The sequence below is a fragment of the Sylvia atricapilla genome, chromosome 2 (assembly GCF_009819655.1).
Source record: "Sylvia atricapilla isolate bSylAtr1 chromosome 2, bSylAtr1.pri, whole genome shotgun sequence".
NCBI lineage: Eukaryota > Metazoa > Chordata > Aves > Passeriformes > Sylviidae > Sylvia > Sylvia atricapilla.
In genome coordinates this window covers 23,219,233-23,354,626 of record NC_089141.1, presented here as the reverse complement: position 1 = coordinate 23,354,626, position 135,394 = coordinate 23,219,233, and the positions used below count along the sequence as shown (strand labels likewise).

Here is a 135,394-nt window from a genome sequence, read left to right as displayed (position 1 = left end):
GTATTTTTTCATCTCTTATGTGATCTAATAAAAATTAATTCTTTTCCCCAAAAACGTTGTCTCAGCTAAAGCCTAAAGAGTTCACAACTACAACAATACTACTACTGTGAACAAAGTTGCCTCCATTTCAATGCATCTGATTGTGTAAAATTCAAAGGGAATTAGCTCTGCAACCATTTAAAAATTACTCAAATGCATTTCTATGCAGAGAAAGTCATAGCATTAAAATCTCAAGTCTTTTCAGGACATGTGTCCCCTTTGTGCAGCTGGGAATTACCCTTCCCTAATAGCACGAGGCTCCTATTTCTTTCCCTTCACAACCACCAGGCATTAAAGATGAGAGGGTTTTTGTTGTACAGGGTTTTTATGCCTAGAAAAGCATCACTTGCCCAAGGCTGAATCTGAATCTTGTCTGTCCTGAGTGGGGATAGTTTGGGAAGAAATGCCTTTGAAACCGATGAGTTATTTGTAACACTTGAATACATCTTGGTGAAGAAGAATTAATGGGTAGAGTATAGCTGAGCTGGTGAAAGGTACATGATTAATTCAGTTTTGACAGGACTGTATAATTTATAGCCTGGATCACACCTTCAATTAGTCATATCACATTCTTTATTTCTACAATTGTAGAGCCTAGGAATACCAAACCTGAATGTCAGCCATAGTGTGCTTGGTGCTGCACACAAACAGAAGTACAGAAATAAAGGTACAATGTGAAAGAGAAGGACCACACCTGAATAACGCTGAGACTATTTTGGGAGGCAGTCCTACTCACTAGTGAAATACTGAACTATTGAAGCTTTCATGCTTAATGACTTCCTGACTATTTCCATAAATGTCCCAGTTTCTGTCTTTGTAGCCATTCCTTCATGGAGGCCAAGTTTGATTCCAAGGAGAAATAAGCAGAGAGGGCAGGACAAGCATTGCAAAGGTAGATGTCAAATGGTGCTGTAGATGATGTGGGATTTGGATACCAGGGTCACCAGAGTTTTGCTCATGAGGAATGTGTAGGTTCCTGCCTTCTGGTGAGCTGAAACTGTAAGACAGAACTATAGAAGAGAAAGGGAATTTATCTGTAAAGGAAGGGGTCTATCCCAGGCAGGAACAGGTTAATGGGCCTCATTACAGACATGACCCAAGGGATGAGGAAAGCTAGGTAAGCTGGAGCTTCTGGTAAGGACAGTAGCTGCCCTTGCTGTGGGCCCATCTCTCAACATCAAACAGCTCAGGGAAAGCAGGCTCAGAATGGACTCTGGCCCCTTCACACTGTGGGAGAGGATCCCCTGCCAATGACTGTGAAGTGTAGGTCAGTCAAAACCCCATGTTGTTGTTGTGGCAAGAATGAAGATCTTGCTGTCCTTACCTGTAGGGCTTGCAAGGCTGTTGTAGGAGCTCTGCTGTGCCCCTCTGTCACACCTTGGGGCTGCTGCTCACTGCAGAGCTTGTGCTCCCCTTGTTACTGATTTCAGAAGTATCACTGCATAAATCAATATGCAGGAAACTAACTTAGCATCTCTGCCAGGTGTCTGTTTTCCTGTAGCCTTCCCCAGTATTTCAGACTGGATTGGTAATGAGCGGAGAGCTATATTTGTGTGGAAGTGAGATGCCAGCTCCTTAAGGATTCATTTATTGGGCTGCAGGCCAAGGAATATTTTGGCCCTTGATTGCACGTTACTTTCTGCATTTACTTAATCAAATGGGGAAGCTTTTAAACTTTCAGTCTGACAACATGAATACATTATTGTACAGTCCTCTGATTTCCTTACTAGCAACATGTCAGTAATGAAAATGGGGCTAAGGAGGAAAGAATCAACAGTGTAATTTGTCTGAGTCGCTCTGGGATCCAGGTATGGGTAAGGACTGTGTTCTTGTCTCTTTCATAACATCAAGATCCATTTTATGAAATGCCTTAGAAAAATCTGGTTTGTAGCTGTTTGATTTCCTAGAGAAAGCTAGCTGCTTTTTTTCTCTGTTGGGAGAGGGATTCATCCTTGGAGATGACACCTCCTAGAAATCATTATAGAAAATAGTATCCGTGGTAACTGGAGCTGATATTTCTATACTCAGAAGAAATCTGTGCTGTCTTAAACTGGGAGTTGATTGGATGGGGGAGGATAACTTCAGGAAAAAAGCTGCTTTGAACCACTAGAGAGAGGATCAGGAGGCCATGTGAGGTGCTCAAATGTAACTTTACGCACCAGTAAATACAACCTTACACACAAGTGTAAGCCCAGTCCCAAATTCAGTAGTACCTACATCATCTTTCAAATGCTGGTATGTCCAGAGAAGTCTTTTGGCCCTTTCCTACAGGCACTTTAAGTTGTTAAACTATATTTGTGCAGATACTACTGTGAGAACACTTGCTTTCGTTAGCAAAATGAGCTTGCTCTCATCCTCTGCTGATTAAATTGGATTGAGCTGAAGTACTGGTGCAGGGATGTAGAGGCCTTGATCCATTACCACAAGAAAACAAGGTGAAGCTTGGGAAGCTGGGTTTCTTCAGCCTGGAGGAGAAAGGGGTTAGGGGAACAGACACCTGTCTTCCAATATGTATGTGAAAATCATAAAGAAAACGGAGGTAGACCTTTTTTACTGAGGATAATTAGTGGAGAATCACAGAGAGGTTTTGGAGTTCGTGTCCGTGTAGATTTGGAAGACTTAACTCATCAGAGCTCCAGTCAATCTAGTCTGAATTGAATGTTGACCCTACTGAAATTGTTAATTTGCTAATTGGTTTTTTGAAGTGAGTTGTTTTGTTTTGTTGTTTGGTTGGGTTTTTTTATTACTTTTGCTAAATTTAGTGACCTCATAGACAACACTTTTCCTTTAAAGTTTTAAGGAAAAAAAAACCCTCTCAAACTTTTTCCATATTTGAGAAACTCAAGTATAGAAGCTGAACTGGAATCTCTCAACAAAAAGATGCAACATAGGGAAAGAACAGTTTTGGTAGAATTTTGGTTGAAAAACTCGGTTCAGGTCTATGCTTACTTTCAGATTTGTCTAGGTGCAGTGAACAACACTGGGGGCAGTAACTAGTACTCTTCAGGATTATTTCATATTCATATTCTAGTTGCACCCAAGGGCCCACTGGTAATGAAGCCCCCCATAGGCTGGTCCATGTGCCTTTGAAAAACAGGCAGATGAAGAAAAAAGTGAATTTTTTATTAAGGGCTTGATTTAGCTAAATTGAGTTGAATCTGTGCTACCACACTGAAAACTCCAATTGGGTTTTCTCCAAGTCTGACCCTCTGTAGTCCTGTAGCTGGGTTTGAAGTGCTTTGTTTCCCCCGCAGAACATGCTCGCTCTGGCTGACCAACCCGCAACTGCTATGACTTTGTATCTTTTGGGGAGCCCCTGTTTTCAAAATGACAAGCTCAGATGAGCTCATGTGCTCCCTGCTCCTCATATTGATACAGTAGAGGGAAATGCAGGCGTGGTGTGATAACAGAGGCCTTGAACCAAGGGACAGAGTGTGATAACAAAAGAGGTGCAGGATACCAATGTAGACATCAACTATACAAATAGCTCACTAGGGATCATGTAAAGAAATGGGGACATGAGAGCTAGACAAAACAAGTATTAAAAAGAATAAAAAGAAAGAAAAATATTCAATATATGCAAAATTTCTCCATGCATAGTAAATCTGGATGCAGTGCGGACTTGCAAGCCAAAGAAAGAGGAGTGAAATATAAAATGTTGCTTAAAAATGTATAAACCCTGCTCCATACAGATCTTAGATGGAGGAGAAAGAATATATGAGCATTATGTTCTTCCCTGCAAAGAGAAAGATGGAATGTTTGCCAGGAAGCGTGGAAACTGATTTCAACTGTATTATTACTCAGATTTTTTCTAGATAATAGTCTTTATTTTTTTGACTCTAATAAACAGGTTTAGGTGAATAATATTTCTTAATTAGTCTGTTATGATTTCAATTGCACTAACAGTAAATTCCAAGGTTTGCATATAATCCTTGTTTCTTTATTGTGTGTAAGCAAGGGTTTGAGTGCAACTATGGCACTCAGCAGAATCGTAGAATCATTTAGGTTGGACCTCCAAGATCATTGAGTCCAACCTTTGACTGAACAACCTTGTCAACTAAATCATGGTGAGAAGTGGCACATCCAATTGTTTCTAAAACACCCCTGGGGTGGTGACTCCCCCACTTCCCTGGGCAGCCCATTCCCATGCTTGACAGCCCTTTCCCCAGTGATTCTCCTTGTGAAAGGGACATCTTCCCGGTGTCCAACCTGAACCTCCGCTGGCACAGCTAAGGCTGTGTCCTCTCCTGTCACTGGTTGCCTGAGAGAAGAGGTTGACCCCCCCCCCCCCCCCCCCCCCCCCGGCTACAGCCTCCTTTCAGGGAGTTGTAGAGAGTGATAAGGTCACTCCTGAGCCTCCTTTTCTCCAGGCTGAACACCCCCAGCTCCCTCAGCTGCTCCTCATAGCACTCACTCTCTTCCCCAGCTCAGTCGCCTGGCTCTGAGCACTCTCCAGCACTTCAATGTCCTTCTTGCAGTGCGGGGCCCAGAACTGGACACAGGACTCGAGGTGTGGCCTCAGCAGTGCTGAGCAAAGGGGGCAGTCCCTGCCCTGCTCCTGCTGGACACACTATTGCTGACACAGACCTGGTGCCACTGGCCTTCTTGGGCACACGCTGGCTCATGTGCAGCCACTGCTGATCAGCACCCCCAGGTCCTTTTTCACTGGACAGCTTTCCAGCCACTCTTCCCCCAGGCTGTAGCACTGCCTGGGGTTGTTGAGGACAATGTGCAGGACCTGGCACTTGGCCTTTTGCACAGGTAAGTGATAGCTGTGAAAAAAAAGGGTCAATGAACGAAAGAAGTATTAACTTCCTTAGGCCTCTGCATGAGACATTCTCCTGCTCTTCCAACTTGCAGAATTCCGTAAGACCAAGCTCCTGTTGTGGTGTTTTCTGGAGAAGCCTTCAAGTGAGAGATACCACAGACTGCTGCCAACCACAAGTCAATTTGCTCTAGAGGAGCTTTTCCTCTAAGGCAGGAATAAAGCAGATTTTTAAGTTACTGCCTCTTCTAGTCCAGTCCTGAACTCAGTGATGCATCTTTATTTCCTTTCTCTCAATGTGAGAGGGATGCAGTTATGATTCCTGGAGACTTGATTTCTGCATGCAGCAGCTAGGCTCAGTCTTGGCTGTACTGCAGCAACAGCTACAAAACCCAGAAATAGTTTCATCAGTGTGACCTGTTCTGTCCCAGACCATTTTGCTAAAATAAGCAAAAAAAAGGCAACTGGTGTAGTGTGTTTTGTACTGCTGAGTGAGGCACCTTGCTGAGACTGCTGCTCTCATTTCTCATACTGTAACCATCTTTGTTGAAAGCATTCATTGCCATTCACCTTTAGGAGTTTAATTTGCATAATCATTTTTTCTTGCAGGGCTTCAGAATTGGCTGATCTGGACTCTCCACTTCAAAATATCTTAACTGTGCTTTTCAATATGCACACAATGCTGTGAGCTAGAACAAAACGATCTTGTTGTGTTACCATAGAGACATCCAGGGTCTAGGGAGGGTTCCTGCTTGAAATCAGACTGTTAAAGGGACAAGGGCTGTTAAAATTTGATGAAGGGCTTAATCCTTGACCAGGCACTGGTATAAATCGGTGCCACCAGGGTGAAACAAACTGGCAGTCCCAATGCAGTGCTTTACAGACAACACTCTTCAGTCCAACTGGCCCAAAAGGGACTGTTGTCTTGGTAGACTCAGAGAAAAAAAAAATAAATAAAAGAGGTGGAGGGAGCGGGGGAAAGGTCTGGGAAATTAACTTGGAAATGTTGAATCACTTTATGCTTTTTCTTCATTTTCCCCCCTCCTTTTTTGATTTGAGTTCTAATTAAAAGGCTTTCCTTTGCACTTAGACAACTCAACTTTGCTTTTTAAGCATGCATTTTTTAAGCACCACTAAATGAAGGCAGGCATGAGGGAAGGGGCAGGGCTGACAACTCTGCTCTGGAGACTGAAGTCCTGCATTCACAATTAAAGGCACGTGGTTGGACTGTAGCTGCATTCCTGTGTTGTCCTGGAGAAAACAAGATTCAGATTGAGAGGACACTACCTTCTATGACCCTGTAGCATTTTTAGTGTTGGTGCTGTAGTTGCCAGTTACAATGACCATTTTGTGCAGTGGAGGGAGGAGAAAATGCCTTGCTATGTACAGAAGGGGAAGCAGAAGTTGGTTGGGAGTAGATTCAGCAAAAAAACCTTCTGGGATTCGTGTTTACTTGAGACCACAGTGTCTGGGCTGCTTATGTGGGCATCATAAAGGTGCTTAAGAGTCTTACTTGGCAACTTATTTAAAAACACTAGTGCAAAATGGAGAAAGACTCCTTACTCTGACCCATGTGGGTTAATTGGCATTGACCCTGGAGTTAAAATCCCTAAATGAGCATTAGAAAGAGCATTGGTGAGCACGTCTTGAAAATTCCCCTTTTATCATTGTCTGACAGTGGTGGGAGTTGCAGATCTGCCTTATGTTATACATGAAGCTATTTTTTAACTCTCCAACAGTGGCTGTTGATTCAGTCCCGTAGGACATCCTTGCTCTCAGGTCTGGTGAGGACAGAGTTTAATCCTTCCTGCTGTCCTTAAGTCAGATCTGATGACTTCTACCTCTGGCTTAAATCTTGGCTCTGATGGACTCATCTGAAGGCTGTTTCGTTCTATAGGGAGCATGGTAGGGTCTTTAGGAGAAGACAGTTCTGTTCTCTGTCTTTTTGAGGTGAAACAAATCTTTTCTGGCCCAGGTAAATGTGAATTATGTACACCCTGCCTTGCACAGGCATCCATGTCATATTGTTCAGCAGAGCTAAATTTGTGCACATGCAGGACACTATTAACTTTTCAGGTGCCCTATACTCTCCTAAATCCTGTGTGGCCCATGGCTAGCACTAGGCAACAGCAAGAAATGCTGTCAATAATAGCTTGGCAACTTGCATTCCTGTCAGCAGTGCTTTAGAGAATGGTTTAGACTTCTTGCAGGAGAGATGAAAGAAAGATCAGCTGGCATGGGCTCTGGGCAACTTCCCAGCAGCCCAGCAAATGCTGCAACAAGGAGAGGTTTGAGTCTGAAGTGGAGCATGGGAAACTAGAAACGTTAGCCAGCAGGTCATGTCAAAGTGCAAGCTTAGTTTTGTGCTGATATTACTTCATTTTTACATTGCTTCTAAACAGAAGACAACATTTGCTGCCACATGGCTGCCGAGATTTTGTGGGAGTCACCCTTGGGATGCCATTGGCTCCCTGTGTTGAAGGATTAAGTCAGACTCAGAAGATGCTGAACATCTGTCCCATGAAAACACCGGGAGGGGGTTTGAGGTGTATTTAACAGCTCCTTCAGTGCGGTGGTAATAAGAACCATCACGCATAGGGGAGAAACCTTGCCCAAACTGACCTTTAGTAACACGTATCCCCCTCATCACTGCATGGGTCACCTGTCTCATCCATTGGTACATTGCACTGTGGATACCAAAGGTCTGAATTTTCTCCTCCATCAGTCCAACAGAGATGCATTGCTCAGCTTCAAAGTAACATAGACACTATTGTGGTCCCTGAGCCAAGCAACCACCTGGAACTGGAAATAGCCATGAAGGTGTTGGAGAGATACCTACATTGCTCTAAGAGCTTGAAAAGCTGGTGTTTTCTCCATGTGGATCTTCCTGACCTGTTCTCTCCAGACAGTCCTGTAGATCCCCAGGATTTTCAGCATTATGTGGGATCTCGGGCCTTTGTAGGTAACTCACTGAATTAAAAATTGCTTTTGCAAGTTATTGATACCATCAGTGATATCAGAATTCATAGAAGTGGCCGTATGTTCACTGGCACAAGAATTTGAGCGTCTCGTTTTCCTGGATTCTTTATCCATTTTCAGTCCTCATTGGAAAAGCAAGTATGTGGCTGAAAAAACCATTATGTGTGGTTACTAGTTGCCAATGAACATCAAAGAGTTAAGGAATTCAGAAAACTGCAGTATTTTTTATTAGACCAGCAGATGTAATAAGGAAAAAAAACCAGATTAGTTTTCAAGCATGGAAGCTCTTCTTCAGGTCAATGTGCCCAAAAGCCTGTTGGTATTTTCAGCTACATCAGCTGGTCTAGTAAAAGTTATTGCTTCTCCACAGAAGTTATTGCATCTCACATATCTTTAGACCATCACAGCCACAGCAACACTGCTACTAAAAAAGATTCTCGAAGACCCATTTTGTGTCCCAACTGCAGGAATTCATCCACATGAGTCCTAACTTTAGTGTATTTCTTCTCAATTTTGTCCTCTATTTATTTTCTGTCACAGCTGTGTGTAATAAATTCTTTCAGCAGTTCTGGGGGAAAAAAAAAGGAAGAGTGATTGATTTCCATTTTCTGGGCTTTATGGGGTGTGCTACTTAGAAGAGTTGTCATTACCACCATTTGCTGGTGTTTAGTGAAAGATTTAATTCACCTACTGTAATGATTTGGGGAAATCTGTCGATGTACAATTTAGAAAGTTGTTATGTAAATGGCAGCATTATGAAATGCTTTTATGTGGATGCAGCATCCCCTGTTTCCTGAGAGGGGTGGCAGCGTGTGTCTGACAGGGTACAATGGACAGTTGTTAACCACAGCAAGAACAGCGTGTCCAAAGAATAGATTTAGTCAGAGCCTTGGGGACCAATTTGTTTCAAACATGTCTGCATGGGCAGGATTTGGAGGAGTGAATGAGAGATGAAGGATTTAAAAATGTTGAATAAAAAGCTTTGGTTTTGTAGACACCAGAACACTAGGGGCCTTTGGGCAGGAGAAGAGGGGAAAGAAGAGGAGCTGAGGAGGTTTGCTTTTACTGTGGGAAGAGACAAGGAAAACTCAGGAGATGTAAAAATACGCAGAGTTGATTAGATTGTGGATTATCTCAAAATGCATTGGGATACTCCAGGACAGTCAGAAATTGCATACATGGCGTGCATAGAAATTTATTTATTCCCAACACTACTGTGGAAATGACCACCTTGCAGTGCACTAAGTAAAATCAGCATGTCACAGGTACTGCAGGCCTGGGATGGAGACACCAGCCAGACCAGTGTGCCCTCAAGGGTAGAAAGGTCTAGGGGAAGCAGCGTCTCAGCCCACCTCCTGGAGTTTGGCTATTTGGCTCCCTGCCCATGAAGTGGGGACTGCAGAGAGAGATGGTTCTTGATGTGTGGGCCAAAGTGGCCTTGGAGAAAGAAACATTGCAGTGGCCTACTTCAGGGCTGAGAAGTTTGAAAGTACGCCTAATCCACCCGGGTTTCCATGGACACATCCTCTCCTGCCATCTGGCATCGAAGGAGTGTGGAAATTTGCTTGTTGTTTCAGGGCTGGTCTACCTCAGATATTCCTGAGGTCTCTCTACGTGGCTGGACATGCAAACATAGGCCATTGCTGTGACAGGGATCAGGTTATCCTGACCAGCACATGGACAGGGCTCACCTGAAAGCCCTCGCTGGCAGTGCATTGGATTCACAGCACCTGCACTGGACTGCACCTGATGCTGGACAGTGAGGGCACATGAGAGTAAGCCAGCGAACACCCACCTCTCCCAGTTCTGGTGGCTCCTGCTTGTTCCACTATGCAGGCTTTCAAAACCACAAATCTTTACACTTGGGACAGCATTCCTACATAACTAGTCCTGTGGCCAGTAAGAAAAAAAAAAAAAAACCAACAAAACTGTGATAGATGAGTTGACAGTGTTATCGCTGTTTCTTCTTCTGTTTAGTGACCTCTGTTTTGTATGCACAGGTGTTCAGCAAAATAAATCTGGGTTTTGTTTGAAGTAGTTTTATTGAAAAGGTACAGACATAGTTAATTGGATGTATCTTTGAAAGGCTGTCATATTTATTCTCAGATAGGATTAAAACAGTTCAATCTGCAAACTCTATTTCCTCTGTCAAAAGGAGATAACCAATTCCACAGACTGAAGTTATTAATGATCAACTGAGTGAATTTTATCCATCTTTTTATATCTTAGAAGGACACCTCACTGAAGCTGATTTTGATCAATTTGTAAGCAATGTCACCTTCAATAAATTCCCATCTGACAATAGATAACCCAGTAACAAGCTGGGAGACAGCAATGGTGATGTAAGACCTGGCACCTATTGCAGCCCTTGAATCCAACTGCATCCCCACTGGATTTTTAGAGCCCTATTAAGGCAAAAGGGGAGAAAATGTATCATTATCCTGGAGAAAAGATTTCTTTTCAAATTTGACTTGAAAAGATGTTTTTCACTGAGACATGAGAATTACATTACTTACTTATCATAATTATTTCAAAAGAAAATAGGTGGGAGTGGTTTCTTTCTTTCTTTCTTTCTTTCTTTCTTCTCTTTCTATCTTCCTTTCTTCCTTTCTTCGTTCATTCATTCTTTATTTCTTTATTTCTTCCTTTATTTCTTACTTCCTTTCTTTCTTACTTTCTTTCTTTCTTTCTTTCTTTCTTTCTCTTTCCTTCCTTCCTTCCTTCCTTCCTTCCTTCCTTCCTTCCTTCCTTCCTTCCTTCCTTCCTTCCTTCCTTCCTTCCTTCCTTCCTTCCTTCCTTCCTTCCTTCCTTCCTTCCTTCCTTCCTTCCTTCCTTCCTTTATTTTCCTGTCCTTGGCCAGCCTTGCATGCACAATCTTGGAGTATCTTGGCCCTTCAGTTTAAGGATCCTGTGTTTGTTCTTATGAGCAATGTACCACAACTGAGTCCTGCAGTGGTTATCTGCCAGCATCTGATGCCTGGGATAAGGCAAAGCATATCTCCTCTATCCATGATGTGCTGTTCCATTGATGCTGAGGAACAGGCATAGACACTCACTAGTGGGAAAATAGACTGCTAGGGCAGCAAATATCTGTGCTCATAGCTCTGGTACCCAAGTGGCTGCACTCACTGGATAAATGGTTGGTATAAGCCTAATATTTTGGGGAGGGCTCAAGGACAGCTAAAGTGGAAAGTCAGAGTTCTAGGAACAGTATCTCCTCGTCCACGTCCTTTCTGTACAATCTGCAAGCTATTTTTGGAAGTGGCGATAAGGTGAAGAGGGAGCCAGAGTGAGAGGACTGACTGGTACATCTGAAGATTATTATTCCCTGTGGCTGCTCCATCCTTCTGGAGTGTGGCCACAGATTGTTCTTGCAGTTGCTGCAAGAAGCAGCTAAAGTCACTTGCTGTGTCACTGTGGTTTGTAGGTATGGTACAGTATCTGCCGTGGTGACCAGATCCGAAAGCTGATTAAAATGCTGCCTGCTCCTAGCAGCTTGCATCAGGAAGGAGTCATTTGGGTCCATTTTGGGCAGAAAGGCTGTCTCTGACCACCAGCATAATTCACATTATGCTCACTGCACTTTTTAGGAAGCACATTAATTCATTTACTGTACAGGGTGAACTGATCTTTGCTGTTTACCTGCCAGCTGATGCACAGCAGGATGCAAGGAACAGTCCAAAGTGAGCTGGGATGGCATTTGCTGAATGCAGTGTGTCCTTATACTGAAAAACACACTTATTTCCATTAGGTCAAGACGGCTTCCAAGTCTTGGCAGACCAGGAAGGCAGTGCGGCAGTCCTAGGGAGAATAAGCAATTTTTCTTGTTTTCACTTGATTTGTCTTTGCATCTTCTCATTCTTGGAAGTGATCTGCAGCAGTAAGAGCAGTGGCAGGCCACTGTACCCAACATGCTCTGTGCTCTCTGCCCTTAACTTTGGTGAAGGAGGTCATGTTTGGCAAGGAGCATTCATGGGCCTTTATTGTAGGTGTACATGTGGACAGACGCATTGTATTCCTTGAGGTGGTCACTCAAGGTATGCACAAGAATGGGGGTTTCCTGGAACTGCTTCTGATCATAAAATCATCACCTTCCTTTGTCCTTTTGCTTGTTGAAAAATGCAGCAAGTCATCTGAAGGAAAGAGAAGCGGTCTCAGAGAGTCTGAGAAAACTTCAGTTCCCATATTGCCACAGAATGAGGGGAACAGCTGGGCTACAACTCTCCCTTCGATGCTTTTCTGAAGTGTTATGCTTCAGCTGCATGAGCCTTTGCCAAGAGCTGGCTCCTTTCCTTAAGAGCAAAACCCTCTTTTAGCCTGCCTGCCCATGGCAGGGCTGGAGTGGAGGGTGCTTTGCAAGAGTGCTGGAACTGTCAGAACACTGGTATCATCAGGTTTCCTGTTGGAGAACATGCAGCAGACAGCAGACCAACCTGGAAATAGACCAGAGGGTACAACCCCTGAGTTACCACATGCTGCCTTCTTGCCTCTCTGAGCCACCACTTGCTGAATGGAATCCCAGCCCATGTGGCAGTCAGCAATTTTGCTGGCTGAGGATGGCAGGGCAGCCATTGCTCCTGGTAAACAGAGGTAGTAGCTTTATTTCAGAACCAAGATAACAGGTAAACTTGGACTGCTGGGGTGACATTCTTACCTAGTCCTCTGCTAGAAGTTTGCCAAAGCTTAATGCTGGGCAAGGCAGACCTTAACCTAGGTTGGTGAGATGGTAGTTAGCTTGCCACATACTTTTTTCATGGGTATCAGCTTGCTTTTATTCATGGTACTTAAGGCAATTTTTGTTTTGCTATCCCTAAGACTTTTCCTTGCCATCTTCACTCCCAGGTGCAGCTCTCCCCCGCTCCCCTTCATGGGGGTAGTGCAGCCATGTAAAGGGTCAGAGCACCTTTTGAGGCAGCTGAGGAGGCTGAAAGCCGAACAGTGCTGAGCAATAGGGTAGTCTGGGCAGGGGAATGCTCCCAGGGACTGCAACTGGGAAGAGCGTAGGGAGAAGCATCACAAGATGGATTCACTGCTTGCAGGATGCAAAGGCTGCCAAGCTGTGCTTTAGTGGGGAGGAAACTTTGGATGGGGGAATGAAGTAACTGGACATTTGACAGAATTGTTAGAGGGTTTTCCTTGTCAAACTGCTCATTTTCACAAAGCAAAACTACCGTGGTCAGACTTGGACTGTCTGTGCGTGAGGAGTCAGTTTGTGCAAGCTTTGTGCTTTGATCCTTTCCCCAGATGATCACCCCAAATTCAAAAAGGGCCCCTTTCCCTCCTTTCCGACCCTCTACATACACACTTGATGCGTGCTGATTTTTCAACTGATTAATTTTTCTGTGCAGCCTTAAGAACCGCACTGGCTTGAACTTGTGACAACTTGTTGGCGATTCCTGTGTTACACGGTATTGCAGTTCCCTAACTCCAAGAACTGCCTCACATCCTTTAGAGATACCTTGGTCGGTTTTGCAGGAGTGCGGAATGCTCGCGTTTCCCAGGCTCCTGCATGGCGGAGTTAGGGTGGTTCATACCTTTGCAGTGTTTATACTGTGTGCTGCAGCAGGTCCCATGCAGACCATCCCGAATATTTTGCCGTTGCGCTGCCGCTGTCGTCTTCAATGCAGCTGTAGGCAGGCTCCGGAAAGAAGAAGCCCCCCACGCTGCCGCGATGATCCGGAGGAGCGGCGGGGGTGCGGTCTCCAGCCCTGCGCTGGACCGCATCCCCTCACCCCGGCCCGTGTAGCATCCCTACGGATGCAGCGGCGCCGGGTTGGCGGGGACGGGGAGGAGGGGGGACCCCCCGATTTGCGCGGAGACAGGAGGAGGGTGCTGGGACGTGCCGCTGCGCGCCGGGACGGTGCCGCGCGGGGGGTGACAGCCGCAGCCCGGCGGCTTGCGGGGGCGGCTCGGGGCCGCCAGGCTGCGCTCTCGGTCCGGCCGCCGCGCCTGCCGCCCTCCCCGGGCGACCGGGGCTTGGGGCACGGCGGAGGCTCGCCGCGAGCGGGCGGTCCCGGGACGGCGGCGGCACCACCGGCGGCGGCACCTGCGGCGGCGGGGAAAGGCAGGGCTCGGCGGCCCGCTCCGCGCCCCTCGCCCGGCCCGGCATGACGCGGCGGCGCCCCGGCGACGGCGGGAGGTGGGTGCCCGCAGCCCTGGCCGCGCTCCTGGCCCTGAGAGGTGAGTGCCGCACGGGCGGAGCGGGGCGCGGCTCCCGCGCACGGCGCATCGCCCCGGGGCCGCCGCCGGGGCCACGGCCGTGCCCCGCGCGTGGGGAACTTTTGGTCGCGGTCCCGCCGGTGATGCTCGGGAATGCGGCGGCGGGCCAGGGCTTTTGCAGGCAGGCGTGGGGAAAGGAGCGCTGCTCCGCTCGGCTCCTTCTGCTGCCTCCGCTGCACCATCCTCCTTACTATTCTTATAAATGCGTGTTTGATTTATTTATTTTTACGGGGCTTTACGGTAAAACTTGCTTTAAACTGGGCTTCGCGTTGGGGTCAGTCGTCTGGGCCTAGCCCCTTGGTAAGCTCACCTGTGTGGAAAACTCTGGTCTATCCCTCAGGCCCTGAGGCAGCAGGGAACTTTGCGCAGAGATGGTGACAGGCTGCTGGGAGCCCCCTGTGTCCCCCCAGCCTCTCCTCTGCCGCCTCCTTCCAGGCACACGGCGCACCGCTCCAGCTCTAGGATACGTGCCTGCCCCCGGGGACGTGGAGACTCCACCACCTCCCGCCCCCTATAGCCCTTCCGAAATAAGGTGTGTTCCCTGGTCCCTGTGCGGAGAGCAAACGAATTGCCTATGACAGATGCTGCTCACATCACTTAGTGCATTGCCGGGGAGCACCGGGAGGTGCTGCATTAAGGGCAGCAGAAGAAACTACCAAGTGCAAGATGTTCAGACTCATCTGTTGATCAGGTGGCAATGCCTCCTTTCCAGTGATGCTAAACTTCAGAGCAGCCTGCTCGGTTGTGGTTTACAGAGGTTCACATGGCAATCGTGTTAAGGTCTGCCCTTTACTGCAGATACTCGCTAAGCAGTTTTGCAGAGCTCTGCTCAGCAGTGAGCAGCCCAGAGCTTTGAGACTGCTGGGCCACCTTCAGTGCTGGGAAACTGAGAAAGCTGCTGCAAGAGGGCCCTCAGACAGTGGGAGGACAGTAAGAAATGATGGGATGTCCCATGAGGAGACCAGAGATATCTCAGCAAGGTCTAGATGAAAGCTCACAGTTGGGATCTGGGTGGAATCTGCTGCTTGGGTAGCTGTGCCTAGCTGTCACTGTGCCCTAGCGAGGCACAGAAGGCTTTCTCCTCTGCCCAGGACCTGTTTAGAAACAAGTCTTGTGATAGATAGACTTTTCACAAATGCCTCAGCCTCACATGCGCCCTGCATTTTCCTGTCCTCAGAAAATGTTTGGGAGTCTGGGTCTCATGCAGTAATGTGGAAATTGCACCTGCTGACTTCAAAGAGATGAAATATGGAAAAAATACAAAGTTTACTAGCATTTAGTTGAAAGAAATAATCTTAGCTTTCATACGTCACACTATTGATTTGCTTTTTGTCCTTTTCCCAGTTTGGAAAGCAAGTCCAATTATTTTCAGGTTCTCAATGCTACTTCTTTTTTTTTTTTTTTTTTTTTTTTTTTGTCAGCAGACATTGCAAAGGTGTAAATATCTATAGAGTTACTGGGCTTGCTCCAGTTAGAGGCATATAAGTGGTGAAGTGCTTCTGTTGATGTGATATCACTGCAAAAACATACAGTAATCAGTAATAAGCAGATGTAGGGTTAAAATTAAAGGGGTATTTTAGTATCCTTTTAAGCAGAAAGATTGACTCAATATTTCTTTTCTTGGTTGAGGGCACATGGGGACAATGACACTGGAGACAACTAGGTGTGGAAACATGCTCTTCCATGAAATAGTTACCTCCAATAATATAATGGTTTATCTTGCACTTTAAGTCTACATGATTGCCTGAATGAAACACCTGTGTCTCAAGCTTGGCATTTTTAATTTGGTCTTAGGAAAAGTCTTTAGAAGATGGTGGTAGATGAAAATAGCTGTGGTACACAGTTATTTCTGTGGTACACAGCATGGCCATATTTTCAGTGGTTCTTGAGTTTGAAAAGAAAACACTGTAAGGGATAAGGAACAGACATACACCCAGGAAAGCTGAAATTAAATTGGGAGAGTTTTTTCTGAACAACATTTGGAGAAGATTAGTAAGTGTGTTTCTGCTCTGGGCTGCCAAGGATGGTTAGGAAAAGTGATTTTTTAATTTTTTTTTTTTCTTTTTGAGATTTTAGATTGGTTTAGAAGACAGAAGAAAAATGAGGGGTCATAGGCAAAGTGATACTGAAATTAAAAGTAAGATTTAAAAGTAAAAGGATTTGAAACTGTAAGAGTGTATAATCAGGCAAAATACTAAATGCCAAAAAAATGAAAGTTGTTGGGGGGGAAAAAAGACCTTGGATATCATTTAATCATTCTCACACTTTATACCTACAATAAAGTATGATTAGACTTCATAGTGATATTTAAGTCAATTATTATAGCGCCATTTTCTTCTGTTGTTTTGCAATTTGTAGACTAACAATGATTCTTTGTAACTGGTGCTAGTTATATCCATGTTTAAGGGTCTTGGGCCAAGGGCAGCTTCTATGTTTTCCCTCTAAAACATTATAAGCATAATCATTTTTTGTGGAAATAGTATTTTCCCAGGAGAAATTTTGGGAAAGATAGGAGGGAATTCTCTCGAGAGCTTTGAAACCAAACCTGGGATTGCTAATCAATCCTCCTATGTCTCCACAAATAGCATCCTGCAAATTGTCAAATGTGGTAGAAATCACACATCGGGTACAGTCAGAGTGCAGAACTGACGTGTTTCTTAACTGCATGGTGTTTGGATCCTGTGACACAGAATTGCAACAGGTGAGATTTCGGTGTGTTACAGTCCACTGCAGATGGATCTTGCAAGACCAGGGGGTGAGGGTGCCTGGCTGTAGTGGATTAATGCAACAGCAGGTCTACAACTTCTCACATGACTTTTTGGAGTCGCCCTCCTGTGGGTCTGAGGTTCTCACAGCTGAAACTCTTTTGGCCTTGCAGCACCCTTGTCCTACACAGCCCTGCTTCCCAGCCCTGCACCAGGTCCTCAGCTCTGGAAAGGGAGTACTGTGCCAGTCCCTTGCCCTTCCATGCTTTTGCAGTTTTTTTGGAACAGATTGCCATTTGTGTCAAGCTGTGGGGTTTTGTGACGTATAGATAAATCATTTTGCTCGTGACCTGACCTTGGTCCTCGGCGGTAGGCACAGATGCATTAACTACTTCTTTCTAAAGTGGGCATCGTTCCCTTATTTTGGAAACCGATTCTTTCTCTCTGTTCCTCCAGTATTGCCTAAACTGCAATTTTCTTTTTATAAGATTCTGTTCTCAAGGGATCTCAGAGTGCTTCAGGAGCAGCTATATTTAGTTGCTTAGTAGTAATATGGATATACAAAGTATGGTATAAACAACTCTTTAACTTAGGAAACTTAGGAATTATTTTTCCTGCCTTCATGGAGGAGGAGTGTTTTTATTCTTGTACCAATAGTACAGATGGAGAAAGCAAGACTCAAAGAGGCCTCATGACCCACTGAAGGTCAGTGGATGCTGGTAGTAGTCTTGAGTGTCTTGGAACAAACTGTAACCACAGGAGGATGCTTAAATTTATGCAGCAGGTTAAGCAATAATGTAATGGTCCTCTTTAGGGATGTTCACTACTAAATTGTGGTGAGTCATCTATATTTAGCAGGATGCTACTATCATCGTGCTTTTTAAGTAAAGTGCTTTTAACACAGTTTATTTCAAGGAGAAGTGCATGCACTGAAAATCTGTTCTTTGTAGTTTCCTCCTTGTGGAGCATTAATGCTGCCTTCCCTTTTGTAAGTGTTCAGAGAAAAATTTAGCTCCTGGTTGTTTAACAGACAGTAGTGTAACAAAGACAGTTCTCTGGTTATTACTACCTTGTGTTTGCACAGTTATTTATGAGCATTACCAAATTGAGAGTCTCCAAACTTACTTTGTGCGGGCAGTCAGTTTGATTTATAGGATGGAAAACTGATGTGTGCAGAGATGAAATGATTTTCTTGCTGTCAGGTAGGACATTTGCCCAGGCTCTCCTTTAGAGAAGTCACAATTAAAGGGCTTCTGGTCATATGCCTCCCTACTTTATTCTTGCAACTGTTTCATGTCCTCTGCACCAGAGAGGAAGCACAACATTTTTAACTGTGCACAGTGAACTTTTAAGGGTTATTTTTTTTTTCTTGTAAGTTTTTATCTCTTTGGTTTTAGAGGTCACTTGTGTCCTGGCTTCTGCCTTTTTTTTTTTCCCACTGCTTCAGCTGGGCTGCTCTGTTTCATCTGGATAGAGGAATTTAGCTTCGTCCTAAATGGAAGTAGAAATCAAATGCTTTGATAATTTTGAAAGGAAATTTTTGAGAGAAATTCCATCTTAGGACACTGATATTTTGTCTCTTTGTGGAGTTGTATTGTTATCATACAAGGAAGTACCCTAAGCAGAAAGATAGTTTGATGTGAAAAGTCAAAATTTTTCATCCCAACCATGCTTAAGTTGGATGTTTCTGTATTTTTGACTTTTTCCTCCCTGTTTTTCTTTTGAAACACAGTTACAGCTTTACAAAACATGTCATGTTTGGTACGTTTTGGTTTAGTGGAAATAACTTCAGTAAAACTTCAGTGGTTGGGGCTTTTTATTTCTACAGGGCATTAAAAAAGAGCAGTGATAAAAACCTGCTTGCAGCAATTGGTGGTGCCTGTGCACAGTTTCTGCCCATTATTTTTTGCCATCTTGACACGTGTATCCAACCACCAAATGCACTCGTATGTGGCACTGCTGTTGTCCTTTCCTTATTTATTGTGCTGTAGAGCATTGCACTGAAAGAGTCAAGTTTCTATTTAAGAAATACAGCAAATATTTGTTAATATGTTTCCCCTTCTGGAACAGTCACTGGAGAAATCAGAACAGGACTAGCAGGTTGAGCTCGGTCCCTTGTTATTTGTGCATGTGCAGAGCCACAGCTCTCCCCCGGCAGCATAGCAGTACTTGTACATTTGCATCTCTGCATGAAGCTAATTTCAAGCGTAATTTTGGCATTAGGCTGATCAGATCGCTTACTTAGGGACAAAAACTTGTGCATTTATTTTCTCATACTCTATGAGCCAACCTAGCTATGAGAACATGAGCTTCTGCTTCACAAGCATTCAGCAGGAGAACGCCGGTGTCTGAACTCCACTTTGTTTCCTCTGGGCTTTGATTTTACCAGGAATTCTGAAGCCAGGAGTGTTGTTTGTGGGGAGGCAATGATACCCTGTTTGCAATCTCTGGTGCATTTCTGCAGCAGCCTGTCTAAGCAGTCCTGGGCCAGGTCAGCCCGCTGGTCTCTGCTGCCATGGCCAAATCTGGATGCTTCAATTGGAGGTGCCAAAACCTCCTCAGTGAGAAACTGGTGCTAAACATTTAGCAAAGAAGAGTCTGGTGTCCTGTCTGTGCTACAGCTTGCCCTAAGAGTAGGCTGTTGTATGTATTGCTCCGGACTTCAACTAAGGGGTTTGGGACACAGGCCCTGTGAGGAACAACTGAGAGAGCTGGGGTTGTTCAGCCTGCAGAAACGGAGACTCAGAGGTGACCTTATCACTCTCTACAACTCTCGGAAAGGTGGCTGTAGTCAGGTGGGGTTTGGTCTCTTTCACCAGGCAGCAACTGAAAGGACACACTCTTAAGCTGCACCAAGGGAAATATAGGCTGGGTGTTAGGAAAAAGTTTTTCATGAAAAGAATATTAAAGTACTGGAATGGTCTGCGTGAGGAGATGGTGGAGTCACCATCCCTGGATGTATTTAAAAAAACACTGGATGTGGCACTCAGTGCCATGGTCTAGTTGAGGTGTTAGGGCGTGGGTTGGACTCTATGATCTTGGAAGTCTCTTCCAACCTAGATATTCTGTATTCTGTATCCTGTATTCTGCCTACACAACCCAATTTTCTCTTAATTTTAGGGTACGTCCACATTCCATTTCCTTGCCATAAAATGAATACAGTCATATGTATTCCTTCTAGCAATGCAGAGCGAATAAAACATCCATCTCCTCCCCTTCCTCAGGCAAGGCCCTCCGCGTGCAAAGCAGCAGATGTAAAACTTCCCCCTTGCCAGGGCCCAGGTTGAGCTGGGCAAACAGAGCCCCTGGTGCAGTGTCCTCAGCTGGTGTGCAGCAGGGTGGGTGTGCAATGGCCCTGGACACCCTCGGCCTCCCCAGCAGAGGGGCTGTGGGTGGGCTGCGGGCTCAGCTCTCCCTCTGCCTGGCCACGTTATCAGCCTCTGCCAGGAGCAAGTGCGTTGGCACACCCTCTCTGCAGGCCCACTGGGGGGATTACTTCCTAATCCCCACTAATTAGAAGTTGGCTAACGCCTGGAAGCATGAGGATATAGTGATGTTATGCCTTTTTCCATTCTATTTTTTGGTGGTTTTTTTTTTTTTTTTTTTTTTTTTTTTTTTTTTTTTTTTTTTTGTCTACCTCACGTATCTGTGGATGTTCCCAGTATCCTTATAGATGCGTGGGCCTCTGTGATTTCTGCTGACCTCTTGATTTTACTGTAACATGGGTTAATAATTTCTGGTAGTTAATTATTGGCTGTGTTTAGAAGAAGCAGAAGAAGTTAAAACGGAAAAGGAAAATGACAATATTTTCCTTATGTCTGGTCATGTTTCCTGCTCTCCAGTTATGCTGAACAACCTTTCTTTCTTTCTCTTGAAAAAAAGAAACAAACATAAAAAGCCCACAAACAAACAAAACCCACAGAAAAGTACCTGTTTCACTTCTTCACTCCCATTGATAATTTTTTTTTTTTTATTTAACCCATCTCCAAGTTAAATTGTCCCAATTTTAACAGTGCTTGACCAGTAAGTGTTTTTGACTGGTGAATGACAAAACCCTTCTCTGCTCTCCGGATTTTCAAATGTGCCATGCAGGAGTAGCCACAGCAATTCCAGCTGAGGGTGCACTTTGAGTGTTCATGGTGGCATTAGAATACTTGCAGCATCCTTCTTTTCAGCCTCTGCCTTTAGACACCCTGACAGCTTGCTTGCTTCTTTGACCACCGTTGTATGTTGAACAGATGTTTTCATTGAGCTGTTCACAGTGATACCAAGATATTTTCCTCAAGCGATTACTTTTGAATTAGAGCCCCATGGTATACGAGTAGTTCAGATTATTCTCTCAAGTTCTTATTACTGTCCGTTTGGTAATGTTGAATTTCATCCTGCATTATGCTGCCCACTTGCTGAGCTTTGTCAGATCCCTTGGAAGTCTCTCTCAATCTTCTTTTGTCTCAGCCAGCCCAAATCACTTTGCCAGCTTCCTGTCTCTCTTCCAGATATTAAGGAATAGATTAAACCACCCCAGAACTGGTTAGAAACCTGGGGGTAATCCTTTGTAATCAGGGGCAGAGCGAGGACAGGGAGAGAGGGGCTCCCATGCCTGTGAGCCTGGGCACTGAAGAGTGGGGCAGCAGCTCCAGACTCAGCCTGACCTCAGCTGGCCTGAACCCCACTGGGGGCAAGGCAAGGGGGGCAGTTCCCACGCCAGGCAAGCAGGGGACAGGTCTGGCACTGAGCTGGCATCCTGCCCAGAACAGTTTAGCAGGTGCACTTTGAAGTGACAGAAAATTAATTACTTAGTCCTGTCCTTTTCCTTCCAAAATTAGAGTGGATTGCAGGGCCACAAGTTCCCCTGAGCGGAGATCAAACTGGTTTGTCTCCTACTGCGTACTTTTAGGGGCTTAGAGTATTGGACTGGTTTAACCAAGCCCTGCTGCCACTTCCAGGTTAGCCTGTAGCCTCTCTTATGGAAAGCATGCTAACTTCAAGAAACACCTGACCTACCAAGGGCTTGTCTTTGCTAGCAGTTACAGCCACTTTGGAAATTTCTTTCTCCTGCTGTTCTGCACTTCTGGACTTGTCCCTTAGATGTTTCCAATGTTTGGGTTTTGGCTTTTGCAGCTGACCTTCAGTTTTGCTCTTGGTCGTAGCTACCATTTTACTGTTTAGACTGAATCACTTCTTGTTCCTTTTGTTTGGTCATACAATGTACTCTCTCGCTTCTCAGCAGTTTTTGTTTTTTTTGTCTAGGCCACTGAGTACCTTTTCGGTGATGATGCTGAGATTGCTTCAGCACACCATCCTACAGTGTAACAACTTTAGTTCCCCCGCTTTTGGAGTTATGCTGTTTTGACCGTTTCTACTTTTAATTGTTTTTTTCTAAAGGTAAGAGGCACAATGCAAAGTTCTGCTACTGTTTTTCTCACAGGGATGTTAAATTTGACTATGTAGCAGTCGCTGTTGCTTTGTATCTTTGTACCAATTGCAGTGTTTTTGCTTCTAAGGGCGCTGGGACAAGTTGTTCCAAGTCCTACCTACGCTCCTTTAGACGCTGCAGAATTATAACCTGCTGTGACTCTTAGCTAATTCCTGCACATGTTGCTGAAGTCACTATTTTTTTCTGTTTTCTTTGACTTTGTTTCTTTGCTCTCACTCCACACTGTGCAGTAGATATTCCTTACCTGATCAGGAGGCCATTGGGAAATACAGGTTGCTTTAGTGAGATTTGGTTTTTTTCAGTTAACTTTTCTCCCTCTTCAGCCTTGACTATCTAGATGAGATTTGTGTATCACCCATCTTGCAGTTTGATGTTTCTGCCTCTTTACCCACACTGCATTTCCAGGCAGGGCATGAGTCTGTGATGAATACTGAAGATGTGGGCACACAGATTGCTAGGTATGTTGGACACTGTGTTGGTAGGTATGGCTGTATAAAGAGGTTGTTGCATCGTGTTGTAGGGGCTGGTTCACTGCATCAAACCTGAAGTGCTTCTTGGAGATTTTTGCTCCAGCTTCACATCACCTACTCTGACCTGTGCTCCCATGTGGTCTATCAGCTTCACTCTGAAATGGTTCATTTAGAGGTGATATCTCAGCAAATACAGCTCTGCTGCTAGGTTAAAAGGTCCCTGGGAGTTCCTGCAAGGAATGCATCACTCACTCTGCTGCCTCTCACTGCCCATGCCAGTGAAGGGGCCTGGAGCTCTCCATGACCATTGGGGAAGGAGGCAGGGATGGGTGAAAGATGGGTTGCTTTAGTGAACCAGAAGGTGATGGAAGGCTTCTGCAGGGCACTGCTGAGCTTGTGTGATTTCTGGGCTGCTTCCATAATTAACTGTGTGGTTGATCTTCACTTTTTGATGGGGTTTGTTGTCTGAACAAATGATTGGTTTGTGGAGCTGCTCGTGTGCAGACCAGCTTGGCTTTCTGGCTGTGTGAGCTAGTGACTTGGAGAGGCTGGGAGGACCTTGGCTACTTGGCAGGGGGACAGAATGGCCTCAGTCTGTCTGCAGAATCGTCATGTCCTTGGCTTGTCAAGGGCAGCCCTTCCTTTTGCCCCTGAAACAGCTGGTGTGCCCTGGGCCCTTATTACGGGACTCATCCACAATCAGCGCCTCTCTCTCCTGTGCTGGAAATGCCTCGGACATGGAGAGCAGGCTCGTGTTTCTCGGCTGCACGGAGCTGCAGCAAGGTTCTGCTTTGCTTGTTCTTCGGGGAATGCTCTCTGTTAGCTCTCTGTTAGCTCTACAGTAGCTTTTTTTTGCATAGTTTCATCTGTTCTCGCTGCTCTCACCCTTATTCCCAGTGGCTGTTTTACTTTTTTTTTTTTTTTTTCCCAAGACCGCATTTCAGCTGCCACATTGACAGCAGTTGTCTGTTTATGCACAGAATAGGTACAGCACAGGCAGGCTTCCCCCAGCCCCTTGGTCCCCACCCTCCAGCCCTCCTGCACTGCGTGCCCTGTCCCCCACAGCTTCACCCACGCTGGGAGCTCCAGCCCTGAGCCAGAGGGCTCACAGCGAGGGGATGACTGCAGGTGAAGAGGGGGAGCTGAGGCATCCCACCGCCACCGGCTTGTGTTGCATCCTAATTGCAAAGAGCCCTTCCGGCGTCAGCAGTTTGTGGGAATAATTGACAGGAGGTGCCGGCGAGGTGCTGAGTCAGAGCGAGGTGTGCTTGCCAAGTCACTGCAGCAGAAGGAGTCCCATCGCCTCGTGTGGAGGGAAGCCAATGGACGGTGGGTTTCCTAGCTGCCTTTTGGGCCTCTTTCTTTCCTTTCTCTGAGGCTGCAATTCAGCAGAAGTGATGCTATGCATGCAAGGGACAAACCAGGGATTGGGGGAGCTCTTTATGTTTTGCTTTTTCCTTTTTGGGTCTTTTTTTTTTTTTTTTTTTTTTTTTTTTTTTTTTTTTTTTTTGGCTGTGAGCACTGGGATTAGGGGATGTGGGCTCCATTCCCACCTGCTGCCACTGGGTTTCTGTGCTGTCATTTCTGTGCTCCGAGCAAGCAGAAGGGGTAGAAAACACGTGTTGGGGGGTAGTGTCGAGAGAGTGGCCCTAGTGACAGATTGATGTCTCCTGGGGAAGAAAAAGCAGCATGTGACATCCTCAGCTGGGCGAAGGGGGATAGCTATGCAAGCCGAAAAAGCTGCAAAATAAAATGACTGAAAAGGTGTTCTGTCCTGTCCTTCCTGAGGGTTGTTTCTGCTGCAGTGTCCTACCATTTATTTAGGGGTTTGAAATTACTCGTTGGACATGCAGGAAAATGAATGCTTGTCCTGTATACATCTAGCACCTGATGGACCTCCAGGTCAGGCTCGTGAGAGGTTTGTCATTTATCCCTGACCTTCTTGAATAATGCTAACATCAGTGTTTATACCACAGCTGAATCTGTCCCAGGGGTCTGGATTCTTTCCTTTTCCTTGCTTCAGGATGACTTCAGTTGTCTTTGTCTTTCTGCCCCTCTGTAGCGCAGGGTACTTTTTTCCTACCTTGGACAAAAGTTGGTATTCGTTTCACAGTGATCTAAATATATGTGTCTGCTGTGTGCTGCCTTTGTAGGGAGAGCATACTATTTTTGCTTTTAGTAACCACTTTGTGGAGAGAGATGAAGAGCATGAAGACAGAGGCCCATGTATTTTTCAGAACCCTTCATATCTACGCTGCGCTCTGCCCACCCACGTTTTTTAATGCTAATCCTTGTTTAATCTTTCTCTTCACTGACTCAGGTAACAGCCATGTTATCTAGATCACCATGCAGCTGATGGGGAAAACTGAGGCCCAGAGATGGGAAGTGCCTTTGCCATGGCCATGCAGGATTCCCATGTCCATGTCCAATCTGGGGTTGGTGCATCTCCTGACTGCCAGCCCATCTCCTGACTGCCTGCTCCACTGGACAATGCTGCCTGTCCACTGATTTAATCAGTGGCCTGCTGAATACTTTTCACCCTGAGTTTTCATGGCAGTGGCTCATGGGTGGTTATCAATTCTGAGTCTTTACAGAAAATCTCCAGTGTGGTTCTTCCCTCACCCTTGTCTTGACCATCTTCATGACGTGACGGGACCCCCAGAGGGGTGGCCCTGGGGTCACTGTTGAGGGGATGGTGTGTGCAAGGTATCTGTCCTCCTCTCCTCCAGTTGGCTGCCTGTTCACATGCTGGGTGCACAGTGACACTGGTGGCAATCTTGAACAATCTGTGTCTCGAGGATGCTTTGGATGAAATCTTTCCCCGCTGGATTCTGCTGCCAGATCAGCCAGGGCCAATCAGGATCAGATCAGGGCTGGTTTGGGAGGCCCAGGATGGTCTGCTGCATGGCTGGCCTACCTTCAGGTTGTATTTCTGTGTGAGTTTTGCCCTGCATGGTGGAGATACGCTAGCCATGGTGCTCCTATAGAGAAGAGTGAGTCTGGTCCTCAGACATTGTCAAGTATTTCTTCATTGCTAAAGGGAACCTTGGTCTCCATCTGGTCTAATACAGCCCTTCTTCCTTATCCACTCTCTGCCCACAGTGTGGCTTCACCCTGAAAATAGAAAAAAAAAAAATAGAGCATTGTGTGTTACAATTGGGATTTTATAAGATACCTATGGGAATTAAGCACAGAATTCCCTCAGGTTCTTTCTAAACAGCCTAGCTGATGTGAATTTATGTTGACAATAAGCAAGAGTGGAAGCAGTCCTGTCAGCAGAGCCACAGCTATTCTCCCTGTGTTTGACGTAGAAACTGCTGTGGTAAAGCTTATTTATCTTTGAGGTCTGTGTGTCAGGACCTGGGAGCAGAGCCTTCAAGAGGTCTCTGATGTGAGTGGACCCCATGCTCTTGCCTCCCCTGGGGGTCTTTTCAAGCACTTGTAATTGCTGTGGGAAATACCAGTGTGTAGTAACACCGTGTGTAGGGCCTCTGTGCTGTGCTGGACAAATGCACCTGACACCCACTGGGCCAAGGACTGAGCCTGCTATGAGTCAGTCCAGAATGATGAAACTGTGTCAAACCAACTCTTCTTTCCTTTCCAAGGGGTAAAAACGTGCATGGATGGTGAAGAGTAGCATTTTATTGTAACTCACTGCAATAGAATTTGCTTTGGAGATAATTGAGAGATTCTTCTGACAACTGCAAGAATCTTTTTTTATTCTCTTTCTCCATAACCAAAGAATGACAACTTGTATCAGTTTTCCACAAATGGAGAAATTCAAGGGCAATCATCATACTTTTAATTAAAAGTAAATAGTTATGATTCAAAATAATAAAACAACTGCAGGAGACCAAACAAGTAGTGGAGTAGAGCTGTCACTTAGAACAAATCAGGACACAAACAAGAAGAAAAAGCTGCTTTCATTCTTGGTTATGAGTGAGAACCCTTTCTTAGATTTTGTTTTTGTGGCTAAAATTAATTTCATAGTGTATTTTTGGGTTTTTTTCAGGATTGGTTCCTCTAGCCATATAGCCAGGGCACAGCTGGCAGCTTCTCTTGCAGCTGCAGGAGGGGAAAAGTGATTCAGGTGGGGATGCTGCTGGCCCTGTGATCCTGTGCAGAGCCAGTGGGTCCCAGAAGGCCACTGTTGTCTCCTGCCAATGATCTGCTTCCAGCTTCTCATCACCCTTTTCACCCTTATGAGAATGTTCACTGTGTGGCTTGATGGACACAAAGGAATGTCCACCTCTCATTGTGAATTTATGTGAAATGGGCCCAAGTTGTGGAAATCTCATTAGATTAGCGAACTGTGTAAGGCTTCCATTCATTTAGGTTTTGCTCAGAGTACAGCTTGGATTCTTCTCTCAGATTTGAAGAGTTATTCAGCCTTGGAGCTCAAAATCGACTTACAGGCTAAAATCAGACCAGGTCTCCTTAGCTTAGCTTGAAAAACAGGAACATATTACATTCAAAGTCCATTAAAGCCAAAAGGCTGTCTTAATGTGTGTGTATATATATAATATATAATAATGCACACATAATTGTAGAGTCAAAATAAAGCAGCACTGGGAAATGCATAAGTTAATGATGCCTTGTTATGTATCCTGTATCATTTATGGCACGAGTCCTGTATCTTTTATGGCATGAATTTTATAGTCTAAGTGGTAGTAAGATTAGAGGTAGGTGAATAATTTATAACAAATAATTTATTTAATGAATTCCTCTTCCATTTCTATTTGAAAACTGTTTGTGAACATCCTGCGGTTTCTTTGCATTTTACTTATTTGAAATTACTTACTGAATAGCTTCTACAAATAATATTTGACATGCCACATGCTCATAAGAAGGTTTGTTTGGGTTTTTTTGGGTTTTTTTAACAGTTTCCTAGGAGGCGGAGCAGCATTTCATCTGCAGGCTTGGTTGCTCAGCATTGGTACAGAGCAAAATTTCATGCCATAATATTTCACTATCCTGACAGCTCAAAATAATTGCTAGAATTAAGCAGTTTCTGAAAGGTATTAAGAACGAGCTAGTAATTTTTAATAATTTTTCAGACTGTTTGTGGGGATAGGCAAGTTCAAAGCTTACTTTTGGCAGTGAGTGTTAAAATTGCTCAAAATGTGTTACTTCCTTGCACATTTACGTCACTAAATTAGAATAGCTTCAGAAATGAACAGAACGCTCTAAGGTCCACAGTCAGCAGTGTGCTGTGCATATGCCTGACTTCAGGCATATTCCTGAGTAGATGCATAAGTGGTCGAGTGGCAAATTACAAACTTCAGCATATGTTTAAGTGGTTTTCCGAATTAGGGACCAAAAGAGAGAACAAAGCAAATTTATCTTTCATGAAAGTGAACATACAAGAGGATTTTGTTTCCTCATCTGCAATTACAGGGCACTGCATCTTTCAGATGGGGACTGTGGAGGAGTGATGATATAAATATTGAATTAAGTTGCAGTATTTCTGATTTCATCAAATACAAGGCAGTTTATCTGAAGTTTCTCATACACGCCACTCTGTGCTTTTCCCCCCCTTAAATATTGGAGGAAGTAGTATGAAGAATTGAAAACAAACAAATAAACAACCAAACCCTCAGCCATTAGTTTCAGTTTTTATTTATATCTTCATCTTTTAGGATTTTTCAGATTTCAGAATATTTTCCATGTACTTTTATAGGCTTATCACCCCTCTAAGAAAAAGTTGATTTGGAAATAATAAATAATGCTTGGCAAAAGTAAGGCAAACAGTGCATCGCAGGAAGAAGATATTTCTCTGTGTCTGCAAGGAATAGGTGTGAGTTACTTTAGCACCTTGATGAACAATTGCAACAATGCAACAATGTCAACAATAAAGTTGCAACAATGTCAGTTGCTGAAGGTCTACATTTTTGTGTGCAACTTTTGTTCACGTTGTGGAAAGCAGCTTCTGAAGCTGCGTGAGATGCCCTTCAGCTCTGTAAGACAGGTGACGCTTCGTTGGCCTAGCTGAAAACACAGTTAAATAGTTGTTTTTTGGGGTCTGTAAACCTGATCTCATCTTCCTCCCATTCGTGCCTTGGGGCTGACCTGTGTGGGGTCTCTTATGTGTGGTAGAGGGTGGAGCATGACAGTGAGCACCTCACCTGCACGTGTCCATCTAATGACAGGAACTTTATGAAAAGAAAATTTAACATGTTTGAGGCCTTTGCTCTTCTGTCAGAGGAGAGGTGGCTGCAGGGACCTTGTGTCCCAAGGAAACAAATGCTTCTGGGCCACAGAGCCTATGGACTTACTGAGTTGAAGTAGTAAACAGACGACCACAGACAGTTCAGGAGAGGGCAGTCTGGGAAGATCAGAAGAGAAAGATCCATCTCTGGGTGGTGGATGATGTGTGGGATGCAACTGCAGAAATAGGCACTCAGCTTTGGGTGAGGAAGAGCAATTGTCCCTGCTGACATGCAAGAGCTAAAATTACCTCCTTGGAGCAGAGAGTCAAAGGAGTTATGTGTTGTTCCTCATACCAGTGAACAGAAATGCACCCAAGCGTGCTGAGCACCAAACCCCCAGACCAGACATGTCACCCTCAGAAGACAAGTCTGCCAAATGTGATCATCGATGTCCATCGGTGCTTGTATGCAAGGAACTGGCACCCATAAGAGGAGGGCTGCTTCCAAAGAGAGGTTTTCTGGACCTCTGTACACATTTATTGCCCTTTAGGGGGTGGTCTAGATCCCAGTCTTGTACATATGGAAATCAGTGGGGGAATTTCAGCTTTCTGTGGTTGGGAAGGTGAGGGCTGGATCTGGACTAGGAGTGTGTGCTGTAGGGAGGACTGTGGAGTGCCTGGACCATGCATTCCCTGATCTGTATTCCTATTTATTGATCCATGCCCCTCACCCACCTGTCCTCCTCCATGTACTGTACTGTGATTCCAGCCCCAGGGCTGGCGTGGATCCTGTAGGAAATGCTGGCAGTGGAATTCTAAATATTGCACCAACAGTCTTCTCTCCTCTTTCTAAAGCTTTCAGAAGACTAGTTACATGAAATATATCCAGGCTTATTGCTCATCCCTGGTACCTTTTATGACCTCAGTGATGAGCATCAAAACACTGAAACATTGAAATGAAAAAGAAATCACCTGTACCAAACAAGGTAAACAGCAAAGGGGCCCAACAGTCTGCCATGTGTCCTAACACTCCACAGGGATGCCTTTAGCAGCAAAAGAAGTAGCACTGCATTAGGGTTACAAGGCCAGTGATGCTATACCCCACAAGGCCTGGGGCACTCATGTCTGTAACAGGAACGGCATCAAAAGACTTCTTGAAGTGATTGCATCCTCATTATTTTGGGACCAGAGTCTGATCAGCTCAAGAAGGTGGGAGATCAAAGGCCACTTCTGAATTTAGCTCACTTTCATAGAGCCTTGGGACAAAAATGGCAGAAGAGTTTGGTTTGAGGAGAAGTGTGGCTATGTCTCCATCCAGTGGCTAGTGCCAAAGACGATGAGTTGGCATCCCACAGAAATTCAGTTTTATTTGGGGTGATCTCCCAAAAGAAAGATGTGGCAGATGGGAGGCTGCCTTCTTAAAGCTGACTTTTACAGAGGTCTAAGATGTGTCTTGTCTTGTGCCTTTCTGTGTTGTTCTGTCTTCGGTGCTATAAACATAGACTTATTAATAGTATCAACAAAAATATAATAACAACAACAATAATAATAACAGCAATAATAATCATTATTATTTACTATTTTACACTCATGTGGGAAAGACTCTGGTTCTGCCAAGTGGTTCTGCTGTGACTTCAATGGGATGGCGCACAGTTGCAGACCTAAATGGATGTGGCCATACATCACGCTCTCTGTGTCTCTCTCACAGTCAGCCAGGACAAGTCAAAACAGGCAAAAGGAAAGAAAACAGACAAATTTCTGCATCCATAGCAGCTGGAGTGAACGCCAAACAGATGGGCTCTTCCACCCCGATTATCCTAACCTCCTAAATATAGAAATACAGGCGCTTTTTTTTCCCCTTCTTTTCTTTTTTTTTTTATAAATTTAAATTACCCGAGGGGGTGGTGTTAGCTCACGCTAGGGCAGTGCTAACGAGTGCAAATAGAAGTCATCTGCTGACAGAGTCAGATCGCGGCTTCTGCTCATGACTATCCCCCCACCCTGCCCACACACATTTTTTCCATTGGAAGTGTGGGGAATGATAGGGGCTGCAGCAGTCCTCTCTGTGGGGTGGGGGAATATGGATGTGTGCATGAAGAGGCTTTCATTTCAAATTCTGTCAGTGCTTATGCAAATATACAGAGTAAATAAGCACCAAAGAATATGGTTAAGAACTACACGTCCTTGCCTCCTCCTGCAGATGGTTTGGTGAGTAGTTGGGGTATCAGTACTTCGAGTCACTGGAGGAGTTCACAGCTATTTTGGTTATCATTGCACAAGCACACTGATAGATATAGGGTAGAAAGGTGCAGGGTCTGCTTTTTATCATGTCTCAACTCAGGGATTTTTGCAGCATGCAGTGAGACTGGAGGGATGTCTTCTGGCAGCAGGCTGCTTGTGCCTGAACAACCTCATCTTTTTTGTTCTGCAGTAGTTGACATCAGCAAAGCAACAGCAGGGCAGTGCTTTGTGTGATTTTTTGGACTTCTTTTGCTGTACTGAGGACTTGGATAGGAAAACTCTGATTTTTTTTTCCAGTGGGGAAACACACCATCCCACCAATGCTGTGTTTTCCATCCACCTTTCAGATTACTTTTGCTCTTCCTCGCCCCATGGCTGCATTTTGTACCTGTTATCAGGCTTTTGTTCCCTGACCAGTCTTGGAGAGCAGGTGGCAGGAGGAGGTGCTGCCTGCACCACACAGCAGAGGAGTGTGAGGCTGTGTCTGATCCCTGCCCTGTTCTACACTTGCATGGTAAAGAGTGCACACACCTCGGTCTTGCCTTCCTCACCTCTAGGAAGGGAATGAATGCCAAGGGCTTGTTTCTGGATGTTTCAATGGCAAGGGCTTTTTTCTGGATGTTTCAGGACGCTGTCAGGGAAAAAAATGTTATGTTGGTGCTGTATTACTGTTATCACTGTAACCATGAACCAAGATATATAATGAGAATAAAGGTTAGGAGCAAAACTGCCCTGACTTGGGGCCCAGCCAAGCAGAACTGCAATGTTTTTCGCTTGTCATTTTGTACAAGGGTGTGTTGTGCTCTGTGGCTGTATCTGTGCTACCATCAGTGCAGATATACAAACAGACCACGTGTAAGACTTCAGAGACTTTGTGAAGAGGTTCTTTATCTTATGGGCTGCTCTCCATGTAAGGCTAGCACATAGTTTATTAAAGCTCCTAGGGCTCATTTTGCTTCTGTGCTCATGCTCTCCTGCAGAAACTCAAATAAGTTGCAACCTTAACCCCAGGTGCCAGAGTGCCATAGGTACCATTGGATTCTCTAGGCTCTGCATCTCCCTTGGAGGTCTGCCACATGCAGCAGAGGTTGACAGCTCTTGGAGGAGGCTGGCTGAGGAAGGCATGGAGTTTGCACCGTTGAAGAAGGCCTCTGAGAGTAAGTTCATCCAGCAGCTGGCAGGGTGACAGAACTGCAGGAAATCCTGCCTTGGGGCAGAAGGATGAAGCTGGTGATTTTCTGAGGTTGCAGTGCAGGGGATTGTTACGCCATGTCTTTTCAGGGTAGAGTGCTTCTCTTGTTACACTGAGGCCATGCAGAGTGGCTTGTCTGGACTGTGAGGCACACAGATGCTATAGATACTGGATAGTGAGGCAAAAGCAAATAAATACATCTGGGAGCTTCCCCTGGAAACAGTTTGTTTTTAACATAGTGAGGGGCGTTCCATCAATAATAAGCTCAACTGGGGCTGTACTCAATATTTGCACTGTGTCCCTTAGAACCTGGGCCAGAAAAGAGCTTTGCAGCCTGGATGCAGTGGCAGACCTGTGCTAGCTTCCACACATTTTCCAAGGACTCAGGATAAGCTCTCACAGATACTGCATAGCAGGGATCACAGTGAGAGGCACCTAATTGGCTTTGCAGGAGAGGAGCTTTTGCACGGTTCTTCCCTCTGATTCAGGAGTGGCAGTATCAAACCTGACTGGCACAGCTCAGGGTCACTCGAGCATCTCTGTGCTGTGCACTTGAGTACTCCTGACCAGCAGCAGCTCAGGGGTGCAGGCACACCCGTGCTGGCTCTGCACACTGCCTGCTTGGCAGAGCTGCCTTGCTCAGGCTTCCAGCAGCTTTCAGTCTGTCCTCGCAGAGGCTGTGCCCTGTTCATGCTGCTGGAGCCAGGGCTCCTCGGGCTGTGCTGACCCTGACAGAGCCACTGCTGCATTCCTGCACCCAGGGCATGGCTATTCCACAGCCAGCTTGGATCCTCTCTAGGGGCGCAAACAGCGTTTTTAGGATTTAAAAAAATAATGGTACTGCAATCAGAGGCTTGTGCTGCTTGTGTTTAAGGATGCCTGGTTATTTTTAGTTATGCTTTTCGCCTTTTCTTGCCTCAGTTTCACTCTTGACAAATGTTGTTAAAAGTCTCCCTTGTTACAGTTGTTGCCCCCCTGAGTAGCTGTGATTTTCATGATTATTATCCTGTCTTTGCTTTTAGTCACTTTATTATGTTGCCAGGATAGAAAGAGATTGCCTGGAACTTCCCTATCCCTGGACTCCAGGACAGATTGACTTTGCATGGAAAACTTTACCCTCCATTCTCCTATTTTTGAGGAAAAGTTTGGGAGGGAAATGGGTTCCTACATATATCAAAAGGGAAATGTTTTTTTGGTTTTTTTAATGTTGCCTTTCCACCATGTTGTGCAGCCAGGCCTCTGAAGTGCAGCAGAAGGGTGATCTGTGTGCTTTTTGTCACCTTTGAGACAATCTACATGAATTAGGCAAGATGAAGAGCCTTTGAAAAATCAAATGTGATCATTCATGTGCTCAGCAGAGGCAACACAGAATTCATTGAGGAAAAGGCCTCAGAGTTTTCACCCCTTGCAGCTCCCTTGTGTGACTGGGACAATCCCAGAGCTCCCCTGCAGATGCCACAAGCTGTCAGTAGGAGCAGGGAATGGGTCTATGTCTCTCTTACCTGCTTGGGAGACTTCCTTTGCAATACCTGGAGGTGGTGGAGAAGAAAGCCTTCCTCATGTTCAAGGAGAGAGGGAGCTGGTGAGGGAGGTGACCAAGGAACTGGTGCCTGCAGACCAAGGAGCACGGTGAGAATGGGAATGCACTGAAGGGTGGGGGGAAGAAGGGAGGGAGCAGATCCACGTGGCACTGAGTGGAGAAGGACTCCGTGGGAGTGAGTCACAATAATGGGCTGCCCCCCAAGCCTTTTCCCCCCAAGCCTTTTCTGCTTCAGGCTGCACCAGCTCTCTCAGCTTCTCCTGCAGGAGGAAACAGTCACCCAGAGGGGTTGAAACTGGGAGTCCTTATGAGGGTTCCTTTGGCCTGATGAGGCTCAGAGGAGAGAGGGACAGGCTGAGTCTGGGCCTGGCTGTGTCACATCCCAGAGGAACTGAAAAAGTAGAAAAACTGAACACCCTGAATACCTCCTCAGGGACTCAGCAGTTCTGTCTTCTGGCTGAGAATTGAAGGTAAACCACAAATATGACCTACAGTCACACATTTATTGTAAAGCTGGTAAACCAGAGGATTAAATATAGACTCAGTTTCTGTCTATCCTGGAGATTGAAAGAGTCAGGAAGAAACAAAAGTACGTGATTTATTTATTTGCTTGTTTGTTTTAGTACATAATCAGCTATATTTTAGCAGTGCCAGTGGATATGGCATCTGTTGCTTTTCTGGCAGCATCTGGGCTGAATACCTGAGCTGTGTTGATACTTGAGTGATTAAACAGCTTGTTTATAAACTACGTTGATGAAGGCTGGTACTTGCACCACAGAGGTTAAACAGGAGGTGAATTAACATAATAAGAAGGTAATAATGATTAATAATTGCTACATTAGTAACGAGAAGCAGCAATGAATTTTTAAAATAGGGATAGTTTAAGTTTCTGTGAAGCAGATTGTCACTTTCATCCTTTCCCTCCACGTACATTAAATTTCTGAAGTGTCTCCTGCCCCTTCTGTGCTGAGACACTGCTTACCTTGGCAGGGGTCAAAAGATGCTTTTGGGGCAATACTGCTCTTCTCTGTTTTTGTTTTTCTTCAAAAGAGTGGAAGTTGAAGACAAAGCGGTCTCTTGTCTGGAGGTGATGTGTATTTTGTAGTAGCTGTTTAACCCAGCCTTTTGCATGGAAATAACTCTCACTACCTGAACCTGGGCCCCCACCATACAGTAACTTAGCAGGCTTTTGCTCAGAATCCATAATTCAGAAACAAGATAGATGGTGTATTTCAGGGTTTGGGCAGAGAGCTGCCTATATAGCATGAGGGAAAGGGAAGTTCCCAGAGCACCTTCTTCCTGCCTCTCACAGTTCGTGGGGCTTGCAGCAGGTTGATTGGAGGTGAGAGGTGAAGCTGATCAAACATGGTTCTAATAGCAGTTGATGGCATGGCATTATCCCCTCCTTCCTACTCCTGCTTCTCCACTGTGGAGAAAAGGCACTAAGGCCTGTCAAACATATGCTGAGATCACCATGCTTTTTCAGCTCCAGTGAGCTGGATCCTGCTGCTCAGTGGGGTCTGTAAATATTCTTTACTGTGCAGGGAAGCTGTGGGGTCTGGCTGTCCTTGTCTGCTTGCTCCTAAGTCTTTGTACAGGTGGGTTCAGTTGCTTAAGTGTTTGGGAGATGTCTATTTGCAGCATGGCATTCCTGGGAGCAAGGAGGAAAATCTTCTATTTAACTTTTCTGGTTTCATGCTGTCAGATTGTGACAAGACACAGCACCCTGTGGTCAAGGTTACTGACCACATTGAGAGCTGGTGCAGGCAGACTAACTCTCTCTCAAATGGAAAGGGATTTTTTTCCTTAAATCATTCACCAAGTGACTGTGAATTAAGAGTGAATCATTTTCAAATTGATCATGAATTGGGAGTAAATAATTTTTTTAATGGTGTGATGTGAAGCAATCATAGATAGTAAAAGGGCTAGAATGGACATCAGGCATTGCCTGGAGATAACTGCAATGCTTTCTCCTACAAGAATCAATGGCAGCAAGAGATCCTCCTCTCCTTTCCTGTTCTCTGATCTTCAGATGCTTTACTTGCATGTAAGCAGCTATTGAATATATGGGCCAGTGTGGCTGTTCATTCCTTGGGGAATACACAACTGGAGAGAGTGTTCATTTCTCTGCAGAACACATTAGTGTGGAATGCAGTGTGGAAGCTTAGCTTTTTAACCAAAGCAACCTCCCTCCCACCTCAGTGAGCCTTGAAAAGATGTACTTTGTTCTGTCTGTCCATGGCACTTTACACTTTATTTTAATGGCTTAGATAAAGACTTTCTTACCTGTTGGTGGAGCTGGAGAATGGCAGACTTCTGGGAAAATGAGGCTTCTCTGTGTTTGGAAAGTTCCCTTTGTTCCAAAGTTCTATTTCCAAGTATGTTCCTGTTGTCCATTAGATAGCTAAGAAACAGAGTGAATGAGAAACTACTGACTAAAGTCAAGGGAGAAGGTGAGAAGGACACGCATGTTTTATTTGTTTCTTTAACCCTTTGTTTTTACACTTCCATTTTGAATATCTGCCCCATGGATGACATAGGCAGTTCCTGTTGCACCCAATGATAAACCAGAGTTCAGTATCATTTCACTTTTTTCTTGTGGCCTGTGATCTTGTCCTATGATAACTGAATTTTGGAGTAAGTCCCAGTGAATTACTCTGAAACTACAACACCAAAGACAAAAATCAATACCAAACTCCAACTTTTTGTTTTTGCTCACGATCAAGATAGGAATATGCCAACTGAAGGTCATTTTTAGGTTCTATCCTTTTCCAGTGCCCTGGCTAGACAAATCATGCATGAGAAAGGGATGCCATCAAGACTGAGGGAGGAGATATTTCCCTTCCTGGTCAAGCCTGATCCAGGATGGAGACTGGGATGAGAAGACAGAAGTTGACCTCAGTTGTTGGGCTCTGTAGAAGAGCTACTGTTTCCCAGGCTCTTGTTGGAGTTGTTCGCCCTGGAGAAGAAAAGGCTCTAGGGGGTCTCTAGAGCACCTTCCAGTACCTGAAGGGGGCTGCAAAAGAACCAGGGAAGGATTTCTTACAAGGATATGTGGTGATAAAGGGCAATGGCTCCAAACTGAAAGAGAGTAGGTTGAAATTAGATATTAGGAAGCAATTCTTTACCCTGAGGGTGGTGGGGCACTGGCACAGGTTGCCCAGAGAAGCTGTGGATGACCCATCCCTGGAAATATTTGAGGCCAGGCTGGATGGGGCTTTTAGCAGCCTGGTCTAGTGGAAGGTGTCCCTGCCCTTGCCTGGGGGACTGGAACTAGATGGTCTTTAATATCCCTTCCAAACCAAACCATTCTGTGATTCTACCTAGAGTTGATTTTGACTGATAGCACCACAAAATAGCGCAAGCACAGCTGTGAAAGTAAAGCCACAGGTTGGCTCATAGAATTTCCTGTGATTGAAGTCATAATGTCTCCTCTTAATTAATATAATTCTGGTGTAATTTATTGAGGGTTTGCCTTGATTTATTCCACTGCTGAATTGCTCACTCAGATGGCTTGTGTGAAGAGCTGCTGCATTTTCGTGCAGACTGGAAAGTTGTGCTATAATGTAATGATCAAACACAAGTTCCTGATGATAGTGCCTCCTTCCTCAAAGCTTGCTCCACTCTTCCACCTGGGGAAAAATAATTTAGAAGGAAGGAATGGATCCACAGGTCCTAACGCTTAAAGAAGAGCAAGACATTTCTTGGAACTTTATAACCATTTTGCATTGAATTATCAGCACGTCTCTCCACCAGGCCTGCTACAAGACCATGGGCACAAGGCCTTATTCCCTGGAGCTGCTATTCCTCCATGTGTCATGTGGCTCTTTCAGTTTGGGATGAGTTTTTGGGATCGTGGACACGTTCGATGCTCAGCCTTACGGCATTTGTTTCTCATGGGACAACTTACCGGGCGCTCCCTTGCCTTCACAGGCAAAGGTTTTGTTCTCCCTCCTTCTCCCCCTTGCAGCATCCCCTTGTGCCGTATGTGCCGGAGAGCGTCTCCCCCCTCCTCCATCCCCGTGCCCCCGTATCCTTTCCCCGATCCCAAATCTCCCAGCCATCCTGTTGTTCGTGAGGAGCCAGCAGCCCTCCTCCCCCGGCTGGGTGCAAGGCCCTGATTTCCATTTGAATAGCAGCCTTTCTGCTGAGGCTTCCCCACCGCCCCGGAGAGCGAACAAGGAGCCCAGTGTTCCCGGACGGGATGTTCAGCCAGCCCTGACGTGCCCGCTGTCCTCAATGCGGCTTTTCAGCGCCTCCACTGGAGCCCGGGCCGCCGGGCTGCTGGGGACCGGCTCCCGGCCCTGGGCAACACGCCACTCATTTTAAGCAGTCCCAGCCTGTTCCCACTTCTGCCTTTATGGGCTAGCAGAGGCCAGTTTGAGTTGCAGCTGGTTTTCGTGCGGCACCGAGGTCATAAGAAAGGGAGGGATGAGCCAGACTGGAGTGGTAGCAGGGGATGGGATGAGATAGGGTGCTTTGCCAAAGGCCCGAAGCACGAGCGGGTGTGTGCCTGGGGGTGAGCTGTATCCTGGCCGGAGCTTCTGTCTCCTTAGTTCGTGCTGACATCTCAGGTCAAAGCTGACCTGTGCCTTGTTCCTGAAGTTCGCTTTGAAAAGGCACATCCTGCCATGCAGCAAGCTCTCTGGACTGGCATTTGTTTCCAGACATACAGGTGCGCCTCCTCATCTCCAAGGTTTCAGGATAAAGGCAGGACAGAGGAGCAACATCTGGGACTGCTGAGAGTGGGCAAAGCCTCCTGCCCCATCCCAGCACTTGGAGCCTTGGTCAGGGCTGTCCCCACAGTGAACTGCTTGGGTTTGAACCACCCGAGTCTCATTACTACAGTCAGATGCGATGAGAGCTGGCAGCCCTCTGCTAATTTTTTTGAGTTTTCCCTCCAGATGATGCTGATGCAAGTGTCATGATGGATTGGTCTCCACTTTCCACCATGGGGAAGCCTCACTTCCCAGCGAGGTGTGGAATAACTTGCCTACTTCTCCTGTTGCTTTTAGCATCCAGGAGCCCTTGGCGGTATGAGAAACATCAACTGGCAAGCCATGAAGGAGCTCCAGACACTGTGATGTCCCAGGCTGACTGTGGGTGCTGCTTTTGTGAATCAGTTTTTGGTTTTTGTTTGGTTTCTTTTCCCCTCTGTGGGCAGAAGTAAGGGATTCCAGGTTTGTTTGTGTTCTTCCCCAGATAGTGAGTGTCACACTGATGACATTTAAATTCAGTGGAGCAGGCACAGAAGGGGCAGCAGCAGAGCAGGCTTCCCTCTCTGCTGCTGTAGGAAGAGCCAGCTGGAGCGTGGGGACAGTGATGAGGCCAGGCAGACCTCTGCCAAGGCTGGCAGCAAACAAAGCCCAATAAACCGGTTACAATGTGTTAAATCGCTAGTTCACAGCAGACATGAGGGAGAAACCTTTCTCTTCTGTGTGTATGGGTAAATTGCTCAGAAGTAAAGGTAATCATTGCCTCTGATAACACAAATTTTAATGCAGCTGCACCTCCTTTCAGCTTTCTTGGTTCTTCCACAGACTACTGTTCATTTGTTGCTTGGGTGCTGAGTTCCTGCAGTTCTGATCTCCCTTTTTTTGAAGAAGATCTTAATTCAAGTGAGCTACACCCCTCTGCAGCACACAAATGATGGAGCACATGCAGGGTTCTGGGGGTCTTGTCTTCCCTCCCTCAGCTCCCATCCCATCCTGGCAGCCCCATAGGACTGGTGATGCAGGGGCAGCACCAAATCCTGTAGGCAGTGTGAGATTCATTCAGGTTGGTGCTGGAGGCTTGGAGCAGATCAGAGACTGTTTCTCTGCTGCCAGCAGAAGCACTGGAAATCCAGCATTCCCTGTTCCCTGGGCTCTGGAGATTGGTGCCCTGAGTGGTGGTGTGAAGGATGGTGCCTTTATTTTGAACCTTTGGGAGGAGTTATTTGTAATATAAAACGATGGAAATGACTGTGGGAAGTCGGTCACAAGTTCTTCATTAGAAAGGCACTTCTTGCTCTTGCCATGAAGAAGAAAAGAGGGATAGAAAACAAACTGATTAAAAAATGTTTCCAAATTTGTGTTAGTGGCGGCGCGCTCTGAGGCAGCTCAGCACTTGGTGCTGTTTGGGGCTATAGGGGCTGGAGTGCTCTTGTGCTCAGCACTTCAGCTGGCAGCCTCCATAGATTTCCCTGGGGAGCACCATGGGTGCTCAGAGCTCAGCAGGATCAGACTTTGTGTTAATATTACCAAATGATGAAGTGCAAGGCGCCCAGAGAAAAATAAGTTTGAGTCCCAATGGAATTCTTGGGCTCTTGTGACAATTTTCAGTATGGAAACTTCAGGCAAATTTTAACACAGCCAAAAAACTGTTGAAATCTTTGTACTTCTGGAGTGTATAAATTTTGCATGAGAGGACCTTCTTACCAGATAGCTTTTGAATGCTGCACTCCCTCTTACAGAGTTTACTCTGGTATTGCTTCTGGAACTTGTTCAGAGTTATTGTTCAGAGTGAGCAGCTCTGGTTATGTGTAAGAGATAACATATAACTGAGCTGATATTTTTTTTCTTTTTTTCTTCCTTTTTTTTTACACAATGGATTTTGTTGGGAACTCAAGAAGAGAAAAATACAGGTGCTTGTGTTACTGTAATATAAATGTCACAGATGAATAGGTTTCTAGATTTTGACATTTAGGTAATAATATTCTGTCTTTTTTGCTCTTGGAGAAAACTGTAAATTCACTGTGAATATTTCTTTGTGGTTTTGTTTTCTAATTTTATTTTTAGAAGACTGTTTTGCTGGGTATTGAGCATATAAAACCCTGAGATGATGTTGCTATGATTAATTTCCAGATTAAGAGTCTTTAGCTATGAGACTGTGATGATAGTTCAGCTCAGCTTGTTGCATTTTAGTTTTATGAACTAATCTATACATGGTTATCACCTGGGTGACTTGGTGACTCTCAGTTAAATAAAAGGAAATGCAGAAGTCACCCCCCCAAGAAAACCCAAACCAAACTGTTTCTCTAAATATAAAGCCCTCTATATTTGGCTATAAATAGGGTCCTGGAAACAGCTCAGTGTTTTCTCTTGACAGCTGCATTCCAAATTCTTAGAACTTTGAATTTACACTTCCTCTGCTGGGAAGGGAGCATCTCTTCACTGCTCTGCTCAATACAGCAGGACACATTCACTAAGAAAAGAAACTCTTCCCAAGATGAACAGACTCTTCAGCTGCATGGTGATACTTAGGTACTTTGACTCAAGGTTATTTACTTTTCCTATCTTTTAATTTTTTTTTATTATTATTATTTTTGTGACATTGGTATCCAGTTTGCTCCATTCCCTGGGGTTTTGGTTTTATGTGTCTTTTACATCCATAAAGAAGCAGAGCTCTGGGAGCTGTTTGTTGTCCCTCTTTTACTTTATCTCATGACCTGCAGTGACTACCAATGAGAGTAGGCAGTGAGAGGAGAACAAACAGCTTATGCCTGTTAAGATTTTTTGCTTTTGATAACAGTGTGCTGCTTCTTTCAGATCCAGGAATGTTTGAGAAGCTAGGGAAGGAGAGATGGGCTCTCACTGGCACAGCAGGTGTATTTCTCCAGCACACCCAGGACCCTGGCAGCAGACACTGCAGGCTGGCTCCCAGCTCGCTCTGCTGGCCATGCTGGAAGGGAGACTGGGAAGCTCCAGTGGACTGGCACTTTTCAGTATGCATCAGTGAAGTCAATTTTTCCATCAGAAGCCATTTCCTTCCCCACAGCACCTTCCTGTCTCTCTTGCAGAGAGGATGCAGTGGCAGCATCTCAGCAAGTCTATGCAGATAACTTGCAGCAAGCCACAGAGAAAATGCCTCCTTTCGGGAGGGGTTTAATTAGGCCGTGAACTACTTTAGCAGAGGGGACATACTTGCCAGGCCAGTGGGAATCACTCAGGCTGGGTGTGAAAGGGCAGGAGCCGCAGGGTGTGCAGAGTGACCGAGCTCCCCGAGACCTGCAAAGGCTGAATAAAGCACAGCACTTGCAGTGGTTCCCCTCCACGGAGCCTGGTCACAGGCTGCACCACCAGAATTGGGCTGGACCTCCAGAGATGTGTGTGAGTGCTCTGGCAGCAAATCCTCCCAGAGCGAGATGTGGTGTGGGCAGTGTGCATGTGCTGCTGAGTGTACTGGTCCTGCTGTCCTACGAGGTCAGGCTGTGTTTTAACAGTGTGTGAGGAAATGTGGTGTTTGATAGGTTGCTTTGATGCTCTTAGTGAGCTTTGTGTTGCCCTCTGAGCCTGTGCTGGAAGACTGCTAAACACTGTCATCTGTCCTTGAAATTGCCTCATGAGCAAGGCAATGGGGATACTGTTGGGCAGGAAGAGGGGACATTGGCTGAGCTGTGTTTCAGGAGGTGTTTTCCTGGTCTTTCCCTTGCCATTTCTCACAAAGAGTCAAAATTGGATGACAAAACAGGAAATGTGGGATCCTCCCCCAAAAATGCCATCCTCAAAAGTAGTAGTGGTCAGAAGGGAGTGTGCATAAACTTAGAGTGTGCAGCAAAGTGCCTGATCTCGTTTATTCTGTGCCTGGAGGCTGAGCAAGCAGCTGTGAGTGAGATCACGTAGAAGGGCACGCGTGTGTGCACTCGCACAAACACAGAGCTCTGCATTTGCCAGTAAAAGTCCAATACCATGCACTCTGCATAGGAAAGATCATGTCTGTGCTAAAGGGCCATCATTGAGGGGGAGTTGTGCTGTCAGGGACTACAAAGGAGAAAATAATTGATACATACATTGCTGGAAAACCTGAAAGGTTGCAGGAGCAGAGCAAACTGTGCTATTTAGGCTTCTTTTTTACGTTTTTATTTATTAAAATGCTCTAGATGCAGAGTAGCTCTTCTCATTATTTATAACTGTCGCTGCCGCCTTGAAATGAAACTGCAGGCACTTTGATAAATGTGGTGAAAGCTTGTCTGGTGTCCCTGCCACTTCTCTAAAGTGCCTCCTGCGTCCTCTGCTGAATTGCTGTTTCATCAGTTTGGACAGCAGTGTTCCTCAGCAAATTGCAGTAAAAGTCTAGTTGCATCATCCCGTGTTAATGGAAATGGAGCAGGAGGGAGTGAGCATGTGCCATGAGCATCCTGTAAGTGCTGGGCAGAGCAGGGACAGGAGGAAGAAGACAGCCCTGCTAAGCCCCATTGTCCTCTCCAACCTGGTGAGTTTGGTGGTATAAAGGCTCCTGTTCCGGGTTGCTGTGAGTCTTGTGCTGGCAGCTAGGATATCATTCCTGTTTGAATTGCTTGTGCCAGAGGGCAAAAATTAGGTTGTTTGTTCCAGCCTCAGCCCCTCCCTCCCATCATCTCAATGGCTGTGGTGTCAGGACAGCGAATTGATGGGCTGTACTGGGGCTGTCCTGATAGCTGAGTGCAGGGAGCTTTTAAAAAGCTTGAACAATGCAAATCCCGAGATCAGAGAAGGTTAAAATGTTGACACTGAAAAATCTAGTGACCAAAACAAAGTGGGAAAGTTTGTTTAAAACAAGCAACCAACAACCAACCAACAAAATCCCCCAATCAACAGCAACAAAGAAGCCGCCTCTCGAAACCTTGATTTCTCCTTTGAGCAGAGGGACTTGCCCTTAGATCATCTTGCTAAGCAGAAGCTGCACTTGTGTTGAAGCAAGCCTGTCAGGATGATGAGGCAATGGAAAGCTTGTCCTACAAGGGAAGATTGGAGGAGCTTGGGCTGTTTAGTCTGAGGAAAATGGTAGGGGGAGTATGAGAGTGCTCAGTAAATATGTTAGCAGGTAAACAGTGTGAAAACGGAGGAGTTTTTAAGGCTAAGGGAAGGTATTTGCAAGAGTACAGTAAATCAGTTGTGGTAATCTAGTCTAGGGACTGAACCACAGTTTCATATTGTTAGGTAGGGGAAATTTGGAGAGCAGCTTCCAAGCAGAACAAGGGGAACAAAACTCCCAGACAGGCTTTAAGAAGAGTCTTGATCTGTCTGTGAAGGGGATTGTATTAAGAGGGCCAGGCTGTGTGTGCCAGTAGACTCTGTTCTATGCTGCTTCCTGTATGTCTAGTCCCACATTAACTATCCAAGCTTTTTGTATGAGATGTGCATAAATAGAAGTCATAGCTTAAACTGAGTGGTTTGCAAATTCAAACTCATTTGTTGGGGGTGTGTGGGGTTTTGTTTTTGTTTTGTTTTCTTTGTTTTTTGTTTGTTTTTTTTTTTTTTTTTTCCTTTTTGTTTTCCATGGCTCCTTTCAGGCTGTCCTTTTGACCTGAATATGCCACAGCAGCATTTCACCCAGTGCCCAGGTTTCTCTTTCCTTGTCCTCAAGCCATCTCACTTTTGTGCAAGCTGTTTCCACCAATGCATAGCACAACTCAGCACTTTTGGGGGCTGAAAGCTATTTACCAGCTAAGAGGCCAAAAGTACAAAACTATTTTCAGCTCTGTGACCCCACTTGGCCAATTGGATTGTGTCTGGTAATCCTATTTGGTGGAGATGGGTTCACGTAACCTGAATTAGTTTCTGCCCTTTGCCTTCACCTCCGGCTCCCGTGCCTACAAAGCAACTGGGCTGGGCTGCCTGTGCTGTAAGACCTGACCTCCCGAAGGGAGAAGGGCAGTGTGAGTGCTTGGGCTGGAGCTCCCTCCCAGGAGGTTGTCCCTTTTTCCCCACTGGTGTCCCGTGGGGTGATGCCCTCGTGCCATGGCGTGAGGTTGCTCTCCACCCCTGTGGAATCAGGCATGGATGTGTCTAGCTCTGACCTTCTTATTACAACCCAGGCATCAGTCTTGGCTTGTCCCTTTGGTGAGAAACAGTATTTTGGATTGCCACTGCTGAACTTTCATTTTTTGCCTGCACTCCCACCTCCTAATGGTCATGTGTAGCCTGGAACAGACAGGAAGGAATTAAGTCAGATGAAAGAAAGGACATCAATATTCTCTTATACAATTCACTTCAAATGTGTAAAGTATTTCAAAGTCATGAAAAATCTATTGCCCAAATTAGGCCAAGAATAGATATCACTATTTAGCCCAAACTTTCCAGTCAGGATTTGAGGCTCCAGGGTTTTTATTGGCGCAGTAACTAAACAATGAACTTACAGGATCTTTTTAAACCCCAGTTTGACTTTGAGGAAAGGATGGTGAAATTGCTCTGTCTACTTCACCTTCATAGCTTTCTACCTTGTTGCCAGTTTTAGCCCTGTTTTCCAGGAGTCTCCAAAATACTGCATTTGCCAGAAGTCATCAAATCATACAGCCAGATTAAGAAAGGAAGCCCTAATGAGGGAAAGGAGGTCTATAATGTGGATTTAGGCAGAGTATTAGGCATAAGAATATCCAAGCCAGCAGGCTGCAAGAAATCCACGTTTCAGTGCTGCTACTCAGGGATTCCTTGAGTATTTGGGATGGGGGTGGCTGTGTAAAGCTGCATATCTCTGAGCTTGTACAGGACTACAGAGCAGGAATGTTGCCGAGGTTTGTGGTTACCAGTTATAGCTCAGCTGAGCTGCAGCACTTTCTCGTCTTGGTTACTGCAACTTTCATCTCTTTGATTGATGGAGAGTACCATGCACACTGAGCTGGCTTCACATGCCTGCCTCCTCTCTCATCAAAAAGGAACAACTGTGGGCTAATCCCCTGGGCAGCCCCAATGGCAGTGACAGATCCTGTGCTCTCCCTTGAGGGGTAAGATGAGATGGTGCCTCTGGCACAGGTCCCACAGGTGCTGCTCTGCCCATACCATGGGTCAGTGCTGCTTCTGCCTTGTGCCTGTGCTCAACAAAGCTATTCCCCTTGTTTCAAGGAATAAAACTTGAAATGGCAGAGGCATGCTCTCTGGAGGAGTGGGAGGAATAGGAATAAAGTACAGTCTGGTATGAGAATCACAGAAAAATATTCTGAGTTGGAAGGGATGCACAAGGATCATCAAGTCCAGCTCCTAAGTGAATAACCCATACAGGGATTGAATCCACAACCTTGGCATTCTGTTTTTTGGGTGTTTGTAGTACCAGGCTCTAACCAACTGAGCTGAACTCAGGGTCATTTTCCTAGCAAAAGCATAAACTGGAGGTTGTGGTGTGCTATTAAACCCAGTGACAACGCAAGCATGGGGCTTTTGTTATCGTGGCTGCTGGACCAGGCTGAGCCTGACTCCCAATGCTGTGTGTGGTGAGCCTTTGTTGGCCTGTGATGCAGCAAAACAGTTGGCAAGTGTTGTCAGAGACCAGTGCATGCAGTGCTTTGCACTGCTTCAGACAGTGCTTTTCATCATGGCTATTGCAGATGCTGAGTTAAGCCTGGCAGCAAACCCAGGAGGTGGGCCAAGTGTGCTACAAGCTAGGGCAGGCTGGGGGAGCATGTGGAGTCACCCTTGTGGAGTCACAGGATGGGCAGAGCAGGGGCAGACTCCTGGCAGTTTCCCTCTCTTGGCAGCATTCAGACTCAGCATTCACTGCACGATGGTTTCATCACTCCAATCTGCAGCTTCTTCCTCACCTGCCCTCGTCGTCTGTGCAGCAGCAGCAGCTGCTGCATGGGAATGAAATGCTTTTCATGCTACACACTTATCCAGCACCGCAAAACTCGTGTGGAGTTTCTCCCTCTCTCCCCCATCCCAGGATCCTTGTTCCTCTTCCGTTTCAGGGATGATGTGAGTTCTCACAGAGATATTCAGCAGTGACATGTGGTTTACTGTCACTTCTTTTTTCTGCCTTCTCACAAAGTAAAACCTTTTTCTTGTTTCAGTGCTGGCACAGCAAGGGCATTGGATTTGGATCCAGCATGAAGATGAGCAGCCAGCATAAAACCTGGGCGAGTTTTTGGAGTAAATAATACACCCAATTCATCTCACTGTGTCATTTGCACTAGATATCTTGGAAACCAGAGCCTCAGTTTGACAGGAAAGCCTGCACCAACTGGAGTTGAAAGGATCTTTCCAGCCTGAGTGCTGGCATCCCTGGAGGGATTTCCTTCTAGGCTTTCTCAGTTTACCTGGACAATAGTCATAAGCTTAGCCTTTCTTGCATATGCTTTAATCTCATGTTTCAGACTATCTGTTAGTCGCCTGTAGGGTCAGGAGGGCATTTCTGTCTCTGATCAGCATGGCAGATACGCTGCAATCTGGTTGGGTTTTTCTTCCTTCTCAGTACTTTAGGGCACATTTTACTTTTTCAAATTTCTGGGCACTTTTGTCTAAAAACTTCCTCCTGATGGTGAAGGCAGAACACTGCAGGGTGTCAGTGGAGTGCTTTATGTGCCTTCCTGTCCCCGAGCACTCTGCAGTTATAGCTCTGGGTGCTGTCAGCAGCACAGGGCACCAAGAGGAGAGTCAAGTTTCTCTTTATGACACCTTTCCATATCAAAATGCCCATTGCCAGACTGCCAGCAATTACCTGGTGTTCCCAGTCCTTCCTCCCTAGTGACCAGGATTCAATTCATCCAAGGACTGCCAGGTTGCTCGCAGTCTGTGCTGAGGATCTGGCTTCCTTGGGGACTGCCACCAAGTTTTCCTACATCCTACTCCAAGTGTAGCCTGTGTCCTCAAGCTGGTCAGATCTAAGAGCTCCCTCTCTCCCTCTTCCCCCCGACAATGAATTTTCTCATTCACCTTATTAAGTTCAGAATTGCAGCAGTTGGGGTATTAAAAAAGAAAACCCCAAACCCAAAAATCTATCAATAATATGCGTTTAGAAACAGCCTCCAGGGTGTTTAATTAAACCCAGTGTGATGGGAGGCAGCCAAAAGGCATGTGGTGTGTGTGTGTGTGTGCACAGACAGCTGGCCATGAGGGAGCGGTGTGTGTGTATGTGTGGGTGAGAGAGGGAATAAAAGATCTGGTTAAATGGATCCTTTCTATCCCAGCTCCAAATATAATGTTCTTAAATGAGTAACCCATGAGAAAACAACAATCCCTGCATGAAATATGTGGAGAAGCTTGTGCCAGGAAAAGGTCAGCAGCCTGGCTTTGCAGGACTAGCACAGCTATAGGCTGGGGTGGCTGAGAGTTTTGGTGGGGAAGAGACATCCCAGCCAACCCTCTCCTGGCACAGGGGCTGGATTTTCCTGCTGGAATCAAGTTGGAAGGCTGATAGCTCTCACCTAGCTTGAAAGAGACAAAAGACAGGGTGGAAAAGGGATATGTGGGCTTTTCTTTTACCTAGGCTTTGGTTGCTGACAGGAAGTGGAAGGAGGAACAGAAACAAAGGTATGAGTTTCAGCTCCTGTTTTGTCCCGGCATCCATAAAATCTATATGTCTTTCCTTCATGAGCTAATTACCACCTGGATATCATAAGGAACTGATTTTAATTTCCTCTTCAGTTACTTTGGAAGAGACAAACAGAGTAATCTGGGTGTAGCGGGAAGTAATTCTGATCTTCTAGACCTGCCTTTTCTTTTAAAATCATTTTCATAGAATCATCTACACAATTTGTCCAATTTTTTTTTTCAGCTTGTATTCTCTATTTGCCAAAAATATTTAGCATCTTTCACAGCCCTGCAGAATCCCTCCTCATTTGCCTACCTTTGCTGCCCCAGAAAAGGGAGGCAGAGGACCCTGGTGCCTGGTAGCTTTCCCTGGTGAGCAGCTGGGAGCCCTCAAGGAGAGGTGGCCTTTTCTGGGGAGCTGAGGATGTAAATGGGGCGTGTGCCTCCATGGCTCAGGGCTGGCCGCAGTGGGTCCTGCAGCGAGCAGCTCTCCTGCTGCCAGTGGTACAGGGTGTGGGTGCCACAGCTGTGTGCAAAGCCAGCATCATTCTCCTGTGCCTGATGCCCACTTAAAAACAAGGGGGAGCAGAAAAAGGGTTTTTGTTTTCCAGCTGAAATAGCTTCAACAAGTCACGGGCGCAGTCCCTGTAAATGCAGCTGTTGTGTGCAGCCCTGGGATCACTGGCTCTGTTGTGCTTGTCAGGCCCGCGGGGGCTCCTCTGAGCTGGGGGCTGGTGAAAGCTAGAAGAGGTGATGGAGGGAAAGGATTCACGGGGATGGTGGTTTGCCATCCATTGCAAGTAGTCTTGCTGCTGAGAGGTTTGCTGAGTGTGAGATGTAGCTGTGGCTGCTGCTGAGCTTTTCAGCCATGGGAGAGCAGTGAGCCGTCATGCTGGCTGAAATAAGAGGAATATTGCATCGAGGTGTTACCTAATGATGGTGGCTTTGTAGTCTATGAAGCCTGCAGTCCTGTGTCTTCCCTGAAATTCAGGTTGGTGAAAAGAATTAGGGTGGAAGGGCCTATCTAGTCCACCCGCAGGCGGAGCAGTGCAGCCTGTAGCTTTACATTAAGGAGTTTCAGCTGCACTTCTGCTGTCAGGTTTGGCAACCGCACAACCTTTCTCTGGCTTCCCAGTGAGCTCTAGACTGTTTCAATGAGTGTGGAGCCATTGTAAGTGTTGAATTGTAAGGGAGGGTGGCTGCTCTGTCGAGATCCTTGTTCAAGCTGCTCCTCTGCTATGCCATTTCTGTGCCACAGCAGGTAATGCAGGTTCTTATCAGCTCTAATTAATGCTCCTGGCAGTGATGACAAGTGGCCCACAGAAGTGTGAATCTAGTTTAAGGGGACTAAGAAGCCAAAAGGAAAAAAAAAAAAAAAAAAAAAAGAGGAAGAAAGCCTTCTAATCTGATCCATTATGCTCAGGCCAAGAGATCAGCAAAATGATCAAGCAAGGAAGAGAAACAACTTCTGGCTACTAGATTTTGCATCCCTATCCAGGCCAAATGCTGAGGGTAACTATTAAATGATTGTAGCACACTGAACATCAATTTTGTAACAAGCTTGGATAATACCCTCTGGTGAATTAACAAGGACTGCTGATATCTAAGTGCTTTTCAGCTGTGTGTTGCCAGGAATAAGTCTCAATTCTGGGGGGCCTGAGTCTCTCCTCAATCTGAGTTTAATTCCCTCCCATCTGCTGTCTGCATTTCCCGACGATCCTCACCCAAGTAGGGCACAGCGTGTGTTTTGAGGGGAGTGGGGACACGCTGGGCTCTCTGTGGGCTGAAATTTCCCAGTCAGAGAATTTCTGCTGTGTGGGGATATCCAGGATCCGCTGTGGTCTTTGTGCCCCCGCACAAGCAACTGGGTGCTGCCTCAGCTAAAATGTCCTGGGAGCCTCTGCTAAGGTGGCTCTGCTGGTGAACAAAACCGTCCAAGCCTGTGCAGTCTGGAGCAGGGGACAAAGGCAGTCTCATTCCCACCATTGCTGGGAATGATGGGGATAATTGTCTCATTATTCCTGCAGCCTCCACAGCTCCCAAAGAAAGAGTAACTGGTGTGCAACAATGCCTCTGCTGTAAATAACGCCCTCAGCACATTCCACTGAAGCAGAAGACGGAGGTATAAAGCACTGTCTGCCCTCAGCCCACGCTCAGAGGCAGCGGTAGGACTTTGGTCCACCGAGCTTTAAGTTTCGGGTTGTAGTTTTTTGTTTTGATTTTTTTTTTTTTTTTTTTTTTTTTGGAACTGGGGCAGGGAGCTCTGTGTGGGCTTTCTAATGTTTTATTTATTAAATCGGGGGCATGAGTGCATGTTCAGTTTGCAACAGTTGGAGTTGTGCAAGAAGCCTGTGTCACTCTTGTCCTGGATGTGACTGGCATCTTCACTCAGTGGGCAGGAAGGGGGACTTGTGTCCTGGCTATGCCAGCACAAATCTGGGGAGTGCCACGTATCCCTCCTGGATCTGTCAAAATTAATTTTCCTCTTTAGGGATCAAAAATGTCCCTGAGATCCTTGTTTGGAAGGAGGCAAGACTAGGGGGTAGGAACAGGAGAGGTTTTGCCAAGGTTCATGCAGCCTGCAGAGATCTAAGAGCCGAACTGGATGCCGTGACTCAGGTTTATTTGCTTTGCCTTGTTTAAAAGGTGTGCCATAAAAAGAAATATATGCTGCCATTAGGAGCAGAGAAGTTTCTTTTGTCAGACTTCTGCAGGTTTCACTGATCCATTGCTGGTTTGTGGAGGTTACTGCAGTGCTGCTGATGCCTGTGCTGCTAGCCCTGTGTGCCTGAAATCTCCTGGAGTATGTTTGGTTTTTTTTCTCTACTTGTTACTCACATGAGAAATATCAGGAAGCTCTTGTCCAGGTTTTCCTGGAGGGTTTCTGGAAGATTAAAAAAGTGTGATGTTTCATGAGGTTTCTTCATCCTCGTCTGAAAATCACATTGGCTTCCAGGAAAACAGCTATTTTACATAGCATTTGTCAGTCAACTGGTTTAATGAAGCGTTAACATAAAGCAGAAGGTGAGTTTTCAATGTTTCTTTCAGTTTCCTTGCTCAAGCTTCTATTCGGTTGGTTGTGATCTGGCTATTTCTTTCATTAGCTCACTGGAGATGTCTTTGGCAAAAATTAAGAAGCTGAGATCTAATATTTCTAATGTATCTTAAAAAGAACTAGAAGAGCAGATGTAAAAAAAACCCCATCCATACATTAATTTTCACTTAGGCCTCAGAGTATTGCAAAACCACAAAAACAAAAATTCAAAGACCTAGGCATCCTTCTCCTGCAGCCCTGCTGGGAACAAGGCTGGTGCTGGCTGGCACATGAGCTTTCTGTGTGCCACCACTGTGCCCCAGCTGGGCCGAGGGCAGGGGCAGAGCAAGGTGGGTGTGGGTGCTCCTGCAGGAGAGCAGAGCCAGCTGCAAGGAGCCAGGGCAGCCCCCATCACTTTGTCCCAGGCTCTGATGTTGACTTGCTACAAAATTTGAGTGCCCTCTTTTCCAGCAGATGAAACTGGGAAGGGCGACTGTTGCTTGTAGTGAAAGGAGGCATTGTGTGAATTGGTGGGGGTTGTGCTTGTGCCTCTGCAAAGTGCTGGATGGATGTAAAATGTCTTTATTCCGTCTGGTCACAACCCAAGGGCCCTGTGAGGCTGTGCAGAGGAGGGATCCCTCTTCCTTGCAGGTCATCTGCAATCCTTCCTGCCAGGAGCCTCTGCTGCTCCAGCAACTCACTGGTATGTTGGGGCTGGCTGGCTGGCTCTGGGCAAGTGGTGCCTTACAAAGAGGGTGGAGCTTTCTGAAATCCTGCACCTAACCTCGGCAAGTACAGGCTGTCACCAAGCAATAAGGCTTCTCCAGCTTTGACACACCATCTGTCTTCTTCAACTTTCTGTAATCTTTCAGCTGCTGTATTAGAAATTATCACTATGCAGTGCTGGGCTGAATCCAAAGTATGGTTCCTCCTTCAAGTGACTGAGGAGAGCAAAGCCTCGCTGAAATGTGGTGTATCTTCCCTCCTCCTACAGGGTCACACCTGCCCACCTTGGAGCATCCTGGAATGGTAGAGCTGGATTTATGTCTGTGTCTTGATATTTTCCCATGCCATGTGCAGGGGTAGAGGGGATAGCACTCGTGACTTAGCAGGACAAGTGTGCTGGGAGAGGAACACAACTGTTTATTTCCCCTCTTGTCTGGCCTTTGCTAATTAACATGTTCAATGCTGGTGCACATGTGGAAGAAGTTCTGAGTCCTGCACTTGCCTATTTTCAGTCTGACTTCCTGGAATCAAAAGATAAATTGATCTTTACTGTGTGTTTTTACAAGCACAAGCATTTTGAGGAGTGAGACAAAACGCTTCCTTCCCATGTACTGTTTCTAATATCCATGTTATCGTCTTGCATTGTCAGATGTTTACTTGATGCTTAAAACATTTTGCCTCTTTTTCCAGCACCAATGGCATCCTTTCCACAGAGGACACAAAATGAGGTGGAAAGGCTCAGTACAGAGTGATTGGTGCATGATGCTGCTGGTGTCACCAACACTGGAACAGGCTTAGTACCTTTGTGCCACAAATGCATGCAGGACTCAGACACACAATAAGGCATCTTTCCTGCTCTTACCCCACTGCTGGCACTGCCAGTTTTATCAAAGTGAGTGCTGCTAACTTTTCCTTGAGGTTTCCCTGTTGTATCTTGTATCTTGAAGTATTTAGGGACCTGTGGCTTAAGCACCTCCCAGTGACACTGAGGGTTTGACATCTGCCCACCTACAGAAGTGCTGCCACTCCAAGGGGCACAGCACATGCTCAGGATCTCTCAGTCTGGAGAAGTCAGTGTGCTGGCTGGGATGGTGGGGAAGGAGGCAGTGTGCTGTCTCAGCTGGAGGGCCCAGGGAGATGCTTGGTTCCTCCTGCCAGTCATGAGCCAGCAATTCCCTATTAAGGGCTCGTGCTGCTGGTTATAGGCATTGTTTTAGAATGTGTTTTATTAGTGTTGGAATTTGAACCAGAAGAGGAGCAGCTTCGTTGGTTATGCAGTACCAGAAGGAATAGGGAGCCATTAAAATGTATCTGGGTGAGCCAAGCTGGGCGTGTGGGTGCACACAGAGGCAGCACATCTCAGCAGTGAGAAGGGGCCCTTTGGTAGCACTTATTTTTCTGACAGAAGCTGCACTTTTGTTGCTGCTCTGTGAGGTGCAGTGCAGAAAGGATGACTGCCTGGAGGGTGCTGCTGGGAGCTGAGGCTGTGTGCAGTTTCCTCAGGGAAGCAGCAGTTCCTTTTGTGAACCATCCCTCTGTGTGTGCCCGTGTTAATGGTGCTGAGTTGCCACTCAGTGTCATATGTCCCTGCCTCCCAAAAGAACCTGCACTGTGGAAAGGGAAGAACAGAGAGGGGGAAAGGAAAGATGAGAAGCAGGGGATTTACAGGCTCACAGGGAGGTGATGTGGACAATGCTTACATGAAATACTGCAGGCAGGAGTAAGCTCACTTCTATCTGAGCCCATGGATGAAAGCCAGCGCTGGTCTGAAAGCCGTAAGATTGCTTCAGTGCAGCACTGGGTATAGGCTCATGCCCCTTGCATCTCAGCATGCCAGCCACAGATGTGCAGCTTCATCCTGGCTGAATCCAAAGCAAGGTTCCTCCTTCAAGTGATTCTGACTGCAATCCTCCAGGTAAATGTATCCGTGGCTTGGCAGGTGACACCTTCTGCTTATAACCCCCGCTCTTCCCAAAGTGCAGCCCACCTGGAGCCCGCCAAGTGTGTGTTTAAGGGAAGGCGACTCAGGCTGTCCCCTAAATGAGTAAAATGGCTCTAATGTGCACCAGCTGGTCCCATCACCTTCAGATGTAATTGTTTAATGCACACGTTGTACATCAGCTTAGCAGCTTGACAGCCGTGCTGCGGTTCACACAGGAATCCCAAATATCACAATGCAACACTGCAGCATGACCATTACTCTTGAGCTGCACCTTTAAAAATAACAGTTAGGCTGAAAATCCCAATTTCTGTTTCTCTGTAAGGCTGAATGTTCGCAGGCTGTGGGCACCTTTGCTGTCCTAGCAGATGGCCTGCAGAGTGTCAGTGTTTGGGAAGTCCCTTGCTACAGTGGTTGGAGGATTAAGTTCAGAAGGGGTGGGCTTGCCCTGAGGAATGATCCCCAAAATTGCTGATTTGGAGAGTCCCTTCTATACACTGCAGTTGTTTGCACACACACCTATCATCTATTCTCCTCCTGGGATTTGCTGTTTATACGGAGGAGAGCAAATAAAGATTCTTCTGCAATTTCAATGGAAACCAGCGAGCTTTTAAGCAGGCAGAGCAGCCACTCGCATCTTTGTCTCTCTGCTGAAGAAATGGGCTGACTGCTAAGAGAGATGTGAGATGTCACAGTTCCTTTTCATCCGGGGAATGAAAAACACTGTACAGGCATTTAAGCTTTACAAAATCCCCCTGCAAGGTTTAGGAGGAATTTTTTTACAGATGGAGAAACTGAGACAAAATGCCTTGCTGCTGCTTGTTCCATTCATTACTGAAAGAATTGAGGACAGAAGTTGGGACACCTATTCATAGCACTGACCAAAAGGTCCTCCTTCTCTGTCACCTTGGGAGGGACACGGTCCATGCAGCAATGCTCCTGGGAGGGTTTTCAGTGTCTGCTTTGGTCAGGAGACGGTTTTGCAGATGTGTCTCCTCCATTCTTGCAATGACATTGTGTCTGACCTGTATTTCTTACAGGTATTTTGTTTCACCACCCCATTTCTGGTTTGTCAGCCTGCGAGACCCATCCATATGTGCTTGCCGTTCCCTACCCCTCCCTGTTTTCAATCTGTGCCTGTGCACTGCTTACTTGAATCATAAAACCTCTCACCTTGTGTGGGCTTTTTGTTTTCCTGGTTGTGGTTCTGCGCTCCCCTTTCCGTATCGCCCTGCCAGCTATGGCGCAAACAAAACCGGTCTGTGGGGGAAGGGAGCAGGCTGGGAATGCCCATCCTCTCGGGGACACGTCTGATCCTGCATGTTGTGAATGAGAGATGCTACTCTGTCCTCCCTTCCTCTTCCCTGCAGTGAGCTGACCATCTGCTTACCTTAATGGACTAGAGATTAGCCTGGGGGTTAAGTTATCAACATAATTAACCTAGATTTCTCCTCTACGGCTGAGGCAATTTTTACTTATCTGCTGCTCAGGTGATGTTGTGAAATTCAGACGGCTCTCGAGGAACAACAGAAACTGGAGCAAGCAGAGGGGAAGACTTTCAAAGTTTGAAATTACTTTGAAGCCCCCAAGGCACAGAGATGAGAGATGATGAAGCTTGTGCCAGGGTCACGTACGTTCTCCGCTATGAGAACGGTATTGAAGTCTAATATATTATTAATATTGCCTGCTCCTTACGTGGAGTGCTTTTCAGGTCTGTGTCTCAAACCAGGCAAGACTCATTACCTCTGTTTATGGGAATTTGTTCCTGGAACATATGCAGAAAGCTAACAAATTGAAGATATTACTTCCCTGTGTTTCTGTCCAGATGACTTCTGTCATCTACCTGCAGGACACTTCCCAGCCTGTGCACTGTACCAGTGGTTCAGTCACAGGCTATTGTTCCATACTGTAGTCATGTATCACCAGAAACTCTCTTCATTCCGGCTTAAGATGCTAGAGCTAATGTGACTCTACAGCCTCGTGTGGGTGGCTTTTATGCTACATTTTCCTTGACAGTAAAAGATTGCAGTTGCCACTTTGGAGCATCCCTAGCTGCCTTTCCTGCCCTAGATTCAGGCTGTGTTTGTGGATAGTGCTATCGGGCTTGCGCTCAGGCAGTGTTCCTTTGCAGGGCCCCAAGTTTCAAAGGGCACCAAGCCCCTCCATCCATCCCCTGGGCTCCTTCTGCCTGTGGCCACGGCATTCCGGCCGTGTGCCTTCGCACTTGGATTCAGCTTGCTGCGGGTGGAGATCCCTCGCACAGGCTGTGGGTATGGGAGCGCGGTCTGACCCATCCCCGCGGGCACCTCCCGTGCCAGAGGACATGCCACTCAAACGATCATTGTAATTACCGTCCTGGAAGCTTTTAATCCCTTGGTTAAATAAAACCAACAAATGATAGTGGGAGTAGGAAACTGCAGCCGGCTGGAGGACAGACCCTCCAGGAGCAAACACCGGTGTGGCGCTGCCAGAGACACCGAACCTTCCTAATGGTGACATGAGCAGGCAGCTCTGGTCACATCCCACCCACACCTCGGTGCTCAGCTCCAGTCTTCTCATTGGCACAGAGGCAGGAGAGCTAGAAGGAGTTCAGAGAATAACAACGATTAGGGTGCTGGAGGGGAGCCGAAGTATGAAGAAAGATTAAAGCAACTAAGTGTTCTTATCATGGAAAATTGGTGATTAAGGGGAGGAACCTAACTGTCTTCCTGTAATTTGAAGGGTGTGAACTTGAGGTAGAGGAGCCGATCAGAAGGGTAGAAGGAGGTATATAAGTAGGAGAGATGTGATGCAGCTCAAGGAAAGAAATGTAGGTAGAATATCAAGCAAACTCCTAATTACATTTTTTGGTCTGGCTTATGAGTGACAACGCTAAGAATAGAATTTTTTTGGGATGCATATATACAGACAGAAAAATGCTGGAGGAGAGAACTTCTAGTAGTAAATTATTTTGTACAGCAAGGGCTGGACTGCCTCAGCCCATACATGCTTTGTCCCCTTCTCCACATCTTTTCTGTTCTTTACAAATACATATATAAATATATATAGAGGAGGAAACAAACAGAACTAGCGCTTGTGATTTTCAGTGGAGACATGTTGCAAATGTTACATTTTCCAGCAACACTTTACCCCACACTGTCACTGTAAAATCTGTCTGCTGTCAAACTGCAGTGGGGTGCCAGTCCTCGTGTCTCTTTGATAAGGCCTGCGAAGGATTTGGCGGACATTAGCAGCACCCAACGCCCCCGGGCTCTGCTTAGAGCAGCTGTCCTGGGTGAAATGGGGGAGCCCTGCTGGTGCTGAGTTGTTTGGAGATAGAAAAGCCTCAGAGCATGCCTGTATTGATTTTGTATGTACTGCTTGGTGTGCACTGGCGAATCAGTGTGTCCATCACACTGTTGGGCTTGTGCTCTGCTTTTCAGTTAAGGCTTAAAACTGGCAGACCTGTCTTTTTGGGTGGCAGAGACCAGTCGCAGTGCAGGGAGGTTCTCCCTTATCTGGGACATGAAGGAATTTGAGTTTCCTTATGAGGGATTTACAAACCCTCTCTGTGCTCTTGGAAGCATTCAGAGGACTGTGGCTGGAGCACAATGACAGGAACCTAATGTGTTAGTCCTTTGTTATCTCGTGATTGTGTCCATGCAGAAAAGGCAAGATCACTCTCCTGACAGACAGACAAAACATTTACTTGAGTGATTCTATTGATGGCTGTACTGTACTGTTGCTTTCTTACTAGTTGGAATTATACCCCACTGCCACTCCCAGTAAGCCTCCCTATACATTTACTATACTAGGAATTGCTTCCTGTATATAGAATCATGAAATCACAGAATGTGCTGAGCTGGAAGGGACCCATCATGACCATTGAGTCCAACTCTTGTCCCTGCACAGGACACCCCAAGAGTGGCACCATGTGGCTGAGAGCATTGTCCAAATGCTTCTTCAACTCTGTCAGGCTTGGTGCTGCATCCATATCTCTGTGGAGCCTGGTCCAGCACCCAAGAACCCTCAGGAAAAATCTTTCCCTTGATATCCAAACTTAACCTGGCCTGACTCAGCTTTATGCTTTTTCCATGAGTCCTGTCACTGGTCACTAGAGTGAAGAGATATGTACCTTCCCCTGTGCTTCCTCTCTTGTCTAGGCTGAACAAACCAAGTGACCTCAGCCACTCCTCATACAGCTTCCCCACCAGACCCTTCCCCATCCTTGTGGTGCTCCTTTGGACAATCTCTAATAGCACAATGTTTTTCCTATATTGCAGTGCCCAAAACTGGCCCCAGCACTCGAGGTGGGGCCACCCCAGCTCAGAGCAGAGCAGGACAATCCCCTCCCTTGCCGTGCTGGCAATGCTGCATCTGATGCCCCTCAGGACATGGTTGGCCCTCCTGGTTGCCAGGGCACTTCTCATTCAGATTCAACTTTCCATCAGCCAGGACCCCCAGGTCCCTTTCCACAGTGCTTCTCTCCAGCCTCTCATCCAACAGGCTGTGCACAGAACCATGGTTGCCCCATCCCAGACTCTGGTACTTACCCTTGGTAAACTTCATATGGTTGATCCATAAGCTTACACATTCACCACCTCCCCCCCCGCCTTGCCCTGCCTCTGCATCTGCCTGCATGTTTCCCACAGAGTTTGCAGAGTTTTTTTGTTGGCAGGAAAAGTTGCCTAGAATGGATTCCCAATGCAAGCATGTCACCTTAACGATCTCCAAAATAACGTGTTTACCAAATTTGCAGCTGCCCGTGCTATCTGTAATGCACACAAATTCCTTACCTTGTACCTGACCCGTTCTCCTGCTCCTGCCCGCCTTTCTCTCCAAACCTGCAGGATATCCCTGTAATTGTGTTCCTGTTTTTCACACCAGCTGCCCAAAGGCTGTGACACCAGGTACCAGCGTGGCAAACGCTGACGTAGTGCCCGTGCTCTACCACGGTTCTTACCCGGGGCGGCTGCTCCCCGTTTTCATCACCCTAACGCGGAGTGACTCGGCTCGAATGCCCCTGCAGTAACCTGCCTCGCCATAAATTGGAGACCTTTGCAGCTGAAGGTTTGCCTCCAACATCTTTTTTTAGCTTGCCTGGTATAATTCTCTGCTCTGTGACTGCTTGCAGACAATGTTGCAGGTTTCATTTCCAAAGCAGGCAGCATTGTAATTAAGAGGTCCCAAAATGAACTCAGACTTTCAATAGCAAAGCATAATAAAATGAGCTCCTAACAAGACTGACGGGAGAGCAGTCAAGCTGTTTCAGCATCCACATAGACACTTTACCTGACAGAATAATAGCCAGTTTCTTTCAGCTGTAAAAGTCCGCCTTCTCTGCCAGTGTCTGACAGCTGCTGTCACCTCAGGAACAAAGGGGTGCATCCTTGTCTCTCCAGGGAGGTAACAGCACGAGCTAATAGGTGGAAGCTTTCAACCTGGAAAATTTCCAAATACCTCTAGAAAGGAAAATCCTGCCACTGGCAGGCACTGACCATAGAATCAGATATTGCAACTGATGGCAACTGCAGGACTGAACTTTTGCCTCCTCCCCACAGGCAGGCAACTCTGAACAACTGTGGTCTTTGATGGCATGAAGAAAATCAGGGTCTGTAGGTCTTATTATGTTAACATAGACAAATTTTGAGGCCTAGTGTCTTCAGCTATTTCACAGCCAATACATACTTGCTGCACACTAAAATGCTTGCTGACTTGCAGCTAGATTGTTGTGCTGGGAGCCTCCATCTCTGTGTTATGGCCCACTTCTGGAGCTGCCTGGTCCTAATTTGTTTCAGGAGATGTGATTGAGCTGCTGGTCCTGGCTCCAGCAATGCTTAATGAACCTCTCTATCAACTGGCCTGGATAAAATTTGGCTGGGTCTTGTTACTGGATCTTGCCTTCCTTATCTGACAAGGTCTAGCAAAAAGCTGCTTGACTGTCACCTTGTCATTGTCATCCTGTGTCTGTGAGAGAAGGCAGGTGGTTGCCTAAAGACCCAAAGGATCCTGGAACTCTGAAAAAGCCTGAACTTCTTGCCCAAAGGTAAAGACCTTTCTCTGAAGGCATTCCAAACCCACAAGATCTTGTGGGACAGTGTGGGTACAGAACACGAGTAGCCTTTCCCCTCTCTGTCCAATCCCTTGTCAGCTCAGGGAGCCGCTGGCTGCCTTCTTTAGTGAGGCTGGTCAGGGTGGCCACACAGTGCTGAGAACATCCTGCCTGCAGGGAGCAGCCCTGGACTGACTCTGCACCAGGGAACAAACCTGTGCACAGAGACAGTTCTTTTTTTCACCTGCTCCCTGCTGGGAGAAGAGCCAACTCCTTGCCTGGGTCCTTCTTGCAGGGTGCCTGGTGTCATGCTGGAGGGAGCTGGCAGTGCTGGCAGGGTTGGTGGGGCCAGGGTGGAGAGCTGTGTTGTGGGACAGTGCACTTGTGCAAGTGGCTGTCAGTCTCCTGGCATCTCCAGAGTGCTTGACAGCTGGGAACACAATGCAGGCAAGCTTATGTGAAAGGAAGTGACAGCAAGGAAATGGAAACGTCTGGAAGCACACCAGCGAGTGAAGCCTCGTCATAATATACCCCCAGGCCAGATCAGAATTACTTTAATGCAGTGATTCATTATTTTTTTCCTCTGCTTCTCTCTCAGTGAGAAGATGCTACAAATCTTGACTGGTGTTGCCGAGTATGTAAAATATCATGTTGCACACTTCAAGAAAATGCTGGCCAAATAAAATGTGAGTCCTGCGCAGAAGAGCTAGTTTGAATGTGAGTTTTCAGGATAGCAGAGCCTTGGCTTTCTGGAATCAGAGTAATTTAGAATTTGCTTTATTTTGCCAAAGTAGCCCAAATACTTTGGGGCTTCTGCTGGTTGACCACAAAGTCCAGGAAAACATTTTCCCTAGCAGCTCCTCCCATGTAAGTTTATATTTGGTACTGGAGGGGTCTGTGTCTTGTATTTTCACCAAGATCAGACTGACTTCTGTGAACAGGGTAGGATGAAGCCTCTTTTATTAGAGCCTGGATGCCATGGGATGTGATAGACCATGTGGTGACCATCTCTCTCTTCCTTTTTACCATGCTGAGAGAAAAACAGCATCTGGTACTGATTTTCACTTTCTCCTGAGAGGGAAGATAAGAGATGGGAGTAATATCACAGTGGACATGTATGCTGGTGCCACAACTGTCATTAGGAACCTTTTGAGGCCAGTGGGCATCCCTGACTGGTGGTCATGTCATGACTGGGGACCAACATTTGCCCACAGTGCTACAATGTGTGCCATACAGTGCCACAGGAGCTACAATGGCCAAAGAGCTTATTTCTCCTCTGCATTGTGATCTAAATAAATCTTGTAGAGCTGAAGGTGGTTGTGAAGGTGGTTATCATTTATCATTTGATGAGCTTCAGCTTTGTGTTTGGCAGATACTAATGGAGAAAGTGTTGTCATCCAAACCCAAGCAGCCTTCAGCTGGAGTTAAATTACAGCACTGCTGAAGAGCTACAGATTTGAGAGAGAAAATAATAACAGGTGGGCAGATTATTAAAATACAATGCAGACAGTACCTGGAGGGTAAATATAATCAGCTTTGAGATGACAGTGAAATCTGAGGAGTGTTTTGACAGCAGCGAAGGCTGGAATACATGTGCCTTCACAGTGAGGACCCCTGGTTACACAGCTGGAGAGCTGGTATCTTTATTTCACCAACCTGTTTTCCATCATAGAGGAGGGCTACTTGTACCTGATAACTTACAGGCAGCCTGGATGCATCTGATTTCACTGTGCTTTGCACCAGACTTCTTGCAGCATCCCGGAAACCAGAAAAGTCTTACTGCAAAACTGTGTTTTGAGAGGCATTGCAGAGGCTGACTGAAACCAGCTCTGGGCTGCACGGCTTGCTCTGGGTTCCTGTGAACCACCACGTGTCTGTGAGCACCAGCAGCACCAGTCCTGTCACCCCTAATTCCAGAGGAGCAGTGTCACAGCTTCTTTGGAGAGAGGTGACTTCTCTTTCGGCTCAGGTGTGTTTTCTTCTCCACCTTGTACATGGGCTCACCTCACCCTGGCAGCCTCTTGCCCCATGTGTCATGCAAGCTTTTCACTGTCTGTCCTGCATGCACTACAGCTGTTTGCTCTGCCATACCTTTACTTTGCTGCCTGCCTGGGGAAGACACATTCATGCCAATAAAACTGATAAATTGCCAAAGAAGGCGAGAAACAATTTTAGTTACTGGCATAACGGTGGATTTGCTGACCTGGCACAGGGAGGGGAAAGGGAAAAGCTTGTGAATTAATTGCAGTGCTGACGCAGTGCTGAGGAGAGCCTGGCTTTCTGCTGGAAGTGGTTCAGTTGCTTGGCTGAAGATAGAGACCAGAAGCTGTACACCTGAGGAGGTAGCAAATGCACAAGGCTGACAGTCAGGGCTGCTCCAGGCCTGGGTGCTGTAAGCTGTATTGAGACCATGCTGCAACACTTTGCCCCCCATCCATGACTTGCCACTGCTTTCCCTGTACTGGCATTTTCAGTCACACCCAGAAGTGACTCTTTAGAGGGCTGTGTGGTTGCTGGGGCTGATGTGAAGGCAGCATCACAAGGTGTGGGCAAAGTTGGGATGTCAGCAAAGCATGATTCAATCTGCTTTGAGTCCTGTTCCATACCAAATCCTGGTTCCTGTACTGCCACTGACCTGGGCAAAGACAGGTCACCTCTTCATGCTGTGGCACAGAGGGACAAACTATTGTTGTGGTCAGTCTTGCTCACTGTATCCCCAGATGCTTTCCAGTAGTCTGGAAAAATCTAGTAAAAAAAAAACCTTGTTGTGCAAAGCTGAAGCTGTCTCTGGAGTGCCCCAGCCGTGCTGTGGTCCCCTGCCCCACTTACAGGGCTGGAGGAAGGTGAAGATCAAGCACTCATCTCTCAGTACTGCTGCTTTCTCTTGTGCCCTTCATCCCAGGCACCAGCTTGGGGAAAACTAATAGGTAAGTGTGTGGGGTGGAGCATTGAACAAAGTGGGTCCAGTTCTTCCCAGTTTTCTGAGGAATTCCAGAGAAAGATACAGAGGGCAAGAAAACTTGCTACCCATAGGAAGCTTGGAGGCTCAGAAGCTCAGCAGTGGGTGTTAGTTCACAGGCAAAGACAACCTGTTGAACAAAATCTCCAGAGATTTCAAGTTTTATGAGTCTGGAAGGAAGAGCATCTCTTCTGAAAGGTATATTATCTCTGAAAGTAGAAAATAATTATTACTGTACTGGTGTGATAGTTACCTATCATGTTTACAAATCTTCCTTGCCAAAGGAAAAATATTTCAATACATTTTGAATACAAGTTGTCTCCTTAGGGGCTCCCTTATCTCTGATATGTGACTGATTACTTGGCCACACAAAGGTTATTGCAAGAAATAGACTTGACCTTTTAAGCATACAACTGAGATTTCCAGCAGGAGCCAGCACCACACTTTCTAAATGAATGTTTTAGTAGGCAGTGAAAGCAGAGGAGTGCAGCTAATTAAAGATGTATGTCAAAGAAAATAGATGGTAATAAAAGGTAAACAAATATTAGAAAAGACAAACATATTGTCAAAACAGAAGTTAAAGCCAGCCAGCACAGAGAGGGAAGAGTCCTATGTGGAACAAAAGCAGCCATTTTGAGAACTGTGCTTGGCATTAAATTGCAAAGAAATACAAAAATAAAATGCAATTATGACTATACAGCTGGAGGACAAAGCTATTATGATGATGGTGCAGAGCCATTGGTAAATGTATGATGAGAAAATGCAAAAAACCTGACAGCCATCTGGTCAAGCCTAGTACTTACACGGTTCTCATTGTTAGTGGTCCTCACATCAAGTATGTATTGTAAGGCTGCATCTATAGCAATATTTTAAGACTGGTTCTATAGTAATAGGACATATGACCAGATATGCAACCAAATGCACACAAACCTCTAAATATCTCTTCAGCTTTTGAAGAGAGAATCCTGCCCGGTGGAGAGTTCAAACACATTTTTTGCTTATGACATTTGTCAAAATCCCTTTGGCTTCCAATACATCTGAACAGAATCTTTCCTGAGCTTGGTTTCTGCTTTTGCTGTGCCTCCCCTGTAAAATGAATGTAAGTTACTGAGCGAGTATTGGCTTACTATTCCTACATCCAGTCAGACCTGTGGAGGGGCTGTGGGGGGATTAACACAGGGAGCATATAATCACCTGAGCTGGAATTTAGCCTTTACACTTATCACTACTAATATTATTAAAAAACAGGACCACGGGATCTTCAATGGCTAGAAGTGATGTGGTTCTCAGCTTTATCTCTGCTCTGAAAGCCAAGGTCTCCAACAGCATGGCTCTTCTGTGGGAAGCCTTGGCAGAGAGAACAACCTGCTGACAACTCATTTTGGGCAGCATTTTATTTTTTCCCATGAAGATCTCCTTGCTTTGCCACAGGCTTTTGCCTGGTCATCTCAATGACTGGGGGAGCAGTGTGAGCTTGGCTCTGTGAAGGCTCTTAAGGAAGGGTGGTAACAGGTTTCTTGTGTTTACAGAGATGATTGGTTTTGACATGTGTTTTGGTGCATCTCTGTTGGGGAGGACTGGAGGGAGACCTGATGTCACAGAAGAGGGGATTGAGTGTGGGTTGGAGCAAAGCAGCTCCGTGAACTTGAAGGTGGTGTCACCGTTGTTGCTGTTGTTCAGAGCTCTGGGGCAGAGCAGGGGATGATTTCAGTCACAGCATCTTTGTGTATCTCAGTGAGATGCCCATTCAGAGAGACATGATTCCCTAGTGTGGTCTGATCTCTGTGGGCCCTGCTGAAGGAGGCTGAGGGAGTGCAGTGAGGGCTGCTCTAGATTGTGAGCACTTTTCATTCCAAGTGATGGTTGCTCAGAGGTATCTGGTACAAAGGGCTGCCTGGCTGCAGACTCCTCATGAAAAATGCTTGCTGGCCACCACCAGCTCAGGTATTCCCAGGGCTGTTGTGGAAGGAGGTTGACTGAAGTGTTCAGTCCCTGGGGACCTGCCTCCAGCCTCAAGCAGGTGCCCCAGGCCCCCTGGTAAAGGCAGGGGCACAGCTGCTCTGAAAGGGTCACTGCCTTGTGCTGCTGCCACTGCTCTGCTGGCTGCACGCTGGGGACAGAGAGGAAGAGGAGCTAACAGTTTTTGTTGACAAGGCTGTCTTAATACCTGTGTAGATCTATAGGCAGAGTTGCCTGAGGAAAGATGAAAAATTAATGGGGACATTTTCACCCTGGCTGGCTCACATGCCATTTTAATCCTGCTGCCAACATGACGGGCATTTCTGCCTGAGAAGAAGCACTGAGTGAAATCCAAATCGTTTGACAAGGAGCAAAAACAGCTACTGATGGGGCCTGGGGCAATAAATCAGTTTGTAAACACTCTGCTTTGAGGAAGGTCTGTACACAGATTTTGTTTGTATGGTGGCTTGGGCCATGGTCTAAACACCTCTGAAGCGTGCACTGTCATCACCAGAAGGCGGTCTCTGCTAATTGCAAAGGGGGAGAAATGGGCTGGTAGTGGGTAACAGGGGAAGAAACCTGTTTTATTCCAAACCTGGTCTATGTGCAAAGTAGCACCTGTGCAATGGAAGGTACAATTTGTTAAACTGTGCAAATCTTTTGTCTGTTCCTCTGACTGAAGGAAACCTCCATGTTTAGCTGGTAGGTAGAAGGCACAGTGACAGCTAATACCAAGGGAAGTGTCATAAAAGCAACGGCTGCTGGATTTCAGAGAGAAATGCCGAACAATGTGCTGAGCTCAAAATGTGGGCTGAAATAGAGAATTAATTGCTTCTGGGGAGCAGGGGAAGTGGGATCTGTGGGTGCAAGAAAGCTAGAGTGAGAATTAGTAAATGAATGAAAGTTTGGCCCATGTGGTTCAGGTTCCAGCACCATCTCCCACAGATCTCTATCTGGGAACTGTTGGGTGAGCAACCAGGGAGTGCACCCCAGGGCTCAGGATGAGGAGGAATATGCTGCTCTCCATGTAGTTCTCCTGCATTATCACAACCCATTCTTTGTAAGCCAGGCAAAAGGACTTGTCCTCTTTCCAGAGAGATCAAGCCTGAAATGTAAAAATAGTCCGATTTGGACTGGAGCTTAAACCTAAAGTGATTACATGACTTCTATTAAAGCAAAAAGCAAACAAGCAAACCCTATTTTCCTCTGGTGATTACATAAGTCACAAATCAGATGAATGGGCAGTCTTCAAAGCCATGGCCAGAGGAAAACACCTGTACAACTTGAGCCCAGTGGCCATGTGGTGCAGGATCTGGTGCTCTGATGGAGGCTGACCCTTGGAAGCACTGTTCTTGCCCTGCACATACCTTGCAGCCTGCTGCTTCTTCTTCTCTTCAAGGGCATGTGGGCCTTTTCCCAGCTATATTTGGTGGCATCATAACCTCTCCTTCAGTGTGGCATTCCTTACTGCGCTGCTGTCTCTTTGCTGCAGGGTGCAGAGCTGCTCTCTCGGGCACTTGGGACTTGGAGACTGCAAGCCAACTGGTTCTGCCATTGTCTGCGAGCAGCACAGGCAGCAGAGATGCTGTGTGTTGTACTGAGAGTAGTAAGAACAGTGAAAGAGGCTACATCTACAGACCCTGCCTACACACAGTGCATGCTGTACACACAGTGCAGTGTACATGCTCCTGAAGAGCCTCACACCCACGTGATCTGAATGGCAGACCAGGATTTCTCTGTGAAGAGCTTCAGTAGAAATTTGTGTAAATCAGTACCTGCTGGGGTCCTGCTGTGGAGATTTCCCATTGTACAAGGAAGTTGACTTAAATGAGGGTTACATACCCCAAATGATGGTGTTCTTGAATCATCAACAGCTGAGAGATAGTTGTGTGTTGTGACTCGTGCTCTGTGTGATTTCTCAGGTGCTTTTGTCCTCACTGCAGGTCATCAGTCAGTCTCTCAGCTGGAAGTTGCTGCTGAGTGTGCTACATGTTTTTGTAAACCCTGAGGATGATGGATATGATCTTTCATCTTTTTGATACATAGCTTGAGGGCTTTAAATTTTTCCTGGCCTGAAATCCTTCTGGAAACCTGGCTTGTGTAAAGCCATCACCGAGTGGCAGATTTGAGCTGCATTTCTCTGACCTCAAGGCCTTCCTGGCTGGGTGTCCAGCAGGTCTCTGGCCCCTTCACCTGGTAAAGTGGTGGCAGAGGGAGTGAATGATTTCCCATCAGCTTGCCTGATGCTCTGGAAGTAAAGCGTTCATGTGGGGAACAGTGCTGCAAAATGTATTCATTGAAGATGGATGTGGGAAAGACAGGTTTTTAGGGGATGACAGATATGCTGGGAGTGTGTAGGTAAGGCAGGGAGTTGCCATGTCAGTAGAGTTATGGGCAGGACCTGGAGGATGCCTTTCCCACACCACTGAATGTGTAGGGTTGTCTGCAGGAGTGGAACAGCACTTGGGCTTTAACCCAGGCTGGTTGCAAGAATTAGGCTCACATGCCAGGTCCAAAATGTGTGTGAGAGCTGGGATAACAGCCGTGGAAGAGCTCAGGATTACTCTGCAGTGAAGGTACTTGTCTGGGAGGGAGGTAAGGGGCTCTGGGCTCCCCTAAGCAAAGCAGCTGGGTTACTGAGTTGGAGGCACTGAGAAATAAAAAGCTGAGCAGTCCAATATGCTGCATGTTGGTGATGGGATTTTTTTGCCCTGTGCTGCTGTCCTTTTAAAGGTTTTCTTTCTTGCACTTCAGCCTCTTGGATTCATATCCTCAGGCTCTTGGCTTTGCTCACGGGTTATCAGTATTCTCCTAACTCCTAAGAAAAGGGTTGGATTGTTTCCTGTCCAGGGATAGTTCAGAGTCAGAACTAAGTGGAAAAAGAGGCTCCATGTGAGAGCATTGGGATCTTGCTCCCAGCAAAATGGCCAATGCTTCACACTGTGTAGGAAGGCCCCACTGCCAGCCCTGCTTGCCTGCATGTCACAGGATAGAAGCAGGAGAGAAAAGCAAACCTCAGAGACAGAGATGGGTGTTTGAGGGTGTGGTGGGGGCTCCAAGCTTGCAGCAGGTTTTCTGCAATGAGTTGCAAAAGGCATTTGCAATGTTTGCTGTCAGAGGGGCAAGAAGACCCATTAGCACAAAAACAAGGGTGACCTAACCCCCAAAATGTAACTGCTGGTGGAGTTAACTCCTTGATCACTGTCAATAACATCCAGCAAATATGTGAATGCCCCAAGTCAAGATAGGCCTCCAATCTATTGCTCAAGTGTGAAGAGCCTTGCTACCTCATGCTCTGTTGCTACAGCTTCCTGGCAGCTCCTTTGCTTCAGAGACCTCTTGTAAAGACATTGATAGTTACAATGGGCAGTGGGGGGCATGGGGGGAATATAGGAAAGAGCCAAATTAAAGCGCATTTTATGAAAAAGCATTTGTTAACATGGATACCTCGACCCTGAGTGTGCGATTCTCATTGCAGTTTGCTCAAGACTTGCATTTAGGTGTGATGGCTGCTGCCCATGTCAGTCTGCTCTCATGGTCCTCAGCTGCTGCAGAGTACACTGGGTCTGCCTGATCCAGTTTGGCACCTCTGAGCGTGACTGGTGATGCTTTGAAGATGTCTGGGGAGGGAAGCTGCCTGTGGAGAGTGTATGCTGAAATTTAGACATAATTCTGCTTCCTGTGAGCCCATCAATGAAAAGGACTGTGTTTCTCCAAAGGAAGGCAGTACCAGCAAACCATGGTGCTCAATCTAGGCACTACAATTTCTTTTTCTTGAGGTATTGAAAGAATCTTGCATTACTGATCATATCTGCTGGTACTGGATCCTCTGCATAACTTGATTTCTTTAGCAATCTGCACTGATTGCACTTATTGCCACATAAGTTGGTTGTTTTTTCCTGAAGAGCTCTGCCTGAATGTATACCCTTGTACCCTCTCCTACCAAATGATGCACCTCATTCTCTGTGCCTGAGATGTATTGCACAAGGAACACCTTGGCTGTGCTCTTCCAGGTTACTGGCAGGCTTTCTCCTTCTCCTCTTCCCTCATATTTTTTGACTGCTCTGTTATATATGTGAAAGTGCCTTCTGTTATGCTAGACCTGCACCAGGCACTGGGTAGTGGAGCTTATCCATTGCTCTGCTGGGTCTGGTACATCACACACAAATTATACCTAGAGTTGCCTCCTTAGAGTTTTATAGCTTTTTTTCCTTTTTCCTGTTCATGTTCCCATCAGGTTTTTCTGCATCCGTGGTCTGTCCCACGGTAATGGAGAGCGGCTGCACTAAAAGGGCTGTAACCACAGCTGAGCTCTGTCTCTTGCAGAGCAGATGTAACACAGGATTCTTGTCTGAACCATGGTGGGGTGTTATGCCACAGGCAGAGCTCCCAAAGAAAAGTGAGGAACTGAAACCCAGATCAGGCTGAACACCCCCAAGGCTGCAGGATGGAGGGCTCCAGACCACCAAACTGGCCCTTTCACCAGCCCTCCCCAGTGTGTTGGATGTGATTGGCCTTACCACCTCTGTAGTCCTGCTGCCTTGCACCCTGTTCTGCCATCCTGCCTGTGCTGTGTGCCTTGTTCATCACGGTGCTGTGCCACACTGCAGCAGCTGCTCATGTAGGGTACCCCTCCGACCTGTTCCTTGTGCTCTGCTCTAGAAATGCCTCATCTGCTCAGGCAGAGGGAAGGTTTGTCTTTATTTCCTAGTACATCATTGGTCTCATAAAATACTTGACTCCGTTCAGTGGTGCAGAAAAATGGACTCTGTGTTTTCTGTCTGCTGGCTCTTGCTTCTTTTTAGTTTTCTCTGAGTCTCATCCTTTCCCTATATCCCCTCTAGTCTCCCAGTTTGTCCCACCCTGAGCCATGCACAATCAGAGGCTCTTACACTTGCTTCTGTCTTTCTCCCACCGCTTCTCTCCATGCATCTCCTTGTGCTCACATAGAGACACACTGTCACATGCCTTCACCTGGTGTCTGGGGCAGGGTGCTCAAGGACAGAGGCTCCTTTTTCAGCCATGCCTGTCCAAGGAGCCTGGCCATCTCCCAGACTTTGTCATGTTCATCTGCCAGTCCAGGGCTGCCCTCACCTCCCTTGCCCTCCAGGAGCCTTGAACAACTCTTCCCTCCCAGCAGTGCCTCCTGGGGTGCTATGCACATTCCCAGCCACCGAGTCTGTGTGAACCTGGCAGAGCTTGTACAGTCAGTTTCATTTAACCTGTGATGTGGCAGCAGTCTTGCCCTTTGTGAGCTGTGTTCCAGGAGTAATGCTGGCTTTGCTGGCCTGGAGCCCCCATGGCAGGCCCACCCCACAAACACACCGTAGGCACTGCGTTGTGAGCAGGGCTGCCAGTGCTGCTAAAGGGCTCCTGGCACGCTTGGCCTGACTTGCAGTGTAGCAGTTCAGGCCCTATTTGCTGTGCTTTTTGAAATCTTTCAGGAAGGGCAGGATGAAATCTGTTGGGTTTGGCAGTGAGACTTCTCAGCCTTTCCTTCTGCTCAGAACAGGGGTGATGTCCATGTATTTTTATCTCCACTTTGATGTCAAATTCCATGTCTTTATTTGGCTTGCCGTCTTCTTCCCTCTGCCAGGATGCCTCTGGCTGTACCTGGTTATATCCAGCCCTTTGGCATCCGTGCAGAGATTCTTGTGAGGGTGCTGGCCACCCCCTCGTTCTCCACCTGTTAGGAAGATTTGGGGATAGGGTGGGGGTGAGGACTTGGGTAACAGTTGTATCTGGTGGAGAGAGTTAATCCCTGGAGTCTTGAGCATCTCCTGTTTTACTGGTTTCCTGCCTCCAGCCCCTGCCCTGTTGGGGTAAGGTTACTGAAGATGGAGGGGGGTGGGAGCCATGGGGGGAGTGTGTCTATTCTGAGGAGCCGGGTTTGGTTACCACTCCAGACACGTGGCATGCCAGAGACACTTGGGTATCTCTGGCAGGGAAACGTGTGGTACTGGGCTGGGAAGGCAGGAGCTGCACCCTGGGAGCAGGAGAGCATGGCCAAGGACCTGCCAGGCTGCAAAACCCATTTTTCTTTACCCAGATCGCTGCAGAGATAAAATGTGTCAAAGAGCAAGGAGCGGTGTCACTGAAAGAGCATACAGCGTTCATCTATTAACCTTAAATTTTTCCTCCTCCTAAATTCCCCACTACCCTGCTTCCTTGGCAGTGAGGGAGAGGATACAGATCTGCTTTTTGCATGGATAGTCATGGTGAAATGACTCATCTGAGGATGTGGGGGGTTTGTGGCAGAGGGATGACCAAAGCCTGGGTCACAGATGGCCTGGTAGATCTGTAACCTATCTGCTAGATGGTAATGTATGTTGCGGAGATTGCTCGTAGATACAGTATTTTGGATATCTACAGATAATGACAAGGTATCATCCACTTGTAAAGTGCTGTTCAACACATTTTGTAAGTCTCTCAGGTACAGAAGCTTAGTTTGGTAAAAGATACAGGAGACTTCATGACCTTAAGAACAAGGCAGGGACATGATGAGTTAACGTGCTCAGCTTGGGCTTGCTCTCATTTCTGTGTGCTTGCTGGTGACATATGGGTGAATGAGGACAGTGCTGCACCTAGATGTGTGTCTAATGTCACTGTGCAGTGTGTGGGCAGGCCTAGAAGGAGCTTTCTTACATCAATTTGAGTCTGTACCTACCTGGTACTACTATCTGTACCTGTACCTGGTACTTACCCCTCTTTTATAAACCTTTAAAGAAAATGGTATTTTCACACACACAAGAAAGCTCATTTGGGAAACCTGTCTGCCTGCAGGTTCTTGTCCTACATCCACACTCCTGCAATGCTATCTTCTTCTGCTGACATCCCCAGGATCAAGCACCACAGCACTTGCAGAGAGCACACACGTCTTCAGGCACCTCATGCCCTGCCAAAGAGTTCCACATGACCACCCCCACCCCTGCCCAAACTCATAGCACTGAGCTTCTTCCTACATCTCTTTTGACACTTAGAAATACTCTTTATTTTCTCCTCTCCTCCTTCTTTACTTGACCAGGTACTGGTCTGGCAAGTGCTTGGCTTTGGGATCTGTGTGTGGTGATTGACTACCTGGCAGGAGAAACCAGGCAGCTATCTGTTGAGTTGTTACAAGAGTTTGTCACAACACAAATTTACTCATCTCCTCAATGTCACAAATCTTGCAGGAACATAAACCTTGGAAATGTCTACTGTTTTGTTAAATTTTCTGACCAGCAGGTTTGAAAACTGTGTGGGTGACAAAATACTGATGTACACCCACACAAACTCTTGGTGTGATCTCAAGAAATGACGTAAGTGTTGTATATATAGACAGTAATCATAGCTCTTTGTCTTAAAAGCAAGGCCACATCTCTAATTTGACTACCAATCAAGTTTTGTCATTTTTCTTTCTGAATTACTTGCGCAAACTCTCGTCATTTTTTTCTGAACTTCTCTGTGGTGGATATTTAGTGGGCAGTTGTGCTTGGACCAGTGTTCTGGTCTCACTGCTGCTGTGGTCCTCTGGCTTGGTGACCCTAGGCATCACATCTTCACCTAGCTAGGATCCCAACAGGCCAACCCCCATTCCCCAGACACATATCCTGTGATTGCCCACAGCAAAGCATCTCTGCCTGTTTGTCCTTGTTCCCTGCCTGGCACAGCACGTGCAATTCCCATTTGAGAGGGATGTAGGAGAGCCCTATGGGAAAACATAGCACTGTTTCATGAATAAAAGGATATTTACAAAACAATAGGGTTTGTTGTGGCTGCATGCAGACTGTACACTAGACAGTGATGCCAGCATTCCTAAGAATCACAAGCAGAAAGACTATTCACAGGCATAGTCAGCTGATTAATTTATTCACTAACAATGATTTTTATGGGCAAGTAGTCTTGAAAATAGTATTTAGGAAATAAAATCAATAGTCCTTTTTAAGAATTCCAGAGCTATTGGGGACGAGAAGTAAAGTTGTTTCATACTATTCATTATGTGATGCTTGATAAAGTGCAGAGGAGTCGTACTTTCTCAGTCTGAACATTTTTTTATATATTGCCACAGTAACCAGAACTAGTGCTGCTGTCTTGCAGCTATTACTTATTGTGCTGTTTCAGGAGATAGGTTCAGCTCTTACTGCTTCCTTGTCTGCAGTCTATCAAAGTGTCATATTTTTTCCTCCAGATTTTTACCTATGACATTATGTGGTTCCCTCATGATGGTTTTTTCCCCTACAGGATACTACCCTGGTGTCTCCTGTTCTCTCAAACTTCTGTTGTTGGTTTTAAAGCTTTCCTACTTTAGGTTCTCATTCATGCTTTTACCTTTTTGTGCCCTTTTCCCTAAATACTCCACCAGTTCTCCATCCAAGCACATTTTATTATAGCCTCAGTCACCAGTTCTGCCTCTAGATACCTCCTTTTAAAGCTTCTTCTGTTTCAATGGCTTTTCTTTTTAGTACTGTCTGATAGAGCTGCTTCCTTACCCTCGTTTTTTTCCAGGTCTGTGCTCTAGTGTCTTACACTAACTTCTTGTACCTTGTTTAATCTTAAGACCTCTTGGAACCATATTTTACACTTAATGTTGCCGAAGACAATGGTTCCACGGGGTCTCTAAGTGCTACAGTAGTACAAATACATATTTAAAATTCATCATCTTGCTAGGGCACATTCCTGATTTCCTAACCTAGCAATTTCCATGCTCTTAGTGCGTGGGCTTTTCAAATGATGTGATAGAGAAGTATATTGTAGTCACTTAGCAACCAGAACTGGCTTTTTGAAAGCAAAAATATTGGTTTTGTTTGTAATTTTTGGTTTCTGGAACCTTGACAATTGCGTGCTCAGGAAATCAATGCAGTGTTTGCAGGGTTGCAGAGTGAAGAGACGCTGTGTTGGTTTATGGGCTTGCTTGCACTCTCGTGTGCATGCATGCTAACCTGCTTGCTCCCCTTGGTTACAGATGGGACAGTGTATGTTGTTGTCCTTTCGTGAATGATTTGCGAGAGTGTTGCTGGACTCCACTTACAGGCGATCAGTGGGAACTTCGGCGCTCAAAAATCTGGAAAAATGTGTTCCTGTGCTGCAGAGGCAGGCTGCCTCCAATGCATCCCCAGCTGTGAAAAGTTCCAACAGCCCTTTATTCAACAGCCAGCGCTTCCAGCTTTGTCCCTGGCAAACTCTGCAATGCAGCTCCGGCAGATCAATGCAAAAGATTTTGGCATAAGAAACCGAAAAGTGTGGCTACAGCACAAACCAAATTGAATTGCAAAACAAAAGAGCACAGGCAATTCTCCAGACTGTATTATTCAGCTTCGCATTTATTTAATTAAACCCGGGCATTTTCTAATTAAAAGGCGGCCCCTGCAGGATTTGCCGCTTGCCGTCTGCGAGGCGGGAGCCCGTCCCTGGGGATGGCCTCGTCCTGCGGCGGCGATGCTGCGGGACAGCCGGGGGACACGGTGGCCCCGCGGGGGGACACAGCCGCACATGCCGCTTCCGAGGCCGCGCACTGCCCTCTAATGCTGCTCCCCGGTAGTGGAGCAGGGAAACCCTCCGGAGGGTGCCCTGCCCGGGGCCTCGGCAGGAAAGCGGATTTTTTTGGTCCCGCGGGGAGGGGGGAGAAGCAGGGCATAGTTTGGAGGGACGCCTTGAGGCCAGCAGAGATGCCAGACTCTCAATCCTTAGGCGAGCCTGGTGCTGCAGCCTTACAGATGTGGCACCTTCTGTACTTATTTGACACGGGCTTTTTCTTGCTGGAGGTAAACTTCTGCCGAAATTTGCTGTAAAAGAGCTCCAGGTCGGAAATGTTGCCCCAGGGCTTTATTTATAGCTGTGACCTGTGTTAGGTGAGGCCGTGGCTTGAGCTGCTGCGGAGGCAAGGCTGCCCTTTGTCAGTGGTGCCCTTTGTGCTTCAGAGAGGCACTTCCAAGCTGCGCACCGCAGTTCTGTCAGAGACGCCCAAAATTACCGTGTCTGGCAGATCTTGTTGGGGGGAGTTCCATCCCTTGTGCCCACGTCTTAACAGAGGAGCGGGATTTGCTCCTTCTGCTTCCTAGAAGTGAGTGCCTGGAGTGGTGGATTTGCCTTCGCTTCCTTTGCCGGGGTGCCATTGGGCAGTGGGCTCACCTTTCGGAATCAGGTTGCCACAGGGAAATCAGGGCACCAAGAAGTGCTGGTGTTTTAGATGCTGGCCTGTGGGATCCAGGCTGCAGCACAACAGAGGATCCATGGAGCTGGAAAGGAAGGGCTGGAGGTTGGCTGCAGAGGTGGGTGGCATGGGGTGACCTCCCTGTGGCACAGGAAGGAGAGTGGTGTGGGGCAGAAAGCTTCTGCCAATAATGGAGTTCACTGTTTTCCTGACCTGAGGGCAATTGGGTACGAAGCTTGGCTGGGAATGGCTCATCATAAGACTGTCATCAGTTGGTTTAAGTCGATACCAATTACAAGGTTATTAATTAAAAAAATGTGACTGCTGTGAATAATGATTGTAACCCTTTGTTTTCCAGACAGTCACATTCCATATATTTGAATGAATGATGAATTAGAGCTCTCTACATGCACTGACTGATAAAGGCTCTGCCCCATTAAACTTGTGTTTTAAATGTAAGAATAACATCTTTTTAAGTGTTAGGATTGATGGTTTTTTCTTCAGGATTGTGTTTTTCCAGCCTTGAGGAATCTTCTTTGACTCAAGACTTGCTATTAATGCATCTTCTGCTGTCAGAGAAAACATAAAAGTTCCCTCAAACACAGCACAACATGAAAGGGTGAATGTTCAATCAGGCATGGAAACCCGCCTGATGTCATCTCTTGTTTCCAAGGAAGTTTTCCGGCACTCCACTCTGTTCCCATGCTTTGATCTGTGGGAAAGAGATTCTAGAGTAGTCACCATCTTTTGCTGGCACTGAGGTAAGAGCTTGCTGCTCGTATGTGAGTCGTGTTCTGGGTCAGCCTCCTGACTGTCTGGCTGCCATGTCCTGGAGGATGGAGCTTGGGGCTGACTGCTCCACTTGAGGACTGAGGTGTTTGCTCAAGCAAACCAGCACCTCTGAGATTTTCCAGGGTGGCCTGGTGGACCCTCTTCTGTGTTCACAGAAGGGCACAGCCTCCAGGGGAAGAGATGAGCAGAGGGAGGCAGTGGGAGAGCTACCTGTACTCTGTCTCACCTTGTGATGCAGCTGGTGCTGCCTTATTTCTGTTCTGCACCTGAGGCTCAAGAGAAAAGAGTTGCCTGGCTTTGGTTTGTGGTTCATCAGCCAAACTTACAGCCAGCTCCAAAATGAGCATACTCTTACCTCCAAACCTCCTCGGTCCCTACACCTCTAAAGCAAGCTCTAAGCCTTACAGTGCCACTCAGCTGTGCCCAGAAAATGCTGTCCCCACCCTTGCTGACACACAACTTGATGGATTTGGGGGCATGAATCCTTCTCAGGGACGCACGTAGCCCTGGCTCCATCACCGCTGGGCAGGACAGATGTGAATCCACGTGCACTGGTGACGCAGGCAAACTGGATTTGGCCAGCTGCCGGGGCTTTGAATGTTCATTTTGGGGGAGGGAGGAGGGAGAGAGGGAGGGAGGACAGAAAAGGGGAAAACCTGCCCTCTGCCTGCTTCTGGTACTGAGGTGCCTGGGGAGGGAGCAGGGGCTGTGAGCAGAGGAGGAGCCAGGGCAGGGCTGCTGCTTTGCCAGGAGATCCTTTCCTCATTTGACGGCAGAGACATCATACTGTAGGGCCAGTGCACAGGAGCCGGCCGGAGCTGTTTGTCCTTTTTCTGCAGCCGATGGATTTGCGTGCATCTGGGTTGTGTTGCTTTGTTTTTCCACCCTGTGTTTTTTAGTAATAATCCCCTCCAAGGTTACAGAGATATCATTTGTCAGGCAAGCCGACAGAGCTCTTTCTTACTATGGGATTACATAAGAGAACACAGGCTTTATTACCATTTTAGGACGTATTAGCATTGTGGATTATTTCCATAGAGACTGAGCACAGTGGCAGATTTCACTCAGGGTTCCCTCGTCCTTCCACTCCCTCAACATCTTACTTTTTAAAAATGATATCCATTAGTAAAAAAACAAGCAGGGAGCATCCTATGAAGCCTGATCCATGATCAGTGTTGTATGTGGAGGGCTGACACAAGTGCCAAGAGTGCACTGTAAGACTGCACTCAAAAGGAGGGATTTCAAGGAGATGATGCAGAGCAGCAAGAAAGCAGACATGCCTTCTTCATTCCTGCTTGTCCATGTGCCTTCATGTGAGGCTAGGGAGAGCTGCTGCTCCTGCCTTGGGAATTCTTTGCCTGTGGAATCGTGGCAGGTTAAGTCATTGCTTCATGTCTCAATTGAAGAGTCTGTAAAATGGGGAGGTTAATTGTGCTGGGGTATCCTGTTGGCCATGGTAATACACAAGACTGTGATTTATTCACAGCATCTTTTCTGTGACAAAGGCCAGTCCTGGAACAGCTGTTTCATACTGGCTGTGCATCCTTTGAGCTGCCAGTAGAGTAGGAAAAGAGTGCTGTAAGTAAATGAAACTGCACATTCCTCCCTTGGAATACTTTTAAGTGCTGCATTTCTGACGTGTGCTGTAACCAGGCTGTGGTGGGATCTCCTCCCCAGATGGGCTAGCAGGGGATATTTTTGGTCTTTCCTCTTTTCCTCAAAACTTAGGAAGAACTGACGTGTTCTTTTTGAGCAAGTCTAAGAGATCACTGAACTGTAAAATCTGGAAATGATTCCTCCTCTTACATGGCCTCTGCTACAGCACAAAGTATTGGCATATCTCATGGCCTGGCAGACATGGTAATGGGAAATTTTTGGCCTTCATATGTGCTAGAAGTGTCTGTTACATGAAGGGGTTCATCATGAACCTTAAACTGCATCGTGCAAAGACACAAGTGCCATGGCAGATGCCAGCTCACTTGTCAGTGACCAGTCTCCATGTCTGGAAAGGTGTCTTTTGTTTCACTTCTTCCTGGCCTTTTCAGGGATCCTAAGTCATCTAATCAGTGTTTCTTCTCCTCGTGCTGCTCCTATATAACCAGTAACATGAAAGTTGAACTAGACCTGAGCAACTCCCAGCTTAGGGAACACCTGCAGTGTTTGCACTGCAATCATACATCACAACTGTCCCCCAGGGCCAGTCTTACAAGATAGCAATCAGAGAGCTAACTTGTGTCCAAGAGGCTGCTGCTCTGTTTCTTGGATGCTTCTGTCCAGACCCATGCTCTGGTGTGTGAGTGTGCTCGCCTCTTCCCTGCCAGTGAAATCAGTGGGATCCGGGTAGCAAATGTACTCCAGTGGCAGAACAGGCCTCTGCAGAAGAAATGCGTTCTGCAGGAGAGCAAGAACTAAATAAAAAGTCACTGAGGATCAGTCATGCTTGAGTAACTTGCTGAAGAAAGATAGGGAATTTGAGGTTGTTGGAGATGTGTGGGAAAGCATTGTTTGGTTCTCTGATGGCTGCAGTGGAAACTCACGTTTCTGGACAGCCACATACTAAATAGTTAGAGGAAACCAGGCTTCAGATATTCTGCTAAAGAAGCTTTTGGTTCCTGTTTGGAAGAATAAGTTTAACCAGAGCACTGAGAAAATATCTGTCATGTTGTGACCCTAGCAATTGTGTTGTTTCAGTGCTTTACCAGCATAGTGCATCCTTACCTGGGATGTTAGTCTGAAAACCTTGAGCTTTACCTGTAGGCTAATTGCACTGGAATGTTGGCTTCCTTTCTATCACTTCAAAAAATTAGTTATATTTCTTTCCCATGAATATCCTCTTTGCTTCTGTACAGAAATGTGTCCAAGAGAGGAGAAAAGAAATAAAGTGAAATTCTCATTTTTGTGACCTGCTTAGACTTACCAACTTTGTGTTCTCTCATGGACCAGTCTCATGTTTTCTTCTCAGCAAAAGGGCCTAAAGACCCTTTAAAGCCCTCAAGAGATACAAGTTTCCAGCTAATGACTTGTGGCTGTGTAAGTAACAGGATGCTTTGCTCACACAAAGTGGAAGAGGTTTGGATATTTAAAGATTTTTAGTTGGACTCATCCAGTCATAGGACACCTGCTGGCCAACAGAAAGAGCCCTATGATCTTTACTTGCTCTAGAAGAGACCACGTGTGATGTTTAAAAGACTGAGTCTCTCAGTCCTTAGAGAAGTGCATTTACAGAAATGGTTTGTAATCTAAGATAACTTATCCTAGCCAAAGTGGGCTGCTACAGCAGACCCCAGCAAGGCAAACTTGTTTGTGGGAAACAGCCTAAGGAAAAGCTGTTTTGGCTGGAATAAAAATCCCTGTGTGTTCTACTCTGAACTGATATGGCCTCACCTTGAATATTGTGTGCAGTTTTGAGCACCACAATATAAAAAGGATATTAAGGTGTTAGAAAGTGTCCAAAGGAGAGCAATGGGAATGGAGAAGGGCCTTGAGGGGAAGCCGTGTGAGGAGAGGCTGAGGTCACTTGGTCTGTTCAGCCTGGAGGAGACTGAGGACAGACCTCATTGTGGTTACAACTTCCTTGTGAGGGGAAGAGGAGGGGCAGGCACTGATCTCATCTCTGTGGTGACCAGTGACAGGATCTGAGGGAATGGCCTGAAGTTGTGTCAGGGGAGGTTTAGACTGGATATTGGAAGAAGATTCTTCCCCCTGAGGGTGGCTGGGCACCTGGAACAGGTTCCCCAAAGAAGTGATTACAGCATCGAGCCTGGCGGAGTTCAAGAAGTGTTGGTGGCTGCAGACATTACCCACAGATCTGCCTTTCCCTCAGATGAAAACAAGACAAAGAGAAAGAGTTTTCTTAGGTGAAATTTGCTACAGTTCAGAAAATAATTGTTCCAGGATGTTCCTATCAGCCTGGGGAAATCACTAGGGAATCCTTCAAGTATCATATCCTAAACACGCTGCCCTGCAGGACTTAGGGCAAGCACTTTTCTTCATGGCAGCAACACCGGCATCCATACACTGCAACACCTTGGTGTGATTCTTGAAGATCTTTGGTATTTGTGGATGGACTGCAAGGGTTCATGCCTTGAACTAATGACTGATGGAGCAAACCTGCAGGCCTGTGCAAGCAGTGGGGCTGGCTGCATTTCTCATGTGTGCAACATGAGCTCTTCCAGGAGCCTCAGGGAAGGGCACACATCTGAACCAGGCTGACTGTGGAAATGATTAGTTTCTGTTTATCACAGCTAGTGTGGAAGCAGGGTAGCAGATAAATAAAATAGAGAAGAACCTTCTTTGTACCACAGCTCCAGGAGTTCCTTCACCTCATACTTGCTCATTCATGTGGCACAAATCAATTTTCCTTGATGGCTAGCTGGATTGCATCTGCAGAACTGCAGGGAGATGAGCAGGCATTGCTTTTGTCTCTTGTGGTCCTCAAATGCTCTTTGAGTGAAATTCTGACTGCAAATTCTCCAGTGTCTGCAGCTGCTGAAGATGCAGGAGACATCCATGTCAAACCTTACTACTCTGTGTCTTGCCTAAGGCATCTGCTAACTTTGGTGCAGTGGGAAACCCGTGAAAATGTTTGTTGGTGGTGGAGGGTGATCACTCACGGCAGTCACATTAACCTCCATCAGAGCCCATCCTGCCCAGGAACTGTGTGCAGACAAACTACTGCCTTGGGATCTACAGGTGTGACCTAATTCTTGCTTCTCCTTGTTTTTGTTTGATAAATCCCTCACCAGAATAAGTGTGCATGAGGACTTGGGAGTATGTTGTGGTGCACTGAAGGTTGTTTCCTGTGTGGAAATAGCACATAAAGCTGATGTGTCCTAGCTGCAATGAGCCTTGCATGGCTTGTGGACAGAGTTTTCTTTCTTATAAGTCATCAGATTGTGCCTGCACAGGGCTCCAAAAAGACTATGGTAAACAGCTTAATTTCTCTTTCTCTGCTCTCACGGCTTTAGGAGCTTAAAAAAGAAAGAATTAGTTGAGGGGCACCTAGTTAAGCAACAATCCTATGGGTGTGTTCCCTGTATGGCTCATGATAAACTCTGAAAATTTAGAGAAGCTTATCCAAAATGAAATTCCTTATCTACTTACTTTGTGTGGTCCTGCCTTCAGTTCCAGAATGGGAGACCTCTCAGGGACCATAGCAACCACTGTGGAGCAGTTTTCCTTATCTGCTTCAAAGAATGGTGGTTGTGATATTAAACTCCTTGTGCCTGCATTGTATTGAACCCCCAGTGTTCTCAAAAATTCCCTTTGTTAGATACCTGTCCTTATTTAGTATTTTATTTCAGCACTGTGTGTATGGTGTGTTTGTGCTCACCACACCCCTAAGAGTTCCTTCATTGCTTCCTGCATCACTCTGTGAAATACAGATAATTATTTATCTCTAGGCATATTATAGGGTATTGGGTAGTCCAAATTTCACTCTGCATGGGCTTGCCTCTATGTTGAGATCTTCTGAGCTGGGCCTGATTTGATGCCTTGGGAAAGCAGTGTGACTGCTCTTCCAAGTGACTTCCAGAGTCGTGCATATTGTAGGACAGAAGGGAGGAACCTGAAGATGAGCCTTCAATCTGAGAAAAACACCCTAATTTCAGAGTTATCCTCTATTTCCAGGTACACTGAAACCAACATTTCAATTTGTGGAACCCAGTTAGTCTTGCAGCAAGAAGAAAAACACCCTTTGACTTATAAATTGAGCACATTTAATGGGGAGCAGCACAGGAGCAGTCATTATTAATAATTATTTGCATAACAATAGCCTTTCTTCCATAGATCTCGCAAAGCTGGGCAAACATGAATTAATTCAACCTTGAACTACCCGCATGGGAGGATGAAAAGTATCATTATCCACATGAACAGTTTCTCTGCATGATTTTACTAATTATAGTATAGCACTTAGGTGTTGTTATATGCGCTGTGTAAGAAGGTAAATAACATTTTACAGAGAGAACCAGAGGCGTTTCTCACCCAATCAGGCTCTTTCCAGCACTCACACTGTATTGTCTCCAGCAATGGGCAGAATAATTCTGGCAGAAGGTGACGGAAATGGGCAGCATAGGCAGAGCTATAAATAGGTGAAATGCCTTGCTTATGCCCCACGGGAGTGGGCCTTTCAAAGAGGTGGATCAAGACAGGAACTCAACTTGCACACCTTGCACCATACCAGAACAGCTTCCAATTTCCTCTGTCACTTGGAGGGATCTCATTCCTGATCCTTGCAAGGCAGTGTAATGCAACTTTCTCAAAAAGCCCGTGCTGTTCTATTAGCACTGCCTTAAGATATAACCACGTTGGCCCTATGAAGTCTGGGAGCACCTTCTGCTTTATGATGCTTTGAGCATTAGGGAAGCAGCTACTGCCTCAAAGCCCTGGGGAACTGCCACTGAAATACTTCCAGCTACCTGGGAGCCTGTGGGTATTCCTCCTTCCTGGCATCTGAGACTTCCAGCAAGGCCTTTGCTGTGCTTTTTTCCTGCTAAGCTCCTGGAAAATAGCTGGCTCTAGGTTTTCCTGAGGACAGCCCAGCAACTGGGCATGGCGGTGTCTGAAATAAATATAGTTTTGGAGGAGAGTTCATTTCCCCTGAATTAATGCAGCCTGACACAGAGTGCAGGAGCATGTGCCATCTGGTCAGATCTGCCTTGATTTTCTGAACAAGGGGGAGGGTAACCGATACTTTTATGAACTGTGCTTGCTGCACAGGCGAAAACAGTAATCCCCAAGGTACTGAAAATGAGAGATGCTAATCTTAAATTAAAATGGGCAAATGCACACAGGCTCGGTAAGGTCGTGAGGATCAAAACCTTGTTCTGTAAGGAAATGAACATTTTTATCTTGAGAAGCCCCAGGCACAGCCACGTAGTCCACCAATTTCATAGGAGGTGGTGGGGTAGCACACTGCTCTTGTGGAGCCAAGCTTGTTCCCTGCACATACAGGGTGTAATGTAATTTCCTTCCTCATCCCGTGATGTTTGCATGTTCTCTGCAGAGATTTCACTCCTCTATTACCTGTCCATGCCACCTGCTCCACCCTGGGCCTGTTTGGCCATTGCCTTCTGATGCTGCTGTATAAATTGGGCTGGAATATGTCCCTCTCCTTCCTCCTCAGCTAGGGAGCAGACATCTAATTCTACTCTTGCCCGCAGTCCTGCCGGATGAGTAATGAAATGGCCAGGTTCCGTGGATTCTCCCCGGGAGGGGCTCAGGCACAGTCCAGCGGTGTGTCGTAAGGCGAGCTGGGATCCTGGAGGAGTTCTTCATCCCTTTCCTTGCACTGCCATAGGAGTGGGGCTTGCATGTTCATGGGCGATGGGCGAGGATTCTGTGCAAGCTGCCGAAAGTTCAGGGCAGCCACGTGTGCCCTGTGGCCACGAAGTCAGGGCTGGCCGTGACTTTGGGACAGGATGGGCTCCTCAGGCCAGCCATGCTGGCCTTAATTTAGCAGATACTGGCTGAGTAACCCAGAGGCATGTGTAAGGAAAGGACAGAAAGTGTTTGCCTTGTTTTCCTAACAAAACTGTGCCCTGGCTGCGTGCCTTTCAGACTTTCAGCCATCACCTTGCAGTACAAAATAACGATGAGGGCTCTGAAGCTTCTCTGCAGATCAGGTGAGGCTGGCCTGTAGAGCCACCAAGAGCAAAGAGGACAGCAGGGAGGTGGCAAAAAGCTGCTTTCACATGCAGCAAAGCACTGAGGGAACCTGTCAAAGTGCAGAATGAGATGCAGGTAATAACTTCCTTTACCTGCCTGAGGTTTGTAGTGCCTGCACTGCTCAAGAATAAAACCCGTCATCCTTTCACATATGCTTGGGATGAAACAGAGTCATGGGTTAACAGAGACCAGCAAATCGGGGCGCAGAAACAGCAGATGTGGTCATTGCATTTTTTCTGGGGTTGTTTGTGCACATTCATGGCCAAAGCCTCTGTCATCCTGGAATTCATGCCACCAAAACACAGCCTTGTGCATCCCACCTAAGGAGGTATTTTGTCTGCTGCATTTATGTGTTCCCTTGGGGATGTGGGTTCAGCCCCTCAGTGAGCAGTGGGCGCACAGAGCAGTACACAAGTGTGCACTGCTTGGTGTTGGGGCCAGCACCAGTTCATGTGGATGTGAGGGCCGCAGGAAGGACAAGAATTGGAGGTGTGTTTTCTGTGTGGTTAGTACAAGGAGAATATTGCAGCTCTTTCGGCCAGGAAAGACATGGGGGGAGAGGACCTTTTCCTCTGGTAGCTTGGTTGTCCTTTTTCCCTAATGAAAAGCAGAAGCAGTACCTTGATGTATTCCTTCCATTCTAAAATGCAGTAAAACTTGCTTGGCTTTTTAGGGGGGACTGCATTGCAATGTTTGGGTAACATATGCTATAAAGGAGGGTGAAAGTTTATCTGGCCGGCAAATCCAGTTAAAGGGTCAAGAATGAGATTTAGTTCATGACTGAGAGACTTTGGCTCAGAAACACTGGTTTCAGGAGTGCTGGACTCTGATCATCTGTGCAAGGGGTATGTTTCTGTTGAGACAGTGTATTTGTTTCTGTCCTGTCCCCCGTCTTCTCCTGGAAAGAAGATACCTCCAAAATAAGGGAAGTTAACTCTTCTCTTTCACTTTTTTTTTTCTTTAACTCCCAACCTTGGTTTTGTTTCTGGATCAGAATACCCGATACAATCATGTAAAGGTCTTTTATTTATGTTTGGCTGGGAGCTGACCAGATGCCCCAGCCTGTGAAATAATCACCATCTGTTGATTGTAATTGCAAGGCAAAAGCCAAAAGCCTGGAAGGTTTTTTCAATGATGTATTCAAAGAACTGCAGCTTGACTTTTCTGAATAAAAACAAAAGCTTCTGCTTTGGTTCAGACTTTTTTTTTTTTTAATACCTCCCCACATGCTGAATGCCTATAATAGCTCTGCTACTCATTCCCTCCTTATCAGAAGCAATTTTTCTTTGAGCTTTCTGGGTTTTTTCACTGCTGTCTGAGAAGGTGGCATCATTGCTGTGCCCTGGTGCGTTGTGCCCATCGTCTGCAGCTCAGCACTTTGGTGGGGAACACGCTTGTCTGAGATCCTCCACACACTGAGTTTCTTCTCTCCCTTTTTTGACATCCTGCCATTCTCACATCAGTCAAAGCTGTCTCTGGGGAAGAAGGACAATGCTGAATACTGCAGGTGCAGTGAGAATCAATAATTCATTTAATCATAAATTAATAAATGATGATGCTGCTTGGGGAGAAGGGGAGGAAAAAAAGAACATTAATAAAGTGGTTTCCAGATCAATTCCACAACTCTGAGAGACTGAAGGAAGGCTCCAGAGGGCCTGACTTGGTAATTGTCAAGATCTGTAGGAGTCCCTCAATACCTCGTTGCTGTTGCTTGGGTTTAATTCAGCGATACGGCTGCTGTCTGCCCCCTCTCCTGCGGAATTTGGAGGCTGTAGAACTTCGGCATTCGCAGGATGCAGAGCAAAATGCCTCTGGGTGGGGCAAGTGAGCCGTAGAGAAGTTTTTCTGCTTGCTGGATGAAAGCATTGCAGTTCTTCTGCCAGGCACGGAGAGGAAGGCAGGTCTTCACTCCTAGCCCCCACAAGAGCTGAGCTTGCTTCTCTGGGACCACGGGGGTGCAGCTGAATGTTGTTCCCACCGGGTGACCTGGGAACACTCAATGCTGTGCTGCATCTGGCCCTGCCCAAAAGACATGGTGGCGAATACATATGTGCATCCCATCTGCTTGACACTGCAAGGCATATGAAGGCAGGGCAAGCCAGGATTTAGCCATCAGAAAATGAGGAATAAATTTAATAAGGACATGGAGTGTATTAACCTCCAGAAGACTCCTCTCAGACAGGCAATGCCTGTTTGTTCCAGTAAGAGGGCAGAACACTCCATTCTGTAGTAGTGGGCATAATGGGCAGCCAAATCTGTCACAAGCTGCCACCAAGCTGTACATTTCTCTGCAGTGTGCTCTGTCCTTCCCTGTGCCTGCAGAAGTGCAGACCTTTCACAGCAGCTCAGCTGAAGGCCCTCGGGGCTGCTGAGCACTATTACTCTTGTTTTCTCCTTCATTGGCTCTTAAGGAACATCTGACATGGGGGTTGGATTTGGCTTTTTGAAAATATGTACAACCCCAAGGATGTTTCTCATGCATTAAGTGCTCTGTGGGTGTACCTGCAGTTTGAGCTGACTTAAATTTCTTTGAGAGATGAAAATGTTTATTTTTGTCGTTGTCCAGGAGAAGAGGTCAGGTCTGTTTACGCAGCACGTTCGTGCTTACAGAAATTCAGGAACTGTGCCCCTCTCCCAGCCCTTCCCATGGTCAGCAGGCATCTGGAAACATGAACCCCCTAGGGACAGGAGGTCGTTACTCTCTATCTGTATGTCACTGTATTAGTAATGGTAATGAATAGTGGAATTAGAAGAGCCTTAGTGTCTCTTTTATGTAACCATGCATGTTGCTAATGGACATTAGATTAGCCAGAGCTGCTCAAACACCCAGCAAGGCTGGTTTGCCTTAGCAGTGGTTTGAATTTTGCCCAGTGCTTGTGAACTGAGTGAAGTGTCTGCTATTCCTAGAAGGAAGGGACAAATCGATGCAACCGAGGGTGCTGCTGTGGCTTGGGAGCTGGCATCTCAGACAGTGCAAAGACTGGGAGACAGGGAAAGGATCTCCAAAATTCTCTCTCTGGATGCAATAGTATCTGTTTTCTGTGCTCCTTCTTTCCTTTTTGTTGAGTTATTTCTGATTTAAACTGATTCCGGAGCCGAACAAGCCCAGCATATTTCCTGGTATAAGATCTACTTTTTTTCCTCCCTGGTTTAATCTCATAACTCCTAGCTATTACCTCCTCTCACTCTGCAGTGTTCACATGCATCAAGTGTATCTTCTAGTTTACTACCTTGGGGTTGTTCCTTAATAAACTGTATGCATTTGGCCCTCCTTAGTCATCTGTGTATATTCGTCTGTGTCTGTTTATAAGTAATCTATGATTTTTTCTAGTTTGCTGTTCATCTATTGGTGATGAGGAAAAAATGATGGAATTAACCAAACTGAATCCTTGGACTGGTTGTGTTGAAATGGTGTGGACAGTCTCCCCTCCCTTCTTCTCTTTGCTGTGTTGAGATGCACCTCTGCTTCCCATTCAAAATTGCAAGAACTGGATTTGTTAATGTAGCACATCAAGACTTCTTTTATTTGGTTCTTTTCTGTAACCTCAAGTTTCAGGGAATGAAACAGTTTCTGTGCTTTCTCCCTTCTGCTGCATATCCATCTTTTAGATTACTGCATATCCATCTTTTAGATTATTTTCCAGAGACATTAGCTGTTTTCTTTTTTCGGTACTGATGGGTTCAGTTTGTGGCTTCGATAAGTCCAGATGCAATCATCTTTTGTCCCACTCATGCTACTCCCTGCTTTAACTTTCAGACCATTGCCCTCACATGTTCAATTTTAAGGAGCTATGTGTTCATTGAGGCCCTCTTTCTTTGTCTTCCATTATATTTGCAATTTCTCTGTATGGTGGCAGCTGCAAATTTCATGGATAGTTAGTGTTGTTTTCCTGTGACACTGGTTTAATAAGGCCACCATGGATGAAAACCCTTTGGCATGTCATTTGTCATTTCCCCGTCCAACAAAGCATATTTTCTTTTGGTACCACTGGCCAGTTTTTGATGCATGGACTTTTGGTTCCAATGGGGCAGTGTCAAATCCTTCAAATTCCTGAAACTTCAAATTCTCTTCACTGCCTTTCCTCTGTGTGCTAATTGTGTATGTGTATTAAAAAAGTAAAACATTTTAACTTGTGTATTTCGTTTGATCCTATTCTTTAGATTCTAATGACCCTACATATTTGTTTCATTATTTCACTAAGGCTAGACATTGACTTAGAATTAAATATTGCAGGCTCTATTCCTTATTGAAAATCTCTATTATGTTTGCATTTTGGCTGGTTTTGTGGCACCTCCCTAGCTCAATATAAATTGTCAGATTATTTGTCACTGGGATAATACGTTTGTCAATGCCTCACCATAACAAATTGGCCTTCTGATCCTGCACACATTTATGCAGGTGCTTTTATGTATAGATTGCCTAACATTCAGCGCTGTATTAGTTCTGTTGATGTGAAAAATGCTCTTAAAAATGTTTCTGTCTTTTCTAGATTAGGTTCTAGGATGTTGTTTGCTTTATTTCATTTGCAGACATATAATTCTTCAAGTTCTTTTTGTTTCTGCTTTTTTTAAACTTCATCTCCCCCCCCCCTCTTTTCTAGTCCAGAATTCCTCTCTTTATTCTTATGGCTAGAGACAGATTTAAAAAAGCTGTTCAGCCATTTCTGAACTATTCATTTCATCCTCATCCTCACTTATTAATGAACCCACCTTCTTTCTGGTGCTGCTTCTCCTCCTGATGAATTTGTAAATCCCTTCTTATTCTCCTCAATGCCTTAGGCAACATAAATTCATTTGCCTTTTTTTTTTTTTTTTTTCTTTTTCCCTTGCCCTTATCTCTTCCTTGCATCCTTAACTGGCACTGTATATTCTTGTTTTGTCACAACCCCTGCTTCCATTTCCAGCACAGGGATTTCTGGTGATGTTCTTAATGAAAAGGCATTGATAGGAAAACACCATGCTGTACATTACTGTAAGATCTGAAATGTTTCATTTAAAAGTTGTGTGTTGTGGAGCTTTCTCAGGGTCAATTTATGTTGCTGTCACTGCGTATCAAAGCCAGCATTTTGGTTTAAGTATTTCTTTGCTAAAATTAAGAAGTTCTCACCATGGCTCGAGTAGGGCAAGACAGGAAGCTGAGCAAGTGGGAATTCCTCTGCTTTCTGAGTGGTTTCATGCACTGTGCTGTGTTGACTGCTCATTACAGGAGCTGCTCTCCTTCCCTGGTGGGAGATATAGAAAAAGCTCTCTTTTTAAGGGGAGTCCTTCTAACCCAAAGTGGGTGGTGGAGGTCTGTGAGTGTTTCGGCCCCTTGCTGCTCAGGAGAAGGCAGAGAGCTAAGAGGAAACCTTGGTTGAAACACTGAGTATTTGTAAAAGGGGAGAAGAGGCAGGAGGTCTTTCCATCCTTTCAAGCTCCACTTCAAGACAGATTTGCAACAGTGCTGTGCTTGAAAACAGGCGTGGTGGTGTCTGAGCTCCATCAGCATGCTGGGCAGGCAGAAATGTCCCATGACCTCTGTGACTGCTGCTGCCAGAGATGGCAAACCTGCCTTCAGCAGCAAGGCAGGAGAATGTCTGGTGAAGGAGTCTCTGCACAAAATCTGGGAACAAATAAATCTGGCGGCTGAAGTTAGAGGCTCATTAGAGAAGACCTATTCAGCCAAGGCTGATATTATGACCTGTAAAAATGCCTGTAACTTAGCTCATGAGAATGGGGCTCTACCACTGACCTGCCTTATGACCTCAGAATAAGGTATGAATAATCTGTGTTCAGAATAACCTATGTTCAGTTTCCCAATCTCTTAAAACAGGGACAGTGATACAGGGTTACAGGGCTTTGGCCAACTCCTGACTGTGAAATGCTTCAAAAAACTGGGTAGAAATGGAAGTGTTTCTTTCTTTTTGGGAGTAAGAGTGATGTTTTTTGTAGGGTAGGGCAGAAAGAAGTAGACTGTATTTAGTGGTTTCCACCACATCTTCTTTGGGTGCTCTGACCCACCTTTCTCTCTCACTTCCTCCCTTTGTGGATGCCATGGAGAGCAGCTATGCACAAGCAGAATATAATGAGATCATGAGTTCTCATGTGACTCTGAGACCAAAAGCCATTCTGTCTTCATCTTCCCAAACCATGGCATCCTTCACACCATTTCTGGAGATGGACAAGTTAGGAGTCATGCAAAGCCCCATGGAGTTTAAAAAAAAAAAAAAAAAAAAAAAAAAGCAAAAGCAAAAAAAAAAAGCACAAAATATGCTTAAAAGTAGAGTTTACTCCCACAGACCCATACATTCCCCGTTCTTCTGTGCCCCACAGTGTTGGGCTACACGAGGGCAGGGAGCCTGCCAGAGTTCTGGTCAGTACGTTGGTTGTTTTCTCAGAGGAAATGTCTTTTTGTTTACATGGGGGAGAGAGAAGCTTAGAGAAGAGACCTGGCACAGAGCAGTTGGGATTTGGTTAATCTGCTTAGAAATACATTAATCGGAGGATCAGATGCTGTCAACAATACTCCTTCCCCTCACTCTCTTCCCCCTTTCAGTACCTTCCTCATCACTGCTCCCACTGAATCCTAGTCCTCACCCTCCTCCCTGCAACTCTCATCTCCCCTGCTGTGAATGCCAGAGAGTAATGAAGGACAAGGAGATTAAAGCAAAATTAACAAATAAAATATAAATCCTAGACCCAAATGAAAATTAAAAATGGGTATTCAGCTGTTTATTTATTTCCCTAAAAATAGCATTGTACCCCAGCCAAAATAAATGTAGCCAGGATTTCCCTGGGAAGTTCTGGGGAAAACAGTCAGGTTTCAAAAGATGAACAACTAGTGGAAATTGTATCTGTTTGCTTTTCCTTTTGATTCCATCCATATGACATTATCATGGCATTAGGACAGTGACTGGAGAAAGGACTATTCCAACCCCCACTGCTTCCTTCAGCAGAAACTGCAGATACTCAGCCTCTGGCTGTCATCTCTTGTCCAAAGATGGGCATCCATAATTGTCAGCAGTTGTAATTTAGGGGGTGTTGTGACTAAAACTGGATCCAGGCAGCTCAGGTTCTCTTTGGACAGCTGGAATGATAATAATACACACAAGAGCATTACCTGTACAGGGAGAGGAGCTCTAAAAGAAGTTGTCACTGTTAGTGGCACACCGCTCAACATCTTGTTGCTTTTTTAACCTGGCCTCTGGTGAATTGGAAAAGAGGCTAAAAGGTGGCATTCCATGACTACATGAAGCCAAGGCTGAGGCCAAATTTGTTGCTCTCTGAGGTTTTTTTTTTGTTATAGAATTACTATTGTCAGAGGAGTTTTTGTTCTACATGCACTGTTTTCTTCTAACACTTTTGTTTTATGAATTTTTCAATAAAAGCACAAGAAAAACAAAAAAGCATTGCAGTGAACAAACTATCAGTACCAACTGGGAGATAAAGAAAGAAGATAGCAACTCCTATCTACTCTTAGTATTTGTTTTGCACTCAGAGACTTCTTTCTATATTACTGGGTTTTGTTCTCAGATGTGCAGTACTCTATTTCATTCTCTGTATGAAGGTATAATCATAGGCAATGCAGGATATGTGGTGTAGCTTGCTTAATTTCAAGGAAAACATTTCAATTCAGGGATCTCCTGACCTCTGAGCCATTATTTTAACAGCATTACAGTTGCATTAATTTTGGAGATTTTGCAATCCCATGTTAATCCACATTCCACTGAAGCCAGTACACAGACACCCATTGTCTTAAGATGGGGTTGGTTCAGGTCATTACTCTTCAAATTGTGCTAAGGGAAAGGATGAGAATAAAGGGAAGGATGCAGTGGGCATCACAGCTCAGCCTCTTTTTATGTTTTCATGGGTGAAGTAAAGGCTGTCTTGGAAAGAAGTTTAGTTGGTAAATGTTTTTACAGGAGAATTGGGGTTTTTTTGAGAAAGAAGGAGGCATGAGGAGAACACAAGGCTGCTGCCTAAGGGTGCAGCAGTACTTGCCCCAAATAGGAACAGAATGTTTTGGCTACAGAGATCTCAGTACATTATCTGTTCAACAGGAAGATGTGTCCTTGTGTCAGTTCCCCTTCTCCGTTCCCTTGTGCCAGAACACTGCACTGAAGAAAAGGTGACAACTCACCCCTGATTCTCTTCAGTGTTTCAGAGGAAGTGTTTCAGTTTCAGAGGAAGATCCAAAGGAAACAATGCTATTTATATAAACACATGAGGAGGTGCACTCAGCTATTTGAGGACATGTGAACCCCGTTAAAGTTGATGCACCCCATCTCTGCTTGGTCTGCTCCCTGTATTTCCCCAGCCAATGTGACCTACCTGCCAGCCAAGGGTGGGTGGTGGTGTCTGCTGGCTGTGTCCTGCACGTCCTTTGCAGGCCATTTTTTCCCAATGCATTTGTAGTGCTGATCTCATGACCTGGACTACAGTGTGGACCCCTGGTGCTCTGGGACAACATCTTCAAAAGATCTGGGCTTGAGTGTTGGACTTACAACCAAAACGTGGTCATAAGACTTCCCTGAAGGCTGTGTCCAAACCTGCCAGTAAGGGTGAAATACTGAATTAGCATGGTCACAAATACCTGTGCCTTGACTTCCTGCCAGCAAGAGGGAGATAAGGATCCAATAAACCTGTCAGAGATGTGTATCTTGGACAGCAGCCCAATACACATGAGGTGCTCTATTGCTCCTGGTTGAGAGCTGGGGCTTTGATACCTACTCATTGAGATTAGAGCACTGAACCAGTGTGTGTAGGGATTTTGTCTGTCTGGGCAAAGGAGGGTGTGATAACATTGCTGCTTCTGTTTTGTTCAACATGAGTAAGAGTCAGAGGGACTGTGGTAGCACAGATCTTGCTGTGAGCTGCCGTCAGGAAAGTACACAATGTCCTTTCCAGCATGGCACTCTTGCTGGTTTTAACATGCTCCTTGGATTTAAGAACAGTACAGACACATGCTGTGTCTGCTGAGGACAGACACTTGTGGGTTTGGAGCTAGCCTATATCTCAAAAATGCTGCGGGGAGCTGGTACATGTTTTTTCTTGGCAGGTGCTTTGTTAGCCATGCTTTTTCTGTCTGACAAAGCAATGTCATCTGCTGCTTTTTCCATCCTCTTCATAGCAGTGGCTTTGCTGCATCTTGCCTCGGGCCCCATGATTGGGCTACTGGTTGGAATTTGGGTTGCAGCAGATATTCTGAGAAAGAAGCCCTTCAATGAGGAATTTTTTCCCATGTACCGTGTCTCTGGAGTGTTGTGAAGGAGGTGTGAAAGAAGAGTAGCCTCCTATCAGTCTCCTCCTCTGCCCAGGGTGTTGCCATTGACTTCCTTGCTCATAGCAAGACCTGACCTGACAGAGCTCACAGCCTGATGTTCTCCTTCTCAGGCTCAGTGTTGTGTTTAGGTGTGGATGTGTGTTGCTGGGCCGAGAAGCGATTTTGGAAGCACTGGGGTGATTGTCCCTTCCAGCATGGCTACATACAACACATGCACTATTACTGATCAAGCTGTAGGTCCTTGGCAAAAATGGACTTCCTACACATTTCTTTTTTTTTTTTTAATTATTTTTTTTCTGTGACTGCCTTCACATCTCCTGGAGACTGTCCTTACAACTGAAGCATGCAGAAGCTGGAGATCTTGGGACACCTTTTTAGGCCAGTGATACACGGACTATAGTCTGGGACACAGGTGAGCACTATGTTGGTACACTCCAATAAATAGTAGACACTCAGTGATTTCACTCAGCCACTCTCCAAAAATAAGAGTGGTTTGTGGGCCAGAATTTCAGGCACCACGAGTCTGGTCTGTGTTCTGCTTAGCAAAGTAACAGGCTAAGTCTCAGTCAGCCCTATGCCCTGCATTTAAAACTGCCTGAGATAGAGTTTTCACAGCCTCCATGGAGCAGTTTGTTACAGAGCTTTGCCGTTGTCACAGCTAGATAGCTAGTCAGAGACCTCGCTGCAAATTTTGTTGCTAATAAAGATGATTGGTGGCGAAAAGAGAACTATTTTTATCATGCAAATTAAAAGCATACTACATTTATCGTTAAGCGTTTTTCTATCTATTTTTCTTCTGTTTCTTTTCTGTCCCTTTGATGTATCTCCCTATCTCTATCTCATTTCCTACCTTCCTTCTTCCATGATTATCACTTTCTCCTTTCACAGGGAGCAGAAAGAAGCATCTGCTGTGCTTTTTGAGTTCCCACTTAATCCTGCCTGATCTCCCATTATTAGAAGGCTCCTTTCCCTCTGGTACCTTTGCACTTGGTACAGATGAGTATGGCAGAGCCCTGCAGAGGATCCTGTGCTTTTGGGATGCTTCCCAAACAGTGCCTCCAGCCCCATCTCCTTCCTCACTCAACCCAAACAGCTCGTGCTCAGATAGCAGAAGTGTTATCACTCATTTCTCCCAGCGTGGTGATGCCTGGGGCTTTCAAATATGTTCATTAATTAGGCCTCCTGGGGTGCACTCCCGGCTGACCACTCTGTGTGCGTATGCAGGGCTGGCGGACAGGAGGAGAGGGCATGCCTGGCTCTGGAGCATACGCTGAGCATCCTGCCTGTTTGCAGGCTTGCACTAACAGTTGGTCATTCCTTAAAGCCTCATCCCCCTGCAGAAGTGGAGAGAGCCTGGGATGCCTTGGAGGGGCGAAGAGATGCAATCGACTTTGACAGGATTTGCACCACAAATTAAGTGCTGAATGTTCACGTTTGACACTCCAGCTCCATGGAGCTTTTGGGTAGCCCTTCACAGAGAAATCTGTCAGAAACCCAAGCATCCAGAAAGCAGGGGGGAAACCACTCTGCCACCTCCTGTTTTTCACTTCTCAGAGGATGCAAAACACCAAATTGGTGCTGCATGGCCTTGTCAGCTCTAGTGCTCTGGGGAGGAAGGTGCTCTCATGGCAGGGAGCTGGCACACTGCCCGCCCTCCACCCCCCATCCCACACCTCCATGCTTGATGTTTCATTTCAGATGTAATGGGGATGTGGTGTCAGCACCACCATCCTTCTTGATCGATTAAAAGAAAAAGTATGAACCAAACTCATGTAATTATGTTGAGCCAGGGATGTTCTTGCCAAAAGACTAACAGAAGCTTGGTTTCATTTCATAGATTTCCTGTTTCCAAAGGTAGATGTACTTTCTTCATCTGTCCTCTGTGGTTATGGATTATTGCTGTATGTGCTGTGTGGAGCAGTGCTGTCTTCCAGCCTAGCAGAAGTGCTTTACTCCATTGTTGTATTGCTTCCTAGAGCCTGGAAAAGACTTCACCTTTTTGTGACTTAGGTACAGAAAGACATATCAGTAGGTTGTGCTATAATGAGAGCGGGGCAAGAAGTTCTAAAAAGCTGTTCCATTGATGGAAGTTATCCCTGGATGGGCAACAGACTTGCGCCTGTCTCAGTACAGCACAACCTCCCACAACAGCTTCTTGTCATTAGAGCTGTATTCCTTCCCTGTGGCCTGTGTTTACTGTCAACATACAGAGCATGCCTCTGGCAGCATTAAAAGACAACTCCTTCTGAGCTCCTGCGGCTCTAGGATTTATCCAGTGTATTTCTCATGCTCTTGGTTCCTCCTGCTCAGAGACTACTCTTGTCCTGCTGTATTGTTCTTAAATCATTCTGCATCCTGCTTAGAGATAAGCAAATTATTTGTAGAGATATGGGGTTCTTGCAGAAGTCTCTGGTGGGCAACCTTTCCCTGCATCTCTGTAGGGTGTGTGTTTTAAGCCATGCTGATTTACCTCCATAAGTAGCCATCCACTGTACACTGTGGCATTTATTCCTCTCTGCCCTTCAACAATTGTTTTCCCCAGGGTCATACTCTAGCTTGCAACTATTGCTTTGAGTATTTATTGCTTTCAACCTGCATCTAGGCCTCAGGGTTTGGTGTCTGCTCCTTCCATCGGTCTCTCCGTCTTTCCTCCTGCTCTCCCTCAATACCACACACGCAAGCAGCACTAAGCACTCGCAGGCTGAGAGGACACTGCCCCAGTTCACAGCGAGGCAAAAGAGTCAGGGAGTCAGATGTACTGCTGGGACAGCTGCTGAGGTGGATGGAGAGGTCAGAGACTGTCCCTGCTCCACTCTCCTTGCCAGAGGTTACTATCAGTTCAGGTTGTCAGCGTGGCCGCCTGCATTCTTCTTCTTTAGCCTGATCCTCTCAGTGTGACCTGGCAGGAAAGAAATTGCTCTTACCCATTAACCAGGATCTTTTTCCAGAACTGTGTGGGAGAGAAAGCTGTTACACCAGCAGATCCCCTGGCAGGTCTGAGTGAGAGGCAGAGGGATGAGGAGTGAGAGTACTTACCTGCACCTTGGGGAGCAACCAGCCACAGGAGCAGGTATGGCCCAACATGAGTGACTACCCCTCTTCTCCCAGCAGGTACAAACTGCACAGCCCAGGATTCAAACCCACATACACATTTTTCAGTGGCAGACTGGACTTTGATGAAGTAAGTTTTAGCTTTCTGACTTTAGGCTGATTTATCTTAGCTGTTTTCTCTGGAGTCTGAGAAGCAGCCTGCAACCCTTGAAAGACCTGTGCACCAGAAGTTGGAAACCCCTCCACCAGTAGGCAAAATCATTTTCATGTTTATGTGATTGTGTGCAGCAGCTTCTCCTTCATGTTGTCATCTTTGAACCGGAGAGAGCTGGTGTGAGCACTTGCAGAAGGCAAGGAAAGCAGGGTGGATGAATACTGTCGTAGCAAATTCAGGCTTATTATTCAAACAGATGTTCATGAATATATTTTGCCATACTTGCAGAGTTTTAATTGTAATCCGACTTGATGGGGACATGAGTTTAAAAGTAGAAGACTGAATTTATAGAAGGAGAGATCATTTGGAAGATGAACTAGCAAGCCAGAGAGTGAGGGTTCATGTCTGGCTCTGCACGAGCATAGGCACATGACCTAGGCTTTTGCTCCTTGCCTCCCCTGGGTCCCAGGGGTGCTCAGATCCTGCTGGGAGAGCACATCAGCATCCTGAGCAGGACTGTTTGCGTGCTGAATTGTCTGTTCATTCATAATTGTTGTTTTCTTTGCTTTCCACTGTTGGCAAAGATAGTGGAGATTTGCCACATTTTATCCTCCTGCCTGGTACTCCCTGTGCCCAAGTCAAGGGCTCTCCTCCTTTACTCTTCTACTTTCTCAGCTTCCATGGGAAGCTGTCAAAACCTTTCTCGTGGCACTTCTCCTGTGAAACCAGGTCTCTGTGAACTTTTGGTGATACAATGACTTGACTGCCTGGTGAACAAGAGGAGAATCTGGGAAAGAAGCCAAAGCATGATTCTACTATTATTATTATTATTATTATTATTATTATTATTATTATTATTGTGATTATTATTATTTCCATTAGCAACTATGGCAGGAAAAGTTATGATAAAAAAGAGAGAGATAAATGCGATTCGTAGGTGTTTAAACCCTTCTGTGCATTTTTTTTTTTAATTTCATTTCTTTTTCTCCCTGAATACAAGCACTGATTTAAAGCTAGGAGCTGACTGCTTCATTTTCACCCAGAGCCTGGTGACATTGGGGGTGCCCACATGTGGGGCAGCACAGCCTATTCGATCTCACACAGCACCTATCACACAGCAGGCAGCAGTCTTGACTGCAGATGAGATGTCCTCTCCTCTGACAGCATCTGGAGGGTCAGAGAGGCATCAGCACCTCCCTGAGGGGGACAGTCCTCTCCAGGAGCTGTGCTGGCTGCCCGTGCAGCTTCCTCGCCCAGGAGGTGCGTGGGCAGCACTCACCTCAGCTAGCACCAGGGTTCATCTGGCGTGGGCCCAGCTGGCTGCAGGGGAAGGCAGCCTCCTGAGGATGGTCTCAGGTGGAGGATTTGGACAGAGACGAGCCTGAGAGTGCAGAAAAGAGCATAGGAGAGAGGCTCTTTTGTGATGGCAGCTGCTGGTGTAACTGTGCTGAGGCAGCTGTTAAAAACTGTGATGCTTAAAGAGAAAGTTTTACCCCTTATAGTAAATGATGTGGTAGCACAGACTCCAGAGATGGAAACCTCCTGCTCAACCTCCTGCAGAGCTGTTAGGCAGCAGCTGGTAAGAGAGCCATGGTTCCAAAAATACTCATGGAAACTGCAACAGCTCTGCCTGGTCCTTTGGTTCCCCCTCTGGGCAAACATAAAGGAGCACAAAAAAGTAAGTAAAATTGAGGGCTCAGCCTTTCCAAGCTCTTGGGAACCACAAGTAGGTTTCTCTGAGCTTTAAGGATACCTGGAGAGAGCAGTGAGTACCTGCTTGTGGCTTCAAGAGAAAAGAAAGAGTTTGGGGAGACTTCTTTATGCAGAGTAGCACTGATCTGAGCTTTTAAAAATGCAACAGACTTGTAAGTGTTCCAAAGTGTGAGATTTTTGAATTAATTTTTAATCCACGGTTTAACATTAAAGATTAATGTGTGTTTCAAGTTTCAGAAAGGGAATTTACCCCTGAAAGGCTAAGACTTTCTTCGGTGGCTTCTTATGGTTTTGTTCTATTTTACCTTTTCTTTTCTTTTTTTTTTTTCTTTTTCTTTTTCTCCCTGCTGGGTGCATAAAAAAACCCAAAAAACCCCAACCAACCTCCCCCCAAAACCAACAAAACCCAACCAACCAAAACCCCACCAAAAAAACCCTAAACCCAAACAGAACCCCTTCCCCCCCAAAAAAGAAAAAGGTAAACCAAAACCAAAACAGAAAACCCAACAAAGAGAAAAAAAAACCAAACCAAAAAAACACCAAAACAAAACAAAAGAAAACAAACAAATAAAACCAAACAAAGAAAAAACCCCCAAACCCACACCAAAAAAACCAAACCAAAAAACCCAAAACAAACAAACAAACAATCAAACAAACAACCAAAAAAAACCACCACACCCCAAAAAAACCAACCCAAAAAAACCACCACCCCAAAACAAAGTAAAGGAAAAACCAGACACACAAGGCTGTGCTTGGGGAACTTTCAACTTGTTGTTAAACCATTGTCCAACTGGGCTCTTTCATATTAATGCTGCTCTGTGTGCTCTTAGACTTGGCACGAGAAACAACATCTGTGTGAAAAACTGAGCCAGCTGTGCAGAAAAAAATGTTAGTTCAGAGCAGTTGTGTACTTTACTGCTTGGGCATAAGCAACTTCTTGCATCTGTTATAGAGGGAAAATTTGCAAAATGTTTTCCTGAGACTTTTACTCTAAAAGACAAGGGAAGCTTATAGCAGTTTTATGTTTGCAGAAGTTAGCAGCTGTTGTAAAAGGGAATTCAGGACATTATGGGAAGGGAAGAAGAGAGGGCAAGCATAAAATCAGATGGCACTGTGAGGACTGGTCATCTGGGATTAACACTCAGATCTTGGCATCAGAAAATAAGGTGGTAAGGAGGGAAGTGCATTGTCAGGTGCAGTAACAGTAGTATCTGCATTTGCAGTCTCCTTTCTGCATTTCGAGCACGTTATGATTGTACTCTGTGGTTTTTGAAAAGCTGCTCAAGAGTTTTGGAACATTTAATAAGCATTTGATAGTTTCTTGAGGATGCCTGCTTTGTGCCTCCCAGGCTGGAATGCTTTGGGCCAGAGCTGCTTGCAGAAAATGTTTCTCTTAGAATCATGTTGGCCTCCAATGGAGACGAACATAGTGAACCTTCTTGGTTACTCCTTTTTCTCCTTGCTAAGATGTGTGTGTGCGTTAATTTGAAATCAATACTAATACTTGGTACAGTGGTGGAGAGAGTGATTAATAGGCAGAGCCAGGCCCATGAATCAGGTTCTAAAGTCCTGTTCCTGTCTTGCCATTGACCTGCTGCATGGTGTTTGGGTGAGTTATATCCCCACTCCATCTTGGTTTTCCTCACTGCAAAATGGAGTCTCTGCATTCCTTCCTGGCATATTTTAGAGCTACTAGTGCAACTTTCTGCATTTGAATTTTTCAGCATGACGCTGTGTACACAGCTAGAGTGCTGGAGGGCTGGCACTGGCTGGAGGGGAAAGTGCATAGCATTTGGGAAAAATCAGGCTCAGTGATCTTGGCTTGGATGCTTAGAGTTGCAGATGCTCCAGCTCCAGGTACATGACGAGTAGGGAGAGCCTCTCAGCTCTGGGATGTGTTTCTCTTTGCACCCTGTGCTGGCACATGCCAAAAGGACACATAGCAGATGGACAGCAGATTTGTATTAATCCGGCTGTGTACACTTCATCTGTTGGTCCTGCTTCCAACACACAACGTGGGAATGATTAGCCCAAATGACTGGAGTGTCAGGAACTGATCTATAGTCAGCAACACTTGCACCAGAGCTTTGGGTTTTGGTGTAGGCACGTTGGAAAGATTGCATTCTAGAGGGCGGGGAGTATGGAGCATTTCTCCTTCTGGGAAAGGACTGCAAAGTGCTTAAATAGATGTGTTGCTGTGGCTTTTGTGTGGAAGTCTCTGTGGCTGATACTGTCCCCTTGAACCACATGGGGACCAAACTTCACATGGGAACATCTACAACTCCAGCACTCTGAGTATTCCCATGAGAAAATTGTGATGGAGTTGTCTGTGGCTAAAGCAGGTAACAAACTGGACATTTATTCCAGAGAAGTCCTAATGTACCCTCTCTGTTTCATTTCACATCATAGTGAGAGATCAGGCCTTGTAATGGAAGGACCAAAAACCAGGGTAAATTTCCACTGGAAAAACAGACTATTCACATGATGTTGAAAGGCCATAGCATACTAAGTATGCGTGTGTGTATTCAGTGCACTGGAACTGCATAAAATTATGCAAAGTCAGAATTTATGTAATATCTAAATATATGGCAAAAGTTTAAATGGATTGAAATAAAGTGTTCTTACCTTATTGAACTGAAGTGTGCCAATATCACCATAATTAAATGGGGAAGTCAAAGCAATTCATTTTGTCTTCACTCACTGAAAATGTCATCGAAGTTGATAGTCTTACAACCTATTTGGATTTTAATGAAAACTCTTCTTTTCCCAGTGGAAAACTGTCCTTTACAACATCTTCTAGACAGCTCAACTCATAATCTGAAACATTCAATTACTGACCTGACATTTGCCAGAGCAAAAGACAAATTTGGGTTTTCCTTTCTTTCCAATTTAAATGAAAAAGAGCCTCCTGTTTTTTTGTTTCCTTTCTGTTTGCTTGTTTTTAATAATTTTAATAATTTTAAATCCAAAGTAGTTTGGGATTAATGAAGTTTAAGATATGGAAGTCTAATATCTTTGAATATGTCCATATAAACTAGTTTCAATCCAACTGCTTTGAGAGACTTTGCTTTAATCAACCTTGTTTGGAGGCAAGGAAATTTCACGGTGATTTTCCACGTTCTTAAGCCTTAAAGGTTCTCTCTCCTATGAACAAGCTACAGGAGTTCATTTTAGGGTTTGGCAAGATACTTAAACATGTGCCTAATTTATCAACATATATTTTTAAATATATTTCCACTGACTTACCTGATTTCAGTGGAATTTCTAGGACATATCAAATGCACCCAGGCATCAGTGTCTGGCTGAGCAGCCCTGGCTCCAGGTGGGCTCCTGCTGGCCATGCAGGTGGCAGCTTTGGTGAAGCAGGACTCAGTCAGGTCACAGAGCAGGAAAATTTTTAAGGGAGATAAAAAGTGTGGTTGTAGGGGCATCCATGGATGGCAGGGAGAAGTAACTCTGCAGACCTGAGATATTCTAGAAACATGTGGTTTTCTTGCAAGGGTCGTGGGTAAAGAGGGCTGCTTTCAGCCACCAGCCTCGGCTGAAGGGAAGCCCCAAAGAGAGAGGGAGAGTGAGAGGGGGTGTGAGGTGAGGGAGATAAAAAAGCTGAGGGGTAAGAGAGGTAAGAAGAGTGCTGGGGTCAGGGTAGAAAGAGAGAGCGAGGTAGAAGAGGAAGAGAGCGACGGCCTTGTTAGAACACATTATATCCCATTTTGTGTTGAATATTCTAATTTACAGTGACCAACTGGCGCAAGATACAAAACCTAGAAACCTTGCCTGCAACCTATGAGAACTACTAAGTTACCATATCATCCTATATTCTAAACTCTAAAGACAACACTTCTTACCTACATTTTCCTTGATGCCTTGGCAGGGTGGAGAGGGGCTGCGTTCTTGGGTCCTTTTGTTTTCTGTCCTTCAACCCATCTCCAGTTAATCACCGTCTTCCTGCCTGCCATGCCTACATCTCAAAGCTCATTTCTATTTCACTCACAGGTTTTACATCTCCAATATTTCTTACCAGACAATCATATCCATAAGCTCTTCCTGTCCCATCTTTCCCAATATGTGGTGAACAACAAACACTGGCCAAGTATCCTTCCGCTTGTGCAGCTTGTGCACTCCACAGGATGAGAGCATTTCATACACAAGGCACAAAACAGGTGTGGAAAGCTGATAGCCACACTTGCTGGCATTGCCTCAGCCAAAACTTATGAGGACTTGCTGGACCAGATCCTTCAGGAATCTGATATTTGTCCTGGAGACAGTCCCTCCCATCTTCAAGGAGAATGAGATCAGTCTATTAATGAAAACTTTTCTTCTCAGAAAGCGCTTGGGAGGTCGATTCCTTGGGGGCTGCTTTTATTTTAATTTACTTAAATCTTCTAAATTATAATATTTAAATATTTTTTTAATATTTAATTGTATTATTTTGTGTCTTAGGCACCCTTTTGTTAGTGAGTGAGCCCACCATAATCACCCACTGGCCAAAATAGGCAACCATGGGGTGATGATGGTGCTGGATTATCCCAGTAACAGGGGAAGACAGGTGAGGTGGTGCCAAGAAGAATTTGGAAGAAGTCCCCTGCATTTGGCTTGGAGAAGTGAAGCCATTTCTTAGAAGTTATTTCCTACCCCCAAACCCCACTGCCCACGGTCCCCTGAACTTCCTAAACTCCCATGCCAGCTCCCATTCTACTCCTGCAGCCCCACAGTCCTCTCCCTAAAGCCCTCCTCATCCCCTCTCCAACCTGAACTGCGTCTGGCCCATCTTAACCCCCTCCTTGCAGGGAACTTCCTTGAGGACTCCCAGATGATGTCAGTGGTGTCTGCAGGGAGGGAGACAAGATGCAGCATCCAGCTGGATCTTCACCCAGCCTGTGTTTAATAGGACAAGCCCTGCACCTTTTTTGTTCATCACCCTCTGCTCTTCCTCTTTTTGGAGGAGGATGGACATAGCTCTTGATGCGTTGGGTAAAAGCAGTTGGTTGAACCATAGGTTGGGATATTTGCATGGGAGTTTGACCTAAGGATGGTTGTCTGGCAGCTGCACTCCACTCTGCTGCCTTTCCACACAAGTTGTATATTCCAGCCTGCCCACCCATTCATCCTGCCTTCCCCTGTGCCAACTCCTCTCACTGGATTTTAATCTTATTCTTTATGGGCTCTGTCCTTCCCACTCAATATACCATTGAATATATTTAAACCTTGAGTTGTTTTCCCTTATTAAGCAGTTTATCACTGTTGCAATTTTTTTTTCTTTTTTTTTTTTTAGCCAGGAGAGAAGGAAGGAATTTATTCTTTTGACCATAAATCATTTACAAAGCTGCTGGGCTGTTAATGTATTTTTTATGTCTCTGCAAACAGAAAATAGAAGTGAGTGTCTTAGAAAAGCTTTGCCGACCTGCTTTAATTTCAGCTTCCTAACCCTGACTCTCCCCAGTCTTGGGAGCAGGTACATTTCTCTTGTAGAGGCACTAGTGGATACCTTCTCCCCAAGGAGACAACTTTGCTGTGTCAGCAATGTCACGTGCTGTTGCCAGCACTTGGCACGGATCCGCAGCGTGACACATCTCTGCTGACTGGGCTGTGCTGGGAGAATACTAGCAAGGAAATGGGATCAGGGAGGGCGGGAGCTCGAGCCTATTCTTGCTTTTAGATCCTGAGAAGAGCTCAAATTAGATGCCCACTCTGGGGTTAGCATGTATGTTACAATTCATCCCATGCAGCCTCAACATGTACTTTTCATGCATGGGCTCAGGTATGGTTACAGATAGCCATAGGGATGCTTGAGGATGTTTTCAGAGACAAGGGTTTGGCCATGGTGGAGCTTCTCAAATGTTAAGAGCTGGCTTCAGTGCAACCTGCTTCAGGAAAATTAAGCCAATATGTACCTTTGCTGCTCCCATTCAGCTCCGTGCCTGTTCCTTCTTTCAGGAAACAGAGATGCCAATCTTTGTGTAAAAGGTGAATTTTCATTTCTAGTGTGCTGTGGCAAGCGGTAAGATAATTAAGAGGAGGGATGTGGAAGGTTTATGTTGGCATCCCAGCTAGATGAATGGGTAAGTCTGCGCTCAGAGCTGCTGCTGCAGGCTTTTTGCAAACTCAAGCTGAGCTTCTTACCTTAAATGTACTTATATGAACGTTTGATAAGCTTTCATCCCCAAGTCACTTCAGCTAAAGTAACTGGCTGTCCCATCCCTAGACATCCATTACTGTAGGATGATGCCTCTGCTGTAGTGAGCAGAACAGGACAGTGTGTCTGCAATGCAGCTTTCCCCTCTCACAGCAAAGTTTGTATGTCCCCACACCTTCCTTAGCAAGTTATGCTGCTTAATGCCTAGCTGTGAGGTACAGGAACTGCGTCTTTTCTGCTCTCACTGGTTTTGGGGCAATAACCTTGTGTTGAGCAACAAGGCAAACAGCAGAGGATGGCATCTTAAGTTACTGCAGCAGAATTCCCCAGAGCTGATCTATCACAGGAGTAAGGGGGTGAAGGAAAAGGAACAGTGTTTGCCAGTCTTAGTTTTGTAAAAGCCTTTCTGTGCCCAGTTAAACTTTTGCTTTCCTTCTTATCTTTGCCTGCTATCTGGAAAATAGTGTTTCAGGCAACTCTGAAGGACCTGAGGAGAGAAGGAAATGGCAGGCAAATCCTGTTGCAAGGACACACCACTCTGTACCTTGGATATCCTGCCTTGTGTGACCTTGAGCCATCTTCTGTAGACACATTACCTGCTCCTGATTTGCCCACCTGAGTCCCAGGGTATGAGTCATTGATGACTCTGATTCTAAGCACAGCCAGGGATGGACAAAATTGACATCAAATGGTCCCATACAGTGGGCTGAATTAGCCTTACCCACCCCTCCACTCTCAATTTAGGGGAGAACGAGTGAACTCTTCAGTTTCTGTTCCTGAGTCCCCTCTGGCCTTGCTCATCTGCTACAGCAAAAAAAACCAACAAACAACCCCCGAAGTGCAGCTGCTCCTTGAGTCCTCTGCAAATGCTGTGAATTCAAGGACTGCCAGCTCAGATCGCAGCAGTTTCTGTTTCCAGCCAGTGCCGCATGCATCGAGGGAAGTGTTAAACTCCCCATAATGTACTTAATGGTGCAACACTATACCATGGAAAGGGGATTAACGCATGCCCAGAGCACAACCATTGATTAGTTTTATCCTAGCTAATGTCATTGTCGACGCTATTTTTGTTCCTATCAATGTTCCTTTGTATTTTTATAATGCTCTAATACAATGCAGTTGTTTTTCTGCCTCTAACTTGCACACCTATTGCATTCAAGGCAGCAGAGAGAGATGCAAGGCATCTATCCCAGTTTGCTGGAGCTGCAAAAGTGGCAGCTTCAGCAAGGCCTGATAGAAGCAATAAGAGAAGCCTGTACTGGGATCACAGCAGGAGTCCAGAACTGGAAAGAATCATTTGGGTCGTTGACCCCATGATGCTGCATCTGTAAACCAGATTTGGGTTCTTGTTTCCACTTAGCACATGCCGATAAGCTGCTCTAACACTGTATTCTTCTCACTGTTCAAAAACTTCTTTTGCATTTCAAGTCTGTGATTAATTAAACAGAAGCACTAAGATCTGTTGGAAAAGCGCAGTTCAGGTACTCAGGGAGCTTAATATCACATGAACTCTACTATCTTGGGAGCACAGCCCCTCTCAATTTCCCTAGCAGGTTTGAGCGCTCAGCAGTTCAGCAAATCAAACTGTTGAGGTCTAAACCTGAGCACATGAGGATCTCACACTAACGGGGACCTCTGAAGATACCTGAAGCTGTCTAGCTTGTTCACCAGGATCCAGGAAGTCTGTGCCAGAAACAGGGAAGGAATCAAATTCCTCAGTATGTCATGAGAATTCCTTTCCTACCCCTGCAAGAGCTAATCCAGCTCCTCTGACAAGGACATGGAAGGAAACACACCATTCTGGAAGCATGTGCAGCTGAAAGCTTTCCTGCCTTTTTTTTTTTTTTTTGGTCATAAGGTCCATTTTTCATCCTGTCTACAGCTGCAGGTTGGGGACATCAGCACAGGGGCATATGCTCTATGTCATCCCAATTGTTTGGATGTTTGAGTTGTTTGAAATTGTCCTCCCAAGTGGCCTGCAGAGAAAGACCTATTTCCAAAAGAGAAGATGGCAGGGGTGGTAGTGACTGCGGCTCACTGGTCAGCAGCTGAGGCCAAAGTGGAGTGGGTCAGCATGGATTTTCCCCAGTTAGTTTTAGATGAGGTTATAAACGGTAAGGAAGAAGGGTCAGTGTGATCAACACAATTTCAGAGGCATCCAATGTCCCTCACAGCTAGCCTAGTTCTTGGCAAGAAACACTGCAGGGCTCAACTTCAAGACCCTGGCACTATGTTTTCTCCCTGGATTACTGTCTGCTCGCCTGTGTATCCTACAGGTTTGGCAGCAACCCTGAGATTACTCTTACTAGAGTAAAATGGATCTTTTCACCTGGGAGGTTCTATGCTGGGGGCATGACTTGATGCCATCAGCTGTGTCTGATGGTTTCTCCAGGGATAAAGGTGCCTATCAACCTGCATTTAACAGGAATACTAACACTAGAAACACCTCAGAGGAAAAGTTAGTGTCAGTACATTTTTAGTCCCTGTGTTACAGAGACCCTAGATGGGATTGCTTTCCTGCTGTGTGTTCCAGTCGGTCCTGCAGAGCCAGCAGGAAGGAAAGTGCTGGAAATTATTTTGCCTTATACACTGTTCCATTGTCCCCCACAGGTTACTATCCCATTGCTGGACCTGTCAGCCACCTGTATAACATGTGCCCTCAAACTGGGGCACAGAAACAATCCCCCTATGAAAATCTGGAGCAAACTTTGCCTTCTTGCTGTGTGCTGGCAGGTGGGCTATTGTTTGCTGTTTCCTCACTCCATTACTCCCACTATTATTTTTCCAAGGAGTTTTCTACCAAGCATCCCTCCCGGAAAAAATTGTGCTAGGGCACCTTGGGCCCAGGACACAGTCTACTATGAACAGTGTGAATCTGTCCCAAATACCTGCCCTGCAGAATGACTTTGGAGCCTGGAAGTTTTTCCATGGTAGAATTTCCTTAGTCAACAGGAAATAGTCTATGTGGGCATAAATTCAGATCTGTGTGCCATTGAGGTGCTTGGGGATGTTGATTCCCCAAGCAGGGTGGATTCTACTGCACTGTGTTTCATTAGGTTGACTCTGAACTAGCAAGTGTACCACATCCAGAGTGAAGCAGGATACACTGTCCCTCGTGAGAATGGGCAAGGCCAGTATTCAAGCATCTTGTTGAGCAGCCAGTTTGGATGTTGTCACATCATGCTGGATAACTTCAATGTTTTCTGTGTTTGCAACTGCAAGCCAGGCTCCTTCAGGGGCCTTTGAGTGCTTGCTGCAGAGGCAGGTTCTATTGCAGATGTACTGCCTGCATCTGTTCCCTTCTCCTCCTGCTGTGAGTCACTCCTTCCTGGGTTGTAGGTTTCGCTGCTGCTCAGTGTGCTGGGTTGGCAGTGCACCTCAGCTCATTCAGGGTGGAAGACATTTCTCTTCTTTAGCACGGGGGGTAGCTTTGGTCCCAGACTCAGAGATGTGAGGCAGGCAAAAGGCACAGCAACTTGTATTTTCCTTTCATCTCAGGAAAAAGACTGCTCTGCAGTTTCTCCCTCCATTGCCTGAGGTTGCCAGATGGAACACTGTGTTGCTACTCTGTTCTTGAAACTTCTGTGTGACCTCATCTTTGCCTCTCTAACAAGGGACCCAAAATGTCATACTGCCAAAGGTATCTTCCCCAGCATGTGGCAACAGGATTGCTAATTGCGCTGGGACAGGCGGGAGCCATTCCAGACATTCCCTGGGCTTCACATGCAAGCTGAATCAGCTTGAAGCTTTATTCTCATTTTCCCCACAGCGACACACATTCCTGCTCATTTTCCCTTGAGGTCTGGAGATGCAGAATGCACACAGTTAAAGGTTTCTTTCATCCCTTTCACACCTTCTTCCCTCCTTCTCCCCTGGCCATTTGCTTCCCTGGCTTGCCAGCACTGCAGAGTGAACCTGTACTCTGGTCTCTACCTTTGGGTATCAGGAGTTTGCTGCTAGCAAAGTGCCAAAAGCTGCTGATTCTGCTAGTGATCTCTGGCAGAAAGGTGTGGCAGTGAATGGGAGCTGGGAACATTTTTTTAACTCATTTTTAGAATGAGTCAAAGTGCTAAGATTTGCCCATGTCTTTCAGCTTCACTGTATCTGGTATGTTCTGAAGCCCTGTGAATCTTGCAACCCCTCTAGGGCAGCTAGAAAATGTGGCAGCATCTGACTCCTTCTTACACCCACCAGGGAGGGCAATGGGACTGATGGGACTGTGTCCTGTGTGCTTGTGTCATGATGTATAAACTACCTACATAGACTCCTTCATGGATACCAGGGAGGGAGCTGAGGTGCCACTTGGAAAAGCATCAGCAGCAGCAGCAGCGAGCCATCAAAAATGAAATCAGTTCTGTTGCCAGAATAATTACTTGATCCTGAAAATGCGAAGAAATTCTGAAAGAGCCTCTGCAGCCAAAATGTTCTTCTGCTGAGTGGTTTGCTGATAGGGGACAGAAAAATGGAGCATCCGTTCTAATTAGTGAGGGGAGCTTGCTGCCTCAGGATCAAAGGAGAACACTGTTTGCTGAATCAAGCTAAGATCAAAGTGTCCTACGTACAGGAAGGGCCCATTCCCCTTTCTGCTGACGGTGGTGTACCCTGCTCATCCTCTGGGCATGCTGCTTGCAGGGTTGCTTAATTACGAAGTGAGGAGGAGACTGCAGTCACAAGAGAGGGTGTAATGGCCATTGTAATCCAATTCTGAGAGATGATTTGGTGGTGATCGATTCTTTGTCTCTCTGAAGTCATTAAATTTCTGAATGCTTAGAAAATACCTGGATTGTATAACTTGGCAGAAGGAGACTTCTTACAGCATCCTTTGCTTGATTTTTCTGACCTCTTATGTGCAATTTGACTTAGTAGGCTGTATGTGTGTGCATATATCTATATTTGCATTTATATCTACTCAAGGGAATTCGAGTCCTCATTCCTTAGGCTGCATTGAAAAAATCCTTATCCCAAAAGATATGCTAAATTTGAAATCTCTTTTTCCCTTTCTCCTCTGCCTCCCTTCTCTTGCATTGATACAAACCTACATTTTTGCAATGCCTAATTTTGAAATGTTTAAACACAAATCACTTGGTTGAGTTTTCCTAGTAGTCTTCCTGGGCATACAGGTTTTTAAGTATATGTGACTTTGTGTGCATGCATCTGTGTTTTGGGCCACAAGTGTTGGTATGGAAGAATGCAGTCACAAAATGAGATGGACAAGTGCATGTGTAAATGTGTTACATTTTCTAGTGGCCTTGAGATGGTGCAGCTTCTGAAGAGGGTTTGGCCTTTGCTCTTTTGGCTGTCTCACTGGGAAAGGACTCATGTTATAGCACTGCCCACCCAGTGCTGTGCTAACACACCACCCTACCTCCCAGTTCATGCTGCTGGAAGAGGACTTTGCCTACATTTCCTCTTGCCTCATTTAAGCTTCTCTTTCAGAAGTGGCTGTTTGTGTTTTCTCCAGCTGTAGCCCCGCAGGTGCCACTCAGCCTAACAAAATGAGTCTTTAAGAGGCACCTTCCTTGTATGTCAGAAGAGCCAAACAAGGGCCAAAGAGCAGCTGGCATGACCTGTGAGGGCTGCATGAGGTGAAGGCAAGCCCGAGGAGCTGGCTTGCCTTGTGGTGTAACAAGGCAGAGATAGGACAGTGTGGTGTGTGTAAGGGTGCTCATCTTGCAGGCCAGGTTCAAAGCACCTCCTCTTGACAAGAGAAATTGAGACCTCAGCTCTTCCTCAGTGCTTCCCTGCTCCATGGCATTCAAATTAAAAGGGATACTGTGGTGCCTTTAAAGGAAAAGGAGATAATGTGGGCTGTGGGTTGTTGCAGCATAAAATTGGGGTTACTGGCAAGGAAAAGGGCATATGTGCTTTCTTTCATTTTTAAAATTGCTCATGAATACATTGGGAAGTTCTCCAATGAAGCAAAAATTATTTTTATGGTGAATAAATTATGCATGTTCTATTTTAGTGTTTTCATTATTCTGCAGGATGTTTACAATCAACTAATAATAAATATTAGGAGTAGGAAGAGGGTGATTAGACATGAAAATCTCGTCATCTTGATGACTGAGTGATTGATGTAACTAATCCTCCAAAGCAAACTGCAAAGTCTAACTTTTCCAGTAAACTGGAACACTCACACTTAAGTATTACTTTTTTTGAATGACAAGAATTTGAATGTGTGGGTTTTTCATGGAACAGAAAGTGGAAGGGATAAGGAATGAGGCTGAAAAACACGTAGTGCTGTTCCAAATTGGATGAAGAGTTTCTTTTCCTCTCATGAAGAGGATCTCATGAAATCTATCCTGAACATAACCATGTCGGAAAGAGAGGTCAGTCCAACAGATGTTCAGATCATTTGAGTCCCTGCACACTGGTTAGCAAAGAGATGATTCTAGACTGGATGTGTAGTCATGGCAAGATAGCCTTCAAATTTCAACCTACAGAAAAGAGAATTCCTTGTCTGAGTCGCATTCAGCAAGAGATATCTCCAAAGTTGACATGGATCACTTCTGGGCTTTGGGCTACTGCCACTGCCTGGTCAGCCATAAGAAAACAAGGAGTCCAAATCCATTCCCAGCCTGTTGCCCACAGACACAGCTGGAAGGCAGATGCCTTGTGATAAAGGTGATGCTTATTACTGGCTCTTCAAGTTATTTACTTCTGCTTGCTACTGACAGACTTGCATAGGAGATTGGTGGATTAAGCTTTCACCAGCTGTTTCTCATCCAGCCACCTAATTCTCTGAGAAGTTAGCACTGGAGATTACCTGTTTACCTAGGAATTTCCAAAATGTTCCATACTTTTAAATGTGTCCCAAGACAGTGAGAAAATCAGACTCAGGTTGCTTTCTTTCCCACAAAGTAAGAAACTTGTGAACTTCATTTGAAGAGGTTAAAGTGAAATTTTGTCTGACTCGGTTCTGAAGCATTTCTGAGCCTCCTTGAACTACTTGGGTCTTTAGAGGTAGGAGCTGTGGAGGAAGGAATGGAAGTTTGGAGGAGGTGGCTGAGAATTTGCAAAGTCTTTGAGTACTGCAATGCTGGAGCAGTCAGTTCAAACACCAGAACACATGGAAGACTGTTCAGAAGCTAGAATCCTTGGATTTGTAGCACCTGAACCTCAGCACTTACAGGCTCTGGAAGTGCCTCTGCATTTCTACATTAGGTAGTCTGAGATCATTCTCAGCAGACAAGCATATGGGAGACACTCACCTTTTCCTCAGACATCAGCCTGTTTGATTTCTTGGTAGTTCAGATAGAAAACTATTGCCATGAAGCATTTTATCTTCAGCAAACCTCTGTCTCTTGGCAGAAAATATAAACTTTGGAGTCAGCCCTTCCTGGATTCAGCAAGAGAATAGGGTGGTCTGCAGATAGCACCTGGATATTAGCAGTATTCTGTTGTTGCCTTGGAGTTTGAAAACTCCTTGCCTTCTTGTCCAGTACCCTCCCACAAGCTTTGAACAAGAAAATGGTGAGCTGTCATATAGAGACATAGCTTTTTGTAGTCAATATTTCAATTTTGTGGAGAAAAATGGTTTAAAGCATTTTAGTGCTACTCAAAGTGGTGATGGACACCCCTTGGTTAGATCCATTTGACAAGAGTTTGGTGGTAGGAACAGAGATTATTTCCCTGTGTGACTTGTAGTCTTAAAATGGCAGCCTTGAGCTGCTGTACTGGGAAGCTGGGACTGATCAGGCTTTCATCTATGTCCAGTCTGTGAAGAATGCAAAGAAGGGAATGGTGGACATTTTGGAAAATAAACTAGATTTTATAAGATCCTCCATTAGCAATAGTAATTTTTCATCAGCTAAATAGAAATGACTGGACTGGAAAAATATTTTGACTTTTAATCCTTTAAATTAAAAATATTGCTAAAATACTTCTGGTCTAGTTGTACTTTATGAGGTACAGAAGTGGGAGAAGAACTGTGTTTCTTGGTTAATATTGCAGTTTCTTTTTCTCTTTCTCTGACGTTGGGTATCATTAAGATTGATGGGTTTGAAAACATATCTCATTCTCTTAGACACAGCTTGGTTGTTCTTATGGTCTTTGCCCATTGCCAAAACAGTCCCAGCTGTTCTCAGAGGCTCTGAAACTAGAGTGCCCTCACTTAAAATGAGCACATATCTACATTTGTCTGTGAAAAAGGTCTGCATGACAGCAGAGTGATCTGTGAGGAAGGAATGTAATTCCTTTTAGCCTGATGCAGTAGGGTACGGTTGTGTAGGAGTGGGATATTTTGTTGTGACCTGCAAGGGTGTGGGGCCACATGCAGCGCTTTGAACTGTGTGTCGTTCTCGTGAAATGCTTGAACTGTGTGTCCTTCTCTTTCCAGGTCTGGTGTGTCCTCTGGAGGTGTCAGTCAGTTCAGGGAGTATCCAGGTAGCCCGAGGCCAGACAGCAGTGTTGCCCTGCACCTTCACCACTAACGCTGCTCTCACTAACCTTAATGTCATCTGGATGGTCATTCCCCTTTCTAACGCCAACCAGCCTCAACAGGTAGGTCTTTCCTTACTGGAGCACATATTTCCTTGGGGCTTTCCTGCTCCCCACCCCATTCTGGATGTAGGCCCTTTACAATGCTGAGTCTGTGGTTGTCCCAGAATTTCACTGCCCCTTCACTGCTGGACATGCCCTCTGGATATTACATGAATCTGTTTTATTCAATGTTTTGTTAACAGATGCACATTGTGTCCTTGGCTGGATGTGCAGCTGGGGCAAGTGTGTGTGATACTGTGTTGCTGCCCTGGGCCTCTAGTGGTTTATGTGTTCAAAGAGTACAGGAGATGTAATCCATGTTTTGGTGCACTTGATATGGAGGGCCTGGGAGTAGCTGCAGCTTTAAACCTGTGAAATCTATGTAAAATGTTCTCTAACAGATAACCTCTCATAGACTCATAGCTTCTTTTACTTCCCTTCTTATTTTTTCACTGTCTGTAGCTTTTGCAAATCCATTCTTATGAATACTAGCAAATGAGATTATATAATGGTGGGCACAAGAAGCATAACCTGAGATATGCTGGCCTGTTTTTTGCCCACATACTCTGACAAACAGAAGAAGGCCATTTCTCTGAAATACATCTGTCTTGGGTCACACTGCCCTCATCACATTTTGTATTCAGTGTGAGAACCTGCACTGAAGAGTACTTGCTCCTCAGGGACTTGGTCTGAATACAGTCTGACTGGCGGAGGCTGTGCAGGTTCAAAGGTTGCCCTGCCTGTCACTCAGCTCATCACAAAGATCTTCAGTAAGCAGTGTCAAATCATGGCAGGATCTTACTGATGGAGACTCAGAATGATACTGTCCACTGGGCAGATGCTTTCCATCCAAAGCATTCACTGACTTGCAGAGAGCCTCTGCTTCTGTACATTGATCCTGTCCAGACAGGTAATGACTATTATATGAAGAAGGCTTGAATTGCAAATCCAGCTATGCCAGAAGATTTGGGTATCTTTCTGGTCTGTTATCTTTATGAACATTTTTATTGATATAAAATGGGCTACAGAGTGTGTTCCCCTTTTGGAAAAAACACCTGTGTGTTCTAGGATGAATACTGAGGTTATTCAGAGATCCTTTAGTAATTGGTCCTTTTGGCTTTGGAAACCCATGTTTTGCTCGCATGTTCTTCCTCCTCGCTCAGCTCCTGCAGAATGTTTGAGCCTTCCTTTCTTTTCCAGGTTATTCTCTACCAAGGGGGTCAGATCTTTGGTGGTGCACCCCAGTTCTATGGGCGAGTGGGGTTTGCTGTGACAATGCCAACCACCAGTGCCTCCATCTTCATCAACAACACTCAGCTATCGGATACTGGCACATACCAGTGTTTGGTCAACAATCTTCCCGACCGAGGCGTCAGGAATATTGGAGTCATTGGACTTACTGTCCTGGGTGTGTTTATTGGTACTATGGGGAAGGGGGGTGGGGGACAGGGACAAGGGGAACTCTCTGCCTGATAGTGCATCATGGGCAATATGGTACTGTGTGCCTTTGAGCCCACAGACATCCCATGGTGAGGAATGGGCTGCCTTGTGGGTACTGTGGGAGTTTGTAGGGCACAAAGACTTCATATGCAGGCAGTGTGTAATGAAGTTTAAAATATGGTGGAGAGAAAGTTTCTGTGGTGGTGTTGTGATAAAGAGTTACAAAGAAGCTGGAATAAAGTACGAGGGCATCCTGGAGGGCTGAACGGAGGGTAAGGTGTTTGGTGCATAGCAGCAGGAGGAGAGAATGTCTTTATATCTTTGCTTCCTTTCCATGAAAGGAAGTTAGTTCTGGATGCTCCCATTGATGCTAAATACTCCAAAGTGCATGCCATTATAGGGATATGAAAGCAAAACCCAATCACAGTAAATTTTGTCTGCAGCTCTGTTAACTTTCACCATCCTTGCTGTCTCAAACACAGAAATAACTCACCTTTTTCTCAAGAGAGGGATCTAAGAGAGCTGGGTCCTGTGAAAGTCAGCAGTAGTCTGTAACCTTGATGGGCTGGCGGGTCAGGAATCTTTGTGTGAATTGTCACTCCCCAAACCATAATGAGTTCCTGTCTGCTGCCTCATTCTTGTCCCCTTGACAGCTCATGCCACTGTCCTTGCTTTCCCCAGCAGCACATGTCCAGAGTGAGCCTGCATTCCACTGTTTGGTCACATTTCCTGATTTGCTATCACCTTCCCCTCTTCTCTCGCAGTTCCTCCTTCTGCCCCGCTTTGCAGAATCCAGGGGTCCCTGGACGTGGGCAGCGATATCACACTGACCTGCAGCTCGGAAGAAGGCATCCCCCGGCCTACATACCTCTGGGAGAAACTGGACAATGTCCCCAAGTTGCCCCCAACTGCCACACAAGGTGCTCATTCTGTTGATTATCCTCTTATATCCCAGGTGGCAGCCTGCGCTGTCCCTTGTCTGAGCTGCCAGAGGTGGCATGGCTCACTGAGCATGCATGGTCCCTTTATTGGAACGAAGATTCCTAAAGCCCACGGTGGACTGGGTACCCTCCAGAGACCACTTAAATTTTCATGGGTTTTTTTTTTTGGTACAGAAGCATGTTCCCCATTGAAAAACAAGGATTGGGTTGAATGGAAGAGAGAGAGAGGGTGGCTGCTACATGTTGACATGTGGCTGGAAATTTCAGCTGCCAACTCACCTGCATTTTAAACCAAATGGAAACTGGGAAAAGAGAGGCAGAATCACCCCAGGAAAATACGGCCAGCTTCTCACACTGGTGCCACAGTTCTCCAATAAATTACTCCCAGAGCTGCTTTTCAGATATATGGAGAAGCAGGGCTCTGATCAAACTGGTGTTTCCCAACCTCAAGTCCCATCCATAAGTTTTCTTAACCTAGGTGTCCTGATCAAATGCTGATAGCTTTACTTTTGCCCTTTATCTTCCTGTATTTTGAGAATATGCCAGCCTTCAATTTCATGTAATTCAGGAATGAGGAATATTGGCAGAGCAGGAGACGGGAAGCCCAGGGATTGGGAGAGTAGGGGTTCTGCAGAGCAACACTGAATTCAGCAAGTTGATCTGGGTATAGGTAATTTTGCATCTCTTTCTTCCCTGTTCTCACACAACACTGAGAGTCCCAAGCTTTCATCTGCAGAAATTCCTCTATAAGAAGAAAAAGAAACATCTAGTGTAAGCTCCTTAAGGCCTAATCTTGTCTCTGTGTGTGTATGTGCACGCACAATGCTTCCGTCTCAAGGTTATTTCCTAATTTATTTCTCTCTTAATAGTCTCACACCAAAATTCTCTATTTGCTGGCTTTGCCTTTTCATGGTTTTCCTCAAGCGGGGGAGGGATTTAAATCCTTCTTTTCTCTCTGACTAGACCAAGTCCAGGGCACTGTCACTCTCCGAAATATCAGCACTGTGTCCTCAGGTCTTTACCAATGTGTGGCTTCAAATGCCATTGGAACCAGCACTTGCCTTCTGGACCTGCAAGTCATTGCACGTAAGTATTTCGCCAGGGGAGGCTTGGCCACCTGCTTCTGTCTTGTGACAGTAAGGTGTGTAACCATGTTTGCTGTGAGCCACCACGTGCCTCTCTATCAGAAGATAATCATGCCCTGGAATGGGAACATTGCCTTTCTCCCCTCCCAAGCCACGGCAGCTTCATGTGCTTACAGATGGCCACAGCCCATCCCTGATTTCTTCTCCATGCTCTGTTCAATCATCTCCACAGCTCACCCACGGAGTATCGGCCTGATTGCAGGAGCGGTGGCCACAGGTGCTGTTGTGCTCGTTGTTTGCATTGTGTTGGTGGCTGTAGCACTGTTCTACTGGAAAAATAAACACAAAGAAGAAGAAGAGGAGGAAATTCCCAATGAGATAAGGTAAGGGTCAGGAAAATCTGGTGGTGGGAGACCTCCGAGCAAAAGCTGTGGCTGACAGGAGTGGAATTGGAAATCTTGTTTTTGTTAAACGTGGGCGCGTTCCCTGGAGTCAGGGGAAGATGTCCATATATGTACAGAAAATGGAGGGGCGAAAATGAAGAATGATAACAACAGATTTTGTTTTCAGTATTGCCTTTAATGAGAGCCTTGGCTTCATGGAATCACAGGATGGTTTGAGTTGGAAGGGACTTTAAAGATCATCTAATTCCAACCCCTCTGCCAGCAAGAGGGATGGGACTTCATGTTGTTAGCTCTGTAGGAGAGTGATGTGATGGGAATTCTGACCTATAATGCCAGACAATGATAGCTGAAAAGCTCTGGAAATACAGCTGTGATATTCTCTGGTCACAGAGGCTACAGTCACAGCTATCACTGTCTGACACTGCCTGACTTTCTTTGTAGACACATGAGCATGGGTCATTCGCCTCAGTGGCAAATTTGGCACATGGAGCACACGGGTAGGTTCTGCAGAGAGGGATGAGCAAACAGGCCAAGGAGCAATGCTGATTCACACTGGTGCTCTCCTTCTCCCTTAATCGTTGGTGTTGACCCCAGCATGGTGGCTGGGGGTGGGGGTGGTTGGACAAGTGGGCCAGTGTCCTCCATATGCCCTCACACTCCTTCCCCTTCCCAGGGAGGATGACCTGCCACCCAAATGCTCCTCTGCCGCAAAGACGTTCCACGCCGACGCGTCCTCCTCGGAGAACGACACCCTCACCTCCTCCAACACCTACAACAGCCGCTACTGGAACGACCCCAAAGCCAACCACGCCACAGACTCCTTCACCCGCTTCAGCAACAGCAACGATGCTCACCAGCCGCCCTTCTCCCGCTCAGGGAGCACCAGTGCCCGCCCCGTCTACGCCAACGGCGGCCACCCATCCCCGGCTCCCCCCAAGACACTGGTGGTGACGGCCAGCACGGCGCCGTCGCCTCAGGAGGTGATCCGGAGCAATGGCTCTGTCAGCAGGAAGCCACGGCTGCCGCACACCCGTTCCTATGCAGTCAGCCAGGCCACGCTGGAGCGGATCGGGGCTGTCCCCGTCATGGTGCCCGCCCAGAGCCGGGCCGGCTCCCTGGTGTAGGACCGTGCTGGCGCCTCAGAGATGAGCAAGGGGCCTCTCATCCCCGGGGGGTGAAGCGACCTTACCACTCCTGAAAGGCAGCGAGGCGGTGGAGGGTCACACACTTACCTCTCTGCCTGCCCGCCCCTCTCCAGGCTGCTGCCAGCTGGTGGGACAGCCCTGTCCGAGCCGCTTTCCCCCCAGCTGCTGGAGCTCCCCGTGCCAATGGACGCCACAGATGTGCCAAGGCCAGAGGAGCAGGGAGGTCGGGATGTGCTCCCGGGCTGCTGGGCCCCAGCTGGGACATGCACTCGGGCCTGACCCTGGGGGAAACTTTTGCTTTTATTTCCTGTTGGTTTTGTTGGAGACTGATTCCATCCATTTGGGTCTTTCAGGGAGGTTCGGGAGATATATATATATATATTATTTTTTTCCATTGTTGTTGCTGTTTTGTTTCCAAGAGGATGACAACCTGCGTGGGGGCAGGGAAAGCTGAGCAGCCCCAGCTTCCCATGGCCCTGGCTCCACTGTTGGATTAGGGAGTCCTGTGCACTGGGGTTGGGTGTGGGACAGGCTAGAGGGGCCAGATGAAGGCACAGCCACCAGCCCAAGCAAGGGGATGGTTGGGTGAGGGTGCGGGCTGGGAAGCTTTTGTCTCTATTTTTTTACAGTTCTTCCCCCCACCTCAGCACACGCAGACACACACAGGCACACACACATGCAGATCCTCAGATGGGTGTTTCTCCTGCACTAGGTTGGAGTGCCACCAGAGCCCTGCTTATAGCTGTGGAGGATGTAGCTGTCTGAGCGTCTTTCCCTGAGACACTCGGTGTAGGGCAAGGCTGCACCGCTGCTGCTGCTGTTGCTGTTGCTGCTGCTGCTCTAGGGCTGGGATCTCTTTTTTTCCTTTTCTTGGGGTGTTGCTGGGGCTATTCAGGAGGCAGAGATGAGCACAATGGTGTGGTGGAGCACCAGGCAGGTTCATAAGGCCTTTGTTGCCTCTGGGCTGCTCTGGTTTAGGCAAATGCCTTCAAACCCCACAACTTTGATGTGTGCATGGTGGATTTTATTCATCAGGCTATGCAGGGCTGGGCAGCACGGCAGGGCACATGTTGTTCTTGGAGCCTTCACAGAGAGGCATCAGAGTTTTCATTCCTGCTCTCCCACATGCACAGACATGTTGGCAGGATTTGTCTCCTGCATTAGAAGGCAGAGGCTTAGTGGAAGCCCACACACTATTTCTTTGCCTCCCTCATTTCCCTCAGCGTCCTGGGACTGGGTACTGGTGGCATCTGCCAGTGGCCCTGCCATCTCCTTGCAGCCTGGCAGGTGGTTGTGGCTGGCACCTCTACTTTTTTTCTATTGCAACTAAATAGCCTTAATCAAAGCCAAGAGTTGAAACCTCTGAAGGAACCTGATGCCATTTGGAGGGCTGGACTGAGGGCCGGGATTTCCCCTCCTAGAGAGGACTGGTTCAAAGAGGCCATGCCTAGATAGGGGTTTTGGCCCTCCTGCATAACACCAAGCCTTGCACAGGCAAAGGCAGCGATCACCTCAAAAAGCACCAGAGCCCTCCCAGGTCTGCTCTTGGAAAAGCAATGTGGGGAGTCACAGGTGACTTTCCATAGTTCTCACATTGGAAAAGAGTCTGTTTCAGCCACCAGACTCTTCCTCATCTCCACTTTCCTTGTCCTGGCACGGCTTTACTTTCCCTAGCAGTGCACAAACCTTGGGCAGGGCCTTCTACCTGAGCAGTACGAATGCAAGCACAGACTCTGAGGAAGAGGAGGGAGAGGTGAGGGCTGGGTTCCCACATGGACACACTGGCTTTTTTGAAGACTGGGAGCTCCCAAGCAGCACTAGGTTTGAAGCTTGGCTGAGATTTTGTGCCTTCTTTTCTTAAAATAAAACTAAAAAAAGAAAAAGAAAAAGAAAATAAAAAGTAGATTAAAAAATCCAACTTCCCTTCTTTCCTTCTCTGCAGCACTGCATCCAGAATGTGTGCAAACCCCCCTGGTGGTGCAGGCAGGCGGCTGCTCTGTGTGCACACATTTCACTGGAGCACTCCTGTTTCCTACCTGTCTGCTCGCTTTGCTGCCGGGTGGTAGGATTGGTGGGGGAAGAAGAGTGGCTTTAGAAACCCTAATGTGGGAAGAAAAAAAAACCCAAAACAATCAAAGAAAAGCCCAGACACATTCTCTCTGCTTTTGAACAACCCCTGTGTGACATTTACAGGAACACTGCCCTCAGCAGGCGCCCTCCTCTACTGGGAAAGCTCTTCTGGTTCCTACCCTCCATAAGACTGTTTGCTCCTCTTTCTTTGTTCTTTCTAATTGTATAAAATTCAATAAAATTTTATTCATATAAAAAAAGGAATTCTGCCTGCCTGCTGCTGCTTTTTTCTTCCTCCTACCTAATTCTGTAACTACAATGACTTTGGCCATTAATACTTATCCTTGGTGTGACTGGCAGTAGGCAGTGACCACGCAACCGAGAGCTGAATGTTATTAGGCCAGCCTATTTGGTAGTGAGCTCTGGTACTGGAGCCTTGTTTTTCTCATTCATAATAGTCTGACACATTGCCCTTGAATGTACAATTTCCCAGGCTTGCAAGGTCGCTACTTCTCTAGACAAAGGTGAGTTTTATTTTCTGTCTTTTGGCAGGAGAGACCCTATGTTGCTTTGAGTGATGCGGGAAAAATTTTTTTTATAATTGCCAAATTTTGCTCACATATTGGATTTCCAATCAAAAACATGGCATGTTAATCCCAGATTCAAAATCTAAGGCAGTCACTGACTTTCTTGGGCATTTGAATAAGTTTGATTGGGGAAAACTCTTAGGAATTTAACAGAAGTGCTGATTCCCATAGACAGAGTAAGTGAAGTTTCAGTGTCTGAACATTCACACTCTCAGGGCATAAGGGGACTGCAGAACATACCTTTCTTAGTCTGTATCCACAGCTGCTACCAGGTTATTATTAGTTAAGACAACCTGATGTTTTGTCAGGGATTTTTGCATTTTTTCTCTCCATGTTTCATTTTCCCTATTTCTTCTCCAAAATCCCATAGATATTCTGAGAGTGATTATTAAAACCAGAAGCCTACAGATGCAATAGCAGTGGTAATTCAGCCCCACTGCACATGCATCATGTTCTCACTCATTCCTGGGTACTTTTCAAAGCCTACTTCCAAATGCTCTTGTAAATGTCTTTTCAGCTATAGACCTTACTGTAAATAAGACAGCTGCATTGCCATTTTCAGGAAGTTGTCACAGGAATCTTAATGTTTCCATTTATCACCTTTTGATTGTGCAATCTTGATGTGACATTAATAGCATCTTTACATTTTATTCCCATGATAGCCCTGTCAGTATTCTGCTATACTATCCATCCCTTGCCACTGGTTTGCTCCTTACATCATCCTTCTGCATGTTTTGTTGATCCAGAGCAGAATTTCCTAGGATGCAGGATGATTTACTAGGTTTGTGCAGCACCTGGAATGCTGAAGTTTTAACCTGTAAATTGTACTTAGTGAGGCATTGCTGCAATACAAATAACTGAAAAAAGAAACAAAACAAACCAAAGCAAAATAAAATGACAACAACAACAGATCAAAACAAAACTCCACACACAAACAAACAAACAAAAGAAACCACCAAAAAAACCAAAACACACAAAAAAAACCCCAAAACCAAAACCAAAAAAACAACCAGTTAGATAACTTGGTGGTGCTTCAGAGTTTTTATTTACCACTAAAAATCAAACAGAGGTTCAAGCTATTGCAGCAGTAAGTGAAAGTCACCATTGAAAGGGTCAAGTTTGCTGACAGCCTTCAGCCCCAGGCGTGCCATAGGGATTGTCCATCACACCCCTTGGATATTACTTTAAATGTTGGTACCTATAGCTATGTCACCTTCTACCAAAGAATATCCAAGGGGAACTTGTTCTAAAACATGGATTTAATTGTACTTTTGAGTGCTGAGACAGAAATAACCATGAGAGGATGCTTCACACTTTAGAAGTGGATATCTTTTTAGAGGTTGGTGTAGATGAGAGCTCAGTTAAAAATATTTGGGAAAACTGGTCTGCAGACTGCCAGAAGTTTTTTTGTTTTTTTTTTTTAACTTACACAGCTTTTGGACTCATATCTGCTGATTCATCTGAACTAAAAAAAAATTAAAATTACTCAGATGCATGCACTTCAACACACTCTTGCCGGAACACAGATGAGTTTCCAGCAGAAACCAGTCTAACAGATGGTATCCTGTCCAAAACTGCCTGGTTGCCCCATGAGGATGGGGGATGCTCAGGACATCAGTCTTCCTTACATCATGGTTTAGGCCCTCATTAAGAGGACATCCAATCAGGGTAGCCTCAGATGACACCTAGGAGCTAACTTGATGATCGATGGTACTGGGCAGAGGAAATCAAACATATTTTTTATATTAGAGAAATGTTCATGATAATCATGGTTTCATCGAGTAAATTGGAAAGATTTTGCAGGTTACTGGATTTTTTTGAAAGCAACTCTTGGCATCTCAGCCTCATTCACTTCAGGCATGCAAATGTCTCTCTGTGTCTGCACTCCAACCTGGATCTTCCCAGCCATGGCACCACTGGTTTGTGATCAGGTGGGTGAATCTGTGCATGTGTCTGCCAGCACGAGGTGAACCCAAAATGTTTGAGCAGATTCTCTCATGATGGTCTTGAACATTTCTAGCACGTGGAAAACTGAGGAAGTACATACCTCTCACAAGTTCACTTCTGAGCAAACCCAAGCGCTCACATTAACTCATGGCCTCTGTTTAACAGGCCTGGAGCAGAGCTGTTCTCAGGTGTCTCAATGACTGAGTTACCTTTCTTTCTGTGCTTTTTCCAAGTGCTGCTGGCTATCCTGCCTGCAGCTTGTTTTCCTGGTGCCAGCAAAGCACACTTCACCCCCTGTGTCCTTGTTACAGGTTTGATCTTGCCATGAAAAAGGCAAGATGTGCAGGTGAGGATCAGGAATATCAGTGTGAGAATGCAGTGAAGGAATGCAGTGTCACTGAGCTCACTGAGCCATGCCTCTTTTTGGCTGGGGAGTAGGTGGACATCAGGGACAAAGCAAGCCTTACAAGCAGAGAGAAAGGCTCTTTTTCTTCACGTTGCCTTTTTCCATGTCTGCCTCTGTGCATTGCACGTGCCTGGAGGATGTTACTAAGAGTTACCATGTCTGTGACCTCCAAAGCAAGGGAGGGCACATGCAAGGCATTTCCTGAGCCTTGGCACTAGCTCAGAGTTCTTGTTGGCCGGTGGACAGCACAGAGAAGGGTTTTCTTAGGTCACCTATACAGCCATGGAGGGGGAGTGGGAGATAATATGTGGTAAGAGCTTTAGATATGTGAATGCAGTTTTTTAGGGAGGAGAAACTTGGTAGTCTTGGGACTTCCCGACTCTAGAGTTCTGGCATATTTTCTTTGATGTGTTTCCATGGACAACAACAGCTAAAAAAGCACTTTTCCTTTCCCTGTAGTAGAGAGCACTGCTGATGTGCAGGAATGGGGCGGTGCGCATGGCTAAGGATCAGACTCCTCTCTAAGCCTTCTAATGCCATTTTCTGCTTGTTGTTTGTTCCTGATTTCCTCCTTCCTCCCACTTCCTCTGTAATATGTTTGAATGAGAAAGTGGGTTGGCAGGAAATTTAATCTAACCATGTAAAAACAAGCAAAAAATCCCCAACCCCACAAAACAAATAGCAGTAAAGAAGAGAGATTAAGATGTAGCTTGTGTGGTTGGCTGGCAAGTGATTCCTACCAGTGGATGTAGCCTGGGTCAGGTCCTGGATTTGGACTTATTAAATCATATTTGGGAAAGGATGATGACTTGCTTCCAGTCGATATGCTTTAATGGGAAAACTGATGTGGTGTATGCTGGAGGAGAAACATTGGCTAAGGGTCCAGATACAGCAAAACCCAGAGGCTCTGTAGTTTCTTGCCCGTATTTAAACCCACTGTGTTTGCTGGAGTCTGCCTTCTTGGATACTATCAATATCTGCAGAATTTCTCTCAGGTAGCTAATTTTTCTTGAATGTTCACAAGACCCTTTGACAAGCAATCACGAGGTTGTTGTCCATGTGGACATTTCAGACAGGGTAAAGGTGTGTGATTTGGGTTGCAGCACCACTCTTTTAAGTTGTAGCAGTTTCTAAGGTTGCACAGGAGCCTAGAGACTTGTTTTAGTGCTTGGCATCACTGGTGCAGCCTTTCGATTTGGGATCTTCTCCCCTCTTCGACTGAGGCTCGTGGCACATTTGCCTCTGTGCTCCACATGAAGGACGAAAGGCAGCAGGGGCTAGAATTAGCTCCATAGAAAATCCAGTGTGACTTTCGACTGTTAAATAAGATTATTAGGGATAGAAACTATTACAGAAATGTGCCGTGGACAGAAAGGGCTTCTTTCTTTTGGCTGTGGTTCTCTGCTGGGATTAATGTGTACAAAATCAAAGACTAACTTTTGGTGAGACAGAATTAGGTGCACAAGCACACAGATCTCCCACCAGCTCTCTCCAGGGGGCACTTGCTCAATAGCTGCAGACTGCATTCTGTTCTGTTATCTGTGAACACAATCGCCACACAAATCTTTTGTTTGCTCATCATCCCTGTGTGTGAATGCATCCTCATCCACGCTCGGGGACACCGAAGGAGGTTGAGTACGACAGTAAAGGGTGAAAACTCCCTTTTTTCTTGCTTTTGCTCAGCCCTGTCACGCCGGGCACCCATCCCGTTTGTTTTCCGGGATAACCTGTTGCGTAGCTCCCAAATCGCGGCGGCTTTCGCCGCTCCTCCCGTCATCCCACCAGTTGCACACTGGCCAGGGAAAGTTGGCTACTTCTGGGGAAGTTGGGCCATGTCCGCAGAGCGGCTGCACGCTGTCATTTCCTCACCGCCGGATTTGGGTCACAGAGATCGCCTTTTTCGGTGGCTCTACGCTGACATCCTCTGGAGGGATGGAGAACTTCAGCGACTCCCGTTCGCTGCTCCGTTTGCGTGCGCATGGCTGAGCCTCCTTACGGTCCCCTGGCTGGACCCTGGTCCCCTCTTGTGACCCTGCAAAGGATAAAGTCCTCTGCCCTTTGAGCATGGACACCTCCTCCTTTTTTCTCCTACGATTGTCACTCCGGGTATGCTCTCAGTACTGTGGTATCAGCTAAGAGGCTTGAGTAGTTTGTGTCCCAGGAGCAAATGGTCTTCACCACAGGCTGCCTTTAGCTTCCCAGCTCCTGCTCTTTGTATCATGGTCTGTGGTTCAAGGGCACGGGGGCTGTGGGGCTGGTAAATGGGCAGCGCCAGGGAACAGATGGGACACAGTTATAGTTAAACTATTTAACTGCACCCATATTTAACTGTATGCACCAGTACAACTGGCTTCTTATGGACTCACAGCTGACTTATATTTGTCCTGCTGCCTTGCTGAGGCTGAGAGGAGCTGCCTGGCTGACTTGTCTAGCTCCTTCACACTGGAGCAACACGGAGCTTAGGAGAGCGCCCAGTGGAAGAACCACTGCAAACTAACTTTTATGTGCCTGACAGTCAGCTCTGGGTATTCAAGGATTTACTGACCTTGTGAAACCAGCAACCATATCCATGCTCATTAATGGGCCCAGATTAGTTGCAACAGCAAGGACATACAGAGTTTGGGGTCAGATATGTGAGCGAAGTACTTGCTCATGCAAGTCCAGTGAGGCTTTGGTTCAGAAGGCAAGGTGATTACATGCAAACCTCCCAGGTTTGATTTTCTTTCAGCTGCGTGTTGATGGAAAGAAGGAAACATGACCCTGATAGATTTTGGATGTGACTAAGACTCAAAGCTTTTTGCTTTACAAAGAGCCACCTCCAGCCCCAGGCAGTGGACTCCCAGGGCATTGGAAATCAGGACTTGGTTTCAGATCTGTGTTTACTAAAGATGGTGTATGAAATGGTCCATACCAGAACTGAAAGTTCATCTACTCAACAAATACAGTTTTCCTTGAAACACGGCTCATAATCAGGATTTCCATGTCATGCCCTCATTTCCATTCTTGTCAGTCAAATCAAGAACATTCAGCCCATGGGGCTTTTCTGGTAGCCTTTCAGCTGAGTTTTAATAGAAACATTGTGCCCCCATCTGTCCCCAGCACACGCCGGACCCACAGGATGTCTAACCTTTCCTTCAAGTGATGTGAAGTTCCTTGTCCACTGGCTAGGAGGGAGCTGCAGCTCCTGACGACTCTGTCATATTTCTAAGCACAGAGTTCAAGGTCTGCGTTAAAATTGGTCAAATCAGTCTCTGCCTGTTTTAAATTGGTTCTTTTTGGCCTCAAAGGATCCTTGGACTGTAGATCTGTGTTTTCTTTTCCAAAGGTTTTTGGAAGTTATAAGTGACTGACTGTCTTGTAGATGTAATGGCCATGCATCTCTGCATCGTATTTCAGTTCTCATAATCTAAAGTCTCAGCATTAGACTTGTGTTACTCAGAGCAAACCCATTGCTTGTTAGAGTGAAGTACAGAGGAAGAGGAATAGAGATCATGAACGCTGCAAAAGGTATTAGTGGGAGAGAATAGTTGCTAAATTGTTTTAAACATGGTCACTATGATTCTTCCCAGTGTATTCATTTCTTTCCTATGCTTTTCATTGTTCATTTAAAGCTTTTGGTGGTGTTTCTGCTGCTAAGCCATACTTAATAAGCAGGAAGAGTATTCCTTTTCATACTAACATATTACCTTTAACACTCACTACTGTCAATGCTATTGAAGTCAATGCTATTCCATTGGGAATCACTCCACTCCTACATTTCCTCCTGTCTTTATCAACAGTAAGATCAGGGACAAAATGAAATTGTGGTGTGACTTAGAGAAGTAAAGAGAAACCTCTGTTACCTTGTCTCCTCCTGAGAGTGGCACACAATGAAATGGAGCTGTTAAACTGATTGAGTTAACTCAGGGCAAAGCCCAATGTATGGGTGAGCATGCATTTGGGGCTGAGAGCAGGGTAGGTCACTTTAGGGGAAATGAATGAAGGCAGCATTAAGTTAACTTGCAGCAGGGGTGTTCACCCACTGTAGTACCCCAGTGTATGGAACACTGGTTTGCAGGCCGGATGGTATTGAAGCCATAAAACAATTTTCATTTAGTTAAGCCAAGTTATATTCACCAGCCAGTCACATCTCAGCCACTAGGGAGTTAAATTCAAACTCCTTTTTTTAAGCTTAAATATAACTGTTCTTTAAATAATTCTTTACTTTGTAGGTATGTGATTTATATCCTTTAAGGGAAGGAAATTACTCAAGAGGATAGAAAAAATAGCACATTAAATGAAGACAAATACGTTGGGTGCTCGTGATCCAGCACACGTGCTGCTGGGGTTCTAGTGAGAGAAATCTGGGTTTCACTCTCAGCTTGTCTTTGACTTGCTGCATTACCTGAGGTAAGTAGGAATGCAAGCACCCATCCAGGGGGGCCACAGCTGGATGCCTGGAGTGCATGTCAGAGACAGACCTGGTGGTTAATCTGAACACAGGAGGCTGAGAGTGAGAATATTACCTCTAGTCTCACTGAGAGTTTTGTTCCCCACCTGGAAAATGGATATAATCATAAAGAGCAGGGGAAAAACCCCATATAATCTACACACACATGCATGGGTGCATGTGCACACACAAGCCCCTAGGGTCTGACCTAAGAGATCTAACTATATTTAATCCCCTGAGGAAAGTTGGTTAGCTTGCTCTTAGAGGACTCTCTTGCTCAGAGAGTCCACAGTCTTAGGCACGAGGATAAAAGTGAATGCTTCCAACATTGGTTTTGACTGACTGCCTTGTATGAGTTTTATATCTGAATGATAATCTACATATTTCTTCATATGCACATTGCCAGCTCTGAGTGTTAACTTTGCCAGATGCTGCAGAGAGGATAAGCTAGGAATACACAGAACTCTGTACTTCTCATTGATTTGGACTCAGAGACTAGAATTTTCTTTAATCCTAACCTATATTTTCAAGGAACTGCCTAGTTCATTCACATCTTCTGTTGGCATCGCAGCTCTTCAAAGTAGGTGACCAGCCACATTCAAATTTGCTCCTAGGAGATGTGAGAAAGGATTTAATTCCATTGTAGTAACATGGAATTTGCATGTCTGGTGGCTTCATCCAGTGGGCAGAAAAGCCATGGGGGGCTGGTTTTATTTAGCACCAGGCAAACTCAGTCCCAAGGTGTTCCCGAAGCACAGGAGAGCTGTGTGTTATCTCCACAGGCAGGGCTGGGGTTAGAATACACCTGGCCAGCAGTCTTATCACTCCCAGGTATGGCTGGGAGCTCTGAGCTGCCAGCTAACCTCAGAGCCCTCCTCAAACCTGAATGGAAGGACAATCCTGCTTTGCTAATTGGAGAAAAAGAGGGTGGTATGGGTTTCGTGTTTCTGGTGCTCTCTGTAGAAAACAGAGAGCTTTGGTCACCGTGCTGCATGACCTTGAAAGAGTGACCATCCAATGGTTTTGGGAAGCATCGGGTGGGTTTTAACACTTGCCCTGCTAACAGAAGGAGCACTGCTGCTCTTTGGAGTGGCAGAAAACCCAGTCTTCTCTGTAAACTGGTGTCAGGACTTTATTAGCGCTGCACTGGTGGTTCAGCTTTCTTTCAGGATACCAGGTAGAAGAATCAGCTCTGTTGCCTGGGCAGCTCCTGATGGTGGCTGCAGCACTAAGAGCTTCCCAGCATGTTGGTTACTTGCAATCATGGAGTGTGCTCAAGGTGAGCTGATGAGAACAGCTGCTGAAAGCCTTCACAGTGAACAGAGTTCCTTAGCACAGTGGCAGCCACAGCACAGACAGAGGCAGCTGCATCTTTCTCAGTGCTCTGCCTCCTCATATGCTGCATTTCCAAGACAGCTGTCTTTTCAAGCCATTTGCCAAAGGCACAGTGTCCTACTCCCTCAGCCTCCTGCTCCCAGGCCTAGGCTTTTCTGGTTTTCTCTAGCTCTTCCCCTCTTCCATCCCTTTATCCTCTCTTGGTGTTTGCCTCAGAGAGGACTTTTGTTCCCCACCTGAATTTTGCCTCTCCTACTGCTGAAAAGTGTGTTCCCTCTCTATTACTTCTCTTCCAATCCTTCTCTCTTTTCCCTATTCACCCTCACCATTAGTCCTGTCCTCTCTAATCCATGTGGCTGAAGCCTCTTGTTCAGTTTCGTTTTCCACACTCCAGCTTTCCACTCTGTGGATTTTCACCCATCCTTCCTCTGTTCATCCGTCTTCTGTCTCTTACCAATTACCTCCATCCTTCCCAGTTGTGTGGTGAGGTCCAGTTAGCCCCTGTATGATTCTGTGTAGGAACTAAGGTGATGGCTGGAAAGTTGTAAATATGATGAGTTCAGTGACTTCACCACCACACAATGACTTTGTTTTACCATCTCTTCAGAGGACAACTTAGTCTTGTCCACACCTCTGTAATTCAATGGTGGTGGCAGCACACCTGGCAGTGAAAGTGATGCCTGTGTAATAGGCTGATCTCTTGGGCTTTGCCCTGCCTCCGAAGTGCAGAGCTTCTGTGTGAATCACAGCATCTCAGAATGATTTGACTTGAAAAGGACCTGAAAGATCATCTCGTTCCAACTTCCCTGCCTGTGGCAGGGATACCTCCCACTAAAGCAGGTTGCTCAAAACCCTATCTAGCCTGGCCTTGAACACTTCCAAGGGCAGCCACAGCTTCTCTAGGCAACCTGTTTTAGCATCTCACCCCACTCACAGTGACAAATTTCTTCCTAATATGCAATCTAATTCTACCCTCTTTCAGTTTAAAGCCACCCCCCCTTGTCCTATCATGCCATTGTAAGAAGGCCCTCTCCATCTTATTTGTAGATGGTACTAGAAGGTTGCTACAAGATCTCGCTGGAGCATTCTCTTCTCCAGGCTGAACAATGCCAATTTTTTCAGCCTGCCTTCATAGGAGAGGTGTATCTGCCCTCTGATCCTTTTTGTGACCTTTCCCTGGACTTGCTCCAACAGGTCCACATCCTTCTATGTTGGGAGCCTCAGAGTTTGGCACAGTGCTCCAGGTGGGTCCTGCAACAGCAGAGTAGAGGGGCAGAATTACATCCCATCACCACATGCTGGTAACAGCCCTTGAAGTCCCAAATGATGAGACTGACATCCAAATCTACCCCTCCTCTAGAGGGATGTATGTGAGATGTAATAGCCTTCATGTCATCTGTAGTTCATTTAGGATAGTAAATAAAAGGAATTAGGAGAACAGCCAGCCCTGTTCCAGACCACCCCTAAGGCTTAGCAGGGAGGCCAGATAGGATGTGGAGACCAATTGGCCTCATGAGCTGGTACAAGGTGCTTGTGATAGACAAAGAACGAGCTGAGTGGGCAGGAGCCAGTGTTTGGAAGAAGCCAGCCACGATACTACATGGACAGGCTATACTATGTGGTTACCTACTGGACAGAGAGCTTTGGTCCCCGGGGCTGCCAAGGCAGCAGCTGCAACTATCAACACATATCTTTTTTGCAAGGTATCAAAATCAGAGTTTGATGTTCAGCTGCCAGATAGAGAGGTGTTTTTTTTTTTTTTTTTTTTTTTTTTTTTTTTTTTTTTTGTGTGTGTGTGTGTGTGTGTATGTGTGTGGTTTGGGGGGGGGGGGGGGTTTGGAGGTTTTTTTGGGAGGGTGGGGAGGGGAAATAAAATATATATCCTTAGACAGAAAATAAATCTCAGCGACAGGAAATAAATGGAGGGCACCCAGTTGTCACTTTTAATAGACCATGAAAATGACCATTTCTCTCAGGGTCACCTCTGCAGCCCCGCGGTTCCCTTGGCCTGGCCACTGTGACCCCGGAGCTGAGGGAGAGAGCTCCACAGAGCTCAGGAGCCGCAGCCCTGTCCGGGCCCCTGGAGCCCTGCAGGAGGCAGTCCTGTCCTGTCCGAGCCCCTGGAGCCCTGCAGGAGGCAGTCCTGTCCTGTCCGGGCCCCTGGAGCCCTGCAGGAGGCAGTCCTGTCCTGTCTGAGCCCCTGGAGCCCTGCAGGAGGCAGTCCTGTCCTGTCCTGTCCGAGCCCCTGGAGCCCTGCAGGAGGCAGTCCTGTCCTGTCCGGGCCCCTGGAGCCCTGCAGGAGGCAGTCCTGTCCTGTCCGAGCCCCTGGAGCCCTGCAGGAGGCAGTCCTGTCCTGTCCTGTCCGAGCCCCTGGAGCCGTGCAGGAGGCAGTCCTGTCCTGTCCTGTCCGGGCCCCTGGAGCCCTGCAGGAGGCAGTCCTGTCCTGTCCTGTCCGGGCCCCTGGAGCCCTGCAGGAGGCAGTCCTGTCCTGTCCTGTCCGAGCCGCTGGAGCCGTGCAGGAGGCAGTCCTGTCCTGTCCTGTCCGAGCCGCTGGAGCCGTGCAGGAGGCAGTCCTGTCCTGTCCTGTCCGAGCCCCTGGAGCCCTGCAGGAGGCAGTCCTGTCCTGTCCTGTCCGGGCCCCTGGAGCCCTGCAGGAGCCGCAGTCCTGTCCTGTCCTGTCCGGGCCCCTGGAGCCCTGCAGGAGGCAGTCCTGTCCTGTCCGAGCCCCTGGAGCCCTGCAGGAGGCACAGTCCTGTCCTGTCCGAGCCCCTGGAGCCCTGCAGGAGGCACTCCTGTCCTGTCCTGTCCGGGCCCCTGGAGCCCTGCAGGAGGCAGTCCTGTCCTGTCCGGGCCCCTGGAGCCCTGCAGGAGGCAGTCCTGTCCGGGCCCCTGGAGCCCTGCAGGAGGCACAGTCCTGTCCTGTCCGGGCCCCTGGAGCCCTGCAGGAGGCAGTCCTGTCCTGTCCTGTCCGAGCCCCTGGAGCCCTGCAGGAGGCAGTCCTGTCCTGTCCTGTCCGGGCCCCTGGAGCCCTGCAGGAGGCAGTCCTGTCCTGTCCGGGCCCCTGGAGCCCTGCAGGAGGCAGTCCTGTCCTGTCTGAGCCCCTGGAGCCCTGCAGGAGGCAGTCCTGTCCTGTCCTGTCCGAGCCCCTGGAGCCGTGCAGGAGGCAGTCCTGTCCTGTCCTGTCCGGGCCCCTGGAGCCCTGCAGGAGCCGCAGTCCTGTCCGGGCCCCTGGAGCCCTGCAGGAGGCAGTCCTGTCCTGTCCTGTCCGAGCCGCTGGAGCCGTGCAGGAGGCAGTCCTGTCCTGTCCTGTCCGAGCCCCTGGAGCCCTGCAGGAGGCAGTCCTGTCCTGTCCTGTCCGGGCCCCTGGAGCCCTGCAGGAGCCGCAGTCCTGTCCTGTCCTGTCCGGGCCCCTGGAGCCCTGCAGGAGGCAGTCCTGTCCTGTCCGAGCCCCTGGAGCCCTGCAGGAGGCACAGTCCTGTCCTGTCCGAGCCCCTGGAGCCCTGCAGGAGGCACTCCTGTCCTGTCCTGTCCGGGCCCCTGGAGCCCTGCAGGAGGCAGTCCTGTCCGGGCCCCTGGAGCCCTGCAGGAGGCAGTCCTGTCCGGGCCCCTGGAGCCCTGCAGGAGGCAGTCCTGTCCTGTCCGGGCCCCTGGAGCCCTGCAGGAGGCAGTCCTGTCCTGTCCGAGCCCCTGGAGCCCTGCAGGAGGCAGTCCTGTCCTGTCCGGGCCCCTGGAGCCCTGCAGGAGGCAGTCCTGTCCTGTCCTGTCTGGGCCCCTGGAGCCCTGCAGGAGGCAGTCCTGTCCTGTCCGAGCCCCTGGAGCCCTGCAGGAGGCAGTCCTGTCCTGTCCGGGCCCCTGGAGCCCTGCAGGAGGCAGTCCTGTCCTGTCCGGGCCCCTGGAGCCCTGCAGGAGGCAGTCCTGTCCTGTCCGAGCCCCTGGAGCCCTGCAGGAGGCAGTCCTGTCCTGTCCGAGCCCCTGGAGCCCTGCAGGAGGCACAGACCTGTCCGGGCCCCTGGAGCCCTGCAGGAGGCAGTCCTGTCCGGGCCCCTGGAGCCCTGCAGGAGGCAGTCCTGTCCTGTCCTGTCCGAGCCCCTGGAGCCCTGCAGGAGGCAGTCCTGTCCTGTCCGGGCCCCTGGAGCCCTGCAGGAGGCAGTCCTGTCCTGTCCTGTCCGGGCCCCTGGAGCCCTGCAGGAGGCAGTCCTGTCCTGTCCGGGCCCCTGGAGCCCTGCAGGAGGCAGTCCTGTCCTGTCCTGTCCCAGCCCCTGGAGCCCTGCAGGAGGCAGTCCTGTCCTGTCCGGGCCCCTGGAGCCCTGCAGGAGGCAGTCCTGTCCTGTCCTGTCCGGGCCCCTGGAGCCCTGCAGGAGGCAGTCCTGTCCTGTCCGGGCCCCTGGAGCCCTGCAGGAGGCAGTCCTGTCCGGGCCCCTGGAGCCCTGCAGGAGGCAGTCCTGTCCTGTCCGGGCCCCTGGAGCCCTGCAGGAGGCAGTCCTGTCCTGTCCGGGCCCCTGGAGCCCTGCAGGAGGCAGTCCTGTCCTGTCCTGTCCGGGCCCCTGGAGCCCTGCAGGAGGCAGTCCTGTCCTGTCCGAGCCCCTGGAGCCCTGCAGGAGGCAGTCCTGTCCTGTCCGAGCCCCTGGAGCCCTGCAGGAGGCACAGTCCTGTCCGGGCCCCTGGAGCCCTGCAGGAGGCAGTCCTGTCCGGGCCCCTGGAGCCCTGCAGGAGGCAGTCCTGTCCTGTCCTGTCCGAGCCCCTGGAGCCCTGCAGGAGGCAGTCCTGTCCTGTCCGGGCCCCTGGAGCCCTGCAGGAGGCAGTCCTGTCCTGTCCTGTCCGGGCCCCTGGAGCCCTGCAGGAGGCAGTCCTGTCCTGTCCGGGCCCCTGGAGCCCTGCAGGAGGCAGTCCTGTCCGGGCCCCTGGAGCCCTGCAGGAGGCAGTCCTGTCCTGTCCGGGCCCCTGGAGCCCTGCAGGAGCGCAGGAGGCGGCCCGGCGCTCTCCTCTTGCGGCCAGGGACCGTCGGGGGGCAGCAGCTCGCAGCGCTTGGCGCTGGGCCCGGAGCTCCGGCGCTCTCCCGGCCGCCGCTGCCGCCGCCGGTCCCCACAGCCCCGCGCTCCGCGTCCCCATCGCACCGCGCGGCGCCGACGCTCCAACATGCGGCATATGCAGCGCATCTCTCTATTCGCCGGGCTATTTGTAAACCTAATTTAAGGGAAATCTCTGCCCGCTCTTATGGTTTCGCATCGCTCCAGAGGAAAGGGTGAGAGGGGGGAAATGAAATCAAATAAGAGAGGTGCCAGCAATGCACTTTTCTCCCTTCCGCTTCTAGTACAATAGCTTGGTAATCATTCGTTTGCAGCGTAGGAAGGACTCGGCACCCTTGGGTGCAACCTTCTTGTCTTTTGAGGCCAATGTCAGAGAGGAAAAACCCTCTAGGTTTCCTGGAAAGGGATGAAGGAGACTGAGTAGCAGATGCACTTCTAGCTGGGGTCCATCAGCCTCCTGCTTCGGTGGGGAGAAAGGCCTGCATTTCATTGAGAATGAGAGTTCATTGTTGGGGTGGCAGCAGGCAGTACACAGAAGGAAGCAGTGGGATTTTGAAGAAGTGCACAATTTCTTCCAGATTTTTAAAAAATGTCGTGTGTTTTGTCTGCAGATTAGTTCGGTTTGTTTCTTTTTGGTAACACTCACAGCTATTATCAGGGAGCAGGGGGAGCAGCCTATGGTGGCCCAGCAAGTAAAACCCATGAAATTTGATTAAATTTTACAGTTAGAAAGGTAGTATTTTACCTCCATAAATTCCTACCAAAGTAGTTTTAACCAGCTACAGGTTTTTTCCTGTCATTCTTCCCTGCTGAGATGCAGCTTTGCTGTTCAGTGTTTAACAGCTGCTGCTGCAATACAAAGGGGGGTTTAATTTTCATCCTTCTTCTTCAGGTGAAGTACTGCTTTTGCTTTTTGATTTTTTTTTTAAATTTTTTTCCTTTGTTTGTTTGTTTGTTATCATGATAAAAGTGGTAGGAACTTTTAAAGACAGAAAAAGGTCATGGCAGTTTTTGCAAGGAGTTTAGAACCTGCTCTCCTGAAGGATGCCAGAAGATTGACAGTAAGAAGAATGAGAGGGCACATTTCATGTGTGCCTTTGTAGTTTTCTATTCAGTAATGTCAGTGTGTTTGGAGGAGTGGAGAAATGCTCGCAGGTGTCTGAGAGGAGACCTTGGAAAGGCAAACCTCATCGAAGGAGAGACGTAGAATAGAAAAAAACAGCTTTGCAGAAGGGATCAGGAAATCGTTTTTGGTCACAGGAACCTTTTGGAAGAGGCTAGAAACTGACTACTCAAGAGGCCTCAGCAAAGCTGCTCCTACAAAAATGAGTGAAGACAGGTGCAGACAAGTGGATGGGAGATGGATTGTCAAGGTAAGGGCAAAATGTTTCAAATGGACTGCAGAGGGGAAAGAGAACTGGTGAAGAAAGGTTTTAGAGGAGTTTTGAGCATAAGGATGAGAGTGGGATAATGGCACCAGCATCTTGGATACACTGAGGCTCAATGTGTTTCATGGTCAAAGCTCAAGGTAATGCAGGTCCAGAGATGGGTTTGTTATCTTGTATACATTCTGAGGGGTCTACATCAGGGCTTTTTTTCACACAATGAATGAAAATGCCTTTTCAGTGGCAGCATGGAGGTGTGTATAACCATTATTCAGCCTATAGTAGACCTCCTTTGAAATTATCTGGCAAAAAAAGAAAGGTGGCAAAAATTTGGTATGAAATTTTCATGCAAAATTTTCACAGCAAATGTATGTTTTACATGGGAAGAGGAACAAATATTTTTATTATAACAAGAAAAAAAATTTTGGCATTTGTTTGCTGGGTTGGGCTATTTTTTTCCTCTTTTTCCCCATCTGCTTGTTTTATTTCTTCTGGCTTTGAGTTTCTCAACATAAATTCAACATTTTCTCCATCTGGGGACATTTGCTATTCTCTCCTAGCTGTCAATGTACTTATCTGAAATCTCAGCTGAGAAGGCCTCTGGATTTGTTTCTCCGCTATGAAGATAGCTGCATGGAGCAATTCAAACCTTAGTTATGAGAAAAGAAGCCCTACAGTGAGCATTGTTGTATCAGCCTGTGAAATCTCTTCCTAGAGCTACACCAGTGGTACTGAGGCACACATTGCCCCTGTTGTTACTTGCCTGAGGTTTCCAGGGTCTCTCTGCCCTGACGTGCTGCTGCTGAGGAAGCAGGGCCAGCAGGTGCAGCTGGGTGGCTGTTTGAAGCCCCTGTGTGAGGAGCAGCTGGATTTGACAGCACTGGCAGCAGCACTCTGCAAAGCAGTGATTTGATGAGAAGAACATCTGCTGAAGACAAATAACAGGACAAGAGAAGCCTGCAGGCTCACTGAAGAGTAACTCAAACTTCAAGCTAGTGTTTGCAACACGGTGTATTCTACTTCATCTACTTTCTTCTCCAGAGCGGTGAAGGATACTTATGGACACCCTGGAAATATTCTGTATGGCTTAACCCACTTGAAAGCAGTTTGGCAAGAGGAAGCTAGGTCTGGCTGCAGCTCAGAACTCACCCATTCATTATGAGAATGTTAAGTATGGAGTAATTATCCATCTTTCTTGGGTAACAGTAGGACACAGGGAGCTGCTG

General features: G+C 46.6%; 1 protein-coding gene across 3 annotated transcripts; it reads left to right on the top strand.

The window, feature by feature from the left end:
* Window positions 1-13,812: 13,812 nt before the first annotated feature.
* Window positions 13,813-117,005, top strand: IGSF11 (immunoglobulin superfamily member 11). 3 transcript variants are annotated; one of them, XM_066340978.1, is made up of 7 exons: window positions 13,813-13,963; window positions 111,825-111,988; window positions 113,168-113,375; window positions 114,172-114,327; window positions 115,312-115,434; window positions 115,666-115,816; window positions 116,511-117,005. In XM_066340978.1, exons 1-7 carry the CDS (start codon window positions 13,891-13,893, stop codon window positions 116,959-116,961), a joined length of 1,326 nt encoding a protein of 441 aa, XP_066197075.1. In that variant the 5' UTR covers window positions 13,813-13,890; the 3' UTR covers window positions 116,962-117,005. The 3 variants fall into 3 exon arrangements, with proteins under 3 accessions (XP_066197075.1, XP_066197074.1, XP_066197076.1); XM_066340979.1 differs by lacking the exon at window positions 13,813-13,963 and adding an exon at window positions 92,759-92,844; XM_066340977.1 differs by having other exon boundaries at window positions 115,312-115,816.
* Window positions 117,006-135,394: the final 18,389 nt, after the last annotated feature.

Bases quoted from the DNA above. Each gene is read 5' to 3' on its own strand.
- IGSF11 (XM_066340977.1), top strand. From the start codon at position 13,891: ATGACGCGGCGGCGCCCCGGCGACGGCGGGAGGTGGGTGCCCGCAGCC. The intron at 111,989-113,167 runs GTAGGTCTTTCC...TTTCTTTTCCAG, and splicing joins ACGCCAACCAGCCTCAACAG to GTTATTCTCTACCAAGGGGG. The intron at 113,376-114,171 runs GTGTGTTTATTG...CTTCTCTCGCAG, and splicing joins CATTGGACTTACTGTCCTGG to TTCCTCCTTCTGCCCCGCTT.